General features: G+C 50.9%; 3 protein-coding genes across 4 annotated transcripts; 2 read left to right on the forward strand and 1 right to left on the reverse strand.

The window, feature by feature from the left end:
* The first annotated feature begins 61,742 nt into the window (after positions 1 to 61,742).
* On the forward strand, positions 61,743 to 70,313 carry LOC141737170 (uncharacterized). Of its 2 annotated transcripts, none has more exons than XM_074571810.1 (9): positions 61,743 to 62,013; positions 62,968 to 63,024; positions 63,683 to 63,762; positions 64,338 to 64,503; positions 65,401 to 65,507; positions 66,844 to 66,988; positions 67,249 to 67,479; positions 67,713 to 67,906; positions 68,953 to 70,313. In XM_074571810.1, the coding sequence occupies exons 1-9, from the start codon at positions 61,915 to 61,917 to the stop codon at positions 69,074 to 69,076; spliced, it is 1,203 nt and encodes a 400-aa protein (XP_074427911.1). In that variant the 5' UTR covers positions 61,743 to 61,914; the 3' UTR covers positions 69,077 to 70,313. The 2 variants fall into 2 exon arrangements, with proteins under 2 accessions (XP_074427911.1, XP_074427910.1); XM_074571809.1 differs by lacking the exon at positions 68,953 to 70,313 and adding an exon at positions 68,300 to 68,546 and having other exon boundaries at positions 61,801 to 62,013.
* Positions 70,243 to 104,497, reverse strand: LOC141737169 (uncharacterized). The gene is made up of 31 exons (XM_074571808.1): positions 104,348 to 104,497; positions 103,314 to 103,370; positions 102,576 to 102,655; positions 101,835 to 102,000; positions 100,831 to 100,937; positions 98,984 to 99,211; positions 98,315 to 98,411; positions 97,726 to 97,824; positions 97,005 to 97,166; positions 96,520 to 96,698; positions 95,888 to 96,070; positions 94,826 to 94,970; positions 94,427 to 94,573; positions 94,031 to 94,261; positions 91,880 to 92,073; positions 90,704 to 90,831; positions 90,337 to 90,506; positions 88,918 to 89,097; positions 83,736 to 83,870; positions 83,267 to 83,410; positions 82,515 to 82,816; positions 81,155 to 81,230; positions 80,488 to 80,800; positions 79,930 to 80,057; positions 79,564 to 79,684; positions 77,738 to 77,892; positions 73,364 to 76,186; positions 72,508 to 72,663; positions 71,971 to 72,084; positions 71,759 to 71,809; positions 70,243 to 71,010 (listed from the first exon to the last, which is right to left on the reverse strand). Exons 1-31 carry the CDS (start codon positions 104,459 to 104,461, stop codon positions 70,723 to 70,725), a joined length of 7,473 nt encoding a protein of 2,490 aa, XP_074427909.1. The 5' UTR covers positions 104,462 to 104,497; the 3' UTR covers positions 70,243 to 70,722.
* Positions 104,498 to 111,193: 6,696 nt separating this feature from the next.
* Positions 111,194 to 114,319, forward strand: GDF5 (growth differentiation factor 5). The gene is made up of 2 exons (XM_074571814.1): positions 111,194 to 111,827; positions 113,451 to 114,319. Exons 1-2 carry the CDS (start codon positions 111,194 to 111,196, stop codon positions 114,317 to 114,319), a joined length of 1,503 nt encoding a protein of 500 aa, XP_074427915.1.
* The last annotated feature ends 15,384 nt before the right edge of the window (positions 114,320 to 129,703 follow it).

Raw genomic sequence — 129,703 nt, forward strand, 5'->3', positions numbered from 1 at the left:
GTGTTGTTTGATTGGTCATGTTTTCCAGCCTTCTTAAAGATACACCTCTCCCGCAAAATTAGTAGATATTATTAGCTTGTGGGTTTGCCATGTCTTTCTAGTGTTGGTTCTTAATAAATAAAGTAGACTGAGGAGTTAAAGTGTGTCTCGAACCACCAGCACAGCAACATCCTGGTACCTGTGAAGGTAGTTGTTGCAGTGCTTTCAGGCACTCCCTAGTAATTCTAGATGCCACAGCTTGTGCTTATAAACATGGCAGTGCTTTGGGGGTTAATTTAAATGTCTGCTTTGTGCTGCCTTGTCAATGCATTCTCCATTTCTGGTTGGATGACACCCTCCCCACGTATTGTAATGCTGCTGTAAAATGAGAGGATAGATGTTATGAGCATCAGCGATCAAATAAACACCTGTACCTGGGGATAAGGACAGACCAGCACTGCTGTGCTAACATTGAAATTTAACCAGGCGGGTGAGCTTTCTATTCCTTTAGCCGGAAATATTGCAGAAACAACTGGTAGAGTGGTTAAAGTTTGGGAATGATGAATGTATGCTGTAATGGTGGAGAGGCCTTCAAAATCCGTTACTCACCTTGTAGTATGTTCTTCAAGGTAGATGGATGAAGAAACCATTGTGTGGTCATTTCCTTCTACTTGTTCATCTACAGAAGGTGCATGGCTGTAATTGCGAGCCTGGTGGTTGTCTAGCAGTGGCAGGATGCAGGAACTTTTCTGTTTGTACATCAGTTCCACAGCAGCCTTTGAATTGCCTCTGCTCATGGGACACTTTGGATGATGTATGAATTGTTTGTAAACTATATCCATGATGGCGTGTCTGATTCCTGAAGAGTAGCATAGATCAATGAGTATATGGAGTCTCAGCAAGTTTTCAAATGTAATAAATATTTCCTAAAATATTGTAGCATCTTCAAGATTATCTTAAAGAAAATTCTGGCAAGTAAGACCTTCTTTAGGAGGTCCCTGGACTCCTAAGTCACACAAAATCCTAGCAACTGATTTCAGGTGACATTTCTACTGTTGTTTAGTAAATGTAGCACACGTAACACAGTATTTTGGCACTTTCATGGCGAAGTATGGTAGATATCTGAACACGGTGCTTGGGCTTCCATGAAGCAACACTGTTCTAAAGACTATGCTGCTAACATTTTTGTTTTCTTTATTAGAGGACTGATTTAATGCACTTCTGTAAACTTGCACTTTGAAGTGTCTAGACCATCACTGTTCTTTCTCATAAACTCAAGTGCTCTATCTGGTACCTCTCTGTAATACTAGGGATAAACAGATTGGATAAAGTTACCTTCAAGTTTTGGTGGTTGATTAGTAAAGAAAACAAACGGAGTACAGACTTCATATTATTGATACATACATAGCATAAAAAAAAAATCTGATCATTTACTCTTGCACTACTGTGTTCCATGTCTGTAAGTCTGAATTTGTGACCAAGTAGAAATGTGACTTCGGGGGGTTTCTTTAGTTGCACTGAATGTACCAAGACAGTTTATGGATGCAAATGAATTTACACATTCACTAGCTATTAGAATATAACAATTTGATGTTCAGGTATTATGATTTGTATTCACTGCTTTAAGCTGGGAGATGATCCAAAGAGCTGAACAAAGCTGCCTAAAAGCCGAGCTGAGCTAGAACTAGAAACTAAAGTGAATTAGTCCAAGGAGCTGAGCCAAAAACACCCCGGTGAGACATCTCAGGAGTTGGGCTCAGACGCCACACATGCTGAGCACAGCCAGCCCCCGGAGCTGAGCTGTGTGAATCCCTGGAACCGAGTGGAGGTGTCCCCAAAAGTGGAGCTTCGCTGGCCTCAGGATCAGAGCTGACCTGGCACCAGGACTCAAGGTAGGTTGGTCCAAGGAGCCAAGCCGAGCTGATTCCAAAAGGCAGGCCAAGCCGGTTCCAAAAGGAAAGCCAAGGCGGCACATCAAGGCAAGCTGAGTTGGTCCAAGGAGCTGAGTTGAGTGTGGCCTAGGAGCCATGCAGAGCCAGACCACAAGCCTTAGAGATGTTTCCCAGAAGCCGAGTAAAGACAGTCCCAGGAGCTGAGCGGAATACAGACCAGAGATCAAGCTGCGCTGAACACAAACCGCCAGGCAAGTCTGTCGCAGGAGAGAAGGTGATGCAGGCCCAGGAACAAAGCAGAGCTGGACCAAGGAGCAGAGCACAGCTCCCACAAGGAACGAGGCTGAGACAGCGCAAGGAGCTGAGCTGGCCCTCGGAAATATGCGGAGCCAAGCTAGGAGCCTCCACAAGATAGCCAAGGAGTTGGGCAGAGCTGGCCGCAGGAGCCCATCTGACTTTCTGCCATAAGACCAGGCAAGGCTGTGGTGAGGGCCGAGAGGAGTCAGCTCAGGAGATGGGCCAAGGCACCGAGCACGCTGAGCGCACCAAGCACCTGGAGCAGAGCTGTGTCGGTCCCAGGAACCGCGTGGAGGCATCCCCAAAAGTCAGGCTTCGCTGTCCTCAGGATGGGAGCTGAGGGCAACCAGCCCCTGGAGCTGAGCTGTGTCAGTCCTAGTCCTAGTCCTAGGAAGCCTGCGGAGCCAAGGTAGGAGCCTTGACGAGCCGGCGAAGGAGTTGGGCAGAGCTGGCCGCAAGAGCCCCTCTGACTTTGGGCCGTAAGACCAGGCAAGGCTCTGGCGAGGGCTGAGCCAAGTCAGTTCAGTAGTCGGGCAGAGATGCTGAGCATGCTGAGCGCAGCCAGCCCCCGGAGCTGAGCTGTGTCATTCCCAAGAACTGAGTGGGGGAGTCCCCAAAAATCGAGCTTTGCTGTCCTCAGGATCCGAGCTGAGCTGCCACCAGCAGTCAAGGTAGGTTGGTGCAAGGAGCCAAGCTAAGCGGGCTCCAAAAGGCAAGCTGAGGCGGCACATGGGGGCAAGTTGAGTTGGTCCAAGGAGCTGAGTGGAGTGACTCAGAGAGCCAACGTAGGAGCCTCCATGAGCCGTCCCAGGAGCCAAGATGAGCTGGCCATGAAGTTGGGCAGAGCTGACCGCAGGAGCCCATCTGACTTTGTGCCATAAGACCAGGCAAGGCTGTGGCGAGGGCCGAGCGGAGTCAGCTCAGGAAATGGGCCAAGATACCGAGCATGCTGAGCGCAGCAAGCCCCTGGAGCAGAGCTGCGTCGGTCCCAGGAACCGCATGGAGGCGTCCCCAAAAGTCAGGCTTCGCTGTCCTCAGGATGGGAGCTGAGCTTCCACCAGTTGTCATGGTGTTTTAGTCCAAGAAGCCAATCTGAGCTGGTTTCAAAGCTGAGCTGAGGCGGCACATGGGGTCAAGTTGAGTTGGTCCAAGGAGCTGAGTGGAGTGTGGCCTAGGAGCCATGCGGAGCCAGGCCAGGAGCCTTCTGGAGGCATCCGAAGAGCCGAGTTGAGGCAGTCGCGGGAACGGAGCCAAACAGAGCCCAAATATCAAGCTGTGCTGGCCACAAACGCCCAGGCAAGTCCGTCACAGGAGTGACGCTGATGCAGGTCTAGGAGCAGAGCAGAGCACAGCTGGACCAAAGAGTCGAGCTCAGCGGGGACAAGGAAGGATGCGGAGATAGCGCCAGGAGCTGAGCTGGCCCTAGGAACCCTGCGGAGCCAACGTAGGAGCCTCCATGAGCCGTCCCAGGAGCCAAGATGAGCTGGCCAAGGAGTTGGGCAGAGCTGGCCACAAGAGTCCGTCTGACTTTGTGTCAAAAGAGCAGGCAAGGCTGCTGCGAGGGCTGAGCAGAGTCAGCTCAAGGGTCATGTTGAGATGCTGAGCATGCTGAGCGCAGCCAGCCCCTGGAGCTGAGCTGTGTCGGTCCAAGGAACCGAGTGGAGGCAACCCCAAAAGTCAAGCTGCGCTGTTCAGGATCCGAGCTGAGCTGCCACCAGCAGTCAAGGTAGGTTGGTGCAAGGAGCCAAGCTGAGCGGGCTCCAAAAGGCAAGCCGAGGAGGCACATGGGGGCAAGTTGAGTTGGTCCAAGGAGCTGAGTGGAGTGTGGCCTAGGAGCCATGCGGAGCCAGGCCAGGAGCCTTCCAGAGGCATCCCAGGAGCTGAGTTGAGGCTGTCCCGGGAGGTGAGCCAAATACAGTGCCAAGGTTGAGCCTCACTGGCAACAAACGCCGAGGCGAGTCCATCACAGGAGCCAAGCTGATGCAGGCCCAGGAGTAAAGCAGAGCTGTACCAAGGAGCCGTGTCGAGCCAGCACACGTAACGAGGCTGAGATAGCGCAAGGAGCTGAGCCGGCCCTAGGAACCCTGCGGAGCCAACGTAGGAGCCTCCATGAGCCGTCCCAGGAGCCAAGATGATCTGGCCAAGGAGTTGGGCAGAGCTGGCCGCAGGAGCCCATCTGACTTTGTGCCATAAGACCGGGCAAGGCTGTGGCGAGGGCTGAGCTGTGTAAGCTAAGGATTCGGGCCGATATGCAACAGATGCTGGGACGAGCAAGCCCCCAGAGCTGAGCTGCGTTGGTCCCAGGAAACAAGGGGAGGCAGCCCCAAAGTTGAGCTTCACTGGCCTCAGGTTCCGAGGTGTGCTGCCACCAGGAGTCAAGATAGGTTAGTCCAAGGAATCAAGCCGACCTGGTTCCAAAAGGCAAGCCGAGGCAACACATAGAAGCATGTTGAGTTGGTCCAAGGAGCTGAGTTGAGAGTTCCCTAGGAGGCATGTGGAGCCAGGCCAGGAGCCTTACAGAGGTTTCCCATGAGCCGAGTGGAGACGGTCCCAGGAGGTGAGCCAAAGAGAGGCCTTAGGTCGAGCCGCACTGGTGACAAAGACCCATGCAAGTTCGTCACAGGAGTGAAGCTGATGCAGGCCTATAGGCAAGCCAAGGCGGCCCGTGGAAGCAATTTGAGTTGGTCCAAGGAGCTGAGTGGAGTGTGGCCTAGGAGCCTTGCGGAGCCAGGCCAGGAGCCTTCCGGAGGCATCCCAGGAGCTGAGTTGAGGCTGTCCCGGGAGGTGAGCCAAATACAGTGCCAAGGTTGAGCCTCACTGGCAACAAACGCCGAGGCGAGTCCATCACAGGAGCCAAGCTGATGCAGGCCCAGGAGCAAAGCAGAGCTGTACCAAGGAGCCGTGTCGAGCCGGCACACGGAACGAGGCTGAGATAGCGCAAGGAGCTGAGCTGGCCCTAGGAACCCTGCGGAGCCAACGTAGGAGCCTCCATGAGCCGTCCCAGGAACCAAGATGAGCTGGCCACGGAGTTGTGCATAGCGTGCCGCAGGAGCCCATCTGACTTTGTGCCATAAGACCAGGCAAGGCTGTGGCGAGGGCCGAGCGGAGTCAGCTCAGGAGATGGGCCGAGATACCGAGCATGCTGTGCGCAGCAAGCCCCTGGAGCAGAGCTGTGTCGGTCCCAGGAACCGCGTGGAGGCATCCCCAAAAGTCAAGCTTCGCTGTCCTCAGGATTGGAGCTGAGCTTCCACCAGTTGTCATGGTGTTTTAGTCCAAGGAGCCAATCAGAGCTGGTTTCAAAGCTGAGCTGAGGCGGCACGTGGGGTCAAGTTGAGTTGGTCCAAGGAGCTGAGTGGAGTGTGGCCTAGGAGCCATGCGGAGCCAGGCCAGGAGCCTTATGGCAACGTCCCAGGAGCCGAGGTGAGGCGGTCGTGGGAACAGGGCCAAACAGAACCCAAATATTAAGCTGCGCTGGCCACAAACGGCCAGGCAAGTCCATCACAGGAGTGACGCTGATGCAGGTCTAGGAGCAGAGCAGAGCACAGCTGGACCAAAGAGTCGAGCTCAGCGGGGACAAGGAAGGATGCGGAGATAGCGCCAGGAGCTGAGCTGGCCCTAGGAACCCTGCGGAGCCAACGTAGGAGCCTCCATGAGCCGTCCCAGGAGCCAAGATGAGCTGGCCAAGGAGTTGGGCAGAGCTGGCCACAAGAGTCCGTCTGACTTTGTGTCAAAAGAGCAGGCAAGGCTGCTGCGAGGGCTGAGCAGAGTCAGCTCAAGGGTCATGTTGAGATGCTGAGCATGCTGAGCGCAGCCAGCCCCTGGAGCTGAGCTGTGTCGGTCCAAGGAACCGAGTGGAGGCAACCCCAAAAGTCAAGCTGCGCTGTTCAGGATCCGAGCTGAGCTGCCACCAGCAGTCAAGGTAGGTTGGTGCAAGGAGCCAAGCTGAGCGGGCTCCAAAAGGCAAGCCGAGGAGGCACATGGGGGCAAGTTGAGTTGGTCCAAGGAGCTGAGTGGAGTGTGGCCTAGGAGCCATGCGGAGCCAGGCCAGGAGCCTTCCAGAGGCATCCCAGGAGCTGAGTTGAGGCTGTCCCGGGAGGTGAGCCAAATACAGTGCCAAGGTTGAGCCTCACTGGCAACAAACGCCGAGGCGAGTCCATCACAGGAGCCAAGCTGATGCAGGCCCAGGAGCAAAGCAGAGCTGTACCAAGGAGCCGTGTCGAGCCAGCACACGTAACGAGGCTGAGATAGCGCAAGGAGATGAGCCGGCCCTAGGAACCCTGCGGAGCCAACGTAGGAGCCTCCATGAGCCGTCCCAGGAGCCAAGATGATCTGGCCAAGGAGTTGGGCAGAGCTGGCCGCAGGAGCCCATCTGACTTTGTGCCATAAGACCGGGCAAGGCTGTGGCGAGGGCTGAGCTGTGTAAGCTAAGGATTCGGGCCGATATGCAACAGATGCTGGGACGAGCAAGCCCCCAGAGCTGAGCTGCGTTGGTCCCAGGAAACAAGGGGAGGCAGCCCCAAAGTTGAGCTTCACTGGCCTCAGGTTCCGAGGTGTGCTGCCACCAGGAGTCAAGATAGGTTAGTCCAAGGAATCAAGCTGACCTGGTTCCAAAAGGCAAGCCGAGGCAACACATAGAAGCATGTTGAGTTGGTCCAAGGAGCTGAGTTGAGAGTTCCCTAGGAGGCATGTGGAGCCAGGCCAGGAGCCTTACAGAGGTTTCCCATGAGCCGAGTGGAGACGGTCCCAGGAGGTGAGCCAAAGAGAGGCCTTAGGTCGAGCCGCACTGGTGACAAAGACCCATGCAAGTTCGTCACAGGAGTGAAGCTGATGCAGGCCTAGGAGCAGAGCAGCACTGGACCAAGTAGTCAAGCTGAGCCGTCTCCAATAGGCAAGCCAAGGCGGCCCGTGGAAGCAATTTGAGTTGGTCCAAGGAGCTGAGTGGAGTGTGGCCTAGGAGCCTTGCGGAGCCAGGCCAGGAGCCTTCCGGAGGCATCCCAGGAGCTGAGTTGAGGCTGTCCCGGGAGGTGAGCCAAATACAGTGCCAAGGTTGAGCCTCACTGGCAACAAACGCCGAGGCGAGTCCATCACAGGAGCCAAGCTGATGCAGGCCCAGGAGCAAAGCAGAGCTGTACCAAGGAGCCGTGTCGAGCCGGCACACGGAACGAGGCTGAGATAGCGCAAGGAGCTGAGCTGGCCCTAGGAACCCTGCGGAGCCAACGTAGGAGCCTCCATGAGCCGTCCCAGGAACCAAGATGAGCTGGCCACGGAGTTGTGCATAGCGTGCCGCAGGAGCCCATCTGACTTTGTGCCATAAGACCAGGCAAGGCTGTGGCGAGGGCCGAGCGGAGTCAGCTCAGGAGATGGGCCGAGATACCGAGCATGCTGTGCGCAGCAAGCCCCTGGAGCAGAGCTGTGTCGGTCCCAGGAACCGCGTGGAGGCATCCCCAAAAGTCAAGCTTCGCTGTCCTCAGGATTGGAGCTGAGCTTCCACCAGTTGTCATGGTGTTTTAGTCCAAGGAGCCAATCAGAGCTGGTTTCAAAGCTGAGCTGAGGCGGCACGTGGGGTCAAGTTGAGTTGGTCCAAGGAGCTGAGTGGAGTGTGGCCTAGGAGCCATGCGGAGCCAGGCCAGGAGCCTTATGGCAACGTCCCAGGAGCCGAGGTGAGGCGGTCGTGGGAACAGGGCCAAACAGAACCCAAATATTAAGCTGCGCTGGCCACAAACGGCCAGGCAAGTCCATCACAGGAGTGACGCTGATGCAGGTCTAGGAGCAGAGCAGAGCACAGCTGGACCAAAGAGTCGAGCTCAGCGGGGACAAGGAAGGATGCGGAGATAGCGCCAGGAGCTGAGCTGGCCCTAGGAACCCTGCGGAGCCAACGTAGGAGCCTCCATGAGCCATCCCAGGAGCCAAGATGAGCTGGCCAAGGAGCTGGACAGAGCTGGCGCAGGAGCCCATCTGACTTTGTGCCATAAGACCAGGCAAGGCTGCTGCGAGGGCCGAGTGGATTCAGTTCATGAGTCGGGCCAAGATGCTGAGCATGCTGAGCGCAGCCAGGCCCTGGAGCTGAGCTGTGTCATTTCCAAGAACTGAGTGGGGGCGTGCCCAAAAATCGAGCTTTGCTGTCCTCAGGATCCGAGCTGAGCTGCCACCAGCAGTCAAGGTAGGTTGGTGCAAGGAGCCAAGCTGAGCGGGCTCCAAAAGGCAAGCCGAGGCGGCACATGGGGGCAAGTTGAGTTGGTCCAAGGAGCTGAGTGGAGTGTGGCCTAGGAGCCATGCGGAGCCAGGCCAGGAGACTTCCAGAGGCATCCCAGGAGCTGAGTTGAGGCTGTCCCGGGAGGTGAGCCAAATACAGTGCCAAGGTTGAGCCTCACTGGCAACAAACGCCGAGGCAAGTCCATCACAGGAGCCAAGCTGATGCAGGCCCAGGAGCAAAGCAGAGCTGTACCAAGGAGCCGTGTCGAGCCAGCACACGTAACGAGGCTGAGATAGCGCAAGGAGCTGAGCTGGCCCTAGGAACCCTGCGGAGCCAACGTAGGAGCCTCCATGAGCCGTCCCAGGAGCCAAGATGATCTGGCCAAGGAGTTGGGCAGAGCTGGCCGCAGGAGCCCATCTGACTTTGTGCCATAAGACCGGGCAAGGCTGTGGCGAGGGCTGAGCTGTGTAAGCTAAGGATTCGGGCCGATATGCAACAGATGCTGGGACGAGCAAGCCCCCAGAGCTGAGCTGCGTTGGTCCCAGGAAACGAGGGGAGGCAGCCCCAAAGTTGAGCTTCACTGGCCTCAGGTTCCGAGGTGTGCTGCCACCAGGAGTCAAGATAGGTTAGTCCAAGGAATCAAGCCGACCTGGTTCCAAAAGGCAAGCCGAGGCAACACATAGAAGCATGTTGAGTTGGTCCAAGGAGCTGAGTTGAGAGTTCCCTAGGAGGCATGTGGAGCCAGGCCAGGAGCCTTACAGAGGTTTCCCATGAGCCGAGTGGAGACGGTCCCAGGAGGTGAGCCAAAGAGAGGCCTTAGGTCGAGCCGCACTGGTGACAAAGACCCAGGCAAGTCTGTCACAGGAGTGACGCTGATGCAGGTCTAGGAGCAGAGCAGAGCACAGCTGGACCAAAGAGTCGAGCTCAGCGGGGACAAGGAAGGATGCGGAGATAGCGCAAGGAGCTGAGCTGGCCCTAGGAACCCTGCGGAGCCAACGTAGGAGCCTCCATGAGCCATCCCAGGAGCCAAGATCAGCTGGCCAAGGAGTTGGGCAGAGCTGGCGCAGGAGCCCATCTGACTTTGTGCCATAAGACCAGGCAAGGCTGCTGCGAGGGCCGAGTGGATTCAGTTCATGAGTCGGGCCGAGATGCTGAGCATGCTGAGCGCACCAAGCCCCTGGAGCAGAGCTGTGTCGGTCCCAGGAACCGCGTGGAGGCGTCCCCAAAAGTCAGGCTTCGCTGTCCTCAGGATCGGAGCTGAGCTTCCACCAGTTGTCATGGTGTTTTAGTCCAAGGAGCCAATCTGAGCTGGTTTCAAAGCTGAGCTGAGGCGGCACATGGGGTCAAGTTGAGTTGGTCCAAGGAGCTGAGTGGAGTGTGGCCTAGGAGCCTTGCGGAGCCAGGCCAGGAGACTTCCAGAGGCATCCCAGGAGCTGAGTTGAGGCTGTCCCGGGAGGTGAGCCAAATACAGTGCCAAGGTTGAGCCTCACTGGCAACAAACGCCGAGGCGAGTCCATCACAGGAGCCAGGCTGATGCAGGCCCAGGAGCAAAGCAGAGCTGGACCCAGGAGCCATGTCAAGCCGGCACACGGAACGAGGCTGAGATAGGGCAAGGAGCTGAGCTGGCCCTAGGAACCCTGCGGAGCCAACGTAGGAGCCTCCATGAGCCGTCCCAGGAGCCAAGATGAGCCGGCCAAGGAGTTGGGCAGAGCTGGCCGCAGGAGCCCATCTGACTTTGTGCCATAAGACCAGGCAAGGCTGTGGCGAGGGCCGAGCGGAGTCAGCTCAGGAAATGGGCCAAGATACCAAGTATGCTGAGCGCACCAAGCCCCTGGAGCAGAGCTGTGTCGGTCCCAGGAACCGCGTGGAGGCGTCCCCAAAAGTCAGGCTTCGCTGTCCTCAGGATCGGAGCTGAGCTTCCACCAGTTGTCATGGTGTTTTAGTCCAAGGAGCCAATCTGAGCTGGTTTCAAAGCTGAGCTGAGGCGGCACATGGGGTCAAGTTGAGTTGGTCCAAGGAGCTGAGTGGAGTGTGGCCTAGGAGCCAGATGCTGCCAACAAAGGAACTCTGAGGAGTACAAGGAGGAGAACCCACCACCAAATCTCTCCATCGGTTTGGCAGAAGGAAATCTCTTTCCTGACCCCAAAGACAGGGATCAGTTTAGCCCCCAGGCTGTGAGCAGCTCCACAGTTGAAAGGAACCTTCCTACCAGGTCTGGAAGACGACAGGGAGCAGCAGGCGCCCTACCTCTCTTTCCACCCCAAAAATATCAAGCAAGCAGAGACCAAGACAGGTGACGCTTCCTTAGGGCTGCTGCAGGCAACACCATCCCTGGTAAAAGCCTCTAGTTCCCAGCAAGGCAGTAAAAGTTACCAAGGGGAAGAACCTGGGTTTCAAAAAAGCGAGGAGTTCTCCACCTACCCAGCAAGGGGATGTACTCCCACCTCTTCTTGGTAAGACCCACGCCAAAGATGCTAGAAGCAGGGGAAACGACAACACAAGTCAATGATTTGCTGAGAAGCCAGGGGACCTAGAGAAGCAGCCTGGCGTGGCAGGGAAGGAGGTGCTCCTCGGGTACCGGCTTTTCTTTGCAGCAGGGTGTTATCCCCTGCACACTTTCCCAGCCAAAGTTCAAGCTGACACACTACCACAGCTTCAAGCGTAAAGAAGCCCAACGGCGACAGTGGGACAGAAGAAGATATCAAGAGTCCATCCCCAGAGGCCAAACCCAGAGAAATTGGAGAAGACAAGTGAAAGAAGCCAGGGCGTGCTGTTGGCTAAAAGACAGCTTTACCACGTTGGCCAAGAACACGAAGTGACTTTGAAAGGAGGACTTGTGTCCCTGAAGGGGTTGGGATGCCAAGCAACTGGCACCTTTGGCTCAAGTCTTCCCACAGTTTCAAAGAGACAGCAATGATAACCTTCAAACCGCCCTCTGAAGGGAAGGTCAAATCCTGTCCCAGAAGAAGAGCTGAGATTTCTGCAGGAAGACCTGAGGAAGAGTGTCCCGATGGTCCACGTTTCCCCATGGGGACCAGACATGCCCAAAGCTTCCTGCTCAGAGCAGCTGGGACAAAAATCTCCTTGGGTCAGCATTCCCAGGGCACGTGGTGGAGCAAGCAGAGCACGGAAAGCACAGCCCAAAGGCCTTTAGACCGAGCCCACAAGGCCAGGTTGTGTCTACCAAGACAGACAAACTTTTCCCATCCCTGTGGTTTCACTCCTGCTCTCTCAGCAGCTGGAGACAGCAGGGGAGAGGGGCAAAAAGCCTGGCACGCCAGGGCTTCCGACCGTCTGAGAGGACACTCACCTCTCCTCGGTGACCCCCACGTATTTATAGACAGGGCCAGGCTGGCTGAGGGCTTTCATCTCTCTCTCCAGCAGCTCCCTGAAGTAGGAAGCGGGCAGCCGAGAGCAGCATAGGTCACTGCATCACAGGACACCAGCCCAGGGTAGTGCACCATCATCCGGGCAGCCAAGTTCATCTTCTGGCCAAGGACCGCCAAAGAGAGGGCACGCGTTACAGAGAGAGAGCATGCGTTGGTGTGGCCTGCGCCACCAGTCCCGCAGCACCCTTCCAGGCCAGTACCTGTGTATTCGTGCCTCAGCGGGTGGCCAGTGACTCCACAGAATATTGTCCCTCTGGTAACTGCCACAGACATTGTCCTGGCACACAGAGAAACAGCAGGGCTTGAGCAGCGCCCCAGGTGCAGTCCTGCCCGCCCGGCTTCATCCCTTCCCTCACCTCCCCTCGGTGCCAGCCTGGGCCACTGGCTGTCCTGCCCTGCCAGCGTGGGTCTCGGGGACGTGGAGAGCTCAGGGGTGCAACATCTGCAGGTTGCAAGGGACAAGGGGCAGGGGCAGAGCACGTGCAGGGCCACAGCCCTCTCGTGAACAAAGAGAGAGAGAAGGAGGCGCCCGCCATGTCACCGCCTGGCGATGACAGCCACTTGGGATCAGGTCGCGGGGCCCCATCCCCGTTCATGGGCCAGTGGCCCAGAAGGGCCTGCCTCTGGCCGCAGGGGCCTCTGGCCCTCACGAGGGCTCTTTCCAGTGCGGTGGCCAGCAGAGTGTGCTTAGAGGGACTCCGTCTGGCTGCCATGGGCTGAGCCCAGGGTTGCCTGCCACCTCTCAGGACACTGTCTCCTTCCTGCCAGGGACAAGGGAGGGCAAACTAGAAGGCACTTCTCTTTCTGGGAAGCCCCCTTGCGCCGTCCCAGGCAGCACGCACCCCGCCAACCCCCACCACACACTCATTCTACTTCCTCGAGCATGGTGGAACACGAGTTGAAGATCTCCAGAGCGCTCTGCAAGGTGTGAAGGCTCTCGCAGGGCAGCTTGTTTGCAGGGAGTCCCAGCACGCAGAGGAACGTGCAGCCCTGCCCAGGACAGATGTGGAATGTGTTGCTACAGCGCCTAAGAGGGAGTCTCTCCCTCGTGCTCACTGCCCACCCTCTGGCACTGGGGGAGGTGACCGTTCCCCCTCGCTCACTTTATCACACAGGAGGACTTTGTTGATGTGACCCTCGTGAGGAGAGAGGATTTCTAGCATCACCCTGCTGGCCTCCTTGAGGATGGTGCTGAGATGCAGCTGGACAAAGATGCAGGTGACTGGCCGTAGCTCAGAGAGGAGGTCCATGGGCAGTCCTGCATCGAGCTGGAAGACAAGAGCACGACGGCTTCACCAGCCTGCTCTCCCGGGCTCTTACTGCCCACACCAGTACCGAGGGAGAGCAGGCGTGCTGGCGATAGCGGGCACTAGCAGAGGAAGGGACAAATCCTCCTCTCAGTGCAAAGGGCGGGCAGGCCGCCCAGCCTGCGGCAGGCAGATGCTGAGTCAGAACACAAATGACAAAGGAGAGAAGGCTGCTCCATTAACACACTATCTGGGGACCGGTACGGACATGAGGGGAGACCCTCAGGGATGCTCCAGGGACTTCAGAGGAATCTCCCCTTTATCCAACCGTCGAGTCCTCCTCCTGCCACCTATGTCTCTCTGAGGACAATGCAGACAATGGTGCAGCGCCAGTGTCCCTGGGCTCAGCTTCCCCGCATTGTTGTCTCAGGGTGCATTTTCTTTGATTGGTCTGTTCCCGTGAGAACTCCATCTCTGCAGGGCACCACTTCTTCTGCCCTCCAAAAATGCAGTCCCCAGCAGTGGTGGCCTTGCCATACCTACCCGAGAGCAGCGACTGGTATGTACTTCCTAAGCACATCCTCGGCATTCAGGTCACTGGGCAAGGGAAGAGCAGGCCTCATGGCACCTGAGGAGAGAAAATGCAGGTGGTCGCTGGGCGGATGGGACTACGAGCTGTTGCAAAGCCCTGGAATTGAGGGAGAAAGAGTCTTCTGCGCTTGCTCACGTTGCCACCTCCAGATGCTGAGGGCAGAGCTCTCCCCTGGAAGGAGGAGGCGGCAGCAGCCGCTGCCCTAGGAGGCCCAACAGCATGAGTGCTAACGGACAGAGGGAAGAGGGAGGAGGTGGTTCCTCTCCGGCCCCTGAAGCAGCAAAGCCCCACCTTTTGGGACAATCACAGAGCAAGGGGAAGTGGGCACTCACCTTCCCTTTTTGAGCGGTGGCTCACTGGGTCTTGTACAAGCTTGCGTAAAGGCATCTTGGCATTTGGACCAAGGCATCGGATCCATGCCCGTCACCTGAAGACACACAGAATGAAAGCACTGCCACTGGCCTCCCCAGGAGTTCCAGGGGAAAGAGCCTGCCCTCCACCATCACTGCCCAGAGAAGGGGAGAAGGAGCCCACCTGGCTGGATGGGACAGCAGTGCTTCCTCAGAAGCACCGGAGCTGGGCAGCCATTCTCCAAGCATGCCCATCTCCAAGCAACCACAGCTCCATGGCCCACAGAGGACATTGCTGCTGGGGCTCAAACCCTCCCAGCGCCTCCCGACCCCTCAATGCAAGTAAACCCAGCCCATGGTTACCCCTGAGATGGGAGGACAAGAGCTTCAGTTGCCTGCCCGCTTTCCCACCTACAACTCTCTCCACATTCATCCCCTCAGCCTTCCGACACCTCCCTCCTTCATGGCCAGGTCCAGGCCCTCAGAATGGCTCTCGAGGCCATCCCATCCACCTGCCTGCACAGATCTTGCGCCTGCAAGACGCTCGGTCCTCAGCCGGTGCTGCTCACAGAGCTCCCAGCAGGTTGCCGAGAGGACAATTTCACCTGCACCCGCAACCTGTTCAGCGTCACGAACTTCAGCCAGGCACAGGCCAAAAATGCAGAAGTGTTGCCAGCTCTCATCTCCGAAAATCAGGAGGCTCATGGGCCCTGCAGAGATCCCTGGGGAGAAGGAGAAGCAGAACTGACACAGGGAACATTTGGAATTCTACAGCCCCCAGCATCTCAGCTGTTCAGAAGCTCATCTGAAGCCCAGTGGGGAGACGGGCATTATTGAGGGGTGCTCTGCAGCCTCCCTCCTCCTCGGGGAGATGCTGACACAAGTCCCTGAAATGGGTGTCTAGAAATAGACAAACCAAGTCGACATTGAGAATGCGTTGAGAATGCTGGGCGTCATCCCCAGCTGCCTGCCCCAGAAGCCCAGCAAACCAGAAGCACCCTGTGGCACGGGAGAGTGCCACACATCTGCGTCTGGCACAGCGCCCGTACCTATCTTCAGCTGGACCTTCTGCCCTACATCCATGTCACACCTTCCGTACTTCTTCCGGATCTGCCAGCTACAGTGCAGCACCAGGCTGATGGTCCTGGCCATCTCCTGGGGTGGTGTTCTCCACAGCAGCAGCACAGCGTCTCCTGGGGAAAGGGAGGGAAGGTAAAGGCTCTGTCGAGACCTGACTCTCCCCGACCTATGCTCAGCAGCAGGGACAGCAGAAACCAGGCGCCGTGCGGAGGAAGATGGGCTTGTGGGAGGCCATCATCCTGGAGGACCACATTCTGGACACCGGGACACCCCTCCTCTCCCGGGCAAGCCACAGCAGCAGCCGGCCAGCAGCGGTGCCACCCCCTGCCCCGAGCGCTCCTCTGCAGCTGCAGCACTGGAGAGAAGGCACTGCTGGAGGGGTGCGTGCGTGGCCAAAGAGCTGGCTCAAGGCGCTGCGCAGAGCCTCTTGAGAAGGAGAGCAGAGCAAATGGCCGTCACAGGAGTTAAATGCTGCAGCTCAGTGCCCAAGGTCATCATCGTCCCAAGAACCTACCAGCAAACTTCAAGATGTCTCCTCCAAAAATCAGGAACTCTGCGGACAGAGGGAAGAAAAGGAAGAGTCATGTGGACGCCTTCTTCCAGAAGCCACAGAGCAAGGCCCTCTGCCTGGGGAGGAGCACTGGAGCAAGGGTGCACCATGGGGCACAGCTCAGGAAAACATCGCTCTAGCCTCTCTCCCAGGCTCATGGTGGCCACAGCCCTGGTACCCGCACAGCAGGCAGGGAGGCAGGGCCTCCAGATGCCACCAAACCTCAGAAAGGTGGAGGCTGGAAGGGACCTCTGGGGTCCATCTGGTCCAACCCCACTGCTCAACCCGGGCTGCACAGAGCCAGCTGCCCAGGACGGTGGCTGATGGTTTCAGAATAGCTCTAAGGAGGGAGACTCCACAACCTCCCTGGGCAACCTCTGCCAGTGCTCAGTCACCCTCACAGTCAATAAGTGTTTCCTGACACAGAGAGGGAACCTCCTGTTTTTCAGTGCGTGCCCGTGGCGTGGCCTCTGGTCCTGACACTGGGCACCACTGGGAAGAACCTGACTCTGTCCTCTTTGCACCCTCTCTTCAGGTTGTAGGCACATTTCTAAGGTCCCCCCACAAGCCTTCTCTTCTCCAGGTGAACCAGGCCCAGCTCTCTCAGCCTTTCCTCACAGCACAGATGCTCCAGACCCTTCATCGTCTGCGAGGACTCTCTTGCTTTGCTCTAACAGTGCTGCCAAAGGGGTGCCCACAATGTGCTCATGGTCAGCTCGGAAGGGCCAAGATCTTCCCCGTGGAAAGGGGCTCATGAGGGTCGCACACACGCACATGCACGTGTGTCAGAGCCAGCATCTTCACGTCTCTGGTGCGCTGGCACTTTCTGGATGCCCTCAGCCTGCTCTGGGCCCTGACGCAGCACTGAGCCGGCTGTTCATGCCAGAGGCACCGACGTAGCTGCTGAGAAAGCGGGTGCCTCCTCGGCCAGAGCGGGGAGCAGAAAGGACCCACGCTGGTGCTGACCCACCAGCACACCCTGTCTGCCCTGGCTGTTCTTCACAGAAAGCCTCAGCCCTTCCAAGGCGGCAGGACCTGGCTGCCTCCACCCTCCACCATCACGCCCTGATGTCACACAGTCGTGCAGCACAGCTCTTACCCTCCAAAACACACAGGTACTCATTGAGCGTTTGCGCCAGCTCATCAGTGCCTCTGTCCATGCCGCTCCTCTGGACGAGTTTCTCGGTCAACGCAGTGAAACCTGGAACAGGGATATCCAGAAATCAGGAAATGCCCATGTGGGCCAAAAGACCTGGCAGCTGTTTCCATGCTGCCCGGCCCGAGAGCCTGTAGGGGACACCTTCCCATGCTGGCTTAGCACTGGTGGCAGCCATGATGGACCGCCCAAGGTCACCCATCCCGCTCTCTGTGGGCATCCCAGCAGAAGACCTCAGCAGGGACAAGATGGCCACACTGTCTAAGGGCTCCAAAGGGCCTGGTGTGTCCCCAGATGGCTCATGTCCATGGCTGCTCCTCCCTGCTCCCCCAACCTGAGATATCCACAAAGAGCAGCACTCCGTGGACAGGCTGAGTGGCGTCATTGCTCCTGAGGGAGCTATCAGAGAATACAAATACAAATAACGAGAATTCCTGTTAAATAACAAGCGCTCAAGGATTCCGGTTCCCTTGACCTGTTGCTCCCTCCTTGCTTTGTGCCATTGCTCCCTGCAAAAACACCCAATGGTGACCTTTTTCGGTATAAAACTACCCGAACGCAGTTCTTGACGGAAAGCCAAAAAGTGGAGAAAAAAAAAAGGAGATAAAGGGGTGGAAAATTAATGGGGGGAACTTGAACCGCTTTTTTTAAGAATGTAATTTTGTCACCCTCAGTGTTTGATCCACTGTTTCATGCCTACTTGGGAAATCTCTGCAGTTCATTTAGCGGTAAAAGGTGGTAAATAGGGAAAAAAAAACAACCAAGATATCCAACTAATAACCAAGAAGCACTTAATCAGCCCCAAACTTTGGAGATATTTAGTCTCCAAACCGGACGCAGCACATTGCTCGGTAAGACGATCTTCCCCGAAACATAATCTTGGCAGTGACTCCCCAGAGAATGATCTCTTAACGGCACGAGGTTCGTTTAGGCGGACTCTTGATCTCCCTTTTCCCTCCCATGGCTGACGAGACACTTATTATTTCCACTCACACCAGTTATTTCCGATGGAGTGAGTGGTTCCCCTTTGGATTATCGCTGACCTGGGCGCGAGCCCGGCCCAGAAGCCAAGCGAAAAGCTCCGTCTCACATTATTAAACATCCCAAGACTTGAGCTCCTGAAATGATTTCTCAACCTTTGGCAATGGATTAATCAATTAATGGTTTTCAGAGTGCTCTGGATGTAAGTGCTTTTGAAGTGCTGTTATTGGCGAATCTAGAGCTGTCGGCACTAATAAAAAGCATGCACTTCATTCCTCGCATTCCTCTACACTTCTCACTTTAGTATTAATAAAACCACTTTTTTTTATAACGCTTCTCTTGGAGGGCTCCAGCCCTCAAACGACTGAATATCCGCACAAAAACGAGCGCAAAACTCCTCGCCAGCTTTTCTGCACTGGCAGTAAATTTGCCTTTTTTGCGGCTTTGACGGGGAGGATCTGTAGCGTCCCTGAACTTGCAAAGGTGTCTCGCCCCAGGCGTGTGACTACCTGACCAGCGAGCGGAATCAGCCGTGCAGGATTTTCTTGCCGTGCCGCAGAAGATGACCCTGGGAAAAGAAGAGCAGAGAAATGAGCCTGGTTGTCACACCCAGCCAAGGGCGGTGAGCCAGGGGACCCCCACCCCACCTCTGCCCCCTCGGGAGCGGGGCCAGCACGGACCCTCCGTGCAGAAAGAGGGGCCTGGCGCGGATTTCATCTCAAGCCCTCTTCCTCAGCCCAAAGCCACACAACTCCCTCTCTTTCTCAGCCCCAAAACCAGCCATGACAGCCCCTTTGCCAGCCCCGGCAGCAGGAGTCCCACTCTCGGGGTCGGGCCACAAACTGGCTCACCCTCTCTGCTTCCTTCCCCCCTCTGCAGCCCCCCTGGGCGACGCTGAGGGACCGCAGCCACCCCACAGCCTGACACGCCCAGGGCCCCACCGACACTTTGGGGGGAACGCTGGCGAACTGTGGAGGGCCCGGCCCCGTGTCCCTCTGGGGCGGCACCAGCACAGCCCGAGCGCCACTTTCTTACCACCCTGACGGGCTTCATTTCTCCGGCATCGCCGGTACCGCACCCCAAAGCCCCCAGGACCAAGGGACCCCGCGGGGAGCTGTGACCAGCCACCCCCCTCCCACCCGTCAATGCCCCCCCTCAACCCTCCCATTCCCCCAGCCCCACTCAGGGCCCTCCCGGACCCCCCATCACCCCTCGGGGCCGCCCACTCCCCTCTGCGCAGTCCAGCTGCCTCACCATGTGCTTGCAGCGGCCCCGTGGGCCCGGCCCGACCCACCACCCGCTCGCCGGGCCCCGCTTTCCGCCGGGACCACCCCGCTCCCATTTCCAGCAGCCTGCCATTTTCCCCCAGGCCGGCCCGCCCACGGCGGGCGCCCATTGGCCTCTGCCGCCCCACCACCCACCCCCTCCTCCTTGGGCACTGCCGCTCCATTGGCCCGCTCCCGCCGTCAATCCCCACCACGCTCCACCCCCGGAAAGGCGATCCGGCCAGTGGGAGAGCACACGGGGATCTGACCAATGGGAGCGCGGCATGGCAGCCCAACCAATGGGAGCGTCGTTGTGCATGCGCAGTGCAGCCCCACAGCCGGCCAGTGCCCTCCACGAGCTCTCTCTAGACAGGGATTTTGACGCTTGAACAACTTTTTCTAAAGAAATCTTTCCACGATCTTTTCGTAGTCTAAACTCCTTTACATCATAAAAAATCATAGAATCCTGAGAGATAGAAACAGGCTTTCTTTGCCTTTTCGGAATCTCGTACGGCCCAGACATCGCCACTTGTGTGTCTATCTACACACATCTCTCTCCTCAGAGAACACAAATTGGCTATTTACACTTGTACGGAACAGCTACTGAACAGAGGCAGATCCCTTTAGACTGGCATGGTGACACTTCTTCTACACAACATCTGTGATGTCATTATGGGGCACATTCCAGAGCCAGCAGACAGGCAGGGCTTCTACTACGACGCCGGAGGGAGGGCAAGGACAAAGTGCCGTAAGCACCCCAGAGTGGCAGAAGCATCTCCCACTGCCTCAGGCTTGGAGGTGGGCAACAGCTTGCCTCGTGGCACATACTCCTCCTCCTCACCCAGGGAGAGGAAGATGAGTGCTGTGGCTTGCAGTGCCTTCCACGGGCTTTGCCCAGAAGGGACACCAAGCGATGTGATCATCAGCGTGGACGGCATTGAATTCAACGCGCACGAGATGGTCCTCTCTAACTGCAGTGCGTACTTCGGGTGAGTGCTTGAAAGAGGAGGGGATGGGGCCAACCAGTGCTCCCTGCTCCGTGCCACACTGTGCCTGGCTGCATCTCCAGCGCTTCCCTCGGCACTCCAACTCTCCTCCGGCAGTTCCCCCTGGTCCTGCTCCCTGCCCAGGCACCCAAAGGCCTCCACAAGCTGGAAGTGGTGTCTGAGAAGGCCCAGCTAGGGTGCGGGGCTGGGAGCGTGGCCAGCCTGGCTGCTCTGCTGTCAGGCCGGAGGCTTTCCTTCCCCACACACGGGTACTCTCTGCTGTTCTTCTTGAAGCCAGGTGCCCACTCGCCCCATGGCTCCTCTTGAAAACAAGCGGCCAGTAAAGCCTTCCTTCATCAAACTCCACGGCCTCCCAGCGTGGCTACTGCTAGTGCCCAAACGGGTGCGCGGGGAAGGGGGCACAGGGGATAACGGGCTCAGGGTTTCCCACAGCAAGGCTGCTTTCTTCCCCAGCAGCACTCTCTTGGTTTTTCAGGGCTTTGTTCTCCAGCAACTGCAGCAGTGCCAACAGCAACGTCTATCAGATCCACGGCGCTTCCCCTGAAACGATGGGGCTCCTCATCGAGTACGCCTACACCGGCACAGTGCCCCTCACGGAGGACAACGTTGAAAGTTTGCTCGTGGTGGCAGACCAGTTCAACGTCCTGGGCATCGTCAGCCTCTGCTGCCACTTCTTAAAAGCCCAGCTGTGCTCAGAAAACTGCGTCGGCATCTGGAGATTCACCCACTACTACTACTGTGCTGACCTGCAAGAAGCAGCCCACGAGTTCATCCTGCATCACTTCGAGGAGGTGACCAGGGTGTCTGCAGAGTTTCTGGAGCTCTCCTTCAATGACCTGCAACGCCTGCTGGAGAAGGGGGAGCTCCCTGTGAGAGAAGAGGCCATGCTGGAGGCCGTTCTCACCTGGGCTGCTCATGACCTGCCCAACAGGAGGCAGCACATTGTCTTCTTGCTGAGCAAGGAAGGCTGGAGGAGTGGACAGAAGGGATTTTTCTTTTTAAAATAAACTCCGTGTTTCTGACAGTCAAGACTTTGCTCGTCACTTGTGAAGTCAGACCTTGGCAAGGGTAGGAACTTGTAGTCCACGTTCCCCGGACTCACACGTCCCTCATCCAAATCGGCAAGTTCCATTTCTATCAGTTTCATAGGATCAAGATTTTCATCGGTGTCCCAGAAGGTCCTGTTGACGAGCTCCTGGAAGAGCTGGAAGTTTGCTTGCCTGCAACTCGGGGGCCTGACTTTTCTCTTGCCGCAGAGACCAGCTTCAGGGCAGGTAAGACTGCGCTGGGGAAGGGATCAGCAGCAAAAAGGGCCGACGTAAAGCTCTTTTTGGGGCTTTTGGAAGCCGGCAAAGCCCTCGGCCTGTGCTGAGGGCTGTCAGCTGGTGGGCGGGCTGCTGAGTGAGCCTGGGGGCGGAGACAGCACCTCCCCCGATCGATCAAGCCACCAGGTTATAGGAAGCCTCCGGGAGGGCAGGGACTAGTCCTTGCCCAGAGAGAGCAACCAGTGCTCCCCCCAAGTGACCGTCGAGTCACAAGGTCTCGCTTGTGTCTAGAGATCCAGCCGTGGTTGCTACCCGGTCGAAGGCGGCTGTTAAAAAAACTGTGGGCACCCAGACAGAAGCCCCGCGCAAACATGTGGGCATCCAGGCCTCTGGCTGCAAAGAGTGCCGGAGCCTGGCACTCGCCATGGAGGGCAGCGGAGACAACACCTGTGTCAGATGTGAACAGGTAAATGATCTGCTCATTCTGGTGGCTGACCTGAAGGAAGAAGTGGAAAGGTTGAGGAGTATGAGAGAATGCGAGAGGGAGAGTGACTGGTGGACCCGGTCCCTGAGAGAAAGGGAACAGGGTGAGGCCCCACACAAGTCAGAGGACCCCTTCCCCTCTCGTCACCAGGCAATAGGAGGGGATCACAGAGACGAGGGGGAATGGAATCAGGTCCCTGCTCGGGGAAGCAGGAGAATCCCCTCCTGGCCCCTCCCACCTTCCCAGTTACCTTTGCAGAACAGATATGAAGCCCTGCAGGAGGAACTGGCTGTTGGAGAGGAGGATGATACACCCAGGCCAGGAACATCAGAAAGACCAAGTCGCCATGAACCCAGCATCACAGCTGGCTCCAAAAGGAAAAGCAGACAGTGGTGCACCCATTGTGGTGGGTGACTCTCTATTGAGGGGGGCGGAGGGGCCAATATGCCGTCCAGACTCTTCACAGGGAAGTCTGCTGCCTCCCTGGGGCACGAGTCAGGGATGCGTTAGGCAAACTTCCGGCCCTAGTAAACTCCTCTGACTACTACCCCCTCTTAGTATTGCAGGTGCGTAGTGATGAAGTGGGTAGGAGGAGCCCAAAATCGATTAAAAGAGATTTTAGAGCCTTGGGGCGACAGCTTAAGGGGTCAGGAACACAAGTTGTATTCTCCTCTCTCCATTCAGTGGCAATCATGAATGAGGAAATTAACAGGAAGAGGCAACAGGTCAACTCGCGGCTCCGGGACTGGTGTTATCGGCGGGGCTTTGGGTTTTTTGATCACAGGCTGCTATAGGAGTCACCTGACCTGCTGGTGGCAGGTGGAATGCACCTGTCCCAGAAGGGGAAAAGAATTTTGGGGCAGGAGTTAGCAAGGCTCATTGACAGGGCTTTAAACTAGATATGAGGGGGGAAGGGGAGACAACTGGGCCTGTCAGGAATGAAGCCAAGGGAGGCATGCCAGGGCTTGAAGGATGGTGGGCTAGCGAGGACTCTCACTCTGACACTTCATTGGAGAGAAGGGATAGACGCTTAGAAATCATGGAAGCCCCTGAGAGGGGTCTGGTGGGAAATGGGGCCCACACTCACAAAAAGGTGCTGGAGTCATTAGCACATCTGAAGTGCATCTCTACCAATGCACGCAGTATGCGCAACAAACAGGGGGAGCTTGAAGCCATGATGCACCAGAGAAACTGTGACATAGTGGCTATCACAGAAACGTGGTGGGATGCCTCACATGACTGGAGTGCCACAATCGATGGCTACAAGCTCTTCAGGAGGGACAGACAGGAAAGGAGAGGTGGAGGAGTGGCCCTGTATATGAGAGAATGCTACGAGAGCTCAGAAATCGAGTATAGCGATGATGGGGTGGAGAGTGTTTGGATTAGGTTAAGGGCCGATAAAGCTGCTATCGCTGTGGGAGTCTGCTATAGACCTCCCAACCAAAGCAGTGAGGCGGACAAAGCTTTCTATAAGCAGCTGGGGGAAATCTCGCGATCACTTGCCGTTGTTCTTGTGGGGGACTTTGACCTCCCGGATATCTGCTGGGAATACAACACAGCTGAGAGGGAACAATCCAGGAGGCTCCTGGAATGTGTGGAAGATAACTTCCTCACACAGCTGGTAAGTGAGCCGACCAGGGAAGGTGCCCTCCTGGACCCGCTTCTTGTGAAGAGGGAAGAACTTGTAGGGGAAGTAAAGGTTGGTGGCCGTCTAGGGCACAGTGATCATGAGATGATCGAATTTCTGATTCTTGGGGAAACAAGGAGAGGGGTTAGTAGAACTGCCACCTTAGACTTCCGGAGGGCAGATTTTGACCTGTTCAGAAGACTGCTGGACAAAGTCCCTTGGGAGGCTGCCCAGAAGGATATAGGAGCCCAGGAAGGCTGGACATACTTCAAGAGAGAAGTCTTAAAGGCACAGGAGGAGGCTGTCCCTGTGTGCCGAAAAACAAGTAGGCGGGGAAGGAGACGGGCCTGGCTAAATAGGGACCTTTGGCTGGACCTCAAGAACAAAAGGAGAGTCTATGACCTCTGGAAGAGGGGGCGGGTCTCTCATGAAGACTATAAGGATATAGCGAAGCTCTGCAGGGAGAAAATTAGGAGAGCCAAAGCGCAGCTCGAGCTCAACCTAGCTACAGCTGTTAAGGATGACAAAAAATGTTTCTATAAATTCATTAACAACAAAGGGAGGATTAGGGAATATCTCCCTCCCTTACTGGATGCAGAGGGAAACAGTCCCAAAGGCTGAGGAAAAGGCTGAGGTGCTCAATGCCTACTTTGCCTCAGTCTTTAGCAGTGGAACTAACTGTTCCCTGGGCACCCAGCCTCGTGAGCTGGGAGACAGGGAGGGGAAGCTGAATGAGGTCATCGCAATGAAAGAGGAAGTGATCTACGACCTGCTACGCCGCTTGGATGCGCACAAGTCTATGGGACCGGATGGGTTACATCCAAGAGTGCTGAAAGAGTCGGCAGCCGTGCTTGCCAAGCCACTTTCCATGATCTACCTGAAGTCATGGCTAACTGGGGAGGTCCCAAGGGACTGGAGGTTAGCAAATGTAGTGCCCATCTACAAAAAAGGCAGAAAGGAGGATCTAGGAAACTATAGGCCTGTCAGTCTGACCTCGGTAGCAGGGGAGGTCATGGAGCAGATCATCTTGAGCGCCATTACAACTCATATAATGGACAAGCAGGGGATCAGGCCTAGTCAGCATGGGTTTAGGAAAGGCAGGTCCTGCCTGACGAACCTGATCTCCTTCTATGACAAGATGATCTGATTATTGGATGAGGAAAAGGCTGTGGACATTGTCTGCCTAGACTTTTGAAAAGCATTTGACACTGTCCCCCACAGAATTCTCATGGAATTGGTGGTCAACGGAGTTAAATCCAGCTGGCGGCCGGTCACAAGTGGTGTCCCTCAGGGCTCGGTGTTGGGACCGTTTCTGTTTAACGTCTTTATTGATGACCTTGATAAGGACAGAGAGTGTATCACCAGCAAGTTTGCAGATGACACGAAGCTAAGCGGGAGTGTTGATCTACATGAGGATAGGGAGGCTCTACAGAGAGACTTGGACAGGTTGGACCGATGGGCCAATGCTAACGGTATGAGCTGCAACAAGGCCAAGTGCCGGGTCCTGCACTTGGGCCACAACAACCCCATGCATCGCTACAGACTTGGGGAAGTGTGGCTGGAGAGCTGCCTGGCAGAAAAGGACCTGAGGGTTCACATTGACAAGCAGCTGAACATGAGCCAGCAGTGTGCCCAGGTGGCCAAGAAAGCCAATGGCATCCTGGCTTGTATTAGAAATAGTGTGACCAGCAGAAGGAGGGAGGTGATTGTCCCCCTGTACTCAGCACTGGTGAGGCCATCCCTGGAGTATTGTGTCCAGTTCTGGGCACCTCAATACAAGAGAGATATCGAGGTGCTGGAGCGAGTGCAGAGGAGGGCAACGAAGCTGGTGAAGGGCCTGGAGAATAAATGTGATGAGGAGCGATTGAAGGAGCTGGGACTGTTTAGTTTGAGGAAGAGGAGGCTGAGGGGAGACCTCATCGATCTCTACAACTACTTGAAAGGCCATTGTAGAGAGGTAGGTGCTGGTCTCTTCTCACAGGTAATTAGCGCTAGAACAAGAGGGAATGGCATCAAGCTGCAACAGGGTAGGTTTAGGCTGGACATAAGGAAAAAAATTCTTCACAGAAAGAGTGGTCAGACACTGGAATAGGCTGCCCAGGGAAGTGGTGGAGTCACCGTCCCTGGATGTGTTTGAGACTCGTTTAGATGTGGTGTTAAGGGATATGGTGTAAGGGAGAACTTTGTAGAGTGGAGATGATGGTTGGACTCGATGATCCCAAGGGTCTTTTCCAACCTAAATGATTCTATGATTCTATGATCACAGATATTGAGCCGCTTCACACAGAGATGCTACAATTGTGCAATGAAATTGAGAAATGTATGATACAAAGCTGTTGTCAGGCCTTATCCTGAATATTGCACGCTATTTCTTGTCATCTGTGCTCAAGAAAGATGGATTGAAAAAGAAATATACCCAGGGCCACCCAAACTGGATAATCAAGGGAATGAAGAGCCTCTCTCTTCAGAGGAGATGGAAAGATTTGGCTGTTTTAGCCTAGAGAAACAAAAACTAAGAGAAGAGATGATTGCTCTCATCAGTAGGGCAACTACCAAAGGAGGGAACAAGGACTTGTGAAGGTAAAGAATGATACTGGCAGAAGAACAAAGAGATGTAGCCTGGAAGTGAATAAATTTGGGCTGGGAATCAGAAGAGAATTTCCAAGCATCGGAGGAGTGAAATTCTGGAACAACACTGCAATAAGAGACAGAGCATGGTACAAAAGAAACTTGTTTTTAAAACAGCAATTAGTAAGATTAAGAACGTGATTATCCAAAGCACTTGCTGTGACAGCAGGGCTCCTTCCAGCTCTACCCTGGCAGTTCAATGCGATTGACCCTGTCTTTGATTAGAAAATCAACAGAAGGTGCAGCTAAAGGCAGGGAGTATGTTTCTGATTGAGAGACTTTGCAGAATTTATTTGGAAAACACCTCTTTCAGTCATAGAGAAAGGGAATAGTGGAGCAACTTGCCAGCCAGCCATTGCAACTGAACAATTACTCAAAATACAACAATTTTGCAAGATGACACTTTTTTTGGAACTAGATAAGAACTAGAAATGATAAAAAATGGACAAATGTTAAAAGTAGTTAATTTTCAACTTGATTTTTAGTTTGGGATTTGTTGGTGGTTTTTTTTATAGCAAAAGCCCGTTGAGAAGATCAGTCAGAATATGAGCAGGTAAATACCACTCACTTTAGAGAGCCACATTGATTTCAAAAAATTGACCCAAAAAAACCCAAATCCAAACCAGTTTCTCCAATAATGGATTGATGGCGATGTTCATCTCATCATCCATATGTCAGGATTTTTCACATCCTTATCAGGCAGCGACCTTTAGCAGATGAATTGGCAAGCTAATTCTCCATTTGAGATCTGTTGATAACTGCTCGGATCTGTAAAACTGATGCATTTGGTTGCAACCCTCACTTTGGCAATCTGCTTTTAAAACTGCAGTGGAGGCTAAAACCTGCTTTTTATGTGCATAAGGCAATAGTGCCATCTCGTGGGAAACACGCTGCTTCGTGCCTTGTGGTGGGCAAAAAGAGCTTGGAACCTTTTTTCACACAAATACCTCCTCAAGACAAATAGATTTTTATTTTTCTTTAAGTTGGCTCCCTCCGGTTAGCATGTAAACTTTCATCTAAAATGCCCGCTAACCTTTTCTGGGTAAGGTTCCGTAAGAATTCGCCTCTGCTCCAAGATGCTCTCCTACAAACCCCGGCCCCAGCGTCCTGTTTGGGTACAGCCCAGGAGGAGCAGGAGGGTCCCACGGGCAGGAGGGAGAGCACCCAGCCCAGCTCCGACTCTGCCCGCAGGCAGAGCAATGCTGCTCAGCGTCCGCCAGCAAGACCAGCCTCGCTGGGCCAGCACGTGCCACGAGTCCTCAGGTCTGCTGTATGTGCAGAACATACACACACAGTTGCCAGTCACATCTCAACCCTGCTTCTCCTGTCGACATTTTTGCTCCATTTTATCTGATTTTGTGCCTCTACCTTTTTTGGCAGAGCCGAAACACAAGCAGCACTTGGCACACCGAAGAGCACTGGAAACCTTTTTACATTTAAAATATCATTCATCTTACAGAGGGAAAACAATGAGGATTCATCTGTTTCTTCCACGAGCAGTGGAAGAAGCATGGCAGGAACAAGGCCCTTTCTTCCAGAGAGCTCCGCCTGCATGGCTCCTTGGTGAAGAAGGGAACTGGTTAACCAAAATTGGCTTCCTTTTACACAAAGCAGGTGTTAAACAGAAACCCTCTGCCTCCTTCAGATTCCAGCCTTTCCTGCAAGGCTTCTCCTCCTACCGCCACGCTGGTCCTCATCTGGGCCCTGGTCAGCCTGCTTCTTGGTAAGCAAGTCAAGGTAAATGCCAGCACAGCTTTTTTTCCTAGATCCCTGTTAAACGTTGTGAGTTCTGGAGCCATCAGATAGATATTAACCGTAAATAAGAATTAAATAGGATCCCGTATTCACAGCAAGTTTCCGTTTGCAGCCTGCAGTCAGTGCTTCAAGACGCTCAAGAATGAATCTCAGGCTGGTGCTTCCATGATGCTGTTGGTTCGGCATTACCAATGAAGCCAAGCGTCAGGAAAAATGGTAAACTATTACCTTCATTTATCATTTGTATGCTCTTGCCAGTAGTATAAAATTGGGATTTCTATTTTAAAATACCAGTATAATAAAATAAGGAGAAGCTGTCACACCTACCAATTTTGTCTTCCTGTATGAGGCTCTGGACTGTTCCCCTGGACTGTTATACATGTACGGTGAGACAAACACATGCTCCCAAGCTTAAAATTCCTGAGATGGACAATCTATCACAACTCTTGATAAACTGTGCCGGTATAGTTACAGCAGTATCCACAAAAAAGACGACAAGCTTACAGAGAAGAGATGTCACCTTGCATTTTGGCATCAGAGGTTTGTCCATTTGCAATAACAGCAATTGAGATCTTGTTTAATTTGGTTTAAGCTAAATTCAGAGCAGGTCAGGTGCTGTTGGTGTAAGATACAAAGAGCTTAGGCTTGGTGTTTTATTAATTCTCTAACAAAATAACCAATTTACAACACAATTTTGAGGTACTATTTTAAAACAGCCTGTTCACTCAGACTAATTGAAATGGACACATTCTTTAGAGTCCAGTTAGTCATTCCTGAAATTCCAGTCTGGGTGAGAAAAACATACGGTACTACTACTACAGGTGTGAGGTTCAGGATAAAGCTGAAGGCAGCGACAGTGTGCCTGGGGGAGGACTTTGCGCTGAACCAGCGAATACTTTACATGCCCTCATGTCAGCAACTCACCTCAGCCTGAACAGTAATGATTCGCTTCCTTGTGGCATGTAAAGTACTTCCAAAGAATAAAACATTCCATTGCTGATTGACACATAAAACCATAAAGCACGGATAAAGGTTTGGGAAAAGAAAGTCTGTGTACGCAACGTGCACTACAAGCAGTATTACAATAGGTACAACTTACCCCAAAAGCAGTCATAAAGCTTATGGCTAAGAAACAGAGGAAAAAACTGATAAAATAGCCCTTCAGATTTTCTGAATTTTACATTTGCGTCACAAGAGATTCTGATAAATCTTGGTTGTAAGCTATTTAACCTAACTGCATATTCTGATACTTCCAAAACAATGAGAATAGAAATTTTATACAATAAACTCTGTGTGATTTTTCTAAACCGCAATATTTTGGCTTGCTTTTTAATTAACAACTTCAGAATAGACACAGTCTATTCATACATGGCTCCGTGCCTGGTGTCACCCACACAATTTTGGGGTTTTCGAGAATGGGGCGGCCTGCACGGCACGAGGCTTGCTGGCGTCAGATGGGATTCACCTTTCTGAAAGGGGGAAGAGGGTCTTTGCTCCCGAGTGAGCAGAGCTCATTGACAGAGCCTTTAACTAGGCTTGAAAGGGGAGGGGGACAATATCAGGCTTGCCCGTGACAAGCGGTGGGACAACACACCAAGGCAGAGGGTTGGGGTGCTAGTGCGGGCCCTCAGCCTGTTGCTCTGACACGTGCTGGCAACACTGGAGGACGCTTGGAGTCTTCCAGAGATGAGGGAATGGCTCCTGAGGTAATGGGGGGGAGCCAAAGGGGGAGGAGTCAAGAGGGGAGGAGAAAAGAGGGGAACAGCAGTGAATAGCTCAACGGAATTAAGGCGTGTTCCTCTAAGAAGGTGACATGGCTGACAGACCAGCTAAAGTGCCTCGACACCAATGCATGCAGCACGGGCAACAAACGGGAGGAGCTGGCAGCCACCGTGCTGCTGGAAAGCTGACACCTCGTTGCCATTACTGAAACCTGGTGGGATGAATCCCATGACTGGAGTGTGACTGTCCATGGCCAGCAACAGGGGAGGAAGAGGGGGCAGAGGGGCTGCCCTCTGGGTCAAGAAACGGGTAGAGTGTGAAGAGCTGTCTCTGAAGAATAGCCAAGAGCAGGTTGAAAGCTTACGGGTAAGAATTAGAGAGCCAGGCAATAAAGGGAGCCTTGGGGTTGGTGTCTACTCCAGGCCGCCCGATCAAGGGGAGCCTATTGACGAAGCCTTCTTGCTCCAGCTACAGCAGCAGGCATCACGCTCACAGGTTCTCGTCCTGCCGGGGGACTTCCGCCACCCCGACAGCTGCTGGAAAAGCAGCACGGCAAGCTGGAGGCAGCTGTCAGGCCGGAGGCTTTCCTTCCCCACACACGGGTACTCTCTGCTGTTCTTCTTGAAGCCAGGTGCCCACTCGCCCCATGGCTCCTCTTGAAAACAAGCGGCCAGTAAAGCCTTCCTTCATCAAACTCCACGGCCTCCCAGCGTGGCTACTGCTAGTGCCCAAAGTGGTGCACGGGGAAGGAGGCACAGGGGACAATGGGGTCAGGGTGTCACACGGCGAGGCCGCTTTCTTCCCCAGCAGTGCTTTGGTTTTTTTCAGGGCTTTGTTCTCCACCAACTGGAGCAATGCTGAGAGGAAGGTCTAGCAAATCCGCGGCACTTCCTCACAAATGATGCGGCTCCTTATGGAATACGCCTACACCGGGACAGTGCCGCTCACGGATGACAACATTGAAAGTTTGCTAATCGCGGCAGACCAGTTCAACATCCTGGACATCGTCAGACTGTGCTGCGAGTTCTTAAAATTCCAGCTGTGCTTGGAAAATTGCATCAGCATCTGGAGATTCACCAGCTACTACTACTGTCCTGACCTGCAAGAAGCAGCCCATGAGTTCATCCTGCATCACTTCGAGGAGGTGACCAAGGTGTCCACAGAGTTTCTGGCGCTCTCCTTCAATGAGCTGGAATGCCTGCTGGAGAAGGATGAGCTCCCTGTGAAAGAAGAGGCCGTGTTCGAGGCCGTTCTGAAATGGGTTGCCCATGACCTGCAGAGCAGGAGGCAGCACATTGTAGTCTTGCTGGGCAAGGACCAATCCATATATGACCATATGACCATAATATATAGGTACATGTTGGTCTTGACAATCGGGGCAGGCTGCAATAATATTGCGAGCCTCAGAGTTACTAAGATTAAACTGATGTTTTAAAGCACGATATCCCTGATGATAAAAACTAGGCGATGCTATCGCTTGCTGTTTAACATTGGGCACAGGTCCCAGGGCCACTGCAGACACTAAGGCATCAGCTTGTGCATTGCCTTCTACAATAAATCCTGGCAACTGGGTATGACTGTTAATATGCATCATGTAATATTCTTGCTGTCGCTTTTGTATTGTTATCCATAATAGTTTCAATACACCAAACAGCAATTCATTGGTTACATTACCTAAAACAGTCTTATCTAAACGTTAGTACCAGTCCAGCCACATAAGCCGTGTGAGGCTTCTATGTGTCCTGCAACAAGTTGTTCTGTTACCAGAGACTGCAGGGCCGTTAATTTCTCTTGGCTAAGGGGCCACTGATCAGCCCACACTGGTTTTTCTGTTAGCCATTTTAGAGCTAAAGTGGGCTGAGAAATGCCCTGCAATACAGTGGCCCCGACTAAAAACCCGTAGTTATGCGAACTCCCCGTTGGCCTAAGCAGTCCCTTCCCCAGAGGTTTAAAGGAGTTGAGGTCACATATGGCCGCGCTGTAGCCCTTTGCCCTTCTGAGTTTACAGTCACCATAGGGTTAGTGGACATAGAACTATTGGCAACCCCTCCGAGTCCTGCCACTCCCAAGGCACTGGAGGTTAATGGCCAAGCAGCAGGCCACTCCCTTAAAGAAATGATTGTCACATCTGCTCCAGTGTCTCATAATCCAGCCACTCAGACCTTCTTAGGAGTGGCATCACTAAGTTCAAGAACACAATGCATTTGTGGGCGTTGATCAGATACCGTCTGCACCCAATAGACTTGTGGCTTTCCCGTAGCACCAAAACCACCATCACCACGTGTAACGTTGTCCCTTTGTGGAACACAACTTTGAAATGGGACTAACTGAGCAAGTCGAGTTCCTTTCTCAATAGTCACAGGTGGTGTAGCTGTTGATACCATGGCACATATTTGTCCTGTGTAATCAGCATCAATCGCTCCAACATGTACCATGAGGCCTTGTAAGGTGCAACTAGATCTTCCTATTAGTAAGGCACTTAAACCTTTGCCAATTGGCCTCCAAGCATCCAGGGGCACCTTGTGTACGATGGGGGTGGCTCCCCAGAGTCCACCACTTCAGTCCCTTCCTCACCTGTTATAGGACTGCCCTCCTCATCCTCTGACTCAGGTGGCAAGGATGGAAAACCCAGACTCGAGATGGGGTTAGTAGAAATAGGAGGAGAAGGCCATGCCCCTGTTTCCCCCAAGGCTGGAGCGGGGGGTGTGGAGGGACGCACCAGTCCTTCAGGGTGGATAACACCCAGCCCTCTTTGAGTCTCTTTTACAGCTGCTATTTGGTCACGAGGCAACACCTACTTATATTGTTTCTCTTTTGTGTTCATCGGGAGCAGTCCCTATTTTCTTTAACAGCAATCTCCCGCCCCTTCATATCATCAACAGGAGGTTTTAAGGCCAAGGGCTCAGGGGCTGCAGACGGCTGTTCACTTCCTTCCACTAAATCTTTCTGCTCCTTAAAGTTCTTTAACGTGTCTAACAAAAGTCACCACGTAGTTAACAGTTCAATGGCTGGTTTTGAGCCACGCGTAGCTTCCTCAAATAATGTCTGCCCTGGGTTCGTCCATTGCGTTACACTAAATGCCGTAACCGACGTTACTTCTACTCCCTGTTCCTTTCCCCACAATAGCATTTTTCGCAAAGTCACTTCAGGGAGGATTACACCCTGCCGCTTCAACAGCAGCGTCCATGTGGAGAGTAGAGTCTGCTCTTCCTTAGTTAACTTCTCTCCCATGTCCCCAGTGGCTCACCTACTACAGGTGTCTTCTTAAATATGAACCGGATCCGTCAACAGCTCTGCCCGCTGTCTTCAGCTTCACTGGGCTCCGTCCCCACGACTATTTCCAGTCATCTTCTTCCTCAGCATCACGTCGGGGTCACTAATTGTTGTTTCAGTCGGGACGGACAAACGACAACTCTCCTTGAAGAGTTAAGTTAAGCTCACTCTTTATTACAAACTTGGCTTTCTTATATATCTAATCTTTTGTTCACGCTCCGTTCACGCGTTCTTTCTACGCATTCAATTGGTTAGGTGACATAGCACACGCGCTCGTAGTTACAATACAATTAGTTATTGAAATCCTGTTCACATTGCTCAAAATCTGGCTTTCTCACAGCCTAACTCTCCTTGTTCTCTGAAGCAATCTTCTTCTTTCTCCTTTTTGTTACATTGTCCTTATATGACGCAACTCGCGGCCTTCTTATGGGTACACTGCAATCTCTGTCTCTTCTGTCAAGGGGTCTACAGACCCGCCGTATCCCCCAACAAAAACAAAGCAAAAAAAAAACCAAGGAGAGGTTTGTGTTCAGTACAGTAGAGCCACCGGTACCCTCTTGCATCGCCCTATGGCTCTACAGCGAAGGTGATGGCAGTCAGCTGTGTCAAACCAAGCCTCTACCCTCCCAAAAATTTAGGGCTGCTGCACAAAACTGCCTCCGGTGCTGAGCTTTAACCTGCTCCTGTCATGATATAATGACAGCCTGCGGAGGCATAATTTAGCCCAGACCTGAAGACGTCTGTTTTAAGGTTAAAAAGTCCTCCCAGCTAAACTTTATCCAACAGCAGCAATGAAAAAATCAACTTGTCTGGTGTTCATTTGGGTTCCTCTCATTAATGAAGTCATGCAGGATCACAGCCCGGAGGGTCCATCTTTGCTTTATCCCAACTTCCCATATCCACTGCAAGGTTTAATTGGTTTCATGGCACCGGATCCCAACAAGGATTTAAAATGATCCGGTTGCTAACAGACCTGGTTGCTTTAACCCTGAACCCCAGCACTGGAGGGACGCAGCCTCCCGATAAGGACAATGCCCCTGTTGCTGGGCAGTCACCCAGAATCGGAGCCAAAATGGGTTCTGAAGTTTGGTGACCTGAAGACCAGCCTCACCCCTGGCAATGACATGCCGAAAGTCAGCAGGAGCCACTGAAAAGCTCCTCCCCACTGCTCGCCGTGATTGTGCAGAGCCACATTTGGTCATCGTGTCTGGAAATGCTCCCTCCGGCTACCAGAGGGGGACAGGTTGCATGAATTCAAGCAGCAGCTTTTCTCCTCAGAAGCGAGTTATCATTTCTTTGGTTCTCAAGATGATAGCACCCACCTGCACCCCAAAAATTACCTTCGATGTGATGCCGTTTGAGGAGAGCCCACTGGGAGGACTGGCCCTGAAGCAGGTTTGTGCACGCAGCCGTCTCTCCACAGGTGACGTCTGCCCCAAAGCGCTCGCATAGCCTTCGGAAAGGGAGGTTACCGCCCTGAAAGAGACAGCAGAGAGATGGTTTGTCAGGAGATTTGCTCTGTTCCAGATGTGGCAATGGCAAATTTGGACAAAAGGAGAGAATTATCCACCTACCGTGGTCAGCGGAGCCAAGTAGAGCTTGCCTTGGATTTCCAACTGCAAAACAAGAAGGATGGAGGAGCATGTTAGGAGAGCTGAAGCAGCAGTGGTTAAACAGAAGGATATTCCAGGTAGCAATTGTAGCACTTGCCTTGGCTAAATGTCAGTGTGAAACCCAGGAAATCACTGTTTTTTCTTCGAGAACCCCAACTATTCCAAGAGAATGTATCACTTGGAGAAAAGAACCAGAAACTGGAACCGCTCCGTTTGTTTTCAGTGCTCAGCTTGGAGAAAACTCAAAGCAGTTACAGATATAGAGGGATGCAAGACTGGCTAAAGGATGAGCACGGAGAGGGGCCAGAACTGCTCCAAGCACCCGTTGCTCCCCGGGTGATGTTGGGTGCCCCACGAAACGCTCCCAGGAAGCCGACTGCTGTAACGTGCCGCAGAAGGGCGGTGACGTACCCACTTGAGGGGACATTTTAGCACTACCGCTTCAGGGAAGCTGACGCTTTACTTGTCCCGCTCAGCTCATCCTGCTTCACCCTCTCCCAGGCAGCCAACGGAGCTGGTTTTGCCAGCGCAGCCCCCTGCTACGCGCTCCCTGCTGGGAGCCTGCCCTGGTACAGCTCTATCTTCAGTGTGCTTCCCCAGACTTCCAAATCAATGCAGCCCTGGAGGGCTCACCGGGGTCCCAAATCCCCCACCCCAGAGCAGCGCAGAGCAGGGCCCCCGCACCCTACCTGCATTACCCACGGGCACAGCCTGCTCTGCTCGTAGCGCTTGGGCTTCATACACGGCCTGCTCTTCTTCTGCCCCCGGGCCCGCTTCCGCTCCACGGGCTCCTTCTCCACTGCTCCACCATCCTCTCGGCTTTCCCCGTCCTGACCGAGGTCCTCTGACTTCACCCGTTTGGCGGGGGGCTCGCTCTGGCAGCTGCCGACCTCCTCCTCCTCCTCGACCTTCTCTTCCTCCTCCTCCTCCTCCTCGCCCCCGCCGCTGGGCTCGCCCCGGGCCCGCAGGTAGGCATGGAACTGCTCCTTGGAGGCGAGGAACCTACAGAAACATCACACCCCTGTCACCCCAGCCATGGGGGGAGCGGTGTGACAGGGCCATGGGGGACAGGGGGCTGCTGGGGGGACAGCGGGGCCGGGCATGTACTGGGGGGGCAGTGCAGAGGCTTGGCATGTACCGGGAGGGGGTTATGGGGGGGCTGTACACGTAGTGGGGGGGTTACGGAGGGCCCTGGCCCCTACCAGGGGGGTTATGGAAGGGCCATACCTGTACCCGGGGGGTTATGGGGAGGTCCGTGCATGTACTGTGGGGGTTGGGGGGGGCCTGGCACGTACCGAGGGGGGTTATGAGGGGGCCCGGGCACGTACCGGGGGACCGGCGGGGCAGGGCCGGGGCCGGGGCCGTCGTGGGCCCGCACTCACCGGGGACCGGCGCCGCCATGCTGCCGCACGCGGGGATGAGGGCAGGGGCCGGGCGGGCCACGTGACGGGGGCGCGTGTGCAAGGCGGGTATAAAAGGCCCGGCGGCGGCCAGGCCACCTCAGAGCGGCGGCGGGGCCGGGGTTTGTGTGTGCCCGGGCCGGGGGCGGCGGCCGGGCGGGCTGTGTGAGGGGTCGCAGTGCCGCTGAGGTCAGTGAGCGCTCTGCGGGGGAGCAGGGCCTGTGGGCTGGAGGCGGCCCTCAGGAAGGGCCTGGCCGTGGGGGCAGGACCCCCGGGTGAGGGGCTGTCCGTGTGGGGAGGGGCGGCGCGGCCGGTGTGTGGGCCTTGCACGGAGGAGAGGTGTCGTCCCATGTTGTGGCTCCTGAGGGCCTGTGTTTTGGGGCACCTCCTGGGTGCTGACCTGTGAGGCGTTTGGGATGAGCAGCAGCTGCTGTGCCGGGGGAGCAGGGCTCATCCTGGCTCGAGGGACAGAACAACCCCCTTAGAGGCCCCCATCTGGTGACCTCTGAGGGGTTCTGTGCTTTGGGGCTTTGGCTCTTCTGCCTCCTGCTGGCTGTCAGCTGGAGAAGGTGGAGCTCTCTGCAGAGATGCAGGGCGCTTGGTGTGGGCTTTTTTAATTTGGGGTTTTTTAAGCAGTAAATGCAAGGCCTGGTTGCTCAGGGCTCAGCCGTCTCCCATTGCACAGAGGTGTAAATCTGCTTGAAGCTGTCCCGTGGGCAGAATTCTGTTGGTGCTGCTCCGGCAACAGGGTTTTCCACATTACCCTTTGGAAGCGTTTTCAAGCTCAGCCCAGCAGAGGTGTGAGAGGGCTTTGTGTTTCGGCTGCTGGTGGCCTATGGGAGGAACTGTTTTTTGCTCCTCCTTTGCTGCAGGCCGTTGTGCCTTCTTCCGGCTGTGGGCAGGCTGCAGGATGGATGGAGGAGCCGTGGGACAAAGTCACCTTCCCTCTGGGGGCTGGGGTCGTTCTCTGACATGGGCTGTAGCCAGCACAGAGCTCACTGCAGATGTTTGGTGCTGCCACACGCTCCTGGTGGGTGTATTAAGGAGGCTGTGCTGCTAATGCAGCGAGCAAGGGCTGGTGCTCATGAGAATGGCCGGAGTGCAAAGTCTGTCCTTGTGTTTGGTGTGTGGGTGGGAGTTCAGACTGAAAGACAGAGTGATGTGACAAGTGTGGGGTGCTTGGTGTGAGATGGCACCCGCTGACCTCTGCTTCCTCCCCTACAGCTGCCACATCTTCCCCATGTGTTTGGGACCCTGGTTGCAGCCTCTCCAGCTCCATAGTCATAGAATCGGGTCATACGGAGGTTGGAAGCGTGGCCAGGGGAGCGAGGAGCTGTGAATCCTGTGTTGCGGCTGCCTGAGCTGGAAGGTTTCATGGGCGAGTACAGTGCTTGGATCGCCAGAGCTGTCGCTTCAACATCCTTCAGCAGCACTAAAGCAGCTTTGAAGAAAACCACTACCCGAGAATTCGCTGGGAAAGGCCAAGTCAGGAGAAAAGGAAAGGCTGATTGCAAGAAAGTGTGATATATATATATACAGGGAGAACTAAATCAGAAAAAGTTGAGCTGCTTGAAAGTCCAAGTTATACAAGTATGAATGAAAATCCCCCTTCACTGGGGCTGTGGCACCTCGTGGGGGCTGATTCCCGCTGCCCCCCGCGCTCCCTCCCCTCCCAGACAGGGACGGAGCGGGGCTGGAGAAACAACTTTTAATGGAAAAACACAAGAGAAAAGGTCCTAACAAAGCCACTCTAAGCCTCCTCCCTCAAAGGTACCTCCTCCCCTAAATGCATCCCTCCCCCCACCCACCCCCAAATACAGTACCCTCTCCTCAAATGCCCCACCCTCCCTTAAACGCATTCCCCCCTGCCCCCCAATACACTGTCTGCTACAACTTATAATGGAAAAACACAACAGTAAAGGACCTATCAAAGATACTCTATCCCCCACTTCCCTAAACCCATCCTCCTCCCTCAAACACACCATCCCCCCAGATACAGTCCCCTCCCTTAAATCTGCCCCCCCACCTCCCTCCCCTTAAAACAACCCTCCCCCAACCCCCCAAATGCACCCCCCCCTCTGCCCCCCATCATCTCCGTCGCCTCGCTGGGGGGCGTCTCTTCCCCCCCGGTTGCCCACCAGAGCCCTGTGCTTGCTGGGTGGCAGCAATGCTGGGCTCATCCCCCGCTTCTCTGCCACGGTGGGCTGGGGCAGCAGCAGCTCCATCCCCACGTCCTGCTATGGCTCCTGGGACTCTGTCCCGTAGAGGAATTCTTCGAGAATGCGGGCACCCTCCAGGGTCTCCTCCATGCTGTAGTCGAGCATCAGCAGCTCCTCAGGCAGCGAGAGGGAGTCGACATCGCAGAGGGGGGCGGCTTCTCCAGAGCCACCGGGGTCACAGTCCAAGAGCCTCAGGGCCTCCTTGAGAGACACCTTGTGGGGCACGGCAAGGTGGCCGTCCGTGTCCCCGAGTGTTTGGCTGTGGGGTACAGCAGAGGGGCTGGTGGGGACGTCGCTCTCAGAGGAGTTGTCGCTGCTCGAGGAGGTGTCACACTTTAGGGAGATGGTGTCGTACTCTGTGATGTCCTGCTCTGAGTAAGTGATGTTCCTTGGGGAGAAGGTGAGCTCTGGGGAGATGTCGCTCTTTGGGGAGCTGATGGTGCTCGAGGAGATGTTGCTGCCCAGGGGTGTCTGCGTGGGGGAGGCCCCGCTGGAGCTGTTGGTGCCTGCAGGCTGTCCCTTGAGGTGCTGGCAGCCAGGGATGGAGGTGAGCAGCAGCGGGGGGGCTGCAGGCACCACTGTGCCCTGGTGGCCGTAGGCTGGGACCTGCGTCATTTGGGGTGGTGGTGGTGGTTGTCCCTGGGGGGTGCCAGGGTCTTCCCAGGCCGGGAGGGTCTCGCAGCCCCTGGGGCCCCACAGGGCAGCACCTGGCGGAGCAGCAGCGCCGTGGCTGAGGGCGGTGGTGGCCAGCGCAGGCACATTGGTGATGGTCCACTCGATGTGGAAGAAGCGCGGGTCGAAGCAGCAGCCGCATGGGGCCCTGTGCAGCCCTGTGTGGGTGGGAGGGAGCCGTGCTGGGCCGGGGGCACCCTCCAGGGCACCCCCCAAGCTGGCCCCCATGGCCATCAGGGTGGCAGAGGGGACAGGGGTGCCATACCTGGTGGTGGGGCCTGTGGGGCCGCCCCCACTGGGGGTGCCTAGGCCGTGGGGAAAAGCAGCTGCTGCCCGGGCGATGGGAACAGGGTGGCTGCACCTGGAAGAGAGACAGGAGCCATGGTCACCTCCTGCGCTCCTGGCCCTGAGAGCGTCCCCGGGCTGCGAGTCGGGGTCGGTCCCTGCCTTGGGGGTAGAAGGTTTGCGGGAGCACAAAAGCCTGAAGGCTCTGGGGCGCCGGGGGAGCGCGGGGGCCGCGCAGTGGGAGCCACGAAGGTGGCAGCGCCATGGTCGGTCCCCTCAGTCTCTCCACTGCTAAGGACTCTTTGGCGTCTCCAGGATGGAATGTTGGGGCTCCCTGTGCTCCGCCCCCTCCCAACGGTCTCCCCAACAGCCCCCCCAGCTCCTGCTGGGGAGGGAAGGGGCTGAGGGCCTGCAGCCCCTACGGGCAGCTACTGGGGGCTGTGGGTGCAAGTGCCTTTGGCTGGAGCCTTGGTGCATTCCCAGAGCTGGGGTGTCCTTGGGGTGAGTGGGGCTCAGTGGGACGGTCCCACAGCTGAGGGGCTGTGCTGGAGGTGCCGGGCTGTGCAGGGCGGGTGGCAGAGCAGAGGTGGAGGGGTCGCACCGTATCCAAGGCAGAGGTTTGATGGTGCAGACACGATGGTGCAGTGGGGGTCTGCGACCCATCGCCCAGCCAGGATGCCGGCACTGAGGCCATGAGTCTCTGAATCTCTAGGGGATGAGGAGACACCTCTGTGTCAGGAGCCCCTCTCCTTATGGCAGATTTCGTCTTCCCAGACAGCATCTGGGAAGCCCCTGGTGCTGTGAGGAGCAGGGCTGGGCAATTCCTGCAGTTTCTGGGAGATGGGAACTTCTTGCCGGCAGCGCTCGGGGGGCCATCGAGGAAAGATGCCCCCCGAGACATGGTGGTTGTGAGCGGAGAAGGACTCGTGGGAGACGGGAAGGTCTTGGCTGCAGACATCATGAAATGGTTGAGTTTCAAATTATCAGAAAAAGGGCGGGCAGAGTTGCTCCCCTGGATTTTGGGAGCTGAATGCCCCATTAGGAAGGTTGCTGGTCATCCCAAACTGGGAGGTGCTGTTGAGTCGCTTGAGGGCCAAGAGGCCTTGCAGAAGGCTCTAGATGTCTTGGAGCGTTGGGCAATCCTGAGCGGCGTGAAATTGAACCAGTCCAAGTGCCGCGTTCTGCAGGTGGGAGGGAGGGAGTAACGGCGGCACCAGTGGGAATGGGGAGGGTGCGTCTGGGGAGCAGCCCTGCAGAAAGAGGTCTAGGGGTGGTCAGAGCTCAGGAGGAGCCAGCAGTGTCCCCTGGCACCAAGAGGGGACCAAGAGGGCAAGCGCATTGTGGGGGGCATCAAAGACAGTAGAAGCAGCCGGCCAAGGGAGGGGATTGTCCTGCTGTGTTCAGCGCTGGCGCGGCTTCACCTGGAGCACTGTGTGCGGTGCTCGGCCCCACCATTGGGAAGGTCCTCGGATGGTGCAGAGGAGGGCAAGCAAGATGGTGACAGGGCTGGAAGGCATGTCCTCTGAGGAGCATCTGAGCACTGGGGGTTGGTCTCGTCTGGAGAGCAGGAGGCTGAGGGGCAAGCTCGTGGCTCTGTGCAGCTTCCTGAGGAGGGGACGCGGAGAGGGAGGTGCTGAGCTCTTCTCCTGGGCATCCAGGGACAGGATGCATGGAAATGGCTCAAAGCCGTGCCAGGGGAGGTTCAGCCTGGGCATTAGGAAGCGTTTTTTCACCAAGAGGGCGGTCAAACCCTGGAACAGGCATCCTTGAGAGGTGATTGATGCCCCAAGTCTCTCTGTGCCCAAGAGGCACTTGGACAACGCCCTTAAGAACACACTTTAACTCGAGGTCAGCCCTGCAGTTTGGGTTCTGGTCTTTCTCTTCCCTTTTCCTCCTTCTCTGGCGCAGAGCAGCTCCCCGCGGCCCCCGAGAGCTGCGGGCGGTGGCGGTGCAGCTGTTGCAGGGGACGGGAGTTTTGGGCGCAGGAGGGTGCTCAGGGCAGGGGGTTGGGAGGCCGGACGCGGAGCAGCAGCGGTGCCGGGAGCTGCGCTGGGCCCTGCCGAGGCCAAGGGGACTGCGCCTGCCCGGGGCCCGCAGCGGCTCCCCCCCGCCCCGGCGGCGTCCCTGGGGCTGCCCTGGGGCAGGGGCTCAGGCCCCGACACCGGGGGTGCCCCGGCGGGGACCGGGGGCCTCCCCCCGCACCTTCTGCGCGCCAGACCCACAGAGGGGCGGCCGCTGCCCGAAGGCACCCTTGGCTGCGTTGGCCCCGGGCTGTGGAGCTGGGAGGGGGAATGGGCAATAAAGAGATGGGGTTTCCAGGCACTTTTGGCCCCTGCCGTTATTTCTTTGTTTATTTCTTTCCTTATTTCCCCCCCGGCTGGTGTTGGGGCTGTCCAAGGTGCAGACAGAGAAGGGGAGGAGGGTCCCTGCCTGGCCGGCAGCTCCCCCCTGGCCGTTGTGGGGGTGATTTGGGGTGATTGGGCAGCGCAGGGAGGCAAAGCTGGGCTGCAGAGCCGCGGACGGGGGTGATTGTGCCGAGGCTTTGGGGGCTTTGCCCCAAGCCCTGTCCCCGCGGGAGGGGACGCTGGCCGGGGTCCAGCCGAAGGCCTGGCAGCCCTTGTGGTCGTGTGTGTCCGTCCCCTCCCACTCCCCAAGGTCTGTCCTTGTCCGGGGGGCTCCGTGCTGCTTTCTGCGTGGGGCTGTGTCTGTGGGTCCTGCGGGGACCCATCTGTCCTGGTTGCCCCTGGGGAAGGGGACAGGGGAGTCCCCCCCGCCACTGCCACCCCGCTGGTGGTGACTCGGCTCTGGGGGCGGCTCGGTGCCCTTCGGGGTCCCATGTGGGGCTGTGGCACCTGGTGGGGGCCGATTCCCGCTGTTCCCCGTGCTCCCTCCCCTCCCAGACAGGCACGGAGCGGGGCTGGAGAAACAACTTTTAATGGAAAAACACGAGAGAAAAGGTCCTATCGAAGCTACTCTAACTCCCCCCCAAAACGCGCCCCCCCATCTCTCAAAATACACTACCCCCCCTTTAAATGTACCTGCCTCCCCTAAACACACCCACCTCCCCAAACACACTGCCCGCTACAACTTTTAATGGAAAAACACGAGAGAAAAGGTCCTATCGAAGCTACTCTAACCCCCCCTGCCCTAAACATGTCCCTCTCCCCACGCCCCCCAAACACACCACCCCCCCAGATACAGTCCCCTCCCTTAAATCTGCCCCCTGTGAGAAGCAAGTTCCGGTCCGAATGAAATAGGCTCAGGCACAAACCTCTGTGAAGCACATTTTTATTCACGTTCTCGCAAGAGCAGGTGACCTAGCAAGTAGGCACACTTCCAGTTCTTGAAACACACCTTTTTATTCCCTAATCCCGGATGAATTTTTCCCTCCCCTGTTTCCCATTGGTTGGGTACTCCAGGGTTCACAGTCTGTCCAAGGCGCCTAAAATTCTTCCCGGGTGTCCTGCCTCTCTTCTCTTTATGCTACACCCAAAGGATTATCTGACTAGTTTCTTTCTTTCCTTTTTGGTAAAAGATTGCTCAATGTCATTAGCCCTGGTTAAATGTTTGACTACCCTTCTAGACACTAATCCAGTAGGAATCAGTTTGTCCTTTTGTCTGTGTGATAAGAGATGTTCTACAAGCCTTTGCTGGAGCCTCTTTGTCTTAGTCATTCCCTTATCGTGTCACCTCTGATGGAAACAGCTTTTCTCCTCTGCAAAAGCAATACCTGCCTTTCTTACAACTTCCCCCTTTCCTTTTTCATAATCTTATTGTCTTTTGCATTTCTAGGGCATGGTTCCATATGAGGCCTCTAGACCTGACAGCATGATGTTACATTCTTCTTCTTCTCGAGAGTTTTTATTTTCTTCTAGATGAAGCATTTTTCCAGGGTATGGGGGAGGGTCTACTTCCATTCGTTTCGTTAGGGCAGTTTCAATTAATCGTTGAACTAATCCTCACACACAGGGAATGATACAGCATCCTACAGCCACTAACATTCCCGCTACCATTAAAAGAGAAGTTAATATTGAGACCACCGTAACTTTCCATTTCAGAAACCAGGAATCCAGCCATCCTATCAGTGAGGTGTCTATTCCAGAGTTCTTAGCTAACTCATCAGCTAGACTGGTGAGCCCTTGAAGGGCTTTAGTTATAGTACCATCTGGAGCTGGATTGTTGGGGATGAAGGTACAGCGCCGATTCCCTAACATTACACACACCCCTCCCTTCCCTGCTAAGACCATGTCCAGGGCGATCCTATTTTCCCATGCCATTCGGCTGGTTGCATCCAATTGTTCAGCTATTCCTTTTAATGCATCCCTGGTATAATTAACAAAACTCTGTTGGTTATAGTAAATATAATTTATCCAATCTACATTTCTGTTTATAGTTACCCACCAGAAAAAGACAAATTCGAATCCTGCTCCTATCCGATTCCTTGCTTTGTGTTCATCTGGGACCCCTCTAGGGACTACAATGGGATCTCTCTCTATATCCGTTCATCAAGGGATATACCTCAACTTCTTTTTACTCTATTGCCTGAGCTCAGGGATCCTGTTCCTTTTTCAAATGCCAGGGTGAATGGTATTGCCAATTGTACCATTCCACATGTACCTTTCCAGTTAGCCGGCAACACAGATCGCAAGGTCTTCCCTCCACAATACCACCAGAGATCCACCCGAGGCACTCGTAACGCTGAGCCGTTTCCTTTCATATCCTTGGTCCCATTCAGAGTTTCAGTGCACAGGGTAAATCCCCCCCCAGGTTTGGCAGCATTCACGCCCTGCCATGAGAGGCACGCTGGATGGTTCCCAATTGCTGTGGAAAATGCTGGTGGCACTTTAACGTCTCTAGACTCCAAGGCAGGAAACAGTAAGGAAAGTGAATGACAAATCTCATTTCCCCAGGCGGTCCTTTCTTGGTATAACGCTATCATACACCACATCCCTACGGAATCTTTCCTCCACCCTAAGGGAAAAGGGATGATCTGTGCTGGGGGCCTTCCTGAGGCACAAGCAGAGCAATTGCTTTGGTTCAAACTATTAACAGTATATTTTACCCATTCTACCCAAGCATTTGTCTCACCGTACCCTGTCTCAATCCCAAATGTTTGTCTAAAATCTTTAATCTCAGTAACGGTTACCAAAGCTGGATCATTCGGTGGTTCCCACTGTTGTATTACTGGGAGTTTAGTAGTCATAGTTGTCCCTTCTGCTTAACTGCTATTTTCCAGTGTGTCTATTCTAGATCTTCCCCTTGGATCTCTTCCAGACACATCTGCTCCTATTCCATACATGAGGTTAGCCGTATCATCCCCCTGGGTTACAGTTATCAACAGAGGATTACATTCTAAAAGGCCACGCTCTGGGGAAGGTGATCCTTTGTAAAAACGTATTTTCTTTTTGAGAGGGTAATAATAAGAAGGCTTGATCCACTTATCAATGGCCCACCCTCCAATTTGGGTGGTCCACCACACTTCACTCCATCGGTCACAAGGTGCAGCCTCGTGATATCCCTCTGTGACCCTCCAAATTTCTGGGTACAGGTACTTGTTTTCACCACTCAACCATCTTTGGGCCTCTAGATTCCCACACTTTGGTACTTGACAGGCATCAAAGCGTACAGTCTGTGGGGTATTTCCTTTAGTGATATTTATGATAAGCCTAACCGGGTAATCTGGGTGTGCACTTCGTATGTGATCTAGCTGTACAACACCGCCCCTATGACTAGTATCATCGCACAATGCTTCTTAAAATTCATGGCATACACAGATTTATATCTCCCGACTGGATCATCCCGCCCCAACCTACAGCTGATTGCCTCTTTAGGGTTACTCGCAGCGGGCTGTCAGTAGAAGGTACAGTCTGCTGTTCCACTGGATCTGTTGGCGGGGGTTCAACTGGTCCTTTTAGCCGAGTGTAGTGAGTCCAACCCCTGTCGGCTGTCCTCACTGCAGTCCCAGTGGTCAGTAACACTTGGAACGGGCCTTCCCATTCTGGTTGGAGCTTGGTTTCCTTCCAGGATTTGATCAAGACCCAATCTCCCGGTCAAAAGGCATGGACTGCAAATTCCAATGGTGGCGTTTGGGCAAGAAGTCCTTTATTTCTGAGGAGAGATAAAGAAGATGACAACCCTGGAATGCAGTTCTTAAGAAACATATCTTTAGTTTCAAAAGTGGGCGTCTTCTCTGTTACCCATATAAGGTAGTTCAAAAAGCATCTCATAGGGCGAGAGACCTGTATCTTTTCTAGGAGAAGTCTGGATCCTCAACAATGCTATTGGTAAACATTTAGTCCATGGTAATTTGGTTTCTAAAATCAGTTTCAACAATGGTTTCTTAATGGTCTGGTTCATCCTCAGCTTTTCCCGATGATGGGGGATGCTAGGGGACATGAAATTCCCACACTATCCCTAAACTTTCCGCAATTCCTTGAAGGATTTTAGAAGTAAAATGACTGCCCTGATCTGAGTTTATATTCTCCACTAACCCGTATCTGGGAATAATTTATTCTAGTATTATTTTAATTACCCCTGCTGCAGTAGCTGACACCAAGGGGTAGGCTTCCGCCCATCCAGTAAGATGGTCCACCAGGACTAAAACATCTTTTCGCCTGCCTGTTGGTGGCAGTTCAGTGAAGTCTACCTGTATACTTTGGAACGGTCTCAAGCCGGGCTCTCCTCCTCCTGAAGATTGCTTTCTCAAGGCTTTCTTGTTTGCTTTCTTACAAATAATACATCCCTCACAATTGTCTATTGTCTATTGGCCATTGTCTATATGCCAAAGCATCTGTACTTCCACAAAACTATTCACACGTTGCATGCATTCCCCAATGGCTTCCCTGTTGTAGCACCGTCACTATTTCTCTCATTGTTTGTTGACCATTTCCCTTCCATCAGGCAGAATCCATTTACCACATGTCTCCACTGCCCCTGCTTCTGTCATTGCTTCTCCTGCCCCAAGGCCGCCTCTTTCACCACCTTGTCCACTAATCTGTTTCCCCTTGCGGTAATTGAATTGCCTCTCTGGTGACCTTTAACATGTAAAGCTGCTATTTCACTTGGTATTCATATATTAGCTAACACCTGCTTTGTACGTTCTTCGTGTAAAGTTCTTTCCCTTTGCTGTTTATTAGTCCTCGTTCTTCCCGAATTTTACCAAAGGTATGCACTACCCCAAGGGCATAACAAGAGCCTGTATATATTGTTCCTTCTTTCTCCAGTTAATTTAAGTGCCTGGTTTAAGGTATACATCTCACATGTTTGAGCGGACCATGCACTAGGTAATTTTTCAGATGCTTTTACTTGTTGGTGTCGCGTTAAAAGGGCTGTAGTTTCGATACTTGTCTGTCAGAGTCCCAGGACTTTCACTGATTTACTATCAGAGTCCCAGCCAAGGACTTTCACTGAATCAGATTCACAAATAATCGAAATTAGTTATTTTATTGAGAGTGCCAGTCGCAGATTCGAGATTGCCGTTGATAAATTCACTGACTACAATAGCGCTCATTACTTAAGGTTAATATTGCTAGCAAAAATAACGATAGTACAAGAACCCGGGGTAACATTCCCCAGAGGGTGAAAGGCGCAGCGCTCACCCAGAAAGGCGTCCCTGCCTGGGGTGGAGGGAGAGAACGCAGCCCGTTGACTGGTCCGCCAGGTATCAAGTTTCTTCTCTCCCAATTTAACAGTCATTTTCTCCATCCTTTTATCCCCAAAATTACGAGGTTTCCCTCCCCTAGGTGACGTGTAGTATGATTTGGGTGGAGAGATGAGTGCTATAGTCATGTATGTTTAGCATGATCTCTAAAATCTTCATTAGCATATACAGGGGTGTCAACTTTGTGAAATGTGCTTAACTGATTCGTGTCAGTGTGGAACAGTGTTAGGGCCACAGGGTGAAGTGTGACCTTTGATTGTTTTGTATGTATGGCCGCAGACGAGACGGTGTGTCTGTCGTGTCTGTGTTTTGCAGGAGCCACCTGGCGAACATTCTAGAATACCAACTTAAACCGGTCCTGTTGTTATCGGCATAGTGACCTGTAAGAGGGGGGATACACCCATTTTTGGCAAGGGCCAACCATTTTAGAGGCAGTTATGAATATGTATTAGTATAGGAGATATATACCAAAAATGGGGTCTGTAAGGTGTGTGTCTTGGTTGGGCAGAGATTCCCGGCACAGCCAGCGCTGTTTGCTTGCCTTTATTCCTTTAATAAATTATAAATTCTAATTGGAATCCTGTTTGCGATTAAATCATTTATCACAATTTGGGGGCTTGTCCGGGAGGGTCTTAGTTCCTGAATTCTGACGTGATCTAGGAGGGGCGCCCCACCATTAGGTGGCTCCTGATCAGGTCAGGTCGGGACTAACGCCATCCTGAACCTGAGTAAAGGCAAGCAAAGAAAAGATTTTGATTTTTATTTTTATGAGCTCCCTTGCCGGCTGCAGCAGTTTATTTTACCCATAATTCTGCGCACGAAGATCCGAACGAAGATGATGGAGTCGTAAGTATTTAAAGTGTATACCGTTCGGTTGGGTGGGATTTGGTTGCCTGTGTGTAAGAGTGTGATTGAGACGGAACCTGGTTCCGAAGTGATTGTGGAGGTCTTCTAACCACGGTTCCAATCTCCCGCGAGGGACTTGGCCGGTGAAGGACCGAAGCGATTCCTATAGGATTCGTGGGTGGGTGATAGGTCCTAAACCCCCTGCAAGACACTCTTACTGGTAACCAAGGGCTGTAGGAATTGCCACAGTAAAATTCCTAGATGGGTCAGACAAAATCGAAGACCCAGGACCAGAGGAAAGGGAGCAAATTACCAGATATACCACTGGAAAGTCCATTAGGAATAATGATTAGGAATTGGAATGAAAGGGGCCCCAGAAAAGGAAAAAGTAAATTAAAATTAGTTCACTATTGTATGATTGAATGGCCGAAGAAACCTTTAAAACCACATGTCTTTTGGCCTGGTTTTGGATCCTTAGAAGACTGGATTTGCCAGGCCTTAAATTTATATGTTAATTCAAAGGAACCTTTTAGTCAGGAGGAAAGTGATTATGCAGGATTATGGATCAGGACTTCACGTCCTTTTCCGGCTTCAATACTTACATTAAAAACGGATGAAAAGTCTGAGAAAGAAGAAGGGAACAAAGACGAAAAAGGGAAGGAAAAAGATGATAAAGGGGAACCACTGGATAACTTACCACCTCCATATCCTAACAATCCTCCTCCAACGGCGGCTCTCCCTCCAGGGGCCGTAGTACCCCCACCAGTGCCACCGTTACCCCTGCCTCCACCACCAACAGCACCGGAATTAGATAGACCTCCGGCTGCATGTACGAGAAGTAGAACTGCCACATCTGGGGGAGCTTCTCTATATCCCTTACGAGAAGTACCCCTTGGAGGTAATCGGGGAGGCATCGGGTTTGTGGCAGTTCCATTAAATACCACAGATGTAAGGAATTTCAAGAAAGAAATGGGGACCCTATTAGATGATCCCCTTGGAGTAGCAGAAAAACTAGACCAATTTTTAGGACCTAATACTTATACCTAGGAAGAAATACAATCCATTTTAGGGATCTTATTTACTGCTGAGGAAAAGGGACAAAAATTTTTGTAGCAGCAGTAAAAGAAAGTCAGAAAAATCAGAATCCGTTTAGAGAGAAAAGGGAAAAAAGAATAGAGCAGACACCCAGAGGACAGCCTCATAGGGAGAGATTCACAATTCCTGTCTGTTACTACTGTAACAAGAGGGGACATGTTCAGAGGAACTGTCGTAAGCGAGAACAAGATGAGAAAATGTTCAAAGAAGAATAGGGGTGTCAGGGGCTATATCTTTTGGGGACTTCAACATCAACAGAGCCCTTGATAAAATTATTAATAGGTCCCCATAAGGAGGAGGTTTTATTTTTAGTGGATACAGAAGCTGAAAAATCAACCATTCAGAAACTTCCAAAAGGAACAGAGATAGGGAAGAATTATATGTCAGTAGTCGGGGCAAAAGGAGAACCTTTTAAAGTCCCTATCTTGAAAGACGTAGAAGTAGAAACAGAAAAGAAAATTTGTCTTAATGATTTACTTTTGCTCCCTGAAGCGGAATACAATTTACTAGGAAGAGATCTGATTTTGAAGTTAAACTTGAGCATTCAGAGTCAGGGGAACAAACTGCAGATCAAATTATATACTTTAACACAGGAGGATGAAGAAGCTATTAACCCCTCGGTGTGGTATAAAGAAGGGGAAACTGGAAAAATAAAAATGGACCCCATAAGTGTTCAAATAATAGAACAACATCGTTCGATTAGAATCAAGCAATACCCTATACCCATGGAGGGTCGAAAAGGATTAAAACCTGTAGTTGACAGACTTTTGGAAGAAGGAACCTTGGAACCATGTATGTCACCTCATAATACACCCATCCTCCCTGTAAAGAAACCGGACGGGTCATACAGAATGGTACAGGATTTAAGAGCTGTAAATCAGCGAACGATTACTGAATTCCCTGTAGTGGCAAATCCCTATACTTTATTAAGTCATATTTCTCCCAGACATACTTGGTATAGTGTGATAGATTTGAAAGATGCTTTTTGGGCCTGTCCTCTGGACGAGGGATCTAGAGATTATTTTGCTTTCGAGTGGGAGGACCCCGAAACGGGACGGAAACAGCAATTAAGATGGACGGTATTACCACAGGGGTTTACGGAGTCACCAAATTTATTTGGGCAAACTTTAGAGAAAATCTTACAGGATTTTACATTACCCCAGGAGATAAAATTATTGCAATATGTAGATGATTTATTAGTAGCAGAAGAAACTGAAGAGGGGACCCGAGAAGCTACTATTAAATTGGTAAATTTTCTAGGGGAGAAGGGATTGAAAGTGTCCCAATCAAAACTACAGTTTGTAGAACAGGAAGTAAAATACTTAGGACATTGGCTAAGTAAGGGAAAGAAGAAACCAGATTCTGATAGGATATCTGGGATTCTATCTTTAAGACCCTCACAAACTAAAAAGGAAGTTCGGCAAATATTGGGATTATTAGGATATTGTAGATCATGGCTTGAAAATTATAGTGACAAGGTAAAATTTGTATATGAAAAATTAACTAGTAACCAACTTAAGTGGTTTACAGAAGATGACCAGAAATTCGAGGAAATAAAAAAAGCATTAATACAAGCACCTGTATTGAGCCTCCCAGATTTAGAAAAACCTTTCCATCTTTTTGTGAATACATCAAATCAGACAGCATATGGAGTTCTTACTCAAGACTGGGCAGGAATAAAAAAACCTGTGGGGTACTGTTCTAAATTACTTGATCCAGTAAGTAGAGGATGGCCTGCTTGTCTCCAAGCTTTGGTAGCTACCGCATTATTAATAGAGGAAGTTCGGAAAATTACCTTTAGTGCTCCTTTAAAAGTGTATACCCCACACAATGTCAGGAGTGTTTTACAACAAAAGGCAGAAAAATGGTTAACGGACAGCCGGATCTTGAAATATGAAGCAATATTAATAGACTCCCCCGATTTAGAACTAAGGGTGACTTCTGCTCAGAGTCCAGCACAGTTTTTGTTTGGAGAGCCATCAAAGGAAGTACAACATAATTGTTTAGAGGTAGTTGAGACCCAGACTAAGGTGAGGCCAGACTTAAGCGATACTGAGTTAGAAAATGCAGAAGTGTTACTTGTAGATGGCTCTTCCCGTGTGGTGGAAGGGAGGAGAAAGTCAGGATATGCCATAATTAATAAAAATTTAGAACTTATAGAATCAGGACCTCTGAGTCCATCATGGTCAGCTCAAGCTTGTGAGCTGTATGCCCTTTGTAGAGCCCTGGAATTATTACAAGGAAAAAGCGGGACCACATTTACGGATTCTAAATATGCGTATGGAGTAGTCCACACTTTTGGAAAAATTTGGGAGGAAAGAGGTTTAATTAATACCCAAGGAAGGAATCTAATACATCAAGAACTAATAGTGAAAATTTTAAAGGCGTTAAGAAAACCAAAGGAGGTAGCAGTGGTTCATGTGAGAGGACACCAAAAGGGATTAGATTATCGAACCAGAGGGAATAACCTAGCCGACAGAGAGGCCCAGGAAGCAGCCCTGAGGACTCAGGTCGCTAAAATTAACGTAGTACAAGTACAAGGAGACATTAGTGAAAAAGAACTAGAGGAGAAAGAAAAGAAATTTACCCCTGAGGAACAGGCAAAATTAGAGAAAATAGGAGCTAAGTTAGAACAGGGAAAATGGATGCTGCCCGACGGGCGAGAGATGTTGCCAAAAGCTTATGCCAGGCAAATATTAGAACGATTACACACACAAACACATTGGGGTACAAAGGCGATAAGTGATCATTTCCTTAAACAATTTGGCTGTATTGGGATTTTTGAAATAGCAGAGCAAATCACGCAAGGATGTTTAACTTGTCAAAAAGTAAACAAGAAAGTGTTTCAACAAGCAGCCACGGGAGGAAGGAAAACAGCTTATAGACCTTTTGAAAGAATACAAGTCGATTTTACTGAATTGCCTAAGGTAGGGAGAATAAAATATTTACTAGTAATAGTAGATCATTTAACACAATGGGTAGAAGCTTACCCTGTAGCACGAGCTACGGCACAGATGGTAGTAAAAATCTTATTAGAACACTTAATACCTAGATATGGGATAATCCAGTATATTGATTCTGATCAGGGCACACATTTTACTTCTAAAATAATAAAATTATTATGTCAATCATTAGGTATTCAATGGGAATACCTAATTGAAAATTGAAAAAATTGAAATTTCCCATTGAAAAATTCAATGGGAATCGTGATCATGAAATGATTGAGTTCAGGATCATGGGTACTATCCACAAAACAACAACAAGAAGTAAAATTACAACCTTGGATTTCAGGAGGGCTAACTTCGACCTCTTCAAGAAACTGCTTGGAGAGATCCCGTGGGCTAGGGCTCTGGAAGGCAAAGGGGCTCAAGAAAGCTGGTTGATATTCAAAGACCACTTCCTCCAAGCTCAGGATCGGTGCATCCCTAAGAGAAAGAAATCGGCCAAGGGACGCAGGAGACCTGCATGGTTGAGCAGGGAGCTTCAGAAAAAGCTCAAGTGGAAGAAGGAAGTTTATAATAAGTGGAAGAAGGGACTGACCCCTTGGGAGGATTACAAGAATGCCACCAGAGCGTGCAGGGATGAAACAAGGAAAGCCAAGGCCGCCTTGGAATTAGACCTGGCTAGGGACATCAAGCACAACAAAAAGAGCTTCTACAAGTATATTGGAGGCAAAAGGAAGACCAGAGAAGTTGTAGGCCCACTGCTGAATGAGGCAGGAGTCATGGTGACGGAGGATGTGGAGAAGGCAGAGTTACTGAATGCCTTCTTTGCTTCGGTCTTTTCTGCTTGGCCCAGCCCTCAGGAGTCCCAGGCATTGAATAAAGTAACAGGGAAAGAAGACGACTTCCCTTGGGTTGAGGAGGAGCGAGTGAGGGACCAATTAGATCATCTAGATATTCACAAGTCCATGGGCCCTGATGGGATGCACCCGAGAGTGCTGAGGGAGCTGGCAGAAGTCATTGCTGGGCCGCTCTCCATCATCTTTGAGAAGTCCTGGAGAACAGGCGAGGTGCCTGGGGACTGGAGGAAAGCCAATGTCACTCCAGTCTTCAAGAAAGGCAAGAAGGAGGAGCCAGGGAACTACAGGCCGGTCAGCCTCACCTCCATCCCTGGAAAGATGATGGAACAGCTCGTTCTGGGTGTCATCTCAAGGCACGTGGAGGAAAGGAAAGCTATCAGAAGTACTCAGCATGGATTCACCAAGGGGAAATCATGTCTGACTAATCTGATAGCCTTCTACGATGGCATGACTAGATGGATAGATGAGGGGAGGGCGGTAGATGTGGTCTACCTTGACTTAAGCAAGGCGTTTGACACGGTCTCCCACAGCATCCTCATAGGGAAGCTTAGGAAGTGTGGGTTAGATGAATGGACAGTGGGGTGGATAGAAAACTGGTTGAAAGATAGAGCTCAGAGGGTTGTGATTAGGGGCACAGAGTCTAGTTGGAGACCAGTGACGAGTGGTGTTCCCCAGGGGTCAGTACTGGGTCCAGTCCTCTTCAACATATTCATCAATGACCTGGATGAGGGGATAGAGTGCGCCCTCAGCAAGTTTGCTGATGACACCAAGCTGGGTGGGGTGGCTGACACACCGGAAGGCTGTGCCGCCATACAGAGAGACCTGGACAGGTTGGAGAGTTGGACAGAGAGGAACCTTATGAAGTTCAACAAGGGCAAGTGTAGGGTGCTGCACCTGGGAAGGAACAACCCCATGCACCAGTACAGGTTGGGTGCTGACCTGCTGGAGAGCAGCTCAGCTGAAAGAGACCTGGGAGTCCTGGTGGACAACAGGATGACCATGAGTCAGCAATGTGCCCTTGTGGCCAAGAAGGCCAATGGCATCCTGGGGTGCATCAAGAAGAGTGTGGCCAGCAGGTCGAGGGAGGTCATCCTCCCCCTCTACTCTGCCTTGGTGAGGCCGCACCTGGAGTACTGTGTCCAGTTCTGGGCTCCCCGGTTCAAGAGGGACAGGGAACTGCTGGAAAGGGTGCAGCAGAGGGCTACAAAGATGATTGGGGGACTGGAACACCTCTCTTATGAGGAAAGGCTGAGGGATTTGGGTCTCTTCAGTCTGGAAAAAAGACGGCTGAGGGGTGACCTTATCAACGCTTATAAATACTTAAAGGGTGGGTGTCAGGAGGATGGGGCCAGGCTCTTTTCAGTGGTGCCCGGGGACAGGACAAGAGGCAATGGGCACAAACTTGAACATAGGAAGTTCCACCTAAACATGAGGAGGAACTTGTTTACCCTGAGGGTGACAGAGCACTGGAACAGGCTGCCCAGAGAGGTGGTGGAGTCTCCAACTCTGGAGACATTCAAAACCCGCCTGGACATGTTCCTGTGTAACCTGCTCTAGGTGACCCTGCTCTGGCAGGGGGGTTGGACTAGATGATCTCCAGAGGTCCCTTCCAACCCTATGATTCTATGATTCTATGATTCTATGAATACCACACTCCGTGGCACCCACAAAGCTCAGGGAAAGTAGAAAGAATGAATCAAACAATAAAACAGCAATTGGCTAAATTAATGATTGAGACACAGATGTCCCGGACGAAATGCCTACCATTGGCACTATTAAACATAAGAACTAAGCCACACAGTGAGACTGGATTATCGCCATATGAAATGTTATATGGAATGCCTTACTCCCAAGGGATGCCCCTGGGGAATAATGTACTTGAAGATTATAGTATCCAAAAATATATAATATCCATTGGAAAAAGGTTAAAAGAACTACGAGAGATTGGGATGATGGCTCAAACACCACCATTACGATTTGACACATGTGTCGCGAGTGAAAGGTCCAGTGAAGGAGTGGAGAGTCACATCTGAGCCCGGAGAAGCCAAGCTAACCATCAGACGAACTTAAAGAGACCTTCATCAAGAAGCATAAGCTAAGTTGCTGTGGGAATTTCATTGTAACTACTCCTGTAGAATTAGTGGACAGGGATAAATACCTATTAGGAAAGGTAATTTAGTCCATTGTGTAAACAGTGTTGTTTATTTTTAAGGGCAAAGTGTTCTACATGTTTTAAAATATATCATTTTCCAAAAAAGAAGTCAAGGATCTAGGAAACAGTTTAGAATTTTTGTGCATTCGCTGTGGGGCCACCACTCCCCTATATAACCTACCATGGGTTAGGCTTTATTGCTGTCAATTTAATCAAAGAGTGTTTCTTGATTGAAGGTTACCCCTTAGAAGATTAAGGAAGAGGGCAAGACCGGAGGGGAACGAGTGGTGCGGCTTGAAAGGTCTGCCAAGGGCTGCAACCCCTTCGGGCTGTGACCGCCGATCACTGTGGCCCTGACCGGACCTCTTCTGGTCCTATTTGGGGTAAGCTCCTTGACTCTGGTTATGGCAAACAACTGCAGCCAGTGCGTAGTAACTACTAGGAGGGGATGGGTAAGTTCCCAGACTTTGGTTTATAATATCGAAATAAAAGAAAGAATAAGGGAATCGGTACAGCACAGACTACTATTTAACTCATTTTATCATGAAATAGAAACAGGAGTGGAATATGAAATTCCCACAGTTGCTAAAAATCTATTTGTAAATCTTGCTGAAAACATTGCTAAGTCATTAAATGTAACTAATTGTTATGTTTGTGGTGGAACAAACCAAGGTGAACGATGGCCATGGGAGGCTATGGAGAGCAACATTAGTAATCCTCAAATATGGAAAACAATGGGAAAGGGTAACAGGAAACAACAGTGGGTACTTCAAACGAGTATAATTGGAAGGAGTTGTTGGCAAAATTTAAAAGAGAATGGAAAACAAGTAGGTAATCTAGAGTGTGAAGGAGGTTACCTATGGAACGAAACTCAGAATAAATGGGATAAGTGGGGGAGTCCATGGGAAATGAGTGATCAATTTAAAAATTGGACCAATGGAACAAACATACCAAATGGATGGCCCACTCCTGAAGGACATTATTGGATTTGTGGTAAACTAGCTTATGCGTTTTTGCCACAAAATTGGACGGGATCCTGTGTATTGGGAATTATAAGGCCCAGTTTTTTCCTGTTACCTATAAATCGAGGAGAGCGATTGGGAGTCCAAGTGTATGCTGAAGCTGGTGAATTAAGAAAAAGGCACTATAAACGGAGTCTACAAATTGGACATTGGAAAGATAAAGCTTGGCCTCCCGAAAGAGTCATTACCTACTATGGTCCAGCCACATGGGCAGAAGATGGATCCTGGGGCTATAGAACTCCAATATATATGCTAAATAGAATAATTAGATTACAAGCTGTATTAGAAATAATTGTAAATACAACTGGAGATGCCCTTGGACGAATTGCGAGACAAAATACCAAGATGAGAACTGCTTTGTATCAAAATCGCTTAGCCTTGGATTATTTGCTGGCACAAGAGGGAGGTGTTTGTGGGAAGTTTAACCTTAGTAATTGTTGTTTAGAAATTGATGATGAAGGGGAAGCTGTAAATGAACTTGTAAAAGAAATGAAGAAAATTACACATGTCCCAGTTCAGACTTGGACTGGAGTCGACCTAGAAGGATTCTGGGAAAACTTTACAGGAGGTGATTGGCTTACTAAAATCGGGATTGTTATATTGGGGGCATTTGCAGGATTGTTAATAATTCCATGTTTTATACCTTGTTTTATTAGACTAATACACTCAGTTATACAAGGAATGCAGATAGCTACAGTACCTGTTGATTCAGAACCAGGGAAAGAGAAAACTCTTTCCCTGATGATACTAAAGACAAAAGAAGATTCGAAACTAATACCAATTCGGCAAGTATTAACTCGGTTGGAAAAAAAACACGAATCAATGCCATAGAAAAAGAAAATGGGGGATTGTGAAATGTGCTTAACTGATTCGTGTCAGTGTGGAACAGTGTTAGGGCCACAGGGTGAAGTGTGACCTTTGATTGTTTTGTCTGTATGGCCGCAGACGAGACGGTGTGTCTATCGTGTCTGTGTTTTGCAGGAGCCACCTGGCGAACATTCTAGAATACCAACTTAAACCGGTCCTGTTCTAAGAGGGGGGATACACCCATTTTTGGCAAGGGCCAACCATTTTAGAGGCAGTTATGAATATGTATTAGTATAGGAGATATATACCAAAAATGGGGTCTGTAAGGTGTGTGTCTTGGTTGGGCAGAGATTCCCGGCACAGCCAGCGCTGTTTGCTTGCCTTTATTCCTTTAATAAATTATAAATTCTAATTGGAATCCTGTTTGCGATTAAATCATTTATCACACTACCCTTTCACACTTGGTGTCGCGCCAGCCTCCAAAATTTCCATATGTCTGGAGATTGCTCCCACGCCCAAAGAGCCAGGAGGGAAAACTGTGGCTTGTTCTAAAGCTCTTTGCGAAGCGCTTGGGTGGCCCCAGAGACCTTGGGGCTGCGGGCTTTCCTGCTGCCTTCACCCTCAAAACCACACTTTCCCACTTGGCCCCGCGCCAGCCTCCAAAATTTCCATATGTCTGGAGATTGCTCCCACGCCCAAAGAGCCAGGAGGGAAAACTGTGGCTTCTTCTAAAGCTGTTTGGGAACTGCTTGCGTGGCCCCAAAGACCTTGGGGCTGAGGGCTTTCCTGCTACCTTCAGCCTCAAAACCACCCTTTCCCACTTGGCGCTACCCCAGACTCCAAAATTTCCGTATCATTGCAGATTGCTCCCACGCCCAAAGAGCCAGGATGGCAAATTGTGCCTTGTTCTAAAGCTGTTTGGGAACCGCTTGCGTGGCCCCACAGAGCTTGGGGCTGTGGGCTTTCTTGTTGCCTTCAGCCTCAAAAACACCCTTTCCCACGCCACGCGGCACCAGCCTCCAAAATTTCCATATGTCTGGAGGTTGGTCCCACGCCCAAAGAACCAGGAGGGAAAACTGTGGCTTCTTCTGAAGCTCTTTCAGAACCGCTTGCGTGGCCCCACAGACCTTGGGGCTGCGGGCCGTCCTGCTGCCTTCAGCCTCAAAACCACCCTTTCCCACTTGGCCCCGCACCAGCCTCCAAAATTTCCTTATCTCTGGAGACTGCTCCCACGCTCAGAGAGCCAGGAAGGAAAACTGTGGCTTGTTCTAAAGCTCTTTGCGAACCGCTTGGGTGGCCCCAGAGACCTTGGGGCTGCGGGCTTTCCTGCTGCCTTCAGCGTCAAAACCACCCTTTCCCACTTGGCCCCACGCAGCCTCCAAAATTTCCGTATGTCTGGAGATTGCTCCCATGCCCAAAGAGCCAGGAGGGAAAACTGTGCCTTGTTCTAAAGCTCTTTGGGAACCGATTCCGTGGCCCCACAGACATTGGGGCTGTGGGCTTTGTAGTTGCCTTCAGCCTCAAAACCACCCTTTCCCACTTGGTACCGCGCCAGCCTCCAAAATTTCCATATGTCTGGAGATCGCTCTGACGCACAAAGAGCCAGGAGGGAAAACTGTGGCTTCTTTTAAAGCTGTTTGGGAACCACTTCCTTGGCCCCACAGACCTGGGGGCTGTGGGCTTTCCTGCTGCCTTCAGCCTCAAAACCACCCTTTCCCACTTGGCGCCGCGCCAGTCTCCAAAATTTCCATATGTCTGGAGATTGCTCCAACGCACAAAGAGCCAGGAGGGAAAACTGTGCCTTGTTCTAAAGCTCTTTGGGAACCGCTTGCGTAGCCCCACAGACCTGGGGGCTGCAGGCTTTCTTGCTGCCTTCAGCCTCAAAACCACCCTTTCCCACTTGGCGCCGCGCCAGCCTCCAAAATTTCCATACGTCTGGCGATTGCTCCCACACCCAAAGAGCCAGGAGGGAAAACTGTGCTTTGTTGTAAAGCTATTTTGAAACCGCTTGCGTAGCCCCACAGACCTGGGGGCTGCGGGCTTTCCTGCTGCCTTCAGCCTCAAAACCACCCTTTCCCACTTGGCCCCGCGCAGCCTCCAAAATTTCCATATGTCTGGAGATTGCTCTAACGCCCAAAGAGCCAGGAGGGAAAACTGTGACTTCTTCTAAAGCTCTAACCCTAACCCTAACCATAACCCTAGCCCTAACCCTAACCCGAACCCTAACTCTAACCCGAACCCTACCCCTAAACCCTAACCCTAATCCTAACCATAACCCCTAGCCTTAACCCTAACCCTAACCCAAACCAAAACCCTAACCCTAACCCCAACCCTAACCCTCAAACCCTAACCCTAAATCCTAACCCTAACCCTAACCCTGTTTGCCTGCGGCTCCATGGGGCAGGGAGCAGGGCCGCTCACCCCTGCCCTCCCTTCTCCTCCAGATCCACAAGACCATGAGAAACATCACAGTGAAGATTCAGCAGTACTGGAGCCTCCAGCTGCAGGCACTGGGGCGTCAGTGCTGGTGGGTGCTGGTGGCCAAGGAGCCACTCAAGTGCAGCCAGCTCCTGCTGGGGATGTGCCCAGGGCTGTACCCGGGCGGCGAGAGGGGCAGCGGTGCGGAGACCCCTGTCCCACGGGTCCGCTGGGCTGGGCAGGGCAGGACCAATGCACTTTTCTGCTTGCCTTTCAGCTTAGGATATTACAACTCACGCTGGAGGCTGCGGAGGAGGCTGCCCAGAGTGTGACCATGGAGGAAGAAATGGAGGTTGATGAGAATGAGGAAATCGAAGAGATGGAGGTGGACGGGGAGGAGGAGGAGGCGATGGATGTGGACCTGCCATCAGGAGGACAGGCACGTGCTCCCCATGCACTGCCCGCAGGGAGGGAGGGTCTCCTGCCACCGGGATGGGGCTGGGGCTGGGGCTGGGCTGGGTGGTCCCCGCTGCAGGGACACGGCGCCCGCTGCCCTCCTGCTGGCGGCACAACGGCCCCCAGCGCGCTGCCCTGAGCCCCCCTCCGCTTTGGGCCGGGAGCGGTTTCTTAGGGCCGGGACAGGCAAGTGTAAGCCCGAGCCCAGGCGGGGCTCAGCGCTGGCGGCAGAGTCCCGCTGTCCCTAGCGTGTCCCAGGGCTGTGGCCATCGAATGCCCGTCAGGGCGAAGCCCGACCCGAAGCAGCTGCTGCCGCTGAGCCGGCTCGGGAAGCCCCAGCTCTGCTCGGCGAGGCGCTGCTCGTTAGCCAAACGGCCGTGCCGCTGGCTTTTCTTCCAGGGGCAGCAGGCGTGTGGGAGTTCCAGACAACGTTCCGGAGCTACGAAGAGGAAGAGATGTATATAGTTATTGTATTTCTACAGTTGTTGTGTTTCTATAGTGTTTATATAGTTGTATGTATATAGTTGTATTTATAGTTGCGTTTTGAAGTTACTGGTGTTTTTGTCAGTAGTTGTAGGTAGTTGTGTTGTTGTTAATAAAGAGTTGTGTTCCTGTTTTTCACCCCCAAGCTCTGTGTGCATTTCTTGGGAGCCGCGGCGTTTGCAGAGTTGTGGTTCCAGTGTGTCGGGGATGGCGGGGCTGGGGGCGGCTGGGGGTGGTGGCACGGCCGCCCCGGGGTGGAGGGGGCAGCGCAGGCTGCGGGGGGGAGGCTGCGGGGGGCTTTGGGGAGAGGGAGCTGGTGCAGGGGTGCGGTGGGGCCCGTGGGCGCAGGGTGTCGGGGTGCGGGGAGCCGTGGGTGCCGGCAGAGTGGCGAGGGGGGGCGATGCCGTGCGGGCCGGGGGTGCGGGATGCGGGGAGCCGCGGGGGGCCGGGGCTGCGGGCACGGGGCTGCCGCCGGGCGCTCGGAAGCCGCGGCCCCGCCCGCTCCTTCATTAGCCGCGGCTCATTAGCGCCTCATTAGCGGCGGCCGGGGAGTGCTGCCGGCCGTGGGGGTGCGGGCAGCGGCGGGGCTGGATCCCGATCCCGATCCCGATCCCGATCCCGATGGCTATGGTGTCGGGCTGGGTCGGCGTCGGGACAGGGCCGTGCTGCTGCTGGCCCTGGGGGAGGCTGCCCGGGCGGGGGTCGGGCTGTGGGGTGCCCGGGGGGGGCTGTGGGGTGCCGGGCTGGGGAGGGGCCGCTGCCTGGGGTGCGGAGGCGGGGGGCGATGCGGGGTCCCCTCTCTCTGAGGGTGGGTCGGGGCTGTGCGTGGGTGTCTGAGTTCGTTGCCTGAGTATAATTCTTGTTTATCTTATATTAATAAAGGCATGAATGCTGTTTCTTTAGGGTTATTCTCAATTATTTGGTCATATCCTATTAAATCTCTTTCTATTTCAACCCTTGTGTTTCCTTGCTTTCCCCAGTTCCCCTTCCCGGGTGGGGAGGGTCATCGGATTAAAGAATAATTGTCTAAACAACACTGAGTAGTTATGGGTTTTCTCAAACCATAGTAAGATTGTAAAGGGGACTCCTGACCTTTCCTTTCCAAAACATGATCTCCGGACTGCCTTTTCTGGGAGAGAGCGTAGTTCTGTGTGTCAGCATAAACGGAATTTGTTGGTTTGTATCACTTGGATTCAACTTTTCTGGTGTGGAAGCTGAAAGGCTAAACAAAGGCAAGAGCTGAATGATGGGGAGGTACGAGGATTTCTCCCGTTGTCGCGGGAGTGTGGTGATAGTGCTTTTACTGCGGTGTCCCTTGGCAGCCTTTCTCTATTCGCAGGTGGTGGCATTGAGATGCAACGTCTGGGGACAAGAAGTATTTAAAACGTTGTGTAACAGGTCCTGAATCACTCACAACCTACTGACTGGGTCTGCCTTAGACCCAGGACGCAGCAGCAGCCGGACCACGCAGGCTTTCGTGCTTCCCGGGGTGACCCAGGGGCCGCCCGCGCCGTGAGGGAAGGGGAAGGACGAGCACTCTCACTAGGGAGCCGCTTCTTTTTTGCGTGCTCGCAAGTGCACGAGTGAAGGGCTGTAAGTGACGAAAGCTCGTGACTTCTGAGCGGCGGAAAAGCGAATTCCCGGGACAGACGAGGCCGGGGGGCAAAGGGGAGCGAGCCCCGTTCGTCGCGTTCCCTCCCGAGCTCCTGAAATAGCGCTTTATTCCCGGAGCCCGTTGCCCTGGAACTCGGAAGCTTTCCCTCCCGCCCCGGCTTCCCCGTTGCCTGCTGGCGGCCCGGGCCCTTCGCGCCGCCCGTCGGGGAGGACAAGGTCCGGGAGCTCCCCCCGGGCACGTCGGCGTTTCGCCCCGGGCCGGGCCCCCCGCTCCCGCGGCAGCCCGGGCCGAAGCCGCAGCCTCCGGCAGAGGCTCCGGCGCTGCCGCCGCCTTCCCCGGGCGACGGCCCGTCCCCGCGGCCCCGGCTCTCGCCCGCCGTCGCGGGCCCCCCCCGACACGCGGCTCGCGGGGACCGTTTCCCCCCGCTCCCGCCCCCAGCGTCGGCCGGCGCCGGTAACGGTCTCCGAGCGGAGCCGGCCGGAGCGAACCGCGGCCGGAGCGGCCTCTTCCCCCACGGCAGCCCCGCAGCCCGCAGGAAAGCGCCGCCGCAGAGCGGCCCCGAGCGAGCCCGTCCCTCCCGCCCCGCGGCTCCCGGCGGCGCCTGTCAGGCGGTGGAGCCCGGCCGGCGAGCGGGGGCATGGCGGCGCCGGGCCCGGCCTCCCTGCAGCGCCGGCTGCAGAGCTCGCAGGAGGCGCGGCACCGGCAAGCGGTGCTGGTGCGGAAGCTGCAGGCGAAGGTGAGGAGCGGGGGCGCCTGCCCGAGGCCGGGCCGCACTGGCGGGGCCGCAGTGCCCGGGCCGCCCGCAGAGGGGACTCGGCGGCGGAGGCCTCGGGGGGCGAAGGCGCGTCCCCGGCGGGACCCTGCCCGGCGCTGCCGCGGGCGGGACGTTGCCGAGCCCGGAGCTCGGGGGAGGGAGGCCCCGGGAGCCGGGCCGGCCCGGCCGGGCCGCGGTCACCCCCGAGCCGCTCGCTGGGGTTTGGCCGGGCTCAGAGGAAGATGCCGGGCTCCACACGCCTCTGCTCGGCGCCGCAAGCAGGGGCTGTCCCCAGGCAGCAGTCGGGCCGGCGCGGGGCGGCCCCGGGCAGAGGCGGCAGCTCCGGGCTGGTCGGCCTCGGAGCACAGGAGTGCTGGCAGCGAGGAGGGTGCCCGAGCTGGGCGAGGGTCGTCAGGGCAGGCCGTGCCCAGCCCGGCCCAGTGCCCAGCGGCAGTCATGGCGCTGCTGTACCGTCACCCTGCTTGTCTTGGCCCTGCAGACCAGAAATCCCCATTCTGCAGTGGCCAAGCAGGACTGCGGTCAGAACTAAATGTACTCGCGGAATATCAGCAAGCAGTGCTGAAAGCCCATTTCTCTAACTTCGGGGACCCGCTGGACTTTTAGCCTGTTGGAAATACTGATTTGGGGTACCTGGCGGCCATAGGCCGGGCCTGGCTGTCTAAGCTTGTCTCATCATTCTGCTTGCCATCCTAGGATGAGCAAAGAGCACTATGTGTAAAAGAAACCCTGTCTCGCTTTCCTTAGTATTAGATAAAGTGAAGCTTTCCTAAATCATAGTGACTTCTTGTTGCCTGTATCGGCAGCACTCTGACATGGACTGCGTTTGGTCTGTAAGACTGAGCAAAAAGCCAATGCAGGAGAAGCCAGGTCTGCCCCGACACCATTCGCTCATCTTCATCCCATGTCTCCACCCAGGTCCTGCAGTACCGGACTCGCTGTCAAGAGCTGGAGCAGCAGCTGGAAGCAGGAGGGGTGAGTGTGCACGGCACTAACTAAAAATAGTGTTCACAGCATTCGTTAGTGCTGTCAGGAAAAAGCTCCCCAAAGCAATGATAGAGGAAAACCAGATTTTGCTACCTGAGGGTTTAAAGCAGTGCTGCAAGTTTGCCCGCCTGTGTTTTGCCCAGTTGCTGTTCTTAGAGCAGCCAGCAGTCCCAGAAATGCAGGATTGGAGTTTGGGGCAGGAGTGCTTTCTTGCCGGGGAACGTTTTGTCCCGGCTCTCAGGAGAGGGCTTTGCTGCCTGTTCCATTCTAGGGCTGTCTGTGAAATAGAATGGGGTGAAACACAGCGTTTTGGAAGGCAAGAATGCTGGCTCTGTGCTTTTTGTTCTGCTTCGCGGCTAAAGCAGAGCTAGGAAACAAAGGGTAGGAGCGTAGGAGAGCATTGCCAGGCTGCAGGTGGAAGCGAGCACTTGTGGTCATGAGCTGAGGATACAGGGGGAGACTGAGGAGAGCTGCTGGAATTGAGTAACACCCTTCCCCTCCCTTCCTCTCTGTACTCACAACGCTATTATGCCTGGAAGAAGCCACCAGCTCCTGAGATAACCAACCACTGGAGGGGAAAGCTATGGATGATATCAGCAGTGAAAGAAACACAAGAATTGGACTAAACATTTCCTTTTTTCTTCAGGGCTGCCTCCCAGGCAGGTGGGAAGAAGCCACAGAAGCCCTGGAGAAAGGCCTGCTTCAGGTGGAAGAGGAGCAGCAAAGGTACAAGGGAGAAGCGTTCCCCCCTACTCAGTGTCCTGGATGCTCACGGAAGGGAGGGAAAACTTGTCAGTGGTACCCAGTGTCCCCGAGGGAAGTGTCGGGGCAAGCCCTTTTGAAAGGAGAAAGGCCCACAACCTGTTCTGTGGGGCAGTAATAGCGGTGTGTGCTGAATGGCTCTGTTTTGAGCAGGGGGTTCCTCCGCGTGACCTCCAAGGGTCCCTTTCCAGCCTAAACGCTGCCCTGGTGCAGTAGGTGAGGGACTGGGGACAACGCTAGAGAAAGGTGATGCGTCCAGTGATGAGGCAGCACGAAGGGGAGGCAGCCGTCAACTGTGGGCATCGTCCGAGTTGCAGAGGAAGGGGAAACCCAACCTGTAGGTGGAAATTGAAGGCTTAAAGCAAGGAGAAGCAAACGAGTTGGCCATCAGCGAGAGATCTCAGTTCCTCCTAGAAAGCGCTTTTCCTGCCTCTCAGTTTGAGAACAAAGGCAGTGTTGGGGGAGCCGGGAAATCCCGGGGATGCTGCTTGTGGATAGGGGTTGTTCAGTGACCTCATGGCTGTTCCTCCCTTTCCAAGGTGCGAGGATCTGGCCGAAGTGAACAGTCTGCTGCGGGAGCACCTGGAGAAAGCGAATGAGGTGAATTCAGCCCTCAAAGAAGATGTTGGAAAGCTGACGGTGGATTGGATGAGGGCGCGGGAGGAGCTGGAAGCGAAGGAGCGAGAATGGCGCCAGGAACGTGAGGTGAGGCTCAGCTGCGGGAATATCCGGGGTGATGCCAGCATGGCATTGGAAGGCATTTTGTTTCTGGCCCAGAGAACTTGCTGTGAGAAGGTTGTGGCTCTGTTGAGGATGTGTTGGTGTTGACGAGCAGGAGACAGGGGTTGTCGCGGTTGTCACCCGTAAGAGAGAAGCAGCAATATATTTATTGATAGAAAAGGATGATTTAAGCAAGTCGACGGTAGGTGTGACAGTTTTAAGTTGATTCAGTGGCAAGGTACGCTTGGGCAGGGTTACGGGAGAGAAAGATCAAGTTGGTGCGTGGGAGGGGGAGCTCAGTGTCAGAGGGGTGTGAGATGGAGGAGTGTCAGCAAAAGGTGGTGATGGAAGAGGCCCACCTGCTGTGGCCGTGCTGCTCGGTCCTAAAGGCAAATGCTTGCTGCTGCTGGACACTGTAGGGCAGCGACACGGGAGCGCTCGTCCTTTTGATAGTTCTTAAATCTCTGTCTAGAGCTGTGAGAGCAGAGAGGTCTGTGTGTTTGCAGATTGAGAGTAGCCAACGGAAGAACAAGACAGGCCTCCCTCACCGATAGCAAATGGGACGGTGGTCTTGGAAGGGCTTGTCTTTGTCTTCCTCCACCAAGACTGTGAGACGCCTCTGCAAGGCGAGGTGCTGACTCGGGGTCAGCTTGCTTTGCTGATGTCCCCTCCCGCAGGAGAAGGGTGGCTGTTCCCTTCTTTGAAGGCAGGTGGCAGGTCTGCTGGGGCTGCTTCTGTGGTGCCTCTTCAGTCCTTGGTGCCCTGTCGGAATAGTTATTCAAGGAGAGCTGGCGATGGTGGTTGTGCTCTCTGCCAGCGGAAAGACTCGTACAGTGATGGCGGAGGCTGAACTGGCATTTCTTTTTGTCTTTGCACCTTTAGCTCTATGAGAACTACTTCAGGGGTGACCATGACCGTCTGCTCGGGCTGTGGCGTCAGGTGGTCACCTTCCGCCGTCATTTCCTGGAAATGAAGACGGCCACGGACCGGTGAGTAGAAGTTGAGGCCAGATCTCTTGCAGAAAAAATGGAGCTTCCCTTCTACATCTGCTTTTTTGAGTCTCGATGTTAAGTTAGTTGCAGCTAAAGATATGATTTCTCCTTTGACAGTCTGACGCAATACCGTGAAGCATGCTTTGGGCTATTTTCAGAATCCTTTTATTTGATGCTCATTTTCAGATAAAACCGTGGGGCTCAGGCTATCAGCAGTGCAGAGGCCCTGAACAGATGACTTGACTATGGTGATATTTGGGCACATTAACACAGACACAGGCATATGTGGACACATTGGAAGAGACTCACCAAAGCTATGTATGTGGCATGTACGGCAGTCCCTTTTCTAAAATAATGAAAACCTGCCTTAAATCTCATTGAGTTTCTTTTCCCCATGCTCCTGTTGGAAAGATCATCCGTGAATATATTTTTTTTCCTTCTCATTTCCAGTTTACGTTTGTATCCACTTATTCCTGTACCAACATTGTTGAGAGAAAGAAGAGCTTCTCTACCCTGTTATTTATCCAATTTGTTTTGCTTAGTTTGATACCTCTTTTTATGATAGCTTTCTTGTTCTTGGGCTCTCTGAGGTTCCTTTCTCACAGTTGCCTCCTACACAAACAAAAATAGCACAGCCATGATAAGTAGCTGCTTCTGGTGTCAGCAAGCAATTTCAAACTGGGTTACTGTCAGCCATTTATCTTACTGGATTATAAACCTTCCTTAGTGTGTAGAGTGTGCCTGGCCTTCTATTTAATTCCTGTGTTTTTGTGCTTTTTTGTTAAAACATTTTAGGCTTAGTCTTACACCACCTTCCTGAAATGTTTACTATGTAGGTAGTGTCATGAGCCTCTGAGCAGTCCAAGTGTTGATGATAATAGGCTCCTTAAGGCTGATCCCCAGGTATAAAAGCTGGTGACCTTGGTAAAATGTCTTACATTTATTAAAAATAATTAGAGTATGTTAATAGGGTAGAGCAGGAGCAACAATTAATAATAGTAATTAGAGGTCCTTGAAGCCTTCTGGCTGTGCCATACACTTCTTATCTCTGAGGGGAAAACAGACTCGGTCCTCAGCTACCCAGTGGCCTCTTTGCTCACTTGCCAAGGTGTGTCCCGATCCCAGAGTGTCGGAGGAATGATTCATCCCCAACAAAGATGTCATCTTTCATGCTTAAGTATGTGCTTCAGAAATGCCGGCGTTCTCTAGGTGTAGATACAAAGCCATTGGAAATCATTCCAGCTGCCATATCTGGGACACAATATGTACTCCTGGTTTTGGAAACGGGAACGTTTTTCCATTGCAAACTTGTTTGTCTTTCCCCTTCTCCTAGACTGAAGGACTTGGTGGCACTTGAAGAAAACCATTCCTTGTTACAGCATGAGTTGGCAGTTGCGAGAGAGACGCTGGAGGAATCGCACCTTGAGATGGATCTGCTGAAGCAAGAGAAACAGGAGCTTAGAGTGGCCCTGGAGAAGGTCTGGTCACCTTGTGATAGCAAGATCAGCAGAGATGCTTTTTTTCTGGCAGTAGACGCCAGGGAATGTGCTGTTCTCCTTCTTGGAAAACGGTGATGAGACCCCGCAGGCTCTTTGGGGTAGTTTGTCAGCACATGCTTCTTGGGAGCACTGAACTGGGAGGATGCCAGCGAGACGCAGGGGATGTGGAGGTGCTGCTCTCCTCTTCTTCAGAGTAAGTCTTGCTGTATTTAATTTCCTCTGTGCTTCTGTGATTGCAGCTGGAGCAAGAGAATGAAGCTCTGCTGGGTAAAGTGGAGGAGATGGAGAGAGCAAAGGTCTCTGCCCAGGAGAAGCTGAGCTTGTGTAGAAGAGCAAAGAGTGAGCTCTGTGCAGAGAAAGCCCACCTGGAGCAGCTGCTGAAGAAAGCAGAGGAGCAACAAGAGGAGCTGCAGGTAGAGCTGGGGATGCTGGCAGAGGAGAAGGAAGAAGCCCAAGAGAAACTCCTTGAGGTGAGACCAAAGACCTGGTGCTTCTGGGTGGGCATGTGGCTGCTTGGCTGGGTGAAGCTGTCCGTGTTGGCCTCCTTTTTGGCTTCTGGTAAGTTGCAGAGAGAGGACTGCATCCACGACTCTACTGTTCTCCCATGTGGCAAAAGAAGCAAACTGTAGCTCTGGATCCTTTGTCTGAGGCAAAGCCCAGGGCTGCATGCAAGGACTCTCACTGCATTTTGTCCCACTTCCAGGTTTCCTGCCAGCAAGAGTCATCTCGCAGTGGCCTGGAGCAGTTGCGCCAGGAGTCCTCTCGCCAAGGGCACGCACTGGCCGAGGTGTGCGCAGAGAAGGAATTGCTGGTGCGGGAGAAGGCTGCCCTGGAGGTGCGACTGGCAGCCATGGAGCGGGACAGACAAGGCCTTTTGGAGCAGCTGGCAGAGGCCAGGTAAGGGCAGGGAGGAGACCCTGGGCAGGACGTTCTTTAATGTCTGTAATAATACAGGTGACAATGGTTACACGGGCATCAATGGCATCCTGCGTGCTTTTCACATGTTTTCGCTTCCATGGACAGAAAATGGAAGAATTTCAAGGAAAAAAAAAACTCTACCTTGATTTGAAGGTTATTTTTCTGACAGCTAAAGCTGGCAAAGCTCTCCTGAGCCTTGGGCTCATGTTTATGCCCCCTTACACGGTCCTCTGTGACGTCCACAGCAGGCCGAGTCAGCTCTGAATGGAGCCGTAATGAAACCACGCAGACGTTTCCCAGAACGTGAAGTTTCTCTCTGGTCTGGGATTCTTGTTCTGTGCATTTGAACGTCGATCTTTCCTTGTCACGTAGTTTGACGTGGGATCTTCAGAATTCACGGCTATTGCTTACGGAGGTTGTGAGCAGGACGCTGCCCTTCAGGAGAAGCCAGAGGCTCCTGCAGAAAATGCGGAGGGCCTTCTGTTTGTAAGCTCACTCGTGTTAGTGTGGTGCAGGACCTGGAGTTGGTTACACCAGCAGCAGGGAAACCTCTCTTGAATTCTCGCCAGCCTTCAGGGGTTCCTGCCCATCGCTGATGTCTGTTACTATGGACATATTTACTTTGGACTGCCAGAGAGTGGCGTGATCAGAACTGTGTGCTTGTTCTCCTTCTTGAAGATACATCCTCCGTTGTCTATCCAAGTTTTGCTTGCTGGCACGGACTCTGTGGGCGCAGCTACCCGTGTGTCGTGGATCAGACCCCAGCAATTGAAGATTTGGCTATTGCAGTCCAATTCGGCTGGGCTTTCCGTGTGCTGCCAGGTGACAAGGGAAGCCTGGCCATTCCCTCGGAGGGGCTCGCATTGCTATTTTCAAGGGCAGGAATAGGCTTTCTGTGTACGAGTTTCCATGCGAGCCTTTTTCCGTAGGCAGGGGTAGGGATCTTGCACCACTTCTTCCTGGAACAACTCCCTGTGGGCGTCAGGAGCGAGCAGCTCCTTTCTCTCTGTATTCACGATTTGCAGGTCAGCAAAGGAGACCCTGGAATCCAGCTTGTTTGAGGCTCAGCAGCACTTATCTGCACTGGAGATCGCCAGGAGTCATCCTGAAATCCAGGGCCAGGCAGCAGAGCCAGTGGCTTGTCCTTGAAGGCACGTGGAGACCCCCAGGACTCTGGTGGGACAGTAGATGCAGCCACAGGTTGCGTGTGGGCGTAAAAGGAGTTCAGCAGAAGGTTGGGTGGTCCCCACCCAAAGCATGGCAGCAAAGGGCTGGGATCTTCCCAGACTCCCGCCCGCCATGGAATAGACTCCTAACACTGCTGCTAGCTGCAGGCGGGGGAACTTTGTTCCTTCCTTTCTGTCCTTTGGCAGCTGACAGAGGTATTGGAGCAGACGGAACAGGCCCCTTGTTCCTGGTACTTGAGTTCGTGGCCTGTCCTGTGAGGAGGGCATGAGGGTATGGTCTCTTTCTGACCCTGCAGTCCATCTGCACCTTTTCCTTGACGAAAAGGGAGCCAAGCTTTGAAAATAGAGACTACACTGTTTTGGGGAGATTGGCTGAGACTTCATCAAATGACTGAATGGTTTGGGTTGGAAGAGACCTTAAAAGATCCTCTAGTTCCAACCTCCATGCCAGTGGGACACCTCCCACCAGACCAGGTTGCTCCAAGCCCCGGTCCAACCTGGCCTTGAACACCTCCAGGGATGGGGCATCCCCAGCTTCTCTGGGCAACCTGGGCCAGTGTCTCAGCAACCTCACAGCAAAGAATTTCTTCCTAATATCACCTCTAAATCTCCCTTCTTTCAGTTTAAAACTAGTCCCCCTTGAGTCCCTTTAGGGATTGGAAGGGGCTCTAAGGTCTCCCCGGGGCCTTCTCTTCTCCAGACTGAACCCCCCCAATTCTCTCAGCCTGTCCTCACAGCAGACGGGCTCCAGCCCTCGTAGCATCTTCGTGGCCTCCTCTGGCCCCGCTCCAACAGGTCCGTGTCCTTCTGCTGTTGGTGTCCCAGAGCTGGAGGCAGCACTGCAGGGGTTCTCCCCAGAGCGGAGCAGAGGGGCAGAATCCCCTCTCTCTCTGCTGGCCACGCTGCTGGGGATGCAGCCCAGGCTGTGGGGGGCTTTCTTAGCTGGAGTGCATATTGCCGGCTTGCCAAAGCTGGATGGGACCTTTCTGAGGCCACGTTCCCTACCTTGGGTCACTGAGCCAACACTGCACCTGCCCTTCGATAGTGACGGGGAGGGAGACCACGAGTAGCCCCCCTGGAGGTGCTGCTGAAGAAAGCAGAGAAACAACAGGACATCACTGCAAGGAGTGCATGCCTGCCCCATGCTTTGGAGACATAAGTGTATTGGAAAAATAAAAGCAGACAAAAGGTCATGTCCCATGACATGCCTGTCCCATGTTTTGGAGAAATAAGTGTATTGGAAAAATAAAAGCAGACAAAAGGTCTTTGTACACAGTAGAGAAAACTGAGAGGAACCATCTCCTGTGGAGGGCTCTGTGGAGGCTGAGGAGCCATGCTGTGGTGGAGTGCTTTGGAAAAGGAGACATTTTACCTGCTCATCAGGTTCATCCTGCTTTTCCAGGCCTACACCTGACCCCATCCACACCAGCCAGCACCAGTGTTGTCCCACCACTGCTTCTGCTGGGGAACCTGCAGCAAACACTGTGCTTGGAGCTTTTATCTTACTTCAGGACTAAGGCCTTGAACCAAGCCCCTGCCACAGTTCACCTGCTACAGCAGGTCCCTGACTTGGCTCCTACTGAGGTCTTTTGCTGTGCACTGGTCCTGTTACCTCAGGTCATCACTCCTGGTGCATCTGTTTCTTGAATGCAACATCTGTCTCTCAGGAGACTGATGGTCCAGAGATATCGGTGCCAAGTTAAGGTTCAGAGACCGATCAAGCTTCTGGGTCTCTGCCTCCAGAACAGCAGCTTTGGGATCCCTGACCACAGCTGCTAAGGAGTCAGACAGCTCTTGGTGAAGGTCTTGAAGTTCCTGGCCGGTCTTTGCACAGCACTCAATATAGTCCTGCTTGTATTTTCGTTCTTGCACCAGCTGCGTCTGCAGAAGGGACACCTGAAAGAGGCCAAAGGCTGAGCTCAGACAAGCCCACGCTGGTAGGACCAGCCCTAGCTCCACGGTACCGGCTCTCGGGGAAGACGCACCCTCTAATGCCAGCCCCGACAAACACTTGCGCTTCGGGGAATGGAAGTCACAGGTTCCCAGAGTCACCCCGGCCTCAGCTCAGATTATCAACAAGTTAACTTTCTCTCTGGCATACCATTCACACGTACAACCCCGAGACACGACACGGATATGAGAGAGAGAGAGGTTCCTACAGGATTAAGTCATCCAACTCTCCTTTCCAAGAGAGAGACTGGGGCTACTGCCACCTTAGTTCCACAGGCTTTTTCCTCAGCAGGAGGGCTACTGGTTACACAAGGCACTCAAGAACTGACCTGTTCTCATCTAACTTAAAAACTTGACAGCTAGCACGTGAAAAGGGAAAATGGGAAGGGTCAAGGAGATGACTGGGGCCCAAGGGGAACGTCCTTAGACTATTCCCTATTTTCCATCCATTTCCTTTTCTGAGTTTCCTCCAATCCCTCTCCCACCCTGCCTGACCCGATGGCACCACAGAGACCAGACCTCGGGGAACGATGCTGTCTGGCCATGGCCAAGGGACACGTCTAACTGGGTATTCCCACTGCCTGCTGGTCTCCCTTCCTGATGGCCAAACAAAACTCGGGCCACAGCATCGTGCAGAGCTGTGCCCATCAGCACAGCCACAGCGGCTTTTGATGAGAGCTTTCCTGCTCCTCACCCGGTTCTGCAACTCAGCCAGTCGACGACTGCAGCACATGTGAGACTCCTCCTGGGAAGAAAAGGCAAGGATTTCCCTTTGGTCTCCAGTTTGGTCAGGGTCTATGTTCATGGTCTATAGTCAACTTCTATGAGGTCTATGCTGGGGGGCTGCTGCCATCGTTCCTCCATCTGGCCAGAGCCTCCTCCCACCAAGTAAGATCCTGTTCTCACCTGCTGAGACGCCGGCATCTTGTGCTGGTCAGACTCGGAGAGAGAAGATCCGCCTGCATCTGGCAGCGCCCGACCTCTGCAACATCTCCTCAGTCTCCTCCGTTCACGTTCCACCTGCACGTTGGGTAGGAGAAAGGGTCACAGAAACCTGCCACCAAACAAGGAGCAAAAGGACCTCTGGGCATCATGGCAAGATGGCTGCTCACAGACTGTGAACTGCACCAGAGAACGCTGGGGCCAAAAAGCACTCCAAGTAGCCCACGGAAGAGAGCGAGCAGGAGGAAAGACTTCCTGACGCCAGAGTGCCCGATGGGTGTGGATGGGGACACGGGGGCAAGAAGGCTGGTACCGCAGTGAATGTGCATTTGCGAAGGCAACGGGGTGCCAGAAGAGAGAGAAAAGACAAAAGCGTGTGGCCACAGGGGACAGTGGGAGAGGGAAGGAAACAAGCCGAGGACTCCACAGTGCTGCCTCTGGAAATGCGGTGTCTTCCAGAGGACCACAATGCTGTGCAGAGGCAGCGAAAACCTGGTCTACCTCCTCCAGAGTCCTCCTGAGCTCGGCATTGTATTGCTTCAGCTCCGTCTTCTCCAGGTCCAGCCTTGCAACTGCTCGCTGCAGACGTTCCAGCCGCTGCGACAGGAGTCTCTTCTCTGAGAGCCAGGACAGCCACTGCCCTTCTGCAGTCGCCTGCTGGGCATTCAGAGCGGAGATGGTGGGAGTGGTGCCACAGAAAGGAGAGAAGGGCCAGAATGGACACATCGCGGAGAGTGACCATGGAGGAATGGACAGTGCTACGTCCCTTCTCCTCCTCCTCCCGGTCCACAGCCCAAAACAACACTCTCCCTTCCCAGGGGCCCTCCTCCACATCACCTTGGAAAAATCCACACAGGTTTGCCTGCATGCTTTTCGCCCTGTGGCACAAGAACATGCTGAAAGCGCAATGAAGCCTTCAACCTCACCAGCCAACGGTACCAATTCCATTCTCTCTAATACCCTGGAAAAGCTGGACCTCAGAAGTCTCCGCCTCTGAAAGCCTCCTCTAAGCACCGTCAGTGTCGCTGCTGTTCAGCCATCCTTACAAAATTCTACTACGTTTAGTACACGCGTTTGGTCAACTGTGCCCTCTCCTTTCCATGCCAAATCCCAACCACGACACGTTGCTCAAGCTTCCCAGAAAACATTCTAGCAGGTAGACAGAAAACATTCTAGCAGGTAGATGGTCTCTGTCCAGAGCTATAGAGGCAGGCAAGCCTGGCTGGCTGCAACATGGTTTCTTTGGCCAAGTAGGACATGTATTTAAGGGAATATATATTCCCATATCTTTATGGGAAATATCTTTAGAATCCTCTATAGACATTTTAGTTGACAGATAATCGGTCACAGTGCCTACCTGAAGATGGAACCGGTCCTTGTCCCTCTCTGAAACCATACTCTGCAGGATGGCAATTTCTTCCCTTAGAGTCCCATTGGCCATTTCGCTCTTGCTAAGGGCAAGAGTCAGTGCTTGTACCTTCTCTTTCCATTCATTTTCTCTGCTTTCAGTCTGCTTCAAAATAGCAATCACACGCTCCACTTCTTCCCCCTTTGCTTTCCGCTCATCTTCCAGTTGTTGGGTTAGCTCCTTGTGCCTTTGCAAGAGATGGTCTCTCTGATGGAGAACTTTCCTCTTCTCCTCCTCCTCTTCCTCCCATTTTTGGAGTTTCTGGATTTGTTTCTTGAGGGTCTCCGTGTCATCTTTCCATCGCAAAGCTGATGTTAATTGTTTGAGGAGTTCACTCTGCCTCCTGAGCTCTTGTTCTCTCCCTGTCAGAATCTTCTCTAAAGAGCTGACTCTGTCTCTCTGGAACTTGATCTCTTCATCCTTCTTTGTCAGAGTCTGCTGAACATGCTGGAGATCTTCCCGAAGGCCTCTTATTTCCTCTTCTATCTCTTTTTGCTCACCTTGAACCTCGGTCTCTTGTTCCCTGTCAGGCAAGGCTTCTTCCAGTAGCTTCTCTTGCTCTCTGTGGTGGCTAACCTCTTCATTCTTCTCAGTTAGCCTAAGCTGGAGATTCTGCAAGGTCTTCAGTTCTTCTTCTTGGTGCTGGAGTTTTTGCAGAAGAGTTTCATTGTCTTCATCTCTCTTCCTCAGTGTTTCCTCAAGCAGATTCACTTGTTTCTGGCATGATGTTAGTTCTACTTTCATATCTTCGCCACGAAGCCAGAACATGTTCATTTGCTCTGTCTGCCTGAGGAACTCCAAACGGTTCTCCTTCACTATTTGGCTCATTTTGTCTAGATCCTGCTGTAGACTCTTGGCCTGCTTGCCTTCTAACTCCTTCTGCTCTCGAAGGTCCTGGACATGCTCTTGCAAAGACACTATCTCTTGATCTCTCGCTTCTAGAGAAGACTCAGCGTATTCTAGTTTTTGCAGTATGACTTTAGTCTGCATCTCCACCTCCTCCTTTTGCTGTTGAAGCCTAGAGATAGCCTCCTCCAGAACACCTATCTTTTCTTCTCTTTCTTTCAGAGTCAGTTTTGTTGCTTGAAGATTTCTCTGCTCAGCTTCATACTTTTCCTCCTTTTCCTTGCATGCCTCACATTGCTTTCTAAGGGATACAATTTCTTGCTCTCGTTCCTTTAGTGCCACTTGAAGATGGTGCAGAATTTCCTTCTGCTGTTCAGAGTCTTGTTCTTGTTTTTGGAAGGTCTCAATCATTTCCTTCTGTGATTCAATCGTGAATTCCATTTCCTTCAGTATTGCCTTAGTGTATTCTAAGTCTCTATGTAAGACATTAATCCGTTCTGATTTTTCCTCATAGTTCCATGTTTGTTGCTTTTGGATGTCTATGAGCCTGTCCTTTTCTTTTAAGGTTTCTAAGGCCTGCTCCAATTGGTCACGGACAGTCGTTAACTGCATTTCCATGACCTCTTCAGCTTCCTGGATTTGCTGTTGTTGTGACTGAAGTTCTTGATCTTTTTTTGATAAAGAAAGTGTCATCTTTTCTACTTTACCACGAAGCTCTTGCAGGTGCCCCTCTTGCTGTTCCTTGGACTGTTGCAAGAGTCTTAACTGCGCCCTTTGAGAATCACACTCACTCTCTCTGTCCTTAAGAACTTCCCTCAGGTGTTCAAGGCTTGCCTGCAGAGATTTCACCTCTTCTCTTTCTTTTTCCAGTTCTTGGATCTGATGAGTCAGAGACATAAGCTCTAAGTGTTTCTCCTTCAAGTTTCCTTTCATGTGATCAAGATCCATGAGCAGATTTCTGACTTGTGATGTACCGTGTTGTTCTAGAATCATTATTTTCCCCTCCTGGCATCTGATCTTCTGGTCTCTCTCCTCCAGCTCTTTGTTCATCATGTTCACCGCAGTCCTCTGCAATTCTCGCTGCTTCTCCAGCTCCCGTATCAGTTCTTGCTGGGATCTGATCTCCTGGTCTCTCTCCTCCAGCTCTTTGCTTATCTTGTTGACAGCAGTCCTCTGTTTTTCTTGCTGCTTCTCCAGCTCCCGTATCTGTTCTTGCTGGGATCTGATCTCCTGGTCTCTCTCTTCTAGCTCTTTGCTCATCGCAGTCCTCTGCAATTCTTGCTGCTTCTCCATCTCCTGTATGTGTTCCTGATGGGATCTGATCTCCTGGTCTCTCTCCTCCAGCTCTTTGCTCATGTTGCTGACAGCAGTCCTCTGCAATTCTCGCTGCTTCTCCAGCTCCCGTATCAGTTCTTGCTGGGATCTGATCTCCTGGTCTCTCTCTTCCAGCTCTTCGTTCATTTTGCTTACAGCAGTCCTCTGTTTTTCTTGCTGCTTCTCCAGCTCCTGTATGTGTTCTTGCTGGGATTCTGTCTTCTCTTTTTTCTCTGTGATTTCCTTCATAACCTGATCAAGAGTAGTTTTATGTGTTTCTTTCTGCTTTTCCAGCATTCTCATCTTTTCCTGGTATAACTTCATTTCTCCCTCCCTCTCTGACAGGATGGCAGTCGTATGAGTGAGATTCTCCTGCAAAGCTTTCACCTCTGCTGCCTCTTTCTGGAGCATCTGGATTTTCTCCCACTGGGTTTCCATTTCCTCATTTTTCATTTTTAAGATGGACAGCGTAGTTTGGAGTTCTTGTGCAAGGGAGTGATTCATATCTGTTGCTGTATTTGCTCTGATTTCAGAGGCTGTGACTGATTCCTGAAGAAGTTTTATCTCCCATACCATTTTTTCTTCAACTGCTTGCAGTCTGTCCCGTTCGTGCTGCAAAACAGGGAGGAAAAGATTCAATAATTCCATATATATATATATATATATATATGTTTGGGTTTCATACTAAATTTGAACTCTTGCTCCAGTGGCAGTCAAGGGCTGAAGTTTGAGCTTTTAGGAGAAAATTCAAGTTATTCAGTTGGTTTCCCTGTTCGATGTTGTCATGTTTTGGACCAGACTGGCCACTGAAATGAACCACAGATGCTCTCTTTTACTTCTCCAAAAAATGTAAATTTCCTCCTGTCACTGAATAAAGATTTGTGAACTGTACTGTATTTATCAAACTCTGTCTGAAACTGATTTTTGGAGTCAGTGTAAATGGAGAAGTGGGCAAATATGGATCATGTGAAAACAGCTGCACTGGCTCAAATGTCTAGGCTGGTGTCCTGTATGTCACAGTGCCTATAAGTGTATACTCAGGGAAGAAAGGCGAAGAGTCGGGTAGACTTATCCAAAGCCCAGCACTGTTCCAGCTTGTGAGAACTTTCGGTCTCCTCCTGAGCCCACACAGACCTACTGTATTTACAACACCCTTTCTCAGGGAGTTCACCAGGTCTGTTCTGCTGTAAGTGTACCACCTCCTGGCATCTGCTTGCAGCATGACACTCGCTGCCTTCATCAGATGGCTCTGGTTCCTCTCTTGGAAACGAGAGGGAACAACCACAGCCCCCTCTCTCCCTGCCTCTTGGGATGTTGTAGACCTTTCCTGCACCACCTTTTAGGTTACATCTTTCCCAGCTTACTCAGCCCGTCCCATCTTCCTTTTTGCCCTTCTCTGAACCTCTTCTAGCTCTAGTGTGTTGTTTGGGAGAGGAGCCGCCAGAACTGCAGCGAGGATTTGAAGACCAGACTAAGCATGATTAAGGCAGTGGCATGATAATGTTCTCTCTGTTAGGGAGGAAGGGAAGAGAAAGAACACTTTGGTTACCTTTTTATAAGGTAAATAAAAAGGCTATGCCATTTTATATATATATACGTATAAGGTTATACCACTGGTATAAGCAATATTCTTTTGCTCTTGTAGCGCTCTGTGGTCTCTCCACATAGTCTGTGCTATTGGTCACGATCTCTCCTTTCTGGGCTGTCTTCTCTTATGGTTGTGACCCTGCTAATTCAGCTACAAGGCCTGGCAGGAAAGCAAAAGTCTGCGAATCAAGGAACGATGAGGGGAAGGAAGGGAAGACAGTGAGGGTGACAGAGCACTGGAAAAGGCTGTCCAGGGAGGTTGTGGAGTCCCCTTCTCTGGAGACTTTCAAGACCCGCCTGGATGCAGTCCTGAGTAATGTGCTCCAGGCAATCCTGCTTTGGCAGGGGAGTTGGACTAGATGATCTCTAGATGTCCCTTCCAACTCTGAAATTCCGTGAAAATGAGAGATGCTTAGCCAGCATTTGCATACACTGTATCTTTTCAGATTTGGACTGAACCTATACAAGACCACCCCAAATCAGCTCTCCGCTGGAAAAAAATTGCTCCTTAGAATTATTAACAGAAGGCCAAAAAATACGTAAGAAACGGCCCTTCCTGTCATCTGCCAGCCTCACCAGGACTTCCTTCCTTTGCTTCTCAGCGCTCTCAAGTTTCCTTTCCAAAGACGCCACCTCTTGATGTAGAGCCACAACCTCCTCCATTAGAGCAGCAGCCTCTTCCTGCAGGGCAGCTTGTCGAGAGTTCCTCTTGCACTCTGCCACCTGCATCTCTGCAGCAGAAAAGGTGAAGGAGAAGGTGAAAATCAAAGCAAAACCAAAGTGATTTGCATCCTACAGAGAAAATATCATTTTCTTATCTGATTGTGTTTCCCAGGCCCTAAGCCCGCAAGGACTGTCAAAGCAGACATAAATAAAGGAAACTTCCTGGCAGAGTAAAAAAGAAGAAAGAAAGTGGCAAGGTTCAGAAGAATATGAAAATGTGTTTGCTCTTCTGCTCGTTGAAAGGCCAGGGCTGAGGGCATGGCAGCACATCACCCACAGTGTTAGAAGCAGGGAGAACTGACATCAATGAACCAAAGACAGCGACAGCAGGTGAGAGTCAAATCTAGTGTCCTAAAGTAAACGGAAGAAATAGCAAAAGTGAAGACTGACTATGACACAGTTCATTGACCAGAAAGACTTAAGAGATGTTAGAGAGAAGAACAGGTGTCAAAGTTGTGCTTGAAGATGCACTTTGGCATTTGTCCAAAGGAATGCTAGGTGAATACATTGCGCACTAGCAGAAGAAGAAAGGAAATAATGATACCAGGACAACAACAAGGCAAGAACAATTGAGCATCACACCAGTACCAAGACCTGAAGCAAGAAGGACTACGGATAGCCAGGAACTAAAACTAAACCAATAGACTAGAATTGTAGACAGGAACTAAAAGACAGAAAGAACTAACTAGTGGGAAAAGCAGGATCCATCCAGTGGCAGAATGTGAAGTATATAAGCTGTTATCGTGTGACATACGTAGTAAAAACTATGGATGTTCCAGAAAAAGCAATGATCTAAGGCCTGGAAAACTCTTCTGTAAAGAGTCTGAAAAACGATCAGCAGTTCCATCTCAGAGAAGGAACATGAAGAAATACCAAACCGGTAAAGGCACTGCATGAGTGCCAACAGCCTGTGGGGGAGGCAATGAGCAGCGCCCACACTTTGATCTTCCTGTAGTCCAAGACAAGGAAAATGAGACAATGAGATGAAAAAGCAATTCTGATGAAGAGAGTGGGAAAACAATGACAGAGAAAGGAGCAGAGATGCCAGAGAGACTAATAGCCCTGCAGGCTCTGGGATGGCCTGGAGCTTCGAGGAAGAGGTGACCAGTTACATGTGAAAAGCAGTTTATAGATAAACCCAATGTGAACACGTTACCAAGGGCCTAAGTAAGAACTGGCTAGGGAAGTTAGAAATTGTGTTTGCTAAGGCTGCGAGCTCAGACACCAGATCAGTATCAATAAGAAAGCTGGTACGAAGAATGCAGAAGGCACCAGAGAAGTAGGAAAAGCAGCAGAAGAAAGGATGCAGTAACACAGGAGCTTAACACTGAACTAATGCTCTGGGAATCTGCCATGTAAGAATAAAAGGAAGTCAATAAAGACTTTTGCAGATTGGTGCTTTTAAAGAGCATATGGAAAAGTATACTGTGAGACATCAAGCTACTCAGCAGTGACATATGACCTGAAAGGCACCACCAGCAGCACAGTCAGATGCACTGCCAGCCACTGGATCTTTCTCTTATCAAAGGCGTTCCCTGGTAGTTCTATAGCTAAATCTCATGCTTGTTGTTTTTCTCCTGTTCCCACCTCCAGGCACTACGCTTTTCCTCTGCATGGTATCAGAGATTCCTGCTGGTGAGACAGTACGGAATCAGTGGGTTGGAAAGGAGAAGCTGTACCTTCCTGGCTTTGAGCCCACTGTTTCTGCAGTTCTTGATTGTGGGCACTGAAATGGTCCCTCTCAGCTTCCCTCTTGCTCAGCTCCAGCTCCAAGTCCTGTATCTTCTTCCTCGCATCATTCTGGAAGAGGTAAGAAGAGAAGTACCACCTCACAGAGCCACGGCTGGCAGGAGACAAAGAGGTACAAACACTAAGGCAGGAGGGGGCAGCTGGACAGTAGTGGTAGATGCGATCATGATTCTCCTTGCTCCCCATGGCAGGAAGCCAACCTGGCCTACAAGAATTTACACACATGCTGGCTTTGGCACTCTGCCTGTCAGTTCAGTCTAGCAGCACAGGACTTGTGCGTGCACTAGACATGTTACCTGATCTTGCTGAGTCTGCTTCAGGTGCTGACGCAGGTCTTGTAGGGCTGTTGTCACTCTGTCCACTGTGAACTCCACAGGGAGGTCCCCAGCCTCGGAAACAGTCAGGCCCCAGACATGACCTTGTTCTGAAGGGAGAAGCCATTCTGTTTCAAGCTTTAACTGAAGGGTCTCCAACAAACAAGGCCTCCTTATACACAGGAGAAAGTGGCAGTGCCTTTGATGTAATCCTAGAGCCCACAGGACAGCAAGACGGGTGTCACAGGCTAAGTTATTTTGATGACCACTAATGTCAGCGCCGCCCCAGGGAAGAACGCACATGCCCTATTGACTTGGCGTAATGTGGGCCCTGTTTCATTTTGATGCTGGTCATTTCTCCACGTACAGACATGGACTTTCTCTACAGGGATGTCAGGCTTTCAAGACTTCCCAAGACTTGAGTCAGGCTAAACTAAAAGGATGAGTCTATCATATTGGGATTATAAAGAACCACACCTCCCTCCACCTGCTCTCCTGTATGTGCTCTGTAGCCTTGTTAACCCAGCCTCCCACACTTGCCTGAACTCCAAGGGACTAAGTCTCTGCTGTCACAGATCAGGTGATGGAGAACCAAGCGCAGTTTGTCCAGCTGGGATTGGGCTTCACAGTGGGCACTGTTAGCCTGCTGACACTCTGTGGCCAATGCCTTTGCTCTGTTCTCTGTGCTACAAAGCCTCAAACGCAGTTCAGACGTCTCAACCTCCAGCATGCGCAAAGAGTCCCTCAAGCACCGTTCGGCTGCTCGGGACTCCTCCAGATCCTGTAGCAGCTGTTTCTCTCGCGTTGCCAGGCCAGCCTCCTTCTCCAGCAAGGCCTCCTGCAGTGACTGTATCTAGAACACAGATACACACAGCCTCAGGGATGCTGCTGCTGCTGCGGCAGCGGAGCAGGAAGTAGAGGAAGGAATGAAGAAGGAGTTATTTCAAGCAAAAAACACACTGGAAACAGAAGGCACAAAGCCAAGGGTTCAAACTGAGCAAAATAAGCTAGAAACAGTTATCTGGAGGCTAAGGGGCCAAAAGGATGTTTCCCGATCCCCAAAGGAGAGGTTGAACTGTCAGGCTTTCATGCTTTCCAACCTCAGAAGTGAATCTGTGTATGTGTGTGAGAGGGTGAGAGGTATTTCTCTTCTGCGCTCTCTATGGAGCTGCTGGGCCTGGTGAAGAGCAGAAAGAAGCTGAGACACCTCGTTGTGCTGGACAAGGTTGTCTTCTTCCAGGGTTCTGAGGCTCAGTTCCTTCTCTTCCAGAGACAGAGTCAGCCTGAAAGAGAGCATTGCAACTCATGGTATAACATTTAATAACCACATGGTATAACATTTAATAAACTCTCAGGACTTCCACCACCAAGGGGAAAATGGCTTTGTCTGCTGACGTTTGTCTAAACAACTAGGCTGCTTGTCCAGTCCTAAGCCAGGCTGGCCCATCACACCCAAGCATGTGCCCACTACACTTGTTTCCATAGAAGAAAGGTGAATTACTGGCTAAATACCCTATCTTTCTTGAGATGGGAATGTGAATTATAAACGTAACAAAGTCTTGAAATTAAGATATTGGGTAAGAGGAAAATTTTTCTTTTGACTAATGAGACTTCAAGGGACAACTTTTGTCAGTAACAAAGAGACATTGTCTTCCCCTAGCTTGTACATCCTGGTAGGAACAGCAGCAACAGACAGCAAGGTGATCTTTGGGCAGTTTTGTAAGACTTGCCAGCACCCCTATTTCAGCTAGAGAAGCAAAGGCTGATATCAAAAGTGGTAATGGAGGCTTGAAGGAAATACTCTGATCCTTATATAAGATGCAGGATCCCTCACGGGGGAAGCAAGAGTGCGCTGCCTTTTATATCTCCTCTTCAATTAAGATATGTGTTGAAGATTGGCAGGACTTTACCAGCTGAAGTAGCCTACCTGCCCTTCCTCTTCTTTCTTGCATTCCTCGGACAGTCAGTTACACCCGTAACTGTTGAGGCTGGCAGGTACGCTGCTCAAGCCTCTCTAGACACCTACTGGGATTTTTGAAGGAACAAAGCAACAGACGGCAATAAGAAACATTCTTGTTTCTTGGGTGCCTCAGAGGGGAATCTAGCTTAGTTCAAAATCATGGTTTTAAGATGGCTTCTGCCAACCAAAGGGATCAGCATGAAGGACTGAAACGGATCCCAAACGTTTAAAATTTATTGGACCCAAAGCAGAGCTGATGGATCTACCTAGCTCATTATACTGCAGCTCAACCTGCCTTCTTTAGTGTGTTTCAGGTTTGAAACTCCTGAAAGTTTCATTGAACAGTATTAATATGCTGACCTAACGAAATAACACCTCCTTTTAAAGAAAGGACTACTCTCCAAAAGCCATTAAAAAACCTGTAAGGAAAAAATCGAAGGATTGAGGAAATAAAATGAAACACAACATCAAGAGAATGAAACATAACTGCATGGATAGTTCAGAACTCTACTTTTCAGGAAACACTGCCAGAGCCGCTCATATATGCAAAGATCTGAAAGAGGGAACTCATTAAACAGGATGGAGAGTCTCACAGGCCTTCATTTACCTCGCTTTTTCACTCTCTAGGACCTTCAAAGCAGCCTGAAATTCTGTGTTGTGACACTCCACTTCTTCCCATCGACTTCTTTCCTCCTCCAAAGACTGCAGACACACTTGCAGCTCCTTGTTCTGATGTTCTGCCTTCTCCCATTGACTCCTCTTCTCCTCCAGGATGTTCTGGAGGTGCACCACCTCCAGCACCTTCTGCCTTGACAGTTCCTGTGCCTCACACAGATCTTTCTGAGCTCTGCGGCCAATCACTTGCTGGGACTCCTCGGAGGCTGCTAGCTGAGATGTCAACTCTTCCACCTCAAGTAAAACATAACAAAGCAGTCAAAGACTACAGCTGCTCACTGTCAGACATATCATACGCTGTGAGGACAGGGAAAGAATAACTTTAAATTTCACCCTATCATGAGAGTACCAGATTCACAATGAACGCAGCTGACTTAGATTTTTAAACAAGTAGTTCCCCACGTTCACCAGAAAAAAGCACCTTAAAAAACAAGACTAGCAGTAACAGGCCGTCAGAAATCCACTCTGACGATTTTGGGCAAACAAGCAAAAGGACTAGCCCATCTGTCCAGGGCAGCAGCTGAGATTCTGCTGCCCAGTAATCTCCTTCAGACCAGCTGCGATGGAGAGCACAGCAGGATGGCAGTCGGGGGATTACCCCCTCAGCCTGCTCTGCAGTGGAAAAGCAAGAAGGGGAGAGTGCACCTATTTGATGACTGGAGTAGCTACTGCTCTTTTAGTCACCTGTTTTTGTAGACCATCCCTCTGCTGAAGAAGGATATTCATTTCATCTTTGATGGTTTTGATTTCTTCCTTGTGCCTCTTCTCCACTGCCTTGATCTTACTCCGAGTTTCCTGCAGCTCTGCTTGCAGCTTTTCTGTGATGTTCTGTAAACACAAATGGAGAGCATGCGACAAGGACCTGCCATCAGGTTCAGCTTTTTCCTCCCTCTGTCTTAAAATCCCATTCCTTCAGCCACTTCTTTACTACCCAGCTCTGCTTCCACTTTAACCTTTCCTTGCTGTTGCTGATCTTTGGAGCTTACCAGGCTCTGTGCTTTCCACGCCTGCAGTAGTCCTCGCCTCCCAGGACTTACGTTTTATTGCCTTGTTACTGCCCTTCACACTGTTCCCTGGCTCTCCCAGCCTCTCTCAACTTACATCCAATGGCCAACTGCCTGTTCTTTCAACTTACCCTACTAGTCAGACTTACCTGCCCATTCTCTTGCTGCTCTTTCAGCTCCTGCCTGAGCTGCTCTAGCTGCTGGTAGGTGTCTCTTAGCTCTCCCTGAGTCTGGAGCAGCGTCTCTAATAAAGCATTCTTCTCACGCTCCTTTTCTAGCAGGATCTGCACAGAAATATAGAGAAGATGAGTTTAAACTTCCCATACAAAATTTGTGTGGCATGACTCATAGACGGATGGGCTCACACGTCCTCAAAGCACTACGCTGCTCGTCTCCTCGGTCATTATCTGCCCACTCAGACACACAGCTTCCTAAGTGAAACTGGCAGTATAAACACGGCCCATCTGTGACTGAATCTCCAACAAACTCAGTCATCTAACGGGAAAATGCATGGCATTTCTCAAGTGTATTGCCTTGCTGGTGAGAGTATCCCTCCTCTTCTGCTGTTTGTCTCTCAATAGCAACTTTTGCACCTCGTTAGCAGTAGAGAAAATGCGAGGCTGACAGAGGGCTGAAGCTAGCAGCTCCTTCAGAAAAGGCTGAAGAAGAAATAGACTGGTGGAGCCAGGCTCTGCCCTCCTTGCTACAGAAACAGAAGCACCTAGCAGAAAGCAACCAGGATCAAGAGGCCCCTGTACCCTGCTCCTATCAGGCAGAAGCCTAAATGAAGGGAGTGAATGGAGGCGAGTTCATGGTCAGGGCAGTGGGCGAACCCTCTCCTTGCCCCACCTGCCCCCCCCCCAGCATGTCTGAACAACAGATATGAGGTACTGGACGAGGAAGGCCAGTCAAATGAGGGTGTGGATGATGGGCAATCTACACTAGAGACATCTCCACAGTCAGAAAGGCGTACTGCCCGTATCATCACCACACCCACAAGGAAGAAAAGAAGGGTTGTAGTCACTGGTGACTCCATCCTGAGGGGAACTGAGGGTCCAATATGCTGGGCAGACCCTCCTCACAGGGAAGTCTGCTGTCTCCCTGGAGCCCGGGTTAAGAACATAACTAGGAAACTCCCTAGTTTGATACAGTCCTTGGACTGTTACTGATTCTCCATGTAGGTGACTCGCAGACCAAGAACAATCAAAGGGGACTTCAGGGCCTTGGGAAGGCTGGTAAAGGAGTCTGGGGCACAAGTTATTTTCTCCTCACTCCTTCCAGTTGCAGGCAGTGACATTGGAAGGAACAGACGCATCCAATCCATTAATCCATGGCTCCGTGGCTGGTGTCACCGCCACAATTTCGGTTTTTTTGACAACAGGATGGCCTACACGGCACCGGGCTTATAGGCATCTAATAGGAAACACCTTTCTCAAAGGGGAAAGAGGGTCTTTGCCCAAGAGGTTGCGGGGCTGATCGACAGGGCTTTAAACTAGATGCGAAGGGGGAGGGAGATGATAATATTAGGCTTCTCTGTGACAGGGTTAGAGGGATGGGGCGCTAGGAAGGGCCTTCAACCTGTTGCCCCGAGGCATGCTGGGGATGCTACATCACAAAGTCTTACGGAGATGAGCCAGGGACTCCTGACGTAGTCCAAGTCAGCAGGGAAACACCTGAGAAACACCCCAAGGGGTGCTCCTCTAAGAAGGCGTCACAGCCAACAGCCTGGCTGAAGTGCCTCTACACAAACGCATGCAGCATGGCCAACAAACAGGAGAAGTTGGAAGCTACCGTGCTGCTGGAAAGCTACAATAATATAGTGGCCATTATTGAAACCTGGTGGGATGAATCCTATGACTGGAGCGTGTCTATCGATGGCTACAGGCTGTTCAGAAGGAACAGGCAAGGAAGGAGCGGCAGAGGTGTCGCCCTCTATGTTAAGCAAGGGATAGAGTGTGAAGAGACGTCCCTAAAGAACAGCCAAGAGAAGCTGAAAGCTTATGGGTAGGAATTAGAGACCGAGACAACATGGGGAACCTTGTGGTTGGTGTCTACTACAGGCCGCCTGATCAAGAGGAACCTACTGATGAAGCCTTCTTCCTCCAGCTACAGGAGGCATCGCGCTCGAAGGCTCTCATCCTGCCGGGGGATTTCAACAACCCTGACATCTGCTGGAAAAGTAACACGGTGAGCCGGAGACGATCCACGAGGTTCCTGGAGTGCCTTGATGACAACTTCCTAAGACAGGAAACAGACAGCCCTACCCGAGGGGATGCCATACTGCACCTCATAGTCACCAACGCCAGTGAGCTCATCGGGGATGTCCAGATTGGAAGCAGCCTGGGCTGCAGTGACCACGCAGTGGCGGAGTTCACGGTCCTGAGGGATACGTGCCAGATGAGGAGCATAGTCAGGACCCTGAATTTCAGGAAAGCAAACCTCCGGCTCTTCAAGGAGTTAGTCAATAGGACCCCCTGGGAAACGGTCCTCAGGGACAAGGGGGCAGAACAGAGCTGGCAGATCTTCAAGGGTGCTTTCCATAGAGCACAAGAGCTCTCGATCCCCAGGTGTAAGAAATCAAGCAAGAAAGGGAAGAGACCAGCATGGCTGAGCTGGGACCTGCTGGTCAAACTAAAAGGCAAGAAGGAACTGCACAGGCAGTTCAAGCAGCATCAGGTGTCCTGGGGAGAGTATAGGGATGCTGCCTGGGTACGTAGGGATGAGGTCAGGAAGGCCAAGGCACAGCTGGAGCTGAACTTGGCCAGGGATGCTAAGAATAACAAGAAGGGCTTCTAAAGGTACGTCAACCAGAAAAGGAAGGTCAAGGGAAGCGCGTCCTCCCTGATGACTGAGAACGGCAAACTGGTAACGACAGATGAGGAGAAGGCTGAGGTTCTCAACAATTTTTTTTCCCCTCGGTCTTCACTGCCAGCCTCTCTCCTCACGCCTCCCGAGTTGAAGGACTGCAAGACGGGGACCTGCGGGACAAAGTCCCTCCTACTATAAGCGAAGACAAGGTTTGTGACCACCTGAGGAACCTGAATATACACAAGTCTATGGGACCTGATGAGATGCACCCCAGAGTCCTGAGGGAATTGGCTGATGTAGTTGCCAAGCCACTCTCCATGATATTTGAAAAGTCATGGCAGTCAGGGGAAGTCCCTGGCAACTGGAAAAAGGGAAACATCGCACCCATTTTTAAAAAGGGTAGAAAGGAGGACCCTGGGAACTGCCGCCCTGTCAGCCTCACCTCTCTGCCTGGGAAGATCATGGAACAGATCCTCCTAGAAGCTATGCTAAGGCACATGGAAGACCGGGAGGTGATTCGAGACAGACAGCATGGCTTCATCAGGGGCAAGTCCTGCCTGAGCAACCAAGTGGCTTTCTACAACGGAGTGACTGCATCAGTGGACAAAGGGAGAGCTATGGATATCATCTATCTGGACTTCTGCAAGGCCTTTGACATGGTCCGCCACAACATCCTTCTCTCTAAGTTGGAGAGATACGGATTTGATGGGTGGGCTGTTCGGTGGATAAGGAACTGGCTGGATGGTCACATCCACAGGGTGGTGCTCAATGGCTCGATGTCCAGATGGAGAGGGGTGACAAGTGGTGTCCCTCAGGGATCCATACTGGGACCAGTGCTGTTCAACATCTTCATCAATGACAAGGACAGTGGGATCAAGTGCACCCTCAGCAAGTTTGCCGACAACACTAAGCTGAGTGGTGCGGTCGATGTGCCAGAGGGACGGGATGTCATCCAGAGGGACCTGGACGAGCTAGAGAGGTGGCCCAAGCAAACCTCATGAAGTTCAACAAGGCCGAGTACAAGGTCCTACACTTGGGTCGGGACAACCCTCGTTATCAATACAGGGATGGTGTGATAGAGAGCAGCCCTGCGGAAAAGGACTTGGGGACACTGGTGGATGAAAAGCTGGACATGAGCCAACAATGTGCACTTGCAGCCCAGAAAGCCAACCGCATCCCGGGCTGCATCAAAAGAACCGTGGCCGGAAGGTCCAGAGAGGGGATTCTGCCCCTCTCCTCTGCTCTCGTGAGACCCCACCTGCAGTACTGTGTCCAGCTCTGGAGCCCTCAGCACAAGGAGGACATGGACCTGTTGGAAGGGGTCCAGCAGAGGGCCACGAAGATGATCCAAGGGCTGGAGCTCCTCTGCTATGAGGACAGGCTAAGAGAGTTTGGGTTGTTCAGCCTGGAGAAGAGAAGGCTCCGGGGAGACCTTAGAGCCCCTTCCAGTCCCTGAAGGGGCCTACAGGAAAGCTGGGGAGGGACTGTTGGCAAGGGCATGTAGCGACAGGACGAGGGACAATGGTTTAAACTCGAGCAGGGCAGGGTTAGATTAGACATTAGGATGAAGTTCTTCACACTGAGGGTGGTGAGACACTGGCCCAGGTCGCCCAGAGAGGTGGCGGAGGCCCCATCCCTGGAGACATTCAAGGCCGGGCCTGATGAGGCCCTGAGCAACCTGATCGAATTGAAAATGTCCCTGCTCACTGCAGGGGGGTTGGACTAGATGGCCTTTAAAGGTCCCTTCCAACCCAACACATTCTGTGATTCTATGAAAACTCTTGTATTCTAAGTGGGGTTTGGTGAAAATTACTTCCGTTTTAAGGTATTCAGTAGACTTGGGTAAAGTACTGACGTTACAGGGACACAGTATCATCTCTGAGCGCTGTCCTGTCATTTCAATACCTGTAGACACAGTTGGGGGTACTGCTGTCCCTCAGCAGTCTACATTAAGAGGACTTTGGCTAGGACACAAATAGGACTTTCAGTGTATGACAGGGTTGCTTTGGCACAGGCGATATGGGCACAAAATAGCTTACCAGCAAGTGACTTAAAACACAGCCCACAAGACACCTCTGGCTAACTGCTCAGAAATATTTCAGAGGAGTCTTGATAAAATTTTTTCTCTTCTCAACAATCCTGCTGCACCCTTCCACCCCCCTCAAATAAAAATCCCATCCTTTTCAGGATTCAGCCCTACAAACTCATTTTGGTCTTGAAAGTAGTTAAGGCTTTCAAGTAAATATCAGTATTTCAAGTAATTATCAGTAAATATCAAGAGGGCCACTAAGAGAACTTTGAAAATACTCTGAGGTAAGTCTTAAAAAAAAAAAAAACGGAACACCATAGCAGCACAAAACTCTCAACTGAAAAGTGACGTTTCTGCCTGGCTTCCTATGAGAGGTCTCATTCCTAGTCCCTAGTAGAAAACACGTAGGGCATGCCCCACACAGCCCTATATCCAGCCATTTCCCTCAGCTCCAGCCTTGAAAAAAACCACACAAATTCTTTCATGGTCTTTACCTCTTGCTTGGCATTTTCAATTCTGGTTCGTTCCTCTTCTTGTTGAGCTTGCATGGTAGCAACTTTCTGCTTCATATCAAACAGTTGCTTCTCGTGCTCATCTTCTATCTCTGCCTTCTCTTTTTCCCATTGCTCCAGCATCTCCTGCAGCTCTGAATGATGCCCATCCTGCTCACTTGCCTGATGAGTGGAGGAAAAGACTTCAAGATGAAGTTTGCAGTCCAGAGAGCCAACAGCATTCCGGCTGGCATCAAAAGAAGCATGGCTAGCGGATCAAGGGAGGTGATTCTGCCTCTCTGCTCCGCTCTGGGGAAACACCCCCCCCACCCTCGCAGGGCTGCCTCCAGCTCTGGGGGCACCAACATCAGAAGCACATGGACCTCGTAGAGCAGGGCCAGAGGAGGCCACAGAGATGATCAGAGGGCTGGAGCCTCTCTGCTGTGAGGATAGGCTGAGAGAATTGGAGGGGGTTCAGCCTAGAGAAGAGAAGGCCCCAGGGAGACCTTAGAGCCCCTTCCAGTCCCTAAAGGGGCTCCAGGAGAGATGGGCAGGGACTCTGGATCAGGGAGGGGAGCCATAGGATGAGGGGGAACAGTTTTAAACTGGAAGAGGGAAAATTTAGAGGAGATATTAGGAAGAAATTTTTTGCTGTGAGGTTGCTGAGACACTGGCCCAGGTTGCCCAGAGAAGCTGAGGATGCCCCATCCCTGGAGGCGTTCAAGGCCAGGTTGGACAGGGCTTGGAGCAACCTGGTCTGGTGGGAGGTGTCCCACTGGCATGGAGGTTGGAACTAGAGGATCTTTTAAGGTCTCTTCCAACCCAAACCATTCAGTCATTTGATGAAGTCTCAGCCAAGCTCCTCAAAACAGCGTAGGCTCACAGTCTCTATTTTCAAAGCTCGGCTCCCTTTTTGTCAAGGAAAAGGTGCAGATGGACTGCAGGGTCAGAAAGAGACCAGACCCTCGTGCCCTCCTCACAGGACAGGCCACGAACTCAAGTACCAGGAACAAGGGGCCTGTTCCGTCTGCTCCAATACCTCTGTCAGCTGCCAAAGGACAGAAAGGAAGGAACAAAGTTCCCCTGCCTGCAGCTGGCAGCAGTGTTAGGAGTCTATTCCATGGCGGGCAGGAGTCTGGGAAGATCCCAGCCCTTTGCTGCCATGCTTTGGCTGGGGACCACCCAACCTTCTGCTGAACTCCTCTTACACCCACACGCAACCTGTGGCTGCATTTACTGTCCCACCAGAGTCCTGGGGGTCTCCACGTGCCTTCAAGGACGAGCCACTGGCTCTGCTGCCTGGCCCGGCACCATGTCGCCCGTGACAGACGACTGCTGCCATTTCACACGCTCAGGCTGTTCTTCTCCTCAAGCCAGCCCACAAAGCTTGCTTGAAGGATTCAGAAGCATATTGTTTCCTACCACGTCTTGCAGGAGCTTGTTTATCTCCCCTTGGTGGTCGGCCTCCCGAAGTTTGAGGGTGTCCTTATGCTGCTGTTCTTTCTGCAGGAGCTCTTGCACCATGTCTTCCCGCTCCTGCTTCAGGAGAGACCTCTCTGCTTCCAGCTCCCACTGAAGGCACTTCACTTCCCCTGCAAACACGACAAATGGCAAGAGTCAGAGTCTGCACAAACAGCGGCTCTGACTTTACTGACCTTACGCCCTTTGAGTTTCCATGGAGGAGGGATCTGTCTCCAGCTCCTTCACTCCTCACAGGCACTGCGGACAGAGAGCTGGTTTCATACCACCTTGCCTAGGCAGGGGATCACCAGAAACATGAGTCGCTCACCTTGTATCACCTCCTTGGCCTGCACCACTGTGTAAAGCTGGACTTCAAGATGACTCCTGGCGATCTCCAGTGCAGATAAGTGCTGCTGAGCCTCAAACAAGCTGGATTCCAGGGTCTCCTTTGCTGACCTGCAAATCGTGAATACAGAGAGAAAGGAGCTGCTTGCTCCTGACACCCACAGGGAGTTGTTCCAGGAAGAAGTGGTGCAAGATCCCTACCCCTGCCTATGGAAAAAGGCTCGCATGGAAACTCGTACACAGAAAGCCTATTCCTGCCCTTGAAAATAGCAATGCGAGCCCCTCCGAGGGAATGGCCAGGCTTCCCTTGTCACCTGGCAGCACACGGAAAGCCCAGCCGAATTGGACTGCAACAGCCAAATCTTCAATTGCTGGGGTCTGATCCGTGACACACGGGTAGCTGCGCCCACAGAGTCCGTGCCAGCAAGCAAAACTTGGATAGACAACGGAGGATGTATCTTCAAGAAGGAGAACAAGCACACAGTTCTGATCACGCCACTCTCTGGCAGTCCAAAGTAAATATGTCCATAGTAACAGACATCAGCGATGGGCAGGAACCCCTGAAGGCTGGCGAGAATTCAAGAGAGGTTTCCCTGCTGCTGGTGTAACCAACTCCAGGTCCTGCACCACACTAACACGAGTGAGCTTACAAACAGAAGGCCCTCCGCATTTTCTGCAGGAGCCTCTGGCTTCTCCTGAAGGGCAGCGTCCTGCTCACAACCTCCGTAAGCAATAGCTGTGAATTCTGAAGATCCCACCTCAAACTACGTGACAAGGAAAGATCGATGTTCAAATGCACAGAACAAGAACCCAAGACCAGAGAGAAACTTCACGTTCTGGGAAACGTCTGCGTGGTTTCATTACGGCTCCATTCAGAGCCCACTCGACTTGCTGTGGACGTCACAGAGGAACACGTAAGGGGGCATAAACATGAGCCCAACGCTCAGGAGAGCTTTGCCAGCTTTAGCTGTCAGAAAAATAACCTTCAAATCAAGGTAGACTTTTTTTTTTTTCCTTGAAATTCTTCCATTTTCTGTCCATGGAAGCGAAAACATGTGAAAAGCATGCAGGATGCCATTGATGCCCGTGTAACCATTGTCACCTGTATTATTACAGACATTAAAGAACATCCTGCCCAGGGTCTCCTCCCTGCCCTTACCTGGCCTCTGCCAGCTGCTCCGAAAGGCCTTGTCTCTCCCGCTCCATGGCTGCCAGTCGCACCTCCAGGGCAGCCTTCTCCCGCACCAGCAACTCCTTCTCTGCGCACACCTCGGCCAGTGCGTGCCCTTGGCGAGAGGACTCCTGGCGCAACTGCTCCAGGCCACTGCGAGACAACTCTTGCTGGCGGGAAACCTGAAAGCAGGACAAAATGCAGTGAGAGTCTCTTTTCTGGAGCTCTGTCCATAGCCAGCCAGTGCCACTTCTCAATCATCTGGAGGAGAAAGAGCCCCTGTGCTGTGGGCGGAAAGCTTCAGAGCATCTGCTGTACGTGTTTTCATGCAAAAATATTGCATTTCCCAGAACTGCCACCTTGCAAACTAAAATTCCATCAGAATCTATTCCAGTGCTGGAAATATTCAGGAAAGGCTGAGCAAATGCAACTTTCCTTGCTGAAGAAAGGGAAAATACATATGGTTTCTCCTTCTAGGAAAAAAAAAAAAAAAAAAAAAGATCAAAGTGTCACCTACTTCAGCGTGTAAAGCAGTTGGATGCAACGAGGTGACGCCTGGCAAGGAAACAGCCCTTGTGCTGAGCGGTGTCATTTGGCAATATGTGAAAGTCTGGCTGATGTGGCCAAAGAGATGTTAGACTCTGTTTGTACAGTAGTTCATGGCAACAATACTGTTTCTTCGTCTTACACAAAGAAGTTGTCCAATATACCTTGCTGGTGTTCAAGCTTGAAGCACGATCTTTTAGTTTTTTCTTCAGTATAACACCTCTGCTGTGTGTGTGCCAGACATACCACCAACTCCAAAACTAAGACTATCTAACAGAGAACAGACCAAACAAATTTCTCAAAGTTATCCCATAACACCCCAGAGTGTACAATATGGAACTGACATTTAAATAATGACAAACTCCCTAGTGTCCTCCAGTGACATGACTCTCCCAAGCTCTTTTTCCAGGGAACCAAAATCTGTCAGTCCAGAGCGAAGAGTCTTGTGTGATCACCTATTTCTCATCTTCTTCCTCACAGCCCAAAGAGACTCTAACAATTCACAGAATACTACAATCATAGAATCATTTAAGTTGGAAAAGACACATAAGATCATTGAGTCCAACTGTAAACCTAATACTGTCAAGTCCAGCACTAAAGCATGTCCCCAGGTGCTACATATACACGTCTTTTAAATACCTCCAGGGATGGTGACTCCACCACTTCCCTGGGCAGCCTGCTACAATGCTTGATAAGCTTTTCGGTGAAATATTTCTGAATATCCAATCTGAACCTCCCCTGGTGCAACTTGAGGCTGTTTCCTCTCAGCCTATTGCCTGTTGCTTGTGAGAAGAGATCAACCCCCAACTCGCTGCACCCTCCTTTCAGGTAGTTGTAGAGAGCGAGAAGGTCTCCCCTCAGCCTCCTTTTCTCCAGGCTGAACACCCACAGCTCCCTCAGCCGCTCCTCACAAGACTTGCACTCCAGACCCTTCACCAGCTTCATTGCCCTTCTCTGGGCATGCTCCAGCCCCTCAATGTCTTTCCTGTAGTGAGGGGCCCAAAACTGGACACAGCACTTGAGATGGGGCCTCACAGTGACAAGTACAGGGGGACGATCACTTCCCTGGTCCTGCTGGCCATACTATTGCTAATACAGGCCAGGATGTTGTTGGCCTTCTTGGCCACCTGGGCACACTGCTGGCTCATAGTCAGCCAGCTCATAATCAGCTGGCTGTCAACCAACACTCCCAGGTCCTCTTCTGCCAGGCAGCTCTCCAGCCAAAGTTGCATGTATGTCTTAAAATACAATTTCAATAATTTCAAAGTGTCACTCCCATTCTTAGCCATACAAGACAGCAAACATTGACCTGCAGCTTTGTCCCACTCTCTAGGCTCAAACAAATGGAGTTTTGAAAGTTGCAGACTTCACAACAAAAATCAGAAATAGAAACATGCAGGCTTTTGCCTCAAAGGATTCAGAGCTACACAGTTTGTTTCTTTTGCCACATGTGAGAGTAGTAGCCCCACTCAGATTCATGGACAATACATCCTCTGTCTGGCTATCAAAAGCCAAAAAGGAGGCCAACACGGACAGCTTCACCGAGCCAAGCAGCCACATGCCCACCCAGAAGCACCAGGTCTTTGGTCTCACCTCAAGGAGTTTCTCTTGGGCTTCTTCCTTCTCCTCTGCCAGCATCCCCAGCTCTACTCGCAGCTCCTCTTGTTGCTCCTCTGCTTTCTTCAGCAGCTGCTCCAGGTGGGCTTTCTCTGCACAGAGCTCACTCTTTGCTCTTCTACACAAGCTCAGCTTCTCCTGGGCAGAGACCTTTGCTCTCTCCATCTCCTCCACTTTACCCAGCAGAGCTTCATTCTCTTGCTCCAGCTGCAATCACAGAAGCACAGAGGAAGGTTTGGCTTGGACAGAAAAAGGAACAATTCCATATTCAGTCAGTCACACTCTCAGAAGGCAAGAAGTCTGAGAAGCAGCAGCAGCTGGAGACAAACACCTGCCAAGATGTTGGCAACTGATGTTGCCAACTCTGCTCACCTGCAGCACAAGTTTGTTCAGTTGCACTTTATCCAACGCAAGAGCTTCATTGATACAGCTCATGTTTGCTGTTGCAACACGTAGATCAGCAAGTTCAGCACTCAGCTTATTCTGAGCCCCTGTCAGCTCTGCCACCGACTGCTCGGCCTGAAGAGACAAAAGAACAACATGACAACAAAGGGGGGAAATCCCTGCCTTGAGCAGCACCTCCACATCCCCTGCGTCTCACTGACATCCTCCCAGTTCAGTGCTCCCAAGAAGCACGTGCCAACAAACTACCCCAAGGAGCCTGCGGGGTCTCATCACCGTTTCCCAAGAAGGAGAACAGCACATTCCCTGGCGTCTACTGCCAGAAAAAAAAGCATCTCTGCTGGTCTTGCTATCACAAGGTGACCAGACCTTCTCCAGGGCTACTCTAAGCTCCTGTTTCTCTTGCTTCAGCAGATCCATCTCCAGGTGCGATTCCTCCAGCGTCTCTCTCGCAACTGCCAACTCATGCTGTAACAAGGAATGGTTTTCTTCAAGTGCCACCAAGTCCTTCAGTCTAGGAGAAGGGGAAAGACAAACAAGTTTGCAATGGAAAAACGTTCCCGTTTCCAAAACCAGGAGTACATATTGTGTCCCAGATATGGCAGCTGGAATGATTTCCAATGGCTTTGTATCTACACCTAAAGAACGCCGGCATTTCCTGACCAGAGCTGCATCACTCTCTGTCGTTGATGAAACATCCCTCATTGAGAAAGTAAAACAAGCTCCCAGAAATCACAGAACATTTCCAAACAGTTCAGGTACTCGCAACAGCTTCCTGCCTCTTAGTTCTCTCTCTCTCCCCTTTTTGATACATTGGATACAAGACTTTCCAAAGTCTTTTTGGGGTAAGACAGGCTTTTTAAATCCAGATTAATATTCCCATAGTTACTCTTGCTTTCAGCAGTGAATGGATCAAAGAGCCTGCAGTCTATTTGGGGAGATGTGTATGAATTTCCAATCCAATAATCACAGGATCACAGGATGATTCAGGCAGGCAGGGACCCCAGGAGGCTTCTAGCCCAATCTTCAGCTCAAAGCAGCTGGGGTCAGCTATGGGATCAGACCAGGTTGCTCGAGCCTCTATCCAGTTGAGTCTTCCAAATTTACAGGGATGGAATCTGTACAACCTCTCTGAGCAACCTGTTCTGCTGCATGAATTTTTGTTCTCCTTAAATCCAGGCGGAACGTCTCCTGTTTCAGCTTATGCCTGTCAACTTCTCTGGTCAGGTTTGGAATGATCTTTTTAAAGGGTGTTAAAGAAAGTACAAGGAGGCAACTATGCTGTATGCCAGTAGATAGCGAGACCTGCCCATGTGCTCCCTTCGTCATTCTATGCTATAAATGATGAGCATGTAAAATTCATTCTTTAATGATGTGCCTCCTAAAGTCCAGCAACACCCATCCCTGCCCAGAGAAAGCTTTAACGCTCACAGGAGCTCCTGGTCACGACGTGCTCTCTCCATCATCTGTTGCTGCTCCACCTTTTCCCCCTGGGCTGAATCTTCCTTCAGCTGCAGTTCAGTGTTACTTTGACGCAGACATGAAGCTTCTTGCTCCGTTGCTTTAAGCTGTTGCTGTAGATCTTCCCTGGTTTTCTCAAGGTTTGCACAGTCACTGCAGAGACAAAGCTCAGTCAGAAGAATAGAGGCCTGAAGAGCCGCAGATCCCATTTTCATCACTCCAGGATGGAGTTGTGGGGAGCATGGTAAGGAAGAACATGCTCTTCCCTTCACAAGGTAACTGAAGAGGGAAAGAGAAAGGAAGGCAGGCTTTTGCCTTCATTCAGTGAAAAGCAGTGGCTAGGAAAGGGCACCCAAAGAACAGAACTCAGAGAGGCAGCATGTCAACAGGGCGGCGTCTTGTATTCCAACATTGCTCTGAATCTCCAAGACAGTCTTAGGAGTCACAGTAGAGCAGGAAAAGCAGTGACAGGAGGACACTAAAGCACCAAAAAGAGGCATACGTATGGTGGGGCATGCGAGTTCTTTGCCCATAACACCTCTGAACTCCCAGAACCGTAAGCAGATTGCCTCTAGAATGCAGGAGGAGGAGGAAACACTTACCTTCTAAGTACTTCTACCAGAGACTGGAGGTGCTGCTGGTGGCTGCTGGATGTCTTGCATTCCTCCTCCAGTTGCTCAAGCCTTTGCTGCAGCTTCCTGCACTTCTCTTCCTGCTGCCTGTGCTGGTGCTGCAGGAAATTGATAGACTCCTGCCTGGCAGAAAGCTCTTCTTTTAGGGCCTGGAAAGAATGGCAGAGAAAAAAGCACAGACAAGCAATAAGTAGCAGGAAAGATGGCTCCAGATAGCCGTGAGAAGAAGCAAGCAGACAGACAGCTCACCTGAAGGCAAAAGCTGTGATGAGGGGGTGGAGATCAAGGAGAGAAAAGCAGTAGAACACAGAGCTGGTGAGATTGGCAAGGCAATACGGTACCAAGGGTGGGATGGCTAGAAAGAAATTGGCTAAATAAATGGAAAAGTTTTAATCTAAGTGAGGCATTAGCATCTGAGCCTGTTGACAGTGGTGAAGACAAACAGAAATTCTCACCTGTGCTGCTCTTCTCCTCCTTGCCAGTGCTTGCTGAACCAATACAAAGGCATCTTCTGCATCAACGGAACTCAAAAGGGAGAGGACGTTGCTAGTCTCTGCATGCTGTGAACCGTCAGTGCAGATAATGCTGACTGTGCTGTCACTGTCATCTAACACCATCTGAAAGCCCACATCAAGCTGTTACTCTTTGCTCATGCTACTTGGTATTCTTTATCTATTTCTCCTTTTTCCCCCCACTTCACCCTAAAGTCATGAAAAACTCAATTATCTCATTTCTTCAGTCAACAAAGAAGCTTTGTCCCTGTGGCCACAAGTATTCCAGGGATTTCTTAATACAGACACTATAAACAAGATGAAAAAAGTGTGAAGTGGCTGGAGGCTGCCTGAACGCTCAAGTTTCTTGAAGCTCTCAGGAATTATTTTGGAATACAAATGTCAAATAGCCAACTCAGAAAGCACAGTCCAAGAGAGACCTTAGCGGGACGGCGAAGGCAAAGGTACTGACACTTCTAGCGACGCAGATGAAGTGTCACAGGTCAGCCAACTCGGAAGGTATAAGAGGCTTTATGTCAGAAGAGTGGTATAAAAATTAAACAGCCAGTAGCAGTTACCATAGACAGTATATAACATGTATATCTATTCCCTGGGTCAGTCTGTTGCCTTCCTCAAGTACTTTTAGACCAAATTTATAGGGATCTGGTCCCAATTCCATACTTACCTCCGTTATATCTTTTATCAGCTTTTGGAGGGAAAGATTCTCTTCTTTGGCACTTTTACTCAATGAAGCTTCATATTCTCTCTCTAACTGACTTGCTTCCTGAGAACAGAATAAGGAAAGGGTGGGCAGGGAAGAGCTGCTCCCCTCTGTAGCATTCCCATCCTCAGTAGCATTGTCATGCCGATAAGCCTCAGCCCTGGTGATTCCAGTACACTCCTTCCCATATCTATTCAATTTCTTCTTTGCTAAAACTAAGAAGAGAAAGACCAACAGCTAGGTTTTATAAACTGCTCATGAAGCTGTAAGTTCCATGGAACTTTGATCCCTAGAGACTTCAAGTCACAGGCAGAATTGCATTGGTGCAACCATGCTGAAGAAGACACCTGACCTATCTGCAGCTCCCTGCCACTGCCTGCACCTGGACTGACTCCACAAGTGCCAAACACACAAGGAATATTTTCACAATCTGCCTGATGTTCCCATACAATTATCATCTCTACCACTCTTTCTCTTGAGGAAGCCACACCTCCCTGTGCTAAGGCTGGAGAGCAAACACCAGGGCTATCTCCAAGATAAAAGTAAAACATACTAGAATCTCCACAGCGTCATTAAGTGTTTTCATGGTCTTCTCCTTCTCCTCGTTCTGCTTCTGAGACTGTACAAGCAAGGCTGAGAGCTCCATCACCCTGAGAAGAGAAGGTCCACGTGCCATTCCAAAAGCATTGCACACCATCACCTGTTAAAAAGCTAAGCAGCTCCCAGAAGCATAGCAGAGAAAGTTCAACCAAAAAAATACAGCAAAGGCAGCGTTCATCTTTACAGGTTAACATGCGTGATGTTGCCCCAAAGGCCTTCTGCGCTCAGTCCTGCGAGGAACTGTCAGCACAGAGGTGCTACAGTGCTTATGACGGTGCTGGGCAAATTCCTGCTAACTCCTCTAGCACCGCCCTGGGGAGCAAAAGGGCTGTACCAGAGACAGAGCTCTCTTTAGGCTGCTCTCGCTTGCTCACCAAGAACCAGTTCACAGCAAAAGCACTGGAATACGCCACCTCTTTGCCAGTCTGGTCTTACCCAGAGGAGCTCCCAGCAGTCAGACAGTTCTTTCCACCCTTTCTGTTGAAGGCAACAGTTTGACTCGGGACAGAAACAAGGCTGTGCAGAACGGGTCTGTTTGACATGTGAACACGGCCCACCCATGAGTGCAAGAGGCAGCCCCAGAAGAGAATGTCGGTAACAGCAAAGTTTAAAACATCTTTACCTGTCCCGAAGCTCCTTCTTCTCCAGCTCCCCCTGGGCTTGTAAGGACATCACTTCCTGAGTCTTCTGGTTCATTTCCTGTCCAGCTTGCTGCTGTGCCTCATCCTTCAGGACAGGTCTACGCAGAGTGACGGACTCCCAGAGCTGTATGCCAGAGTTTAGACGGGAGCAGTTTACAATTACAGATCCAGAAAGCCTCATTTGCTCTGCCTTCAGCTCTGACAAATCTCTGAAGAAGAAAGAATAAAGGAAGAGCCAATGTTCACACCACCATCCTTATCAGTGTCCTGCTTCCGGCGGGGATGGGGTTAATTCTCCCCAGGCTCGGGCAGGGACACAGGTATTCCATCCCATGGGAGCCGTGCCCAGGCTGAGCTGCTGGGGGAGGGGGTGGGAAGTCATGGTTTGGAGCGGGCTGGGGCGTCCCGGGTCTGGTCAGTGAGCAGTGGTTCCATAATCGTGTTCGTACATTTCCCTCTCCGTGTTACTCTTGTTTTCTTGTTCCCTTTGCTGTTCTGTTAAACTGCCTTTGTCTCAAGCCACGAGTTTTGCCTTTTTCTTCCGATTCTTCCCTGTATTGGGGAAGCCTGAGAGAGTGGCACGTGGTTCTCTGTTGCCATCTGAGGCCAAACCATGACAATCAGCTAACTCACTTCTGAAGCTCATACTTAAGCATGAAAGATGACATCTTTGTTGGGGATGAATCATTCCTCCGACACTCTGGGATCGGGACACACCTTGGCAAGTGAGCAAAGAGGCCACTGGGTAGCTGAGGACCGAGTCTGTTTTCCCCTCAGAGATAAGAAGTGTATGGCACAGCCAGAAGGCTTCAAGGACCTCTAATTACTATTATTAATTGTTGCTCCTGCTCTACCCTATTAACATACTCTAATTATTTTTAATAAATGTAAGACATTTTACCAAGGTCACCAGCTTTTATACCTGGGGATCAGCCTTAAGGAGCCTATTATCATCAACACTTGGACTGCTCAGAGGCTCATGACACTACCTACATAGTAAACATTTCAGGAAGGTGGTGTAAGACTAAGCCTAAAATGTTTTAACAAAAAAGCACAAAAACACAGGAATTAAATAGAAGGCCAGGCACACTCTACACACTAAGGAAGGTTTATAATCCAGTAAGATAAATGGCTGACAGTAACCCAGTTTGAAATTGCTTGCTGACACCAGAAGCAGCTACTTATCATGGCTGTGCTATTTTTGTTTGTGTAGGAGGCAACTGTGAGAAAGGAACCTCAGAGAGCCCAAGAACAAGAAAGCTATCATAAAAAGAGGTATCAAACTAAGCAAAACAAATTGGATAAATAACAGGGTAGAGAAGCTCTTCTTTCTCTCAACAATGTTGGTACAGGAATAAGTGGATACAAACGTAAACTGGAAATGAGAAGGAAAAAAAATATATTCACGGATGATCTTTCCAACAGGAGCATGGGGAAAAGAAACTCAATGAGATTTAAGGCAGGTTTTCATTATTTTAGAAAAGGGACTGCCGTACATGCCACATACATAGCTTTGGTGAGTCTCTTCCAATGTGTCCACATATGCCTGTGTCTGTGTTAATGTGCCCAAATATCACCATAGTCAAGTCATCTGTTCAGGGCCTCTGCACTGCTGATAGCCTGAGCCCCACGGTTTTATCTGAAAATGAGCATCAAATAAAAGGATTCTGAAAATAGCCCAAAGCATGCTTCACGGTATTGCGTCAGACTGTCAAAGGAGAAATCATATCTTTAGCTGCAACTAACTTAACATCGAGACTCAAAAAAGCAGATGTAGAAGGGAAGCTCCATTTTTTCTGCAAGAGATCTGGCCTCAACTTCTACTCACCGGTCCGTGGCCGTCTTCATTTCCAGGAAATGACGGCGGAAGGTGACCACCTGACGCCACAGCCCGAGCAGACGGTCACGGTCACCCCTGAAGTAGTTCTCATAGAGCTAAAGGTGCAAAGACAAAAAGAAATGCCAGTTCAGCCTCCGCCATCACTGTACGAGTCTTTCCGCTGGCAGAGAGCACAACCACCATCGCCAGCTCTCCTTGAATAACTATTCCGACAGGGCACCAAGGACTGAAGAGGCACCACAGAAGCAGCCCCAGCAGACCTGCCACCTGCCTTCAAAGAAGGGAACAGCCACCCTTCTCCTGCGGGAGGGGACATCAGCAAAGCAAGCTGACCCCGAGTCAGCACCTCGCCTTGCAGAGGCGTCTCACAGTCTTGGTGGAGGAAGACAAAGACAAGCCCTTCCAAGACCACCGTCCCATTTGCTATCGGTGAGGGAGGCCTGTCTTGTTCTTCCATTGGCTACTCTCAATCTGCAAACACACAGACCTCTCTGCTCTCACAGCTCTAGACAGAGATTTAAGAACTATCAAAAGGACGAGCGCTCCCGTGTCGCTGCCCTACAGTGTCCAGCAGCAGCAAGCATTTGCCTTTAGGACCGAGCAGCACGGCCACAGCAGGTGGGCCTCTTCCATCACCACCTTTTGCTGACACTCCTCCATCTCACACCCCTCTGACACTGAGCTCCCCCTCCCACGCACCAACTTGATCCTTCTCTCCCGTAACCCTGCCCAAGCGTACCTTGACATTGAATCAACTAAAAACTGTCACACCTACCGTCGACTTGCTTAAATCATCCTTTTCTATCAATGAATATATTGCTGCTTCTCTCTTACGGGTGACAACCGCGACAACCCCTGTCTCCTGCTAGTCAACACCAACACATCCTCAACAGAGCCACAACCTTCTCACAGCAAGTTCTCTGGGCCAGAAACAAAATGCCTTCCAATGCCATGCTGGCATCACCCCGGATATTCCCGCAGCTGAGCCTCACCTCACGTTCCTGGTGCCATTCTCGCTCCTTCGCTTCCAGCTCCTCCCGCGCCCTCATCCAATCCACCGTCAGCTTTCCAACATCTTCTTTGAGGGCTGAATTCACCTCATTCGCTTTCTCCAGGTGCTCCCGCAGCAGACTGTTCACTTCGGCCAGATCCTCGCACCTTGGAAAGGGAGGAACAGCCATGAGGTCACTGAACAACCCCTATCCACAAGCAGCATCCCCGGGATTTCCCGGCTCCCCCAACACTGACTTTGTTCTCAAACTGAGAGGCAGGAAAAGCGCTTTCTAGGAGGAACTGAGATCTCTCGGTGATGGCCAACTCATTTGCTTCTCCTTGCTTTAAGCCTTCAGTTTCCACCTACAGGTTGGGTTTCCCCTTCCTCTGCAACTCGGACGATGCCCACAGTTGACGGCTGCCTCCCCTTCGTGCTGCCTCATCACTGGACGCATCACCTTTCTCTAGCGTTGTCCCCAGTCCCTCACCTACTGCACCAGGGCAGCGTTTAGGCTGGAAAGGGACCCTTGGAGGTCACGCGGAGGAACCCCCTGCTCAAAACAGAGCCATTCAGCACACACCGCTATTACTGCCCCACAGAACAGGTTGTGGGCCTTTCTCCTTTCAAAAGGGCTTGCCCCGACACTTCCCTCGGGGACACTGGGTACCACTGACAAGTTTTCCCTCCCTTCCGTGAGCATCCAGGACACTGAGTAGGGGGGAACGCTTCTCCCTTGTACCTTTGCTGCTCCTCTTCCACCTGAAGCAGGCCTTTCTCCAGGGCTTCTGTGGCTTCTTCCCACCTGCCTGGGAGGCAGCCCTGAAGAAAAAAGGAAATGTTTAGTCCAATTCTTGTGTTTCTTTCACTGCTGATATCATCCATAGCTTTCCCCTCCAGTGGTTGGTTATCTCAGGAGCTGGTGGCTTCTTCCAGGCATAATAGCGTTGTGAGTACAGAGAGGAAGGGAGGGGAAGGGTGTTACTCAATTCCAGCAGCTCTCCTCAGTCTCCCCCTGTATCCTCAGCTCATGACCACAAGTGCTCGCTTCCACCTGAAGCCTGGCAATGCTCTCCTACGCTCCTACCCTTTGTTTCCTAGCTCTGCTTTAGCCGCGAAGCAGAACAAAAAGCACAGAGCCAGCATTCTTGCCTTCCAAAACGCTGTGTTTCACCCCATTCTATTTCACAGACAGCCCTAGAATGGAACAGGCAGCAAAGCCCTCTCCTGAGAGCCGGGACAAAACGTTCCCCGGCAAGAAAGCACTCCTGCCCCAAACTCCAATCCTGCATTTCTGGGACTGCTGGCTGCTCTAAGAACAGCAACTGGGCAAAACACAGGCGGGCAAACTTGCAGCACTGCTTTAAACCCTCAGGTAGCAAAATCTGGTTTTCCTCTATCATTGCTTTGGGGAGCTTTTTCCTGACAGCACTAACGAATGCTGTGAACACTATTTTTAGTTAGTGCCGTGCACACTCACCCCTCCTGCTTCCAGCTGCTGCTCCAGCTCTTGACAGCGAGTCCGGTACTGCAGGACCTGGGTGGAGACATGGGATGAAGATGAGCGAATGGTGTCGGGGCAGACCTGGCTTCTCCTGCATTGGCTTTTTGCTCAGTCTTACAGACCAAACGCAGTCCATGTCAGAGTGCTGCCGATACAGGCAACAAGAAGTCACTATGATTTAGGAAAGCTTCACTTTATCTAATACTAAGGAAAGCGAGACAGGGTTTCTTTTACACATAGTGCTCTTTGCTCATCCTAGGATGGCAAGCAGAATGATGAGACAAGCTTAGACAGCCAGGCCCGGCCTATGGCCGCCAGGTACCCCAAATCAGTATTTCCAACAGGCTAAAAGTCCAGCGGGTCCCCGAAGTTAGAGAAATGGGCTTTCAGCACTGCTTGCTGATATTCCGCGAGTACATTTAGTTCTGACCGCAGTCCTGCTTGGCCACTGCAGAATGGGGATTTCTGGTCTGCAGGGCCAAGACAAGCAGGGTGACGGTACAGCAGCGCCATGACTGCCGCTGGGCACTGGGCCGGGCTGGGCACGGCCTCCCCTGACGACCCTCGCCCAGCTCGGGCACCCTCCTCGCTGCCAGCACTCCTGTGCTCCGAGGCCGACCAGCCCGGAGCTGCCGCCTCTGCCCGGGGCCGCCCCGCGCCGGCCCGACTGCTGCCTGGGGACAGCCCCTGCTTGCGGCGCCGAGCAGAGGCGTGTGGAGCCCGGCATCTTCCTCTGAGCCCGGCCAAACCCCAGCGAGTGGCTCGGCGGTGACCGCGGCCCGGCCGGGCCGGCCCGGCTCCCGGGGCCTCCCTCCCCCGAGCTCCGGGCTCGGCAACGTCCCGCCCGCGGCAGCGCCGGGCAGGGTCCCGCCGGGGACGCGCCTTCACCCCCCGAGGGCTCCGCCGCCGAGTCCCCTCTGCGGGCGGCGCGGGCGGCCCGGGCACTGAGGCCCCGCCAGTGCGGCCCGGCCCCGGGCAGCTCCCCCCGGGCACGCGCCCCCGCTCCTCACCTTCGCCTGCAGCTTCCGCACCAGCACCGCTTGCCGGTGCCGCGCCTCCTGCGAGCTCTGCAGCCGGCGCTGCAGAGAAGCCGGGCCCGGCGCCGCCATTCTCCCGCTCGCCATGGCCGGTCCCACCACCCGCCCGGCTCCGCCCCGCCCCCACCCGCCGCCTGACGGGACCCGCGACGGGGGCCGTCCCCGTCCCGCCCCGGCGGGCGGTGCTTCCCTCAGGGCTGTGGGCTGGGGGTGCCGGGCTGCAGTGGTGCCGCGGGGAGAGGCCGAGAGCTGCCCCCGAGCGGTTCCGCTGCCCGCCTGCCGCCATGGGCCGTGCCGGGCACGCGGGGGCACCGGAGGGCGGGCGGCCCTGGCAGCGCCGGCTTCTGCTGGGCATGAGGAGAAACCCCTGAATGGTGTGTGATCCCGGGAGGTTCTCTGGGCGCTGGGGTCCCCGCACAGCCACCCCTCCCCGGGAGCAGGACGAGTGCCCGTTGCCATTCCTGTGAGAAGGACGTTGAGGGATGTTAGTTGTTCATAAGTATGTTTTAAGTAGAATAAATTATTTAGGATTATAATTTGGCGTGATTTGTGATTTTTGATGCTTGTTTAGCTGTACTTAGCATGAGTGGCTAGATTTTCTGAAACCTTTAGGCCATGAGAATTCTGTTCTTATCATTCTTCCTAGCAGGTGATTCAGTATCACTTTAGCATGAGAAAGTACTGGATATCAGTAGTGTTTCTCTCAAGTCCAGGTCTTTTCGGTCCCCGTGTTCTGCCAGCGAGTGCAGCTGCACAAGGAGTACGGACCAGAAGACACAGAGGCTGCAGCCCTTGCCGTAAACTGCAGATCAACCTGTGTCTTTTCCTGGACACAGGAAAAGGATCCAATTAGGTGTTAGAAGAGCCCAGACAAAAAATCCCCATTGGACCAGAAGATGTGTGGCCAGCGCGTGAAGGGCGCGTGTGGCACGGCCGTGTGGGTCACAAGGACACCAGTGCCCAGGGATTCCTTTGTTCGGGGTCCCTCTTTTTGGAGGCACCCAGCCTGGGCTTTTCTTGGTGCCGTACCTTCCAATTAAATTAATTATTTTATGAAATCCGACGCCTGAGACTCTGCTGTGGGAAACCGAGGGTTGAGCCTGAAGGAGGAAGGAGGTTGAGCCTGAAGGAGGAAGCGCCTGGGAGCGAGTGAGTGAGTGTGTGTGTGCGCGTGTGTGTGCGGGACACCATGGCTGTTGTGCAAGTGCTCAGGCAGCAGCTCCTCCTTTAGCAGAGGACAAGGGCTACAAAGATGATGAGGGGACTGGAACGCCTCTTATGAAGAAAGGCTGAAGGATTTGGGTCTCTTCAGTCTGGAAAAAAGATGGCTGAGCGGGGATCTCATCAATGCTTATAAATACTGAAAGCGGGGGTGTCAGGAGGATGGCGCCAGGCTCTTCTCAGTGGTGCCCGGGGACAGGACAAGAGGTAACGGGCACAAACTTGAACATGGGAAGTTCCACCTAAACATGAGGAGGAACTTCTCTGCTGTGAGGGTGGCAGAACCCTGGCACAGGCTGCCCAGAGAGGTGGGGGAGTCTCTGTCTCTGGAGACATTCCAAAGCCGCCTGGACGTGTTCCTGTGCCACCTGCTCTGGGTGACCCTGCTCTGGCAGGGGGTTGGACTAGATGATCTCCAGAGGTCCCTGCCAACCCCTATCATTCTGTGATTCTGTGAAAAGTATTCCAGAAGGCATCACTAAGCTGAGATTTCTAGCAAAAGCCAGTCCAGTAAACACCAGCAAAGGGAGCCACAACTGCCACAGCCCTCAGGGTGGTCTGTGTGGAAGGCATCCCCCCTCCCAGGTAGCAGCCACTTGGGAGTGTGACTGTGTGGAAATGAGGAGAGATGGCAAAGCAATTCACAGATCGTTACTGCTAAGTGTGACTTAGTTCTAGTTTGTATCTTATTTTCCCCTCTTGACTATTAAGGCTGTCGATATAATAATCTCCAGTGCAATTAAGGCTGTCAATATAATAATTTCCAATGCAGTGGAAGCCAAAATATAACGGAGATGGATTCAGTTCTATGTGTTTTAACATAGCTGAAGCATCATTAGAAAACTAGGCAAAACCAAAAATATTCAGAACTGACAGTAGCATCTTGTGAAGTAGTGATTGCAAAAAAGGGTTTAGAGAATGAGCTCCGAAAACCTGGTCTATATGAAGCGGCTCTAGCGTATTGATTGGAAGAAGAAGAGAGAGGTTAATTTAAAGCTATAAATTCCTGTCAAATGAGACAAAGATAGAATCAAATTTCTGAAACTGCAGCTAGACAAGTTCAGTCTCTAAGTACGATGCCCTCCCATATGCAGCACTGCAGCACATTTTACACTGTCTCAACTTTTCATACCTTCCTGAACCAAAGTGCTGCTCTGTAAGAGCTCGGAGCCTCTGCTTGTGTCTAAGCACCGTGTCAGACTCCGTCTCCAAAGGGAGTCACTGTCGGAGTCCCAGCAAGGAACTGGATGGCTCCAGCCACTGCTGGCCTGCTCTGCCTCGGCACGCAACGTGGTGGGGGCAGTTCTGAGCACACTAAGGCTCCCGTGGCCTTGGATCTATGGTGGAAAGAAGAGTTCTCCAGACTTGCTAGCAAAATGCTGCAGCCTCAGCTGGGCTGTCATGGTAGGGCTTGATTCCCAGCGGCTCCGCTTCATTCTTGCCTGCAGCATTTCAGGTGAACTCCTTACGTAAGGTCTCCTGAGATTCTTTCTTGTCCCGGATCTTCACTGTTTTGAGACTGCTCAGATCCCAACACAACTCTTTCCATGGGTTCCAAGTGACATCCAAAAATGCTGTTTCCTTTTTCATGCTGTGTCTGGCTTTCTGCACCTACCACACACGCATTGTTGTAGCAAATGGGTACTTTTTAGTACGAGCGCTCTGGAGACCAGACACGTAATGGATAGTCCCCCTGTGCTTTTCTCGAGGCTTGTCCCAGCTGTGGCTCACTGCTGTTCAGAGGCATAGCCAAGTCTCTTGATAACAAATGACACAATTCTTTCTTTGGACTTCCAATTTTTTATTTATTGTCACGACATTGTACCACAGGCTTTTAAAATTATGCCATGTCAGTAGGAACTTCATTATCTTTGTTTTGCTCTCACCCAAGACAAGAGCAGTTTTAAATTATAGCATCTCTGAGTTTTCTGTAATTCTTTCCTTTCAAAAAGCACAGAGCTGTTAAGTTCCTTCCTAAAATTATCTTTTCATACTTTTAAAAATCAGTCCCCCAAAAGCTATGGTGCAGAGGTCTAAATTCTCACAGAAATAGAATGTTGATAAGGTTCAATAAGCAAAAGAAATGTGACAGCAAATGGCTTAATACATGGAGTTTACTCAACTCAATCCTGAAGTCCTTTCTGGAAATTAGTTCAGCTGGGAAAGGACAATGAAATTCCTGATAGACCACTAGAATAAAGATTTACATCTGCAGCCCAAACTGCAAGTTTGCAGCAGTGAACAAATTCTGATTCTTGGCATCACGTATCCAACTCCTCCTTGGAGCCATGGTGGGGCGACCAACTCTAGGTGGTATATTTCAGCGTGCACCCATGCAGCTCTGGGCTCTGTGGGCAAACCCGGCATTTTCTGCTTGGCTCAACCTTTATTCTGCAGCGTCCTCTGACAGATCAAGTGGCTGATCTGAGCTTTCCCTGAGGAGGACCCTGCTGCTGCCTACTGCAACGCTAGGTGGAACTTCAGTTGACTGGAGCTCAGCAGCAGCGCTGCGTCCAAATCACAAACATCTACAGGTGGCAATATGATCACAAGGTGTGTGCTTCAGGGAGCACATCAGGTGTTAGTGTGTGCCTGCGCCCAAGCATTAAAGAAGGTTATAGACACAAGCCCATATCCTGGAAGGGGCCAGTGCACTGTGGCTCCAGGGTCTACCTCATTGTCGTGTGGAACATGCAAATATGTTGACCTGGGTAGGACTTTTGTCCTCAGGGAATGGCAACTTTTCCAACACTGTGAAATGTTCCTTTGGCTCCCCAGAATGATCCCTTCCCCTAGCCCACTCTGGGTGTCCAGAGGGACTCACTGAAACTGCCTGTCGGAGAAGGTGGCACAGCTCACGTAGACATAATCTTAGGACCTGGAGAACAGGAGGCAACGCACTTCCAAGGAGCAGGCACCCCGTCAGTCCTCCCTTTTCAAGTCCCCACGCGTGCTGTGTGAGGAGCTGCCTTTGCAGAATGGGCCCAGAGGGACAAGTGGGCTGTATGAACCAAACCACTCCAGTGGAACATGTTCAACTTGGCCAGTGGTGAGAAGTAATAGGCCTTAAACATCTCTTCCACTGTGTCCTACATATGATCTAAAGCCAGCACCAAAGGGTTTCCATCTACATATTGCGGATACCAGTTGAGTTTGAGTTTAGGCAGGTGAAACAACTCCACATTAGTGTAGGGCCATAATAGTCTCATCTGTGGGTCTTATTCAAGGCCAGCGTTCCACTCTGGAGGCCATGGGGCTCAGTGCAGTCCCTACAGCAACCATGCTTCCAAGCATCTGGGTAGAGAGTACATCAAAAGAGCCTCTGTTAAAGAGCAAGACTAGTTTGCACAGCTTGCTTTGCTTGCCTTTGCTCTCTTTTTTTCCCTTCTAGGCCTGTCCAGCCCACTAAAATATATTAATCGCAGACATGTAAATATATTGTTTGAACATATGATTGATTGTACTTTTAATATGATTTACTAAGAGACAAGTAAATCACATTGTTTTACCTCCTACTCGTTCGCATCCATCTCTTATACCATTTGTAAATCTGTTTGCAAATCTCAGCCAAGTTTGATAGAGCAATAGAACTCTTAAAGATACTACATTCTTACAAGTGTTGCGGAAACTGGAAACTGGATAGATTAGAAGCGGGAATACAACATTTAGCTGGTTTTGTGGCCTACTAATCAATAATCAATACCCCCATAGTGCAGAACCAGCAGGGCACGCCGCCTCCTGCCCAGCAGGAAGGTGGGCAATATGGGAAGGATAAAGGATGGCACGGGTGGTAGGACCATGGGGACGGCGTGGAGTGACTGCTGGGGAATGGTTTCATCAGAAGTAACTCAGCAAAAAGCTGCTTTATTTTGATGGGGAATATCAAAAACTGACATCGGAGGAAGGGCCATTAAGTCAAAACCAGGAGGGTGGGTTTTGGATCTACCTCATTCGTGACATCTGTGAAATCACTGAACTCTTCTATCCATCAGTTCCTCCATCAAAACAAGGTAAAGCATTCAGAGCTCCTCATGTAGAAAGGGCGGCAGGTTGTTATTTATGAAAGTATGTTTCTGAGACTAGTCGGAGTGGGGAATGCTACAGCACGTACAAATCGAGCTAAAAAGTGTTGTACCTTTTCCCTTTCTTCTTGCCTCAGAAATAAAAACAACCGAGGGAGGAGGACTGGGCTTAGCGTCAGTGGAGAGTGAGAGAAGGGTTTCATTAATCCCTGTTCAGTCCAGCCCAGTGTCTCATTTCCCGAAGGCTCATTTAGAGCAACAACAGTTCATTTTTTGCAGCTTATGAAAGACATGCTTGCCCCATGCTCTCTGTTGTACGTCTGAAAGCAGCAGGACAGCCTTGGCACGTAAGTAGCACTGGCTTCTAACTGCCGGCCTTCTGGTGGCCGTGGGCTAGGCGGCTCTTGAAAATTTTGCATCTGGTTTTAAAACGAAGGCTGGCATTCAGCAGCCTGCGGAGAGAAGACGGGTTTCGTTCGGGGTGTCTGGAGCTCCCCAATGGCTCCGGCTGGAGGAGGAGGCTGCTGCCTGCAGGGTGCACTGCTGCCTCGCTCAGCGCCATCGCCCACCCCGTCGGGCATCCCCACCGCCACCAGCTTCTTCTCCAACTGGGCTGACAAGGATTGGCTTAAAGCATAGCAATAAATTCACCAAAGTACACTGACCGCGGGCACGGCCGCGTTGTGTTTGTGAAAAATTAAACTTTAGCCTTGTTAAGCGCCTGCGTTACCAGCTCAGCCCTTCTGTCACCGGAGGACAAAGTGAAGCCGCTGTTACAGCTCTCTGGAAAAAAAGCGAAACGAATTATACTTAGCTATTTTAATGTATGTGTCCGGCGGGCTGTATGACAGGTCTCAGTTGTTGATCTTGCAGTTTGTCCCGTTTAAAGGTGAAGTTCACCGAAGGCTAAGGTAGAGGTCGTATTGCCACTTGAAAAGGCATCCTCTGGAGCTTTGAGCCTGTGGAGCTGTTTCACATGAGGCAGAGTATGACTCATGCTAATGAAAAGGGTAAAGAAGATTTTTTTAAAGAAATATATGGCAGTTAAATTAGTTTAGACAGCATGACATCAGAGAGTAATTAAATAGGTTTGTTGGAATTCCGTTTCCAATTCCTGAGTTCAGGTTCGTAAAAGATTTCTGAGCACCTGCAGGTCTCTGTGTGTGAAATATTTTCACTGGAAAGGATTCAAAACTTTAAAAAAACCTTTTAACACAGAGGCAGCATTACGCCATTCTTCCTTCTTGGAAAAAAAAAAACCCTTGGATTTAAACAGGACTCCTTCAAGTTTTCAGTCAGTTTTACAGAAGAAAACGAGGTGGTAAACTTTCTCTTTTCAAGAACAAGTTCTTTATAGCTGCTAACTGAAGTCAGGGGAGATTGCGTCTGAGTACATGAGCATTTCCACTATGGGACTGGATACAAGTATTGAACAACGAGATTTGAAATGTTTTAATCTCAAACGAAAACCATTTTTGCTGACTTTGGTTTTTCATTTCTTTCATGTTTTCTTCTGCCAAACTGGAGGAACCTTTTCTGATTTTTTCTTTAGTGGCATTCAGAGGAAGACTAGAGGATGAAAATCCTGCATTTTCTCACTTTACTGCTTTGGCATTTGACTTGGCTGTCTCTGGATCTGGTTCCTGGAGCGCTGAGCAATTCTGAAGCAGGCCAGAGTAATCCAGGATCTAAACTAGGTTTTTTAAAAGCAGAAGGAAAAGAGAGGAATCCCTCAGCACGGGCAGGTACCCTGAGGACTGCAAGCCATGGATATAGTGCTGCGACCTCAAAGGCCAGGACTAAAAGCAGTGCTGTGCAGGCTGGAGCTCTGCTGGCCAAGAACGATGAATCAAAGAAGGTTCTCTCAAGAACAGCAGCCACGGAGGGCAAGGTAGGACATCTCCCCAGCAGACCTTCTGGAGTAAGGACAGTGACCCCAAAGGTTCAAAATCTTAGCAGCAAGGTGGCTTTGAAAAAAACTGGCACAAGCAGTACTGACACTGATTCTTTCAAAACCAAAAAGACTAAAGAGCCTGTAACCCAGAGGGAAGCTAAGGAAACTTTCAGACATCCCCCTATAACGCCACATGAATACATGCTCTCTTTGTACAGGACTCTCTCAGATGCAGAAAGAAAAGGTGTTAATGGAAGTGTAAAACTGGAGGCTGGACTTGCCAATACAATAACCAGCTTTATAGACAAAGGACAAGGTAAGAAAGGAGCTCGTGTGTGTGTGTAGACAGAGAGAGATGTCCGAGTGTGTTTCTACATGCAGGGAGTATTGGAAAATAATCATACGTTGTTAAAGTCAAATAGCTCTTTTTAATGTAAATGAAATTGTACAGCTTTGCTGCAGACTTTGTCCTGTCTTATCTTGGAAAACTCATTTAGAGGCAGAACTAGATGGTTGTGTGGCAGCCAAACAAAACATTTAGAAAATATTTAGATACATATTGTTGAAAATCAATCAGTCTTTGCATGCTTAGCTGTTTAAAAACCTTTTAAATTTTTGTCTTATTTTCTTTCCGTAACTAGCTCCTGGAAACTGCTAACGTTGGATTTTATTGAAAAGTAAATCTAAAAACACATGACACGCTAAGAACAGGGCTATTCTGTGAAAAAAAAACCCCACAAGTTTCAGTCTTAAAGGGTCAGCCTGATTTGTTCAAGGTACAATTGTGGGGAACTACACCATAGACCCAGGAGCCCTTACAGCGTGTATCTGTATCAGGTGTACTTGGGTTTATCTGCACTAGCTTGAAGCTGGTGCTTTCAGGTACCACCAGCCTTCTACCCACAGAAGCCCAGAGCTGAGCACAGACTAAAAAGAGTAAATAACTTCTGGCACTCCACAACTTGCGGTTCAACATTCTGGTTCCAAACCTTTTTGGAAATTTGGACTAGTGTCTGCTTTCACACAAGGAATAACCAGGTTCCCAAAGAATGGTGTTCACCGTACCGCTCTGGTTGGAGAGCCCCATGGTGCTTCCAGTGACGTTAGTAAGAGTTTTGTCATTTACTTACGGAAGCAACACAGGCTACAGCTGATAAGGTAACAGTGATGGAAAGACTCAGCCAGGACTGGGTTTGTTTGCCATTTAATTATAAACAGCCCGGCTTCTGAGAAGGGATAATATGCTGCTCACAAGTGCTGCGTTCAGGTTCCCAGCTCGCCACTGGAAGGCATCGTTAATGTAACGTCACTAAAGCGTCGGCTCAGCCACATTCCTTGTTAGTGCTGCTCCTGAGCTCAACCAGGCAGATGTAACATCAGGTTAAAGGAGGTACGGCTTTCTGCCCAATTTGAAAAAGTTGTGAATCAAGTCGAGTTAAATTAATAAGGTAATTATCCTTGTGTCTGGCAGTTCCTGGGGGATGTTGCTTTTAAAGGACTAATTCACTATTGTATCATCTAAGGGTAAAGTTGCTCATGTTTGGAGCCAGCATGAGGCCTGGGCACCACTGAAGCTCTGTTTCGGTAATTTAAGTAGGATATAAGTGGTGAATAGGCCCTGTGAGTGCTCAGCCCTGAAAAGGGACTTTTTTTTTCAATTGGCTAATTGCTACTTTGAAGCTAGAAAACGCCCGCCTGTGAAAAAAAATGGGATTTCTACAAGGCAAACTCAGAAACTCATTTCCCTGTTGAGTCACTGAGTTCTTCTGGGTCCCTGCACAGAGCTGATCTCTTGGACAAAAATTGCTCTTTCTGTTTGGTGGGCTAATTAAGGAAACTTCTAGGCTTATGAACAAACTTCAGGAAAACCATTAAGAACTGAATAACTGATATTGATCTGTGCTTGATACACGTTTAAAAATGTGTGTGCTTTTTTCAGACGAGCGAGCGCCAACTATAAGAAAACAAAAATATATTTTTGACATCAGTGCATTAGAAAAAGATGGTTTGCTGGGAGCAGAGCTTCGAATATTGAGGAAAAAGCCTTCTGATACCTGGAAGTCTCATTCTTCTGGAAAAACTTCCCAAGTGAAGTTATTTAGTTGCTCTACCAACAGACAAGCAGCAACACTCCTGGACTCTCGTACTGTCAGTATCACAGATACACCAAAGTGGGAAGTGTTTGACATCTGGAAACTTTTCAGGAACTTTAAAAACTTGGTTAACTTGTGTTTCGAACTGGAAACTTTTGACAGGGGGAGAGCTGTTGATCTCAGGAGCGTGGGATTTAATAGAACAGGAAGACAGGTCAATGAAAAGGCTCTCTTCTTGGTATTTGGGCGGACGAAAAAAAGGGACTTATTCTTCAATGAAATCAAAGCTAGATCCGGCCAGGATGACAAAACTGTTTACGAATACTTATTCAATCAGCGGCGGAAGAGAAGAGCTCCTCTAGCAACACGGCAAGGGAAGAGGCCCGCTAAGAATCTGAAGGCAAGGTGTAGCAGAAAAGCCCTCCATGTGAATTTTAAGGATATGGGCTGGGATGACTGGATAATAGCCCCTCTAGAGTACGAAGCGTATCACTGTGAAGGGCTTTGTGAATTCCCCCTTCGATCCCACCTGGAGCCCACCAATCACGCAGTTATCCAAACGTTAATGAACTCGATGGACCCAGAATCAACACCCCCGACTTGCTGTGTCCCAACCAGGCTGAGTCCTATTAGCATTCTTTTCATTGACTCTGCAAACAATGTGGTCTACAAGCAGTATGAGGACATGGTGGTGGAGTCGTGTGGTTGTAGGTAGCAGAACAGTTGCTCACATGAATATGTTGTGAAAGGTACTATGACACATTGAACATAACCTCTCCCCAAACAAGGGTAACTAGATTTCTTTCCTCTAGGGTAAGTACGTTTACAAGGATGCAGCAATAAATGCAATGCTTCTATCTGTCTCTCCACCATGGGCATATTTCAATAGCATTTGGATGCTGTCGTGCAGCCTGATGTAAGGCCTTGCGTCGGCGACACGGGACTGTCTCTAACTGGAGTCCATGATAGAGAAGATAGTCCTCCACACCTCTAGATTGCCTGCTTTTAGCCTCAAGGCAGTGGGCAAAGATGGTATCATTGAGCTGTGGATATGACCTGTTTGATCCTTTGAACAATGTTCTTGAGACTGAATTTATGTCCAAGCGCCATGTGCTTTCTCCACGAAGAAATGTAAGAAAAGAGTCCTGATGTCTAGAAGAGAAGGTTGTGTTCTGGTGTGCTCCCGTCTTGGTGTAAATAGTTACACTGTAATATGATTTTTTTCTGATTAGCTCTTGAAACTATGCATATATATATAAAAGGAGTCATTAAATATAATATGTTGATTTAGTTTTAAGTTTTACGTGGAGATAGGCGATGCAGGAGGTATTTGCTTCCATGCATGTTTTCCTCCCAGCTACATATCTTTCTTAAGTACCCACCTTTCCATTATTATGTAGCAAGATATATTACTCTGTATAAGGTCCAAGTTGTTCTCAAATGCTCATAGTAAAAGTGTTCAATTATGGCATAAGATGTAATAAATTATTGACACAGTGCTACATTGTGTCTAGCTGTCCAACTCTGCATAATTATAATGCTATTAAGAATTGGTTTTTAATGTTTTTGTACAATAAATACAAGTGAAAGGGACTTTTCAGTGCAGCGGAATGCCGACGGTATGCAAAACATGTCCATGGATTTTGCTTGCCTCTAAGAGTTAAACTGTGGAAATGTTGGAAGACCTGAAAGGATGGCATGGCTCAACCTGGTGGGCAATGACACTGTCACTTGATGTATCTGGGGCAAAACCAACTCATGCAGATGATTGCAAAAGAGCGCTGGTATCCTTTTATTCTGCCCTCCAAGGGCAGATCCCCTTTATCTATTCTAGACATGGATTATAAATTCATTGTGGAGTTACTCTCTGTGTGTTTCCACCCACAAAACCGGGTACCAGATGTTCAACTGTGGATGGGTCAGAAAGGCCATGAGAACCATCCGAAATCACTGAAGTAGCTTATCAGTAGTATAAACTGTAAATGCCAAGGTTTGATATTGTTTCATCACTTTAAACCACCAAGTCGCATGATGTCCTGCATCTGAATTCTCCTTGGCACAGTGTCACCATTGTGGGTCATGGCAGGGAGCTGAGCGTGGCCTCTGAGGTCCTCCACACTGGGTGTGCTCTACCTCACACTAGCAGCAAACTATCCTAAATTCCTGCTCAATAGCCACAGCGAAACAGTGACAAAAAGCTCTGCTCATCCTCTTGCACTGTCTAGGTGGCTGAGCCTTTAACCAGGTTAAAATACCCCGTCAAGCACCTTGGCTACCAGACACATGGGGTTCCCCTGTGCAGGCAGACCCGTCGTGTACCGTAACCTACAGCACGGTGACGCAGAAAAAGCACTGCAGGGAGCTTTCACGTGTATGATCTCTTTATCACAGCTCAGCGACGGCATTTCTGCCTGCGGGAACTGACACCTCTTGGTGCAGGCCATGAGATAACACAGAAGCAGTTGGGTCAGAACGCTGTACTTGACAGGAGGGCAGATCGCTAACTGGCAGGTTAACAGGCATGTAGAATGACGAGCACTTGAAGCTATTTCGTAACATTCTGGCATCTTACGGATCTATTTTGTGGGTCAGGGCTGTCCCCAGGGCTCCTCTGTCTCCCCACTGGTCTCTCAGTGTCTGCGCTTCCCAGGTCCTGCTCTTCTCCATCATGATGGAGGCTGAGGCTGGGACCAATAGTTTCTGTCCCCTGCACTAACTGCTTATCACCAGCCAGTCTCATATGACTTTCAAAACAACAAGGAGTTTTTAATTTCAAGTTTTGTTACAAGCTTAGTTAGATATGATTTACCATTGCTACAGCAGGAGAGAAAATATTCTCCTGCCAAGTCCACAGCACGAGGGCAGCTCAGGCTTTTTTTGCCCATCCTGTGCAAACTGTTCCTGCTCCCGGCTGTTTTCTAGGAGACTGGCCTGCAGCTTCTACGGATTCCTTTCTCTAGCACTGACCACAGCTACCGTCTGGACAGGTTGGCTTGATCACCATGAGAAAGGGTTGTCTCCTTTCTTCCCTGTGTGAAAGCCCCCATGATTACCCCTGTTTGCGCATTCCCAGCGACCCCTCTGCGCTCACGTAGGACAGACATAGCTGTGCAGTGCCGTTTACTGACCACACGTTCCTCAACGGCTCAGGGTGATCGGTTTAAAATAGCAAATACTGCCTATTTCAATTCACTTGAAGCAAATCTAAGTTGTCCTAACAGACAAGTTAACTCCTGGGATTCCAGCTGCCTGCAAAGGGCAGTTTGCTTCAGTTCCAGCTGGACCCGTGAAATGCCGCAGCAGCTTTGGAGGAAGGCAGCATTGGTGTTACAGGCAATGAATCCACCACAGCTGGGCAATCGGAGGAGGAAAATTGCTATTCGCTTCACACAGCAGAGCTGTCGATCAGCCCAAAGATCCTGGTGAGACTGGTCACGATGAAAAGTTTTAAAAACCTACTTGGTATCTCTCTGAAGTTCCTGTTCCCTGTCCTTGTATGAATCTCTCAATACATGAGTAAAGCAAAATCCAGGTAAATTGTAATTAAATTGAGTACGTATTAGCACCTAAACGGAAAAAAAGTGCCAAGATTTGGCAATTACCCCAAAGCAAACAGTATGAACAGAGGAAAAACTAAAAGAAATGCTGACATACTGAAATCTTAAAATATACACTTTGCTAACGGTCCAAAAACCAAAATTCTGCTAGGTAGTGGTTATACCTTGAAGGGAAAAGGAAAATAAAAGCAACCCACTAGTAGGTCTTTCATATCAGTTCAAACAAATTTGAAACTACAGACACTAAAATGCTAGAATTACTTATTTAATTGCTTATTACTGCATCAAAATTGCCAGATATTGGGTTTGACCTAAAGAGAAGCAATTTCAGCCCAAGCGTTGAGGTTAGGAAGTAACATGACATTAATCTAGTCGGGAGCTCAAGTGTGGTGACACCCAGAAGGGACAGTCCTGGCACTGCTCAAGTTTGGTCCGGCCCAAAGTGAGGAGTTTAAAATGGTGGGCATAATAGATGGCAGGATTAGGGTAGTTTTTTCACTTTTAACTCTTAAATTGAATTTCCTTGGTTTATAACACTCGTTACAAACCAGTGCCGTGATGTCCAGAGTATCCTTTTGCATTTACGTTATGGAAATTGTTTGGTAACTCTGGGAGTTCCAGTTCAATGCTATTTTATTTTGGAGTGGTCACTGACTTTGACCGTGGTATAGCTGGATACCGGCCTATCGGTGCTTTACTGGTGTATTGTTTGAGCCATTGGGATCATCTGGGACAGATTTCCGTCTCTGTAATTAATTATAAGATGCTTACTGAGTGGTTATGATCGCTTAAATCTCCAGCGTTGAAGGGAGTGACCTCTTCCACTCCTCTTAAAGCAGTTTCTGTTATTCTTAATTCACCTAAAATTTCAATAGCAACAAAAAGGTGCTGCCACAGCGGGCACATCTCCACTCAATTTCTCCTTGCAAACCACTGCAAATCTTGTCCAGACTTTACATGGAAATGTGCAGTTTCAGTTATCTGGTGTGAGAACAGAAACACGTATCAGAACGGCCCAAGGTTTGCGATGGTGGCCATGATAAACCTTCATTATCACCGATGAGCACAAAAGCACAACCCAGGTGGACTTGGCTGAACCCTCGTTCCTCTCTGAAAGCAGAGATTTAGGGATAGGGCTGCCCCACAGACAAGAAACTGGAAAGAAAGAGAGGACCTTGAAATTGCAGAAGTTTGGCGCTGCTTTCTTTAGCCTGGTCATTATAGAACGTGCAAAGATAGACACCCTAACGGATTGTTACGGCTTTCTTCCCATGGGTGAGCTGGTGTGAGCAACTGGATGGCAGAAACGTGCAGAAACCTGAGCTGTAAAGCAATCCAGGTTAAAAGTTCAGCTTTCCACCTTTATGATGGCAGGTTTCACTCTCTCACCGAGAATGCCTCATTTGTATTTACTTTTTAGGGTCATTATCTGTCCCACGAGAGTCTTTGTGAAGGTCCAAATTTCAAATAAACAGTACACTATAAGACAGGTATGTGTGGATAATTTTTGTTGTATTTGGCTAAAATATGGGTACTAAGCTCAATAGGTAAACATAAAAGTATGCCATTTAAAACAATGCATTCCCATTAGCGTTTGAATATGTGCCTAAACTCCATGTACACTTTTACATGGTTATGTCATTTCCTGTGTAAAATGGGCTTGTTTATACAGCAGCCGTAGGAAAGATGCAGTAACCCGCTATGTGGGCTATTTGAAGCTTTCTTTAAGAAACGTAAAAACTCCTTGACCCTTGTATAATAAAAGGTGTTAAAAGATAACTGCTTTTATAACATCTTAGCCAAGACCAATAAGAACGTACAAAGCAAACAAATTTTTTTATTTTTTTTTTACTCCGTAGTCCTGGTCAATCACGTGTTGTTTTATTCATTTACTGTTGCTGTTGTGGAGTAAAATGATATTTAAGAATAAAATTGCATGAGATTTCATTGCTTCTCAACAAATTTAATAAACAAGGAAATCTTAATATTTTTTTGAAAAAACCCAGTAAATACAGTGCAGTAAATACACTTTGCTGAGTGCTCAGAATAGCCCATTTATTCTGTCACTCTGAGTTCACTGATGTCCCTATTTTGCTGGGGTTTTTTTCGGAACTGGTTTCAATGTTCTGCAGTGATTTGGCAAGCTGAAGGAATGCAAACGGGTTCCGTTTTCCCCGATGTCATTTTGAAGGGCACAGCTGTCAAGAAAAAATGACTCCATTAATATAATAGTGATTAATTGGGTGACCCTGTATTAGGGGACAGAAAATGCTCTTTCCCTTGTTTTTTCTGTAAGACTCTACTTTCTGTAATATCTTGAGACAGGTTTTGCCATCCAGGGATCACGGCTGAGCAGAGTCTGCCCAATGTAGTGCCAGAGAAAGGCCATTAAAATGGGGGTATTTCTGCTGCATGTTCAGTCACCGCCTGCCTGGCTTTTGCGAGATGCCATTTATCATGGCACAAAGTCAGAAATAAGCCTTTTCTTGATAAAACCAGATGCCTTTCATTTTGCTCGTGCAAATGGCTTCCAAACATTAATCTTTCTCTAGAAACGTTGAAAGAGAAACACAACTTGGGTCCTCCACGGGCTTAGAGAAGGGGCTGTATATCTTCGCAGGAGCTCTCTTTTCTGCAAAGGTGCAATAAGACTCATAAACTTTAGATGGCAAAGGAGTCATTAACTCACAGCGTTAGCGATCAGGTTACAGGAACCCGTCTGGAGAGGATAAAAGGCTAATGGCAGCACGGGGAGCAGCCCAGTGAACGAACGTGGGCTGGGAGAAGGACCCAGGGGGCAGCAGGGCTGGGGGAGGCCCACAGGCAGCCCCACGGCAGCGGGGGATGGCGGGGGCTGAGGACGGTGGGGGAAAGATCAAGTCATAAGGTGGACTAAATGCGGGAGTGGCTGCAGAGGGAATGTACCGCCAAATGGGACAAGAGTTGGGCTGGGTGGCGGTGCTGCAGGGGGAGACGATGTGCCTACCTGCCCACCAGGAAGAAAAGCTTTCTGTGAGGGCTGGGTGTGAGTAATTCTTCTTTCTTCCCACTTGCCTGTCCTTGTGCCAGTGGCTTTCTGGGGTTACTCAGACTCTGGCCCAGAAGCTGCTGAAGGCTCAGAGCAGGAACAGGCTGCTGAAGCCCAGCAAAGGCAAACGGCTCCTGCCCATGGCACCTCGCGGCCAGAACCGTCGGCAGCTTTAGCTCCGTTACTCACGGTGGCCACGTGTGCTGCTGCGGGAGCTGAGAACAACAGAGCTGAGAAACCTGAGCCCGGGTGAGGACGCACTTTCATTTATGAGGTTTTGAGGTGGATCACGAATTTCACTGCGGGGCCACAGGCAGACATGCAGTCAGTCTTCTCCAAGCCATGTTCAGCCTGAGGTTAAAAAGACCAATTGTGCAGTTCCGGACAGATACTTTGAGTGCTTAACTGGGGCATTTCGGTGCTTTTTACAACAGGCCTTAGCTCCAGCAGCCTGATTCAGAGCACTAAAGGCAGCCAGAGGGAAGAGCCAGGCCCTGGAGAGCGGACTGAAGCGTCTGTGTCCTGAGCCGGGGACGGATGGGTGACACCGGGCTCAGTGCCCCGAAGGAGTCTCCTCTCTGGGAACAGGTACCTGCAGATGGGGTCCCTCTGTCCTTTTGGGATTCAGCTGCAGGCACGAGAGGGACTTGCTGTCAAGGAAAAAAAAACCCAACAGTGGAAAGGCTCCTGTTAAATGTAATAGTCCCTGGTTTGGGGTTTTTTTTCCACTTGCCCAGGGTGTGGAGGGCTTGGGCCCAGATCCTTCTCCCTTCTGCACTTCTGCCTGGCTGGAGGCACCAGGAGGGGGAACACTTCATGTCACAGAACCATAGAATAGTTTGGGTTGGAAGGGACCTTAAAGATCATCTCGTTCCACCCCCTGCCCTGGGCAGGGACACCTCCCACCAGCCCAGGTTGCTCCAAGCCCCGTCCAACCTGGCCTTGAACCCCTCCAGGGATGGGGCAGCCACAGCTTCTCTGGGCAACCTGGGCCAGGGGCTCACCGCCCTCATAGCAAAGAATTTCTTCCTTATAACCAATCTAAATCTACCCTCTTCCAGTTTAAAACCGTTTCCCCTCATCCTATCACTCCCCTCCCTGATCCAGAGTCCCTCCCCATCTCTCCTGGAGCCCCTTTAGGGACTGGAAGGCTCCCACTGCTGCTCGGGAATGTTACATTCCTGCCTGCACCCTCGAATATGAAGCCAGACAGCTGGCAAAGGAGGGCTGAGACAGCCACCCACCCCAGCACCCCTCGCAGGGAGCGCACCCCTTGGGGAACAGGTGACCTGAGCTAGATTTATGATATAAACCACACAGCAGAAGGACTTGTACTAAACGCTTCCACATTCAACTGATTCCTTTTCCTGCTGTGTCCTTACGTAAAGGACTGTATTTCAGACAGCCTGGTATTTCAGGTACGCTGTGAGCGCAGCCATGGGATGCGTCCCACAGGCAAGAAATACCGAGTCTGAGGAGGGAGAGAGGAGAGAAAGGACGGGCTTGGGGGCCTGGCAGCAGCGTGGCTGACACTCAGGCTCTGGGCAGGCAGCCAAACAGCTGCTCCAGCACATGAACGCGTTTGCAAGGAGGTGTCGCCCGCACTAGTGACGATACGTGTCACAGCACTTCCACAGATCCCTGAGCTGCCGCCGGGTGCCCAGGCTCGGTCAAGGACGAGATGTTCGAACACCCAGTGCCTACAGCTCGGCCCTCTTCACTTCGTAGCATCTCTGCTGGGATGCAAACCCACCTGGTGTGGGGCAGTGGTGGAAGATGAATCTCAGATGTACACAGAAATATTACAGAAATGAGGCAAGTTTATCAATGACTTCATGATTTTTTTTAATGGAATAATGTTGTGTGAAGAATATTTGATCAATAAGTTCCCGAAAATGTAAGCTGGAATCTTTCTGAGGCACAGAAACTTTAAAAACAGATTGATTCTTTGGAGGTCTAAGAAAAATGACCTGCTATTTATCTCAAAATATGAACACAGTGGACCTATCTGTCTCCCAAAACATCATAATGTTTTTGGTAAGAGAAAAAGCCATAAGAAATAATTCACTTCTTGCAACAGTAATAAAATATTCCCCATGCCAGTAAGATAAGAAAGTGATGAGGAGCATGTGCTGGCGTTGTCGGAGTTTTAAAACATTTAACCTGCACCAATAAGCCTACTGATTTTTAATAAATCTTGGAATTCTGGGGAAATTCCAGAGGTTTGGGAGACTCAGGAGAAAAGGAATTTAATTCAGTACTATAAAGGGTCACTGTGCTGACCTGGCAATTACAAGCAAATTATGGGGCTGTTGATACTGACTGAATCTTGTGTGATTGAAGGGTGGTAGTTTAATTCATAGGTGATAAGGGCAGGACGATCAATTAAGATCATTTAGCCTGATGAGCCGCACTTACCCTAGGTAAAAAATTTTACCTCTGAGTCCCTGAGATGTCAGCTCGATTTTTATGGCCATCAAGGCAGCAAACACAACCTTAGCAGTGACTGGGAGAGAAAGAGAGAACAAATGAGAAAACAACACGCAGGCACCTCGGGGATTCACATGACTCGAACACGCTGCAGTACAGGAGAGCTGGAGCAGGGCAATGGGACTGACGAAGTATGAAACAGCTTCTGTGAGAGGAGCAATCAGACAGACTGGAGCCCATCAGTGAGAGGTGGCTGGGGCAAGAAGGAAAAGCCATGAGGGCTAAGAACATGAACAGGGCGCGAGTCTTCTCCCAAACCAGAACCACAGTGCACCGAATGACACCTGTTCAGGACGGGTTTGAAACAGATTCTGAGTCCTGCAGTGTAGCCCAGCCGCAGAACCCCTCACCACGCCCTGGTTCAGATGCCGAAAGTCTACATATGTTTAAAAAAAACGAGTAAGTGCGTGGAAGAAAAATCTGCTGCCGAACATGAGTCCACAGGACTGTCTGAGCCACTGGTAGCTGGAACCTGAGAAGCCATGCCAGGAAAACGTCGCTACACGTTTGTCCTGTCCTTACTTTCTTTTTAAGGATCTGCCGCTGCCTGTAGGAGATGGGCTAGATGGATCCGTGGTCCGACTCGGCCAAACCATTCCTATGTTCCATATGAAGCCCAAACCTGGGGGGAACTGGTACAGTGGGACCTCCTGGCTTCATCTGTTGAGTAGGACCTTAACAGGGCTTTGGCCACTGTCCTGGTAGAGAGACACGGCTTTCTGATGTGGTCTGTTTTCCCACTAAATTTTTTTTTTTTTTTAAAGGAAGGCTATTTTTAAAGTTCTTTGGAATTAAATGACGCTACGTAATAGCTGGGTATTATGTGTTTGGAAAGAGAGACCCAGGATTGATTTAAAGACCGAAAGTTTTAAAAAGCTCACCACATTCAGCTCTAAGATAATTCTGTGAATATTAGCACTTCATTTTTTAATAAGCAGCTATTTCTACCTACTGTCCCGTTTCCACTTTGAATCAGTGAATTGGCTTCTTTGTCTGAAAAAACTTACTCCCCTGGGCATTGTTCTACCTTTGCAGACCGTGATGAATTTTTTTCCTGTATTTTCTATGGAAGAGGCAGATCAGCCGGGTTATGCTTTTGCTGTGCGCCTTCCTTACCAGATTTTTTTCTTCTTCTTGTGTTTTTTTTTTTTTCCTTTAGGCTCTCACCTCTCCAAACACTTTTTGTAGCGTGAACACCAGAACTCATTTAATGTTGCAGTAACAGACTCATCAACGCCACAGAGACACAACTAACTCTGCTTTTACTGGATTTTGACCTTCATCATAGCCCAGGGTTCAGCTTTCCCTCTCAGCTACAGCATCACACCAGGAGTTCTAACTCAGCCTTCCATTATGACCAACGCTGCTTTTCCACAATCACTGCTTTCTAATGCAAAACTTTCCATTTTATAAGTTCTTGCCTCATAGTTGAAAATCCTTGTTTACGGCTGAGTTCAAAAGCAGCTTGGTCCCACTAAAAAGCTCCTGCTTGACAAGTTTTATATAATTCCTGTTACTCATTATGAAGTAAAAGTCACTTTGCTTTTTGGGGTGAGACATTGAGACAAGTAAAGGCGCAACCTCGCGAGCCATGTCAGTGCTAGACTCGGGAGCAGAGACACGTGTCCCAGGCTGGAGAACTCGCCACCTTCCTCTGCCTCCGGGAGGAGGGAGCCCCTCCAGAGGTAACGGAAGAAAGATGCTGACAGCAATCTGCACTTCTTGAATGCTGAAGTGCTGGGCTTCAAGAGCTGGGCTGAGAACTGACAGACCCTCTGCTGCTCACTCATATTCGCTAAAACCCTTTCTCTCAGGACATTCTCCAGACACCCTGAGGATGTGAAGATCAAGATGTAGTTCTCTGGCACAAATTTAAAGGTTACTTGAAAGCCGCTCCGGAGCAGATGCCTGATTCATGCGGATTTAGTTCTGTGGCCAGTCCTGTGAAGCACACGCTTTCCGATGGCCGGAGGAGGTTTGCGCCTCTTGCTGCGAGTCCACAGGGCACCTCTGTGACCTGCTGGTAACTGCTCACTCCCGACCAGAGGGGACATGGCACGCGGAAGTTCTCACTGGCGCCCTGCTCTCCCTGCACAGTGCCTTGAGGAGGTTTTATTTCTGGATATTGGGCTGTTTTTTCCCAGTGGTCTCCAGTGTGGCCAGTACGGAATCTCCGCAGCGGTGCTGGCTCCCCTGGCCCAGCCGGCGCAGAGGGAGGGACACCGGGCGAGGACTCCTGCGCTGCTCCTGCTCACCAGCCTCAGCAAAGCTGTGGGAGCACGCTGCCAGGCACAGCTCCTTGACAGGAGGCTGGGCCTTTTTCTTGTTTTTTCGGGATATGGGCACCACATTGGCACTGCATGAGCCACCCTATTGCGCAGTCATAGAATCATAGAATCTTCATGGTTGGAAAGGACCTTTGAGACCATCAACTAGCCCTTGAGGGACCTTGAGGAATCCTTGAGGGTTCTTCAGAGCAGCAGGAGCCTCTCGCTGCCGCAGAAGGGCCCTCTTCTGCCCAAGTCACAGCACGCGGCCAACTCCTGTGGGGAGCCCCGTGAAGGGAGGGAAGAGGGAACGACTGCTGGAAGGCGGTGGGGTGAGGTGTGACGGGGACATTTCTCAGCGAAAATTGCTCAGTCTTTGCGAGGAGGAGCTGACAGCATGCCTCTGATAGATTATCCCGGATAGCCAAACCTTGCCCCATATTATATGGTTTTCATCACAAACATAAATGTACTTGGTATAAAACAGAAGGTCAGGAAGGTTTAAGACATGGTATATGAGAAAACATTTTCCAGATTTCAGCTTCCTCCAAGGTAATATGCAAGTGTAATTAAAACAGAACCTGGAAATACAGAGTACAGTACCCTATTGAAAGTGTGTTGTATGAGCTGAACTCCCTTCATTGATAGTTTTCCAAAACACACAGCTGCAATAATCTTTATCCAGGAGAAGGGAATAAATTAAGTCTGAACACCTCTGCACATAGTACAGTACAGTGTATAGCACTGCACCCCATATAACCTCTTAGCGGTAATGGAAAGCTGAAGGAGGCGCAAGTGGAAAACCTCTCTGACCAGCAAACACTTTCTTCTTCAGAAAACATACAGATGGGAAGAAAAGCTCATGAAGCAGAAGCGGGTTGAGGACTGGGATGTCTTGTTTCTGCAGCGGTCTGCTCAAGTCATCGGTGGCAGGGTGCCAAAGCGCACTCCGCGTTTGACAGGTAGGGAGGGAAACGTCCTGGGCTTGCCCCGGCAAACACCGAATACTGATGGCAGGCAAAGGGGAACAAATAGGAGTTTATCATCTTTAACAGCAGTGGCAGCCACTAGGATATAGAAGCTCGGAAAAATTAATCAGGTCCTATTTCTACTTCCCCTCACCAGCTCAGTCCTGGAGCTGGGGTTTTGCTCGCTATGCTCCACCAGGCTCCGGGAGGTGCAGGTGAGGAGCCTGTTCCGCTTCATGTCTGCTTCTCCTCTGGCAGCACCGGTGCAGGAGAGGGGAAACTCCCTCCTGCAGACCACAGCAAGGACCACTTTGCACCCCTAGCCAAGGAATTCCAGATCAGGGAACTGATCTCCATGCTTGCCAAACCTTTCAAGGTCTGTAATGCGTTGTAAAGATTGTACTTTTACTGAAAAATTCTCTTATTTTTGTATTTTTAAATAGCATTTATCCTGGGAAACAGCAGTAGCAAATGTATGCACGCTGAGACCCCAAACTGAGTATTCAGTCTTATGGAGAGCACTATGCACCTTTAAGTTGCTAAAAATATAATTATATTCCCTTAAAAGCCCTTTTTCAGCTTGGGTGAACTTGGTCTCAAAAGCGTCCAGATTTACGCTGTATGCAAAGCAGAAAAATGTTGCAAAAGTTAAGTATGACAAACTTGTTACAAACTACCAGTTCAGCCTTAGAAACGCCACTTCCCTTCAGCACGCAGCCAGAGCTGGGAATCCAGCGGCACCCGGCTCTCCCTGGGCCATCGGATGGCCCTCGCTGCAGCTCTGGGCCGCGGGGTGCTGGGTAGAGCAGCGCAGAGGCACCCGCGTTCGCTCTGGAAGGAGTCAATCCATGTGGACCAGGGCTCCGAGGGGCTGTTATCACTGAGTTCCGCTTCAAGCCCCAAAAGGGTGTGTTAGGCGGGATGCAGTGCCAGACCTGCACCGGCTCCATGGAACATACAAGGCCCTTTCAGAACCCGGAGCACCGGCAAAGTGCAAAGACACTCCGGGAGCCGCAGGGGCCAGCTGGCAGTCCTGCAGTATTGGCACTGCACCAGATATAATAAGACCTGCTGGACCTGAACTGAGTTTTTGCAATTGGGTTTCTCTTTACTGTGATCTCCAGAGCATCCTGCAATACCCACACGGACTGTTTCCCCTCTCGTTATCTGGGGTGCCCCAGCTCCTCTTGCCCCAGGTACCACAGGGAAATCTGCATCCCCATAGGATCGTGAGATTTTCTTTAACTTTTCTCCTGCCGAAGCAGGAGCAGGTGGTTAAGAAGGAAAATAACTATAATTTTAAATCTGGACTTTGACAGGAATTCTAGACTGAGCAGAGGAAAGACTGAAGTTGAAAGGTCTGTACTTTTGCCCTGAAGTATGTTTGTTTTCCAGAAGCAGGGAGCTCCCCTCAGCAAATGTGGGGCTAAAATTTGCCTTATCAAGTTGATTTTGATTCCTCATGTGACTGAGAAGAAAAAAATACAAGAAGTTGTTATGGGACTTTATATATTTAGAATTTTCCAAAATGGTTGATTAACCTGCAACGTTTAAAATGTTTTAAAATACAAAAACACAGGCCTACATAAAAATGATCAGTGTATTTTTCTGTGTAAAAACAGAAAAAGCATGTTCTATGATAACGTTTGAAATAAAATTATGTTCATAGGCAATTAGGAGGCCAGGAACACCAAATATTTTTAAATGCCTTTGTTTAAAAGTTATTTATCTTTCCTTGTTAATTAAGTCAAAAAAGAAATAGAATTGTAGCAACAACCGCTGAACGAGCTTGGGAGAGGCTAAATGCAGATGTAATCTCAGGACCGCAATAGCCCAAGGACCTCTGTGCAGTGCATGGAGAGCCTTTCGAAAGTGGACAGAGATACACAGATTTAAAAAAACACACCGAAAATCTGTTTCCTGGTGAGTTACACACAGAAAGTCCGACTGCAGAGCGGTCTGCATCGAACATCATCACTGCTGGAGAGGAGGAAAACTGGCAAACAAAAACTGTAAGAGGTCACAGAGGTGCCTTGCCTCTGAAGTCCGAAAAGGGGAAAATTCAGGAAAGATTTAACCTGGAGGTTCCTGTTTGTCAGATGAGGCAGTTCTCACTGTGCCAAATCCCTGGGTGCAGCCCCTTTGTCTTTGCAGTCCTGTATTGCTCACTCCGAAAGACAGAGGCATTGCTCAGGGCAGAGGAAAGCAGAGGCCACACAGGCCCCAGACTGCTGGCTCACCGTACTGTACCTCGTATTTTTGACAGCATGCCCATTTGTGCTTCTTATTTCTGATGGCACTACAACAAGCTACTTAAAAAAAAAGCCCGTCAATACTGTTTCATTCTCTTTTATTCTGAGGAAATATGTGTATATCCATTAACATGGTGAAAAAACAAGTAATATGATAAAGGTTATATAAGAAAAAACTTGCAGAGCTGTGATAAGAAGCTTTATCTCCAGAACAGCCAACTAAGAGGTTCTCCACATCTCTATGATGCTTCTCACGGCAAAGAGCCTGAGGCTGATTTCTTAAATATTAGCCAAACTCTGCTCTTACCTAATACCTTTAGGAACTTGACATCAAAGGGAGAAGAAAGGGGCTCACACTGAGCATCTCTATGTTAAGTATGAGAAAACTTTCACCGTGAAAGGCTGGAATGAGCTTCATATGGAAACTGGGAATCCCCTTACTGAAATTTTTAGGTGCAGGTCAGAGAAACATGCACCAGAGAGGCCCAAGTACATTTAGTACAGGAAGTGGAGGATGGTCTAGACGATCTTTTTAGCTACATACCGACAGGATTTGCACCTGTAATTAATTATGCCAACCAAGGAATAATATAACAACCCAGAATCAAAGTCTCAGTCTCTACCACAGCCTAGAACACCCAAGTGAGGGCAAACATTTTAAAACTAGCAAATTAGCTAAGCATCACAGCTGGCCTGGAACATTTTGACACTTCTTCATGTAAAAATGACAGTTTGTCAAAACTGAAGTTTTGAGGGTAGATAAATACACAGTTTTGACAAGGTGGCATTCTGTGACCAGCACGGAATTGGGCAAAATACAAAGCCTTTGTCCCGCTCTCCCCATGGAGAACAGCTGGTGACCTAGGCTGGGGTACTTCTGTGCAATGCTGTCAATCTTCAAGTTTTGCCCCGATTAAGATTAAGGGATTTTAATCTGAACTTTTTACACCAAGGGATTTTAATCAGAATTTTTCACACTGAGGGTGGTCATCGCAATTACGCCAGAGAGGCCTCTGCCCCTCTTCCAGTCTTTCTTGTGGCACTTCATATCACCAATTAGCAGTTCACTGAATCAGAAAGTCAGTGTCTGCTCTGATAAATATGTCATTACCAGGTGTCCCACTCTCCCAGTTGATAATACTCAACTCTTCCATTGCAACTCTTCTTTCCTTACGTGCTCTGCAAATAGAGTGCCTGCAATTCAATAGGGCTGTGGTCCTGAAAAACAGCTAAGTCAGTAGAAGGCCACCTGAGACTGGATCAAAACAGCATTAAGAATAAGATAAAAATTCCTAAACTGGCTTACACACGCTACACCAAATCAAAATTGTTTAAAAAAATGTTAGGCACAACTTGGATCTGGCAGTTGTTTTGAAGGGCTTAGTTTTGTCAATCCACTCGATTTTGGTGTAGTCTTTTAACACGGAAGAAATGCTTGTGCGTTTTTAACTCCAGCCCTTCACTGCCAGCTCCCTCCTGCTTTTGGGCTAAAAAAGTCACCATCCCTTGTTGTCTCCATTCTTGGTAATGAGAGGAT

The sequence above is a fragment of the Larus michahellis genome, unplaced genomic scaffold (assembly GCF_964199755.1).
Source record: "Larus michahellis unplaced genomic scaffold, bLarMic1.1 SCAFFOLD_157, whole genome shotgun sequence".
NCBI classification, from domain to species: domain Eukaryota; kingdom Metazoa; phylum Chordata; class Aves; order Charadriiformes; family Laridae; genus Larus; species Larus michahellis.

Excerpts from the sequence above, each read along its gene's own strand:
- GDF5 (XM_074571814.1), top strand. The coding sequence starts at position 111,194 with ATGAAAATCCTGCATTTTCTCACTTTACTGCTTTGGCATTTGACTTGG. Across the intron at positions 111,828-113,450 it reads CTTTATAGACAAAGGACAAG|ACGAGCGAGCGCCAACTATA; the intron begins GTAAGAAAGGAG and ends TGCTTTTTTCAG.
- LOC141737170 (XM_074571810.1), top strand. The coding sequence starts at position 61,915 with ATGGCGGCGCCGGGCCCGGCCTCCCTGCAGCGCCGGCTGCAGAGCTCG. Across the intron at positions 64,504-65,400 it reads AATGGCGCCAGGAACGTGAG|CTCTATGAGAACTACTTCAG; the intron begins GTGAGGCTCAGC and ends TTGCACCTTTAG. Across the intron at positions 65,508-66,843 it reads ATGAAGACGGCCACGGACCG|ACTGAAGGACTTGGTGGCAC; the intron begins GTGAGTAGAAGT and ends CCCTTCTCCTAG.
- LOC141737169 (XM_074571808.1), bottom strand. The coding sequence starts at position 104,461 with ATGGCGAGCGGGAGAATGGCGGCGCCGGGCCCGGCTTCTCTGCAGCGC. Across the intron at positions 102,656-103,313 it reads AGCAGCTGGAAGCAGGAGGG|GGCTGCCTCCCAGGCAGGTG; the intron begins GTGAGTGTGCAC and ends TTTTTTCTTCAG. Across the intron at positions 102,001-102,575 it reads GTGGAAGAGGAGCAGCAAAG|GTGCGAGGATCTGGCCGAAG; the intron begins GTACAAGGGAGA and ends TCCCTTTCCAAG.